Consider the following 144,179-nt stretch of genomic DNA (forward strand, 5'->3'; position numbering starts at 1 on the left):
GCCTAGTTCAAACCCTACACTATCTATAGATGAAACATCAATGGTCAAAACATCAACAAACAATTTGGAGGAAAACCAAAACATGGGTTTTTTCAATAGTAGTATCAATATGCTTCTAAATGATTCATAATGAAACTAGGTCACACGGACGACCAAGTTTCAACCCAAAATTGGCAAGTACCAGATAATAGAATTTGGGCATGATTTCCAGGAATATGAAGATGAGTTTGAGAAATATAACACATGGGTTTTTTCCATAAGGTCCTGATTTAGGTACCCTACGAGCAAATTTCTCAGAAAACGCACGGTGTGGGACATAACATTTGTTTTCTAATTACAACCAATTTCCAAATGCACAACCCAAATTGAGCACCCCACCATGAAGGAAATTGAATGTATATGCAAATATATGATTGTATGACTAAGAAAATAACTTGTAATAAGATTTGGAGCTATCTTTATAATCCAGATCCATGAAAATGAGATAGAAAGTTGTTTAAAATTTTCGGAATTGGGGGAATTAGGCTCAATTTGCCTCATCACATTTTTGTATAACTATGTGACTGAAGAACACTAGAAAATGAGGCTTTTTATAGGTTAAAAAGTTCTTATAGGTTCTAGAATTGGCTACGTAGATGGGGTGGAAAATCCACTTGATGGATGTGAAGACCGCCTTTCTCAATGATGTTGTTGAGGAGGAAATTGATATAGAGCAGCCAGAAGGATTTGAGACATATGATTGGGAGTCACATGTGTGTGGACTCAGGAAAGCATTGTATGGTCTCAAACAGGCACCCTAAGCATGGTACACTCAAATTGACAGTTATCTCACTGGATTGGGCTTCATCAAAAGTGAAGTAGATGTAGACCTCTATCACATTGTGGTAGATGATAAGTTTCTTATTCTTGTTTTGTATGTCAATGATTTAATATTGACAGGTGATGAGTAGTTGATCCTCTCTTGCAAAGAGGATCTTGCAATAGAATTTGAGATGAAATACATGGGATTAATGCATTACTTCCTCGGGCTGCAAGTATGGCAAGGTGATGGTGAATTATTTGTGTCTCAAGGGAAGTATGCCTCTAAAATACTTCACATATTTCACGTGGAGAGTTGTAAGCCCATGGAAACACCTCTAGCTACAAACTAGAGGAAGGAGAATGCCACTTCAGGTACAGAGGTTGATGCTACCATTTGTGAGAAGCTTTTAGGGTATTTGATGCATCTTGTGAAAACAAGACACTGCATGTGCTATGCAGTAAACAAGTTGAGTCCTATCAAGTTGTATTGGAAGGCAACAAATCATGTGTTATGATACCTTAGAGGCACTACCGAGTATGGATTATGTTACAAGAGGATAGAGGGAGTGAAGCTCTAAGGCTTCACTGATGCAGATTGGGTAGGGAGTCCATTAGATAAGGAAAGTACTTTAGGTGCTAAATTCAATGTTGGGTCTGTAGTTATTTCTTGGTACATCGAGAAGTAGAGGTGTGTGGCACTCAGTTCAATAGAGGATGAATACATGGCTGCAAGTCAAGAAACATGTGAGGCCATCTAGATGAGGAAAATACTTGTGGGCCTTTTCAGTCAGGAGATGGATTGAACGATGATATATTATGATAATCAAAGTTGCATTAAGCTCTTTGAGAATCCGGTATTTCATGACATGTCCAAGCACATTGATATTCGGTATCATCATTTGTGGGACTGTGTGTAAAGGAAAATTATGTTGCTACGGTAAATTACAACTATGGAGCAAGATGTTGAAATCTTGATAAAGGAATTATTAAGAGGTAAATTTGAATTCCACTGGTGTAGAATACAGGTGGTGAAAAATCCCTTTCTTGCTAAGAGGGAGTGTTAAAAAATGTAGCAAGAAAGGCCCAATTTGACTTTATCCTTAGTCAAATTGAGTAAATTAAATTTCCACATCATCGGGACTACTTGGAGGTAGTTAACTAGTGTGGCATAGCTCTTGTCACTTAGTTAGCTCAGTAAAATCAAGTTAGAGGTCTTGGAGTTCAATTATGCATGTGTGATTTCTAATTTTTAGCAATATAGTTCAACTATTTTCATTTGTATTCAATTAACTAACCTCTAACTATTGATAGAGTCAGTTGAAGGTCAGTTGTGTAGTGGGACAACGGTCTAACTCGGATATTTATTAGTTGATTGATCAATCAACCCAAAATAGCTAATGCATGCATGGAATTCAAATTCCTTAGTTGAAGTGGAAATGACAAGGCAGTGTAACATGAGTTTTATACTAGTTTGAGTGTATAGTTGTTGCATGAGGTCAGGAGATCAATCCTTGGGAATTGTGCAAGAAAATAGGAGGAAATTCCTATCTTTTAGGAGCTAATTTACTGAAGGATTGTGCAAGGAAATAGGAGGATAGATGAGCAAATAATTGGCTAAGTGTTGGCTAAAGTTTCCCATTCAACAGAGAGAACAATTATTCTTTTGTAGGTTGTGATCAGAGTTGGAGCGAGTAATTGTAATAGTTTTTCTATTCAACTGATTAATGCAAAGAGGCTTGAGGGGTTTTTCCCAGTTGGATTCCCCTAGAATTAAATATGTAATTTTGGTTTTTCTTATTACATGTCTATGCTTCTAGATTATGATTTCCATTCCGTGGATCCGTAGAGTAGAATTGTGTCTCTTGTTTTTCAGTTTGAAATCTTGAGCAGTTGCAATTTCTATCAAATTTCTACATATCATGAGGGTGGAGGTAGGGGGGATAATATGCAGGTGAGGGTGTGGGTGATAATATACAAATCATATTATTAATATGATTTTCATATTATCTCCTACCACCACCACCATCACCCTATACAAATCATATCATCATCCCCACCCACACCATCATATTATCTCCCCTTACCCCAACTCTCATGATATCTTTACATAAATGGAGGAAAGTCATTGAAGGATGCAAAGCAAAGTATAAATTTTATGGGAACTCCTATTTGTCATGTAATTTTTTTATGATGATTTTTCATCTAAAATTTCCCTTCACATAACATTTGCTATTTATTTTTACCCATAATTTAAACATCATGCATCACACATGTCTTTATTAATTTTTGGTTGTGAATATAAAAGTAAATTTTTAGTTAATATAAGTTTTGTTTTGTATGAAATTTTTTAATTCTAACTTGACCATAAAATATCATTCAATCAAGTAATATCATAGATGTACATGTTTTATATTACTTCAAAAAGATCAAACATATTCATTCAATAGTATTCATTCCCAATGCCAAAATAGTCAATGATTTGATATAATTATGTATAGTCACTATTTATGTAATTTCAAATATTATACAAATGGTGCTAAATCATTCTCAATTTTTTTTAAAGTGGTTTGGTAAATCAAATTAACTATAATGTATTTTGAAGAGGTATAATTGATCTCAACTTTCAACATGATGAGTTGGACTAAAGGAGGACCTTATAAATAATTAAACAAGTTTGAACTCACTTTAAAATAGGAATGAGGGAGGATTCTAACATTTCAAGCAATATAACATATAGTGCATGTATTTTGAACAAATTCATAATCTTTGGATAAGTAAGAAGGATGAAGTTGTCCACACACGGGGCGTAGAACAATTGATTAATGGGTGTGTTGTTAAGACACTCCTTGCTTAAAGGTCACCATATTGAAACCCTATGGGTGTCTTGCTAGTATAACCCTCAGCCAAAGGCTATAGTGGTAGTTGTTGGAATTAACCCTATGTCACGTTTGTACAAGGTTGGCCTAGTTGTCAATTTCTCTAGTTACAAAAGAAAAAAAAAAAAGATGAAGCTTTCTTATTGGCACCCTAACACCTAAAAGGCCCAAACCGAATTGTGGATTCAAGTATGAATTTATTGAACGCATATCAAACCTAACAAATAGATCCATTTTCTAATCAAACTAATAAGTAGACCCATTTTATAAAATTTTGATTTGTCACTACCATACCAACACCGATAAAACTGTATAAAAACTCTTAAAATAAGAAAAAAAATCATTGTTTCCCCCAAACAAACAGGTAAGGTTAGCTCTATTATTTCTATTGGACAACAAAATTGCCCTTGGATTTGAGTACTTTATCCATATAAATTAGTGTTTTACATAGCATACCAATGGCACATGGGTGTGGTCATGCCATGTGAACCTCAAATTTTAAAATGCAAGCTTAAGTGTTCAAGATATAGGCTTAGGTGTGCACACTAAAAGATTTGCAAGTAAACATGGGTTTTTTTCTAAGAAGTCAAAGAACTCACTACATATGAGTATATGTTTTTTGGTTTGGGACCCCTGACTTCTTTCATTTTATGCAATCTTATTTAAAATTAGTTATATATGAAATATTAGAATTATATATATATATATATATATATATATATATATATATATATATATATATATCTACCTATCAAATTGATACTTTAAAAATAAGTAAACATTATCACTAATATGTAGCCATTAAAATAAAATTAAACAAGTGTAATATGCAGTGTTGGTGCTTAGTACCTCCCTCTTATGCAAAAAATAATTGATAGCTAAATTATAGTAAGAACAATAAAATTAAAAGTTTTTCTTTGTTACAATCATTATCAAAATATCATAATTCCAGTAATTGAAACTATGTGAGAGAACCAAAGTTGGATTTGAATCATGATAAGTTTTAAGCTCTCCATTTTTTATGGAGTAATATAGTGATTAATTTATATCATTTTTATGTTTTTGACTTTTGTTATTTGAATTATTGATTTTAATTTTATTGTATTTATATTAAGTTAGAGTGAAATAGTTTTATTTATGACTTCAAAACTTTAATAACTTCATAAAATCTATTTAAAATTTTCAAAACTAATTTAAAGTCAAAGATTTTTTTAATCAAAATTAAAAACAATGGGGTGAATGTGATCATATAACTTAGTTATATTAAGTGCATGCTTTAAGCACCACAACCTTGGTGGAGGGGGAATCAAATTATTAATAATCTATTGGTACATGATAACATAGTTTTATGAAAAAAAGGTTAGCAACAATTAAATAATTAAACTATCAAAAAAATAATATGATCAATAAAATATAATGGAAAAAGGTGAAAAAACCATTGTTTTTCTCCCGTAGAAAAAAGTCGTAATTTTATTCATATGAAGAAAATTACATTTTGTAGATGCTTAAAGCATATGCATATGCGCTGTTCCTCAAACCAGGAAACAAAAGAATACAAAACAAAGAAAAGAGAAAAGGTAATGATCCAGCTGGCCTATGCTTTCCTGCCCTTCTTCTTCTCCACTCTTCGCCAACCACCAGTGTTGGGAGTGGGAGCAATAATGGCAAGCTGGTTTTCCATTGTATTCATTGGTTGTTCCTTGTCAGATTCTGATCCTTCAGAACCATGTGGTCTTTTGATGCCACCTTCTTCCAATTGAGATACTTGTTGCTGCTTCATATTGTATTGCCCCAAGTTAGCCTCCCGGGTATTCTCTTCCTGTGTGTTTTTCTGTTCCATTTGTGTGTCTGTAGGTTCTGCCTTAAAATCCTCTTCTTCCAGCGGTTCGGTATATTGCCAACCTTTGGGCTTTTTCTGTTGTTCCTTATTCCCTTTGGGCTCCTTCCTAGCCAGTGGACAGGCGTATTGAAGGTACCAGTTTGCAAGCATCCGCGACATCTGAAAGTTGTGTTTTCGTAGTCGAGCAGTTGTGTCCACAGTGAATTATTCAAATTCAGTGTGATGTGATCTGGTAGCCCCTGACTCAGATCCACTTCTACACATATTCTGGCAAATGTGAAGATTCCCCGAATAGCTCTGTCTTCATCCGATTTTAGGAACTTCCCCAAGGAGTTCCCAATGGCTATCAAGACTTTGCGATGCCAAAAATGTAGTGGGAGGTTATGTAGCCTTACCCACACTTGCATTGTTGAAACTACCATGGTATTGGCATCGAAGTCCGGAAACCAAGGGGTGATGAAGAGATCGGCATTGCCCCAAAACCAAGGCCCTTGATTTATGACGTTTTCTCGTTCTTGTTCTGTGCTGAATCTAACTATAAAAAAACCCTTTGGGCATAGGTAAATTTCATAGTTTGATGACCAGTTGGTAAAGATCCATTGATGCAGTGCATTTGATTTTGGCCAGTAACCATTAAATCTACAGATGACATCATTATGGGCTAAATCTGTGTATAGATCAGTTACCTTCGGCAGGGATACTGTAAGCATTGGAGATTTAGGCTTCTATTCCACGATGTAGGGGCCTGGTAGCTTTGGTGTTGTTGCTGGTTTGTTCTGCATTTGTTCCTTCCCCTTGACTGAATCACGAAAGGAGCCTGAGGCCCAATACTCTCATTTGTCGAGAAAGCCTGGATCTCCCTTTCCCTGGTGGTTTTGGCAAGAAAATCCCGGCCCTGAGTCTCGTTTCCCCCTTGATGGCCTTAACCCTCGCTAGTCCAAAAATGTACAGAGACACAGCGTGCCTTATAGCCTTCAACCTTTCACGTGCTTCCAATTCTTGCCTGATTGTCATTCCTTTATCATTTTGCTTGTGTATGACAGAGCGATCTTCTGTTCCTTGTCCCGGTTGAGATCTGCTTGATCCGGTCTTTCCAACACATAAGTGTCCCTCTTGCAACCCGGCCGCCTCAAAGTTCAATGGTTTCAGATCTGAACTGAAATCCTCCGCGACCTTCTTTACAGCTACCGTCTGGTGGTTGTTGATATACATGTAGAGGGCAAAGATGGTTTGCCAAGGATCAATCGGGTGCGCAGCTTTGTGGATGGCCCTAATGAGGCCTGCAGCTGTGTAGATCTCTCCTTTCCAGTCTCCGGATCGGGTATAATGGCCGTCAGAAGAGAGATCCATACTCTGGCCGGATTGTGAGCTTCCATTTCGGCGGCAGCGAGGGTTTCCTTGGTACCCAGGGTCCTTGGTTGGGTTTCTCAGAAAGATCTGTGATCTGTTAGCTGAGATCGTGCCAAGGAGGTCAAGCTCATGTGCGGCTACAGTTCCTGCCACGGTGAAACCCTTGCTTGCGCTGTATCGAAGTCGAGAAGTCGCCATGGCTCCCGATTCCGCCTATGAAAAAATATTGTTATTAGAAAACAAACAAGGAATAATTATAGGTTAATAGATATTTATTGTTGAAAATAAGCATGATAATGAATGGAAAGAAAATCTTAATTATAGAAAAAATCTCTTACATAATTAATTGTATTTCATAATGTTCAGTAAAATTTTAAATATTTCTGATTTAAGAAGATATTTGACAATTACTTTTTTTTAACAATTTTTTATTTTGACAAATTAATTTTAAAATTAAACATCGACTCATTAAAAAATAGTTCAAATTAAAAAAAAAATAAAAAAAAAATTAATATTTAATTTTAAAATAACTTTATAAATAATTTTTAAAAATTAACTAAAATTCTAGCCATTTAAACTCAGAGAATGCCATTGAAATCACTGTATACCCAACCATTCAACAAACTAGTGAAAAATCATAATATTTGGAATTTCGGTAGCGCCAATTCACTCAGTCCACTACGTGATTGACAGTATATTGTAGCGAGTCGGTCATTACCGAGTGCATTCCCTGTCTGACAACATATCGGAGAGGTGGAATTCCACCACCTTATGCAGTGGAAAACAGAGGTAAAGTATTCCAATGGGAAGGGTTTTTAAACTTAATTTAATTGTAGATTTAAGAATATTTTAGAATATACATCAAAATAATGTTAATAGCCAAAAGGTTGTGTGATACTTGTCAATACATCATAATGCCATTGAGACGGACACCATTCAACAAATGGCAGAAATTCATACAAATCACCGTATTGACCGGGACTCGGAGGTGAACAAATTGCAAAACCTCCACTTTGGCAGAAATTCAATCAATCTTCCACTTCTTTAGTCATTCTACTTTGTCAGTGGCGCTGAGTGTGGGACAGTCTGATATGAAAGGTGCGGAAACTCGGCGCTATCTTTTTGAATTTGGTTTTACTTCGTATTGACGGGACACATTGGTAACGCAAGTCATACCTTTGCTCTGTAGGTAGAATGGAAGGCGTCAATTTTTTTTTGGTATTTTCTTTTTCAAAAAATTCAAAGTCCATGGATGCCAAATCAATGCTCCTCAATGCTCTTAAATGATGATTCAGAGGAAGAAGTATATGTTGAACAACTAGAAGGATTTCAGTCGTCAAGAAATGAAAATGATGTATGCATATTGAAGAAAGGATTGTATGGTCTAAAACAAGCTCCTAAGGCTTAGTACTCAAGGCTTGAAAAATACTTACAACAATAAGGATTCAAAAGAGGAACAATAGACAACAATATTTATAGAAAAACATATAATGAAAATCTGTTGAATCTTATTGTGGTATATGTAGATTATATATTTTTTAAAGTGTTATTAACTAAATGAGTCAAATGTTTGCAGTAGAAGTTGAAAACGAGTTTGAGATGCCCATGTTACGAGAACTATCATTCTTCTTAGAATTGCGAGTGATTCAATCAGACAAAGTTATATTCATTTCCCAAACAAAGTATCTACGAAAAATATTAAAGAAATTTGGCATGGAAAATGTGCATATATTAGCACTCCTACGACCATAAGATGCAAGTTCAGAAAAGAGGATGAATCTTGTGATGCAAATCAAACTATGTATAGTTCAATTATTGGAAACTTGAACTATTTAATAGTATCAAGGCCACACACCACACAAGTCGTTGGTTTGGTTGGAAGGTTCCAATCTCCTCCAAAAAAGAGTCATTTTCTAGATGTAAACAGATTCTTCAAATATTTGAAGGGAACGTTAGACTTTTACCTATGGTACGCAAGAGAAAATTCTTCACTTTAACAACATATACACATGTCAATTAGGAAGGTAGTGTGGATGATAAGAAAAGCACTAGTGCAGGAGCTTTTTTCTTTAGAAAAATCTAGGTTTCTTGGCTGAGTAAGAAATAGACTTCTATCTCCCTATACACAACTAAAGAAGAACACATTGGAGCAGCCACTTGTTGGAATCAAGTAACTTTAGATGAAATAACATTTGCAAGATATGAAGGTAAATCATGATCAACCTATTCCCATTCTCTATGATATACAAGTGTTATCAATAGGTTAAAAAATCTCGTTTTGCATTCAATTACCAAGCATATTGCCATCAAATATCACTTTATGAAAGAATAGGTAGCTAATCAGAATGTCAAGTTAGAATACATTTCTTCAAAAAAACACATTGCAGATATATTTACCAAACCACTACCCAAAGAAGCTTTTGAATATCTTCGAGAGAGATTAAGAATGACATTTCCTCCTTTTTCTCAATAAAAGGAGCAACTAATTAATGTCAAAAGAGTTAGGTTGTAGACAAAGGGAAGCATAAGCCTAGGGGATAATAGTCCCAAAAGGAAGAAGTAAAAGGGGGCTTAAGCACAAAGGGAACAATCTCAAAAGAAGAACTACATAAGAAAAATTCTTGCATGCAAAAGGACACAACAGTGATAGGGGGAGCATATATGTAGTCACAGCTAAAGTAAAATCCATATATCTTCATCAACAACGGAGAATATGCATACATAAAGAAATATAATTGAAAAGGGGAGTCCTTGACCCAAAGAAGAAGTAGTCAATTGTAGCCAGATTTAATCCTTTTCCATTGATGTCAAACAAGGAGACTTACACATAAATGAGAAGATAAAATAGATAGGGGCAGTTTCAGAGTTCTCAACATTGGTACATCAATGACTAGACTATGTCTAGTGTCGCCATCAATGAAAAATGGGGAGATTGTTGAACAATGTATTATCATTGATGTCAAAGCTAAGAAGCAATAAGAACAATATGTTTTCACTGATTTTAGGTGGATGTTTTCCCAATATCAAGTAGCAAAGGACCAAACACAAAGCAAGGTGTAAAGGAGGAAATTTGGTGCAAACCTCAAGTTTTTTAAAGTCCACGTAACTTCATGAGGTGGATTGTGAAACAAGTCAAATCGTTGATTCAGATTGACTACAAACTCCTTCCATTTTTTCATCGTTTAATGAAAAGAAAGTACTTGATAAGTTTAGCAACATTAAATCATATTGGTACCAAATGGGATGATATAGAGGTACTATGCACTAGATGTTATATTGTAAAAACGTTGAAATGGATTAGTTTGTATCTAGTCTGAAATGGTAGAAAGATTATGTGGCAAAGAGATTTCATGACACTCCCACATGGATGATATTGATCAATTTGATGTCGTGTTGGTATCGATGAGTGAAATGTGGTAGGAAAAATGAAGTTTTTGGTCAACCAATGGGGTTTTGGAAAGTGACACATGGCATATGATATGCCAGATGACACAACAGATGGACCAAGTGGCAGAAAATGATTGGTCCATGGTGGTTTGATGTGGTAGACCCATAGATCTTAGGACTCATGTCAAGACCGAGCTCGATAAAGTTTTCTCACATTATTATTTTTGGCCAAAAGGCCAAAAGGTTGTGGTTGCAACACCATGGTCAAAGAGCCAAGGGCTCGCCCCTAGGAGTCCTCTGGGTATCAGGTATATCATAATAGGCCATGTAATATTGGACTCCTTCCAATATGGAGGAGAAGCCTGGTATCCAACATGGATGGCCATGGTTCCAACTTGTCATGGTTTGTCATGGGGGGCGTGTTTTTTGATGGTCCAGTATACCAGAGTATCAGGTACAAGGAACAAATATCAATACTTGAACACTTTGGTATGTAGTTCCCTGGTATGATAGGGAAAATTTCATTAATTACAAATTATAGAGCCCGTCAGTTGATAAGGTTATGTGACAACATCTCCCTCATATATTGGGATATAGAGCACCTCTTAGTGCAATCATTGCAATAAAATTATAAACATTGGGCTAGCCAAGAAATCTAAAATTCATATTAGTAATAACAAACCAAACACATAATCTCAAATCTAAAATTCACGTTGAAGTTTTTAGTTTTGAACCAATCCCTTTTCGCATAAAAAACTGAAAAACGCTAATAATTAGATTATACTCTTTAGACAGGGAGACAACAACAACATGGTAGATCACAAGATCCAATATTCCATGAGCCTTAATAGGAAGACATAGAAGAGAAACAAGAACATGAAGCACAAGAAGAAAAAGAGGAAGAAGAGCTAAAAACTTCACATCCAAAGACTCCCTTAAGGTATCTTCAGAAAATTCATATAGAAAACCAAATCCTTACTATAAGGAGTCAATGGTTCAGACTAGAAATAAATCGATAAGCACACCAAGGCATGCCAAATTTTCCTTATTTTCCAAGATAGAACCCAAGAACTTTGTTGAATCCTATGAAGATGAACATTGGGGTAATGTTATGGAGAAAGAGATAGAACAGATTAAGAAAAAACATGCATGAGAAATTTTTCCTAGACCAAAAGATAAGAATGTAATTCACACTAAATCGGTCTTTACGAACAAACTAAATGAGGTTGGACAAGTAGTGAGGAGCAGGGCTAGATTAGTATGCAAATTCTATGCACAAGTGGAAGGTATTTATTTTGAAGAAACATTTTCTCTTGTAGGTAGAATTGAATCCATCAATTTTTTTTTGGTATTTTCTATTTCAAAAAGTTTAAAGTCTATCAAATGGATGCCAAATCAACCATCCTAAATGATGATTTAGAGGAAGAAGTATATGTTGAACAACTAGAAGGATTTTAGCTATCAAGAAATGAAAATGTTGTATGCATATTGAGGAAAGGATTGTATGGTTTAAAACAACCTCCTAGGGCTTAGTACTCAAGGCTTGAAAAATACTTACAACAACAAGGATTCAAAAGAGAAACAATAGACAACATTATTTATAGCAAAACATATAATGAAAATTTGTTGAATCATATTGTGGTATATGTAGATTATATCATTTTTTAAAGTGATATTAATTAAATTTCTGAATCATATTGTTTGCAGTAGAAGTTCAAAATGAGTTTGAGATGTCCATGGTTGTAGAACTATCATTCTTCTTAGGATTGCAAATGAATCAATCAGACAAAGTTATATTCATTTCCCAAACAAAGTATCTACAAGAAATATTAAAGAAATTTGGCATGGAAAATGTGCATCTATTAGCACTCCTATGACCATAGGATGCAAGTTGAGAAAATAGGATGAATCTTGTGATGCAAATCAAACTATGTATAATTCAATTCTTGGAAACTTGCACTATTTAATAGTATCAAGACCACACACCACAGAAGTTGTTGTTTGGTTGGAAGGTTCCAATTTGCTGCAAAAAAGAGTCATTTTCTAGATGTAAAAAGATTCTTCAAATATTTGAAGGGAGCCTTAGAATTTTACCTATGGTATGCAAGAGAAAAGACTTCACTTTAACAACATATACAGATGTCGATTAGGAAGGTAGTGTGGATGATAAGAAAAGCACCAGTGCAGGAGCATTTTTCTTAAGAAAAATATAGGGTTCTTGGCTGAGTAAGAAATAGACTTCTACCTCCCTATCCACAACTAAAGAATAACACATTGGAGGAGCCACTTGTTGGACTCAAGTAATCTAAATGAAACAAACTTTGCAGGATATGAAGGTAAATCATGATCAACCTATTCCCATTCCCTGTGATAACACAAGTGCTATAAATATGTTAAAAAATCTTGTTCTGCACTCAAATACTAAGCATATTGCCATCAAATATCACTTTCTCAAAGAATAGGTAGCTAATAAGAATGTCAAGTTAGAATACATTTCTTCAAAAGAACACATTGCAGATATATTTACCAAACCACCACCCAAAGAAGCTTTTGAATATCTTAGAGAGAGATTAGGAATGACATCTCCCCCTTATTCTCAATAAAAGGAGCAAATAATTAATGTTAAAAGAGTTAGGTTGTAGACAAAGGGAAGCATAAGCCTAGGAGATAATAGTCCCAAATGGAAGAAGTAAAAGGAAGCTTAAGCACAAAGGGAGAAGTCTCAAAATAAGAACTGCATAAGAAAAATTGTTGCATGCAAAAGGGCACAACCTTGATAGGGGGAGCCTATATTTAGTCACAGCTAAAAGTAAAATCCATATATCTTCATCAACAATAGAGAATATGTAGACATAAAGAAAGATCATTGACAAGGGGAGTCCTCGACCCAAAGAAGTATTCAATTGTAGCCAAATCCAATCCTTTTCCATTGATGTCAAATGAGAAGACTTACACATACATGAGAAGAGCCAATAGATAGTGGCAGTCTGAGAGTTCTCAACATTGGTATATTAATGACTAGACTATGTCTAGTGTCACCATCAATGAAAAAGGGCAAGATTTTTGAACAATGTATTGTCATTGATGTTAAAGCTAAGAAGAAAGAAGAACAATATGTTTTCATTGATTTTAGGTGGATGTTTTCCCAATATCAAGTAGAAAAGGGCCAACCACAAAGCAATGTGTAAAGGAGGAAATTTGGTGCAAACCTCAAAGTTTTTAAAATCCACACAACTTCATGAGGTGGATCGTGCAATAAGTCAACTCGTCAATTCACTTTGATTATAGAATCCTTCCATTTTTTCATCATTTAATGAAAAGGAGGTACCCGATAGGTTTAGAAACATTAAACCATATTGGTACCAGATGGGATGATATAGAGGTACTATGCACCAGATGTTATATTGTAAAAACGTTGAAAGGGATTGGTTTGTATCTAGTATGAAACAGTAGAAAGATTATGTGGCAAATATATTTCATGACACTCCCACATGTATGATAGATGATCAATTTGATGACATGTTTGTAGCAACGAGTGTAATGTGGTAGGAAAAAATGAAGTTTTCGGTCAACCAACGGGGTTTTGGAAAGTGACACATGGCATATGATATGCCAGATGACACAAAAAATGGACCACGTGGCAGAAAATGATTGCTCCATGGTGGTTTGATGTGGTAGACCTAGAGGTATTAGGATTCATGTTAGGACCGAGCTCGATAAGGTTTTCTCACGTTATTATTTTTTGCCAAAAGGTTGTGGTTGTAGCACCATGGTCAAAGAGCCAAGGGCTCACCTCTACGGGTCCTCTGGGTATCAGATATATTGTACGAGGCCATGTAATATTGGAATCCTTCCAATATGGAGGAGAAGCTTGGTATCCAACATGGATGGTCATCACTCCAACTTGTCATGGTTTGTCATTGGGGATGCGTTTTTTTATGGTCCAGTATACCAGAGTATCAGGTACAAGGAAAAAATATCAATACTTGAACACTTTGGTATGCATTGCCTTGGTATGATAGGGAAAATTACATTAATTACAAATTATACAGTCCGTCAGTTGATAAGAAAAGTGATTGGGGTGCTAAGATGGATAACCTTATGTACACCTATAGTATGCAAAATTTTGGTATGAAGGTTGAGCTCACGTCACATGGTCATGAAATACTAAAAGACTCAGCTCCAAGGGCTATGTCTATTTAGATATCACCATAGCGACCTCTTGGTGTAGAAGGAAGGAAAACCTGATATTCAGTATCCAATATGGATTAGCAATTTATCATGGCATGTGGTCATGAGTTCCCAACGATTTATCCCTTGAGGCTAAAGGGTCATGAAAGGTAAAGTAAATATGGGTAATCTGTATATATAGGCCTTACAATGTTTGAATTGGGGTGCAAATGTTTGATCAAGCCCATAATTCTAGACAATGGTTTTTGACTGGCTCATAGTATTATCCCTAGAACTGCTCCAAGGTATTTTTTCAACTTTGATCAAGTTACTCTAATGTTATGTCAACCTTGATTGAGTCTATGTTGTCCAAGATTTGGAAATGTTTTATAAATAACTCAAACTGGAAATGTATGGAGGAAGTGATGGTGATAAGATGAACTAATCTAAAATAGATTAGGAGGGAAAGGCACAAAGAATTTTGAGGATGAAATTTGAAGATGATGTGAAGAGTACAGACAACATGTCTAAAAAACAGAATACAAACAAGTCCAAGTTTGGAAGCATGAACTAGTTTGTGGTGAATAGCGAAAAGAGTATTGCAGCAAGTAAATGGAAGCAACATTCAATCTAGAACCAGTGTAGTTTATAGAATAGGGAAATGACAACATAGAAAATAGAGAAAGGATAGTGTACACAGTTGTGTAGAAGAAAGCAAATACAATTTGTGCAGAATTGTGAAGATTAGAACAAAGCAATTACAAACCTTGCAATAAAGGGGATTCATGTATCCTATAGGTTGGTGCCTACAAGATCTTTCATATAAAAGTTTTTGCCTTCAAAGGCTTCCACATATATCTTTTGTTACATGTTCAAATTATGAGATTTATGGTTTATGATGTTTGAATGGATATAAATAAGTAAAATTTGCCATGATACTGATTCCCCCCCACACCCCCCCCCGCCATCCCCCCGCCCCCCCTTTCAACATAATTCTAAATTCCAACAAAAACTTTTTTCAATGCTTGAAACTACCTTTGGAATACCCCAAACCCCAATTTGCCAAACTAGGACCTATTGGGAAAAATGGCCCTATAAGTTGATTCCTCCAATTTTCTACCTTAAAAGAATCAAGATGGAAGATAAATAATATGATGATCGATCCAAATTATATCTCCCCATTTTCGGAGGCTCTTGGTCCCCAAAATATTTTATTGAATTAGGTGAGGAATTTGTTCATCTCCCTTCTTCTTGGAGTACCATATATCCTTTCCTATAATTTGTCCTTTCAATCCAATCTTCCAATGTTTGTTCTACTTTTGTCTTGTAGTTCTATACATCTACAAAATTTTAACTTTGTCAACTTTCATAAGCATCTGATGCTAAATCCCCTATGGAAGATAAGACATACTCCTCTACCTAATCCAACATGACAGGTTCATAGAGTTTAAGATTTTCCTCACCACTGAGTAAATGCACATGTATGGGAGTGGGGGTAAATATAAAGAGGGTGGGGATGGTAATATGCAAATATATTACTTCCCCCACTCCCACCATCACTATATGAAAACCATATTATTAATATGATTTACATATTATCACCCCCACCACCACCCTCACCCGCATATTATCTCCCCTCACCATGGAAAAAGTTAGGGGCTAATATTCCATGCTTTTTCCAAAAAAAATGATTCGCCAATTCCCATTTTTTCCTAAAAACCATTCACCCAAATTTTATAAGAAAAAAATATTTTACGTTAAAAATCGCCAAAATTTTAGAGAGACTACATAAAATCATTAGAACTTCATATATTTTTAATAAAATATCACCAAGAATTTTATAGTTTTCATATTATGGATTAGTAAGATTCGCCAAGGTTTCTAATCTTTAAGATAATTTTCCATCCTTAAAATTTTCCCTGCCCCTCACCCCAACCCTTATGATATCTTTCCATAATGGAGGAAAGTCATTGAAGCATGCAGAGTAGGGTATAAATTTGATAGGAACTCATATCCATCAAGTAATGTTTTATGATGAGTTTTCATTTAAAACTTCCCTTCACATGATATTTATTTTTACCCATCATTGAATATCATGCGTTATATGTCTATTAATTTTTTGTTGTGACTATAAGACCAAAATTTTAGTTAATGTAAGTTTTGTTGTGTAGGAATTATTTTTGTTGTAGCTTGACTATAAAATACAGTTAAATCAAGTTTTATATTACTTCAAAAAGATCAAACATATCCATTCAATTGTGTTCATTCCTACTGCTAAGATAGCCAATGATTTAGTGCAGTTATGTATAGTCAATATTTATGTAAGTTCAAATATTTTACAAATCATCCCAAACCATTCTAAAAAAAAATTGAAGTGCCTTCATCAAACCAATTAACTATAATGTATTTTGAAGAGGAACAATCGATCTCAACTTTCAACTTGATGGCATGGAGTAAAGGAGGACCTTATAAATAATAAAACAAGTTTGAACCCACTTTTAAATTGAAATTTGGGTGGATTGTAACATTTCAAGAAATATAATATATAGTGTGTGCATTTTGAAGATATTCATAATCTTTTGACAAGTAAGAAACATAAATTTTTATGCCCACAATGCATAGAAAAATCGTTGAGTGGTTGCATCGTGAAGATAGTCCCTACCTAATGGTCACTAGTTCGAAACCCCGTGGGTGTTCCATGAACACAACCATTAACTAGAGGTTATAATGATATCAGTTAGAATTGACCCTATGTCACATCAGTGCTTCCTCTATGGCAATTCCTCTAATCAAAAAAGACAAAAGGGAAAAATGAAACTCAGTTCCAATTCCTCTAGTAAAAAACAAAGAAAGATAAAACTCTCCCACTAACAGAAAACCCAACTCAATAGAAATTCCCTTAGTCAGAAAAGACAAAAAGGAAAGATAAAGCTCAATGCCAATTCCTCTAGTAAAAATAAAAAGGAAGGATGAAGTTATCTTACTAACCAAAAAAAACCAATTAATTTAAAGTATTAACGTATTGAATGCATATCGAACCACAAAATATCTCTGGTTTCCTAATCAAACTAAGTTAATTCAAGTATTAACGTATTGAATACATGTGCAACCACAAAATATCTCTGGTTTCCTAATCAAATATATCTGGTTTCCTGATCAAAATAATAAATGAAATGAAGAAGATAAACGTTTCACGCAAACAAACAAGAAAAGTTGGCTCTATTATTTCTATTGGACAAAAACATGTCCTTCAATTTGAACACTCTTTCTTCGTAAATTGGTGTTTTATAGAGCATATTGATGGGCCATGGGGGTGGACCCGCCTCATGAATCTCATCCTTTAAATTATAGGCTTTAGTGTTCAAGGTTTAGGTAGAGGTATACGCAATGCAGGATTTGCATGATGTAAATGAAAACTGGTTATTCTAAGACGTTCAAAGACTCATTATGAATAAGTGTATGTTTTTTTTCAATTAATGACTTCTTTTATTTTCTACCATTTTTATTGAAATTTATTTTTATACGAAATATTAAAATTTATATATAATTGAGGTTTTAAAAATTAAATATCACTATTAAATTGGATTTTAAAGTGATTAATATTTAATAATTAAATAATAAAAATATACGTAATACTTCAATGTACGGAATACGCCTAACTCGTCAACACTTAGTTAATTTTCCAATACTTCAAGTGTTATATCACAGCAGAAATAAAACATTCATTCATACTTCATCATTTCATCATTATATATGCACAACAAATAAAATACAATATTCAATGGGATGGGAAACTCCCAATACTGAAGTCTACCTAAATAATATACAAGTATAATTTACAATATGTTTACAACAATGGTGTTGCCAACACAGTCAGCACACTTCAATTTTCAAGTGTCCATAGTTTACCAAATATGTCGTGCACGTTTCACCCAACTGCGGTCTACCCAACATTGTCATGCCTCTATCCGTTGTAATAGTTCACCTGCGCCCAACTCTTCCCTCCACTGCTACACGTTCTTCTGGAACTTCCTTGTGCCCAACACTTCACTTTGGTTCCTTGTCCGCATGTTGCAACCTTGTTATAGCTCCAAATCTCACTCTTATGGTTTGTGATGCTACACTCATGGCCTAGGGCAACCCCTCCTTCCAGACCTGGTCCTAAAATTTAAAAAACAATGTTTTATCCCTTATACGTGACATTGCCCTGAGTTAAACGCGTGTATACGCGGGTAGGCATATACCCAACCCGCGTATATGTATTAAAACACTTAAAAAAATATAAAACTCCTTATTTTCGGGCAGAGATCGTGGGTTTTACCTGCTGATTACCTGTTAGTGCCCGTGGCCCAACTGTTCCCAACCAACTCCCAACTAAAAAACTACTTTGGGAGAGGTATAAAAAGACCTCAAAGGGAAGGCCTAAAGGAGGAGAGAAGAGAGAGAAAGGTTATTATGCTGAGATTTTTCCCCTGACCAGGTCTGAAGATCCTTGTGCCTTCTGCACTTCCCCCATTTATACAGGAAACTCTTGTTTCCTTGTGTGTTTGATGTTCATCCATTACTTGTGACATCATGGAGAGAGTCATGGAAGGAGTTTGTTAGAGGCTTGAGGCTGGAACGAATCCGGAAGGAAGCTTTGCTTGGAGCCTGCTAAAGGTGACTCAGGTGAAAATATTCCTTTTTATGTACTTTATTTGTCTATAATAAAAGAAACACATGTCTTGGTTCCCGAAATGAATCTTCTTTATGTTAATGATATTCATGTTAGAATTCATATGTAAACGGTTGTTTGGATTTCATAACTAACTACCTTTCTTTATAACATGAAGATGGTTTCTTTATAAGTTTTTGTCCATATACTGTTGTGTTCTTTGAATTGGTTGTTTTGCAGGACAAAAGAGAAGAAGGGAACTCCAAGAAGGGTTTGGACCCTAAGGGCCTTCTCAAACGTAGGACCGAAGGTACATACCCTTATCATAGAATTTGCTTATAATAGCATAATGGCTGTATGAATGCATGTTTCTTTGTATAGACAACTTTCAGTCTGCTAGGGTTTCAACCCAAAAGCCCTAGGGGAACATTTCCCTCCAACAGAATTGGCGACTCCACTGGGGACAACACTCTTGTTGTTCCTAGTTTGGGTGTTTTCAAGCCAATCAGGGCTCAGCTGCCTTGTCTGCTTGCTGTTACTGTCTGGTCTGTTCTTGAACTTTAAGTTTTGCCAGTTTCTTCAGTTTGTTTTTTATTTTTCTTGAAACCTTTCATATACGTTGTTTTTCTTAGTTACAGAGGCGTATATACGCTTGTTTCTTTGAGTGAACCCGCGTATACGCAGGTTTCCTCAGTTACAGTCGCGTATACACGCAATCTGTACATCAGTACAGTCGCGTATATATTGCAATTTTCAAGATTTGTAAATCTTTTTGTCTCTGAAGTTTTGTTTGGTGGTTTGATTTAGTCTGAAACAGTCACTGTCCAGTATCAGTTATTTGTTTTACAGCGAGCATCTTGTTTCGAATTCTCTCTGATTATAGGAAGTATTGGTCTTGTTTTTTGTTGATTGCAAGCGTCATTGTTTTTTGCTAAAGCACGTAAGATTTCTTGCTAGGAATCTTGGCTGCTTTGATTCATCAAGGTAGGAAGATTGATCTCAATCTTTGGGTTAATCTTGCTTTTGGTGACTTTTTGTTTGCTTGACAAAACTGCTTTTTGTGACCATCCACTTCTTTGTTTCGTGAAAGTTGTTGATTGACACTTTCTTGGAATTTGTCTTTTTGATCTTTTTGGTTTTCATTGCCAAAGCTTTCATTGCTGCTTTTGATTGTTAAGAGCACTTTTAAACACATTTATTTTTGTTGAGTTTTCATCTGTTGTGTGGTGTCAACTTGCAAAAGTGTTTGATTGCCTATTCGTCAATCACAAGTTTCAGTGTTGTTGAGAGCATTTTTTGAAAAGACTCTTTTGTTGTTACTTTTGAAGAAAATCTTTTTGAAAAACTTAGTTTTTGCTTTCTTGAACTTGGTTTTCATTTGGTTTCCTTTTAGTGAGTGAAAGTGCTTTATGTTTGTCTTAGAACTTGTTTTTAGTGTTTAGACGAAATGAATGGTAGCATCTCATATTCCATCTAGACATTGTAAGTGGCAAGATAAAGATTGATAAGCAAGCAACTTTCATTTTTTGTTTTTAGAGTAGTTTTAAATCTTGCATCCGCATATATTTGTCGCATTAGGATAGATTTGCATATCTTTTTAGGCATACATAGCTTTGTTAACTTTTGTGAGTGTGAAGTGTGAATTAACGAAAAGAAAAGAAAAAGTTGTTTTATTAGAAGTTCCTCTGAACCCTATAGAAATTGCTCTTCATCGAAAAACGAAAAAGTGCATGTGCATGTAGTTAAGTTTTTTTTAATTTCTTTTGCGTCAAAAAACACCACTAGTTTCACTTCTGTTACCTTGTGACTTAAAGAACAGCCTAATTTAAAATCAAGCGCTAACTAAAATTCACTAGAACTTTTTGTTTTAGTCAGTCACACCAACAAGTTTAGGATTTTAGGGCCTTGGATTAGGTGAGTGGAGAGTTAACTCTCCAAGGCCATATAAACGTCAAACGTAGGAGTTTGAATAACGAGAGAAAATCCAATAGCGTTAAGAAGACCAGGAAAGCTCTGGATCTGGGAGTTAAGCACGAGGGTCTATGAAGACAGGGAAGAGAGATACCCCCTCTCCTACTTGTCTGAACTTACCTCACGACTGTTCCGCCTGGCTTCTGTGACGAGTTGGTATCCATAGTTGCTACTCCTAGGGATCTACACAGGTGGCTGTGGAGGGGAATCCCGTGGCACCTGAGGTTGACGTTGCATCACTCTCGACAGTACTACTGGAGGGCACCCTTGCGAAGCTTGGGGGCTTGCACCGGTGCAGGCTGTTGTTAGGAGGTCAGCGTAACTTCCTCTGATACCTTCGCTGATAGGACTGGGCCCTCATCATCCCAGACTATCTTCGGAAGGCCCCTTAATTCACTTTCTTGTATTTTGGTGTCCGGTCTTAATCACCCGGAGCGGAAATACTTGGAAGTTGTTTGACTGGCTGTTATCTTTAGGGACTTTATAGTGTGTGCTCTGTGCTCTTAGTTGGCCTAGCTTTCAATTTTTTGAGTCTTTAGTTAGATCATAAAAAAAAATTCAAAGTGGCTGACCGATCTCCCAGACGGTCTCGAAGACTTCGTGGTCTTTCACCACCAAGTTTAGAGCCTTCTCCTAGAAGGCACAGAGGTAATACTACCGGTGGGTTCCGTCCCACGCCAATTGACGCATCGGGATTGATCCTCCTCTCGGGGGCATTAGTGTTCAAGCAAGGCCTGGCACTTCTGAACAAGAGAGGGACACTCCAGTCCTTTCTCGAGTTCTCTTTCAAGCGGAGAATAACATAGAGGTAGAAGAACTCTCAGAGTCATTAGTGGCTCCGAATTCTCCCCTACCATCTAGTCATCCGGACGTATTGCAATATGTTGGGACTCCGACGCATAGACCGTCAAGTCCAGGTTACGCTACGCGCTTACCATCGATGACCACTACTGGAAGCATGGCTTCTACAAGTGCTATGACTATGCAAACTCCAACATCGGTGCAAGGGGGAGGAACAATTTCCATCTCCTCTGCTTCTTTGTTTGGATCTTTTGCTAGCACATCTTTAGTTGGGTCTACCTCCATTCCGTCCATGAGTGGAAATGCCTAAACCAATGCTTTTGGTACTGGATTCTTCCCATTTGGCACCCACTCACAGGGTATTCCATCGGTTCCGTTTAGTGCCGCTACGTCCATGATGGGCGGATCGGCTTCATTCCAGGGTTTTCCTTTCGGAAGTGGTCATATACCACATTCCAACCCGACGGTAGGATCCATGCCTTTTTCTTCTATAGGACAAAGCAGCAATCCTTTCCAAGGTTGGACTAACCCTGGGGTTAGTAGCGCGGGAACTGGGAATCCGTTTTTCGGCCAACAAGGGAATAGGCCGTACTCCACAGTTAGTTCGTTTCAAAGTATTCCTCCCCTAGCTTCGGCTTGGAATCCGTATCAGGGGTTATCAACTCCTTATAATCCTTTAGGAGGAAACTTTGCTGGTTATGGAGGCTATACGACCGTAGTTGGTCAAACTCTGAATTTTGCTGGATCACAAGGCTTGCCTTTTGGTTCAGCCGGTTCTACTGGTTACTTCAGGCAGCCTGGTGCCTCCCAAAATCCAGGACAATCTTTTCAGAACTTTGGGAGTTCTGCCTAGTTTGGGTGGAATCCCCAAGGTCCTCCTAGGCTTCCGTTTCTGGAAACGTTGAACTTGCCAGATCTCACTAAGTTAACAAATGACCCAATCAAATACAATCCGGCCTGGCCTCCGGTCCCAACCAAACTCCCTTTGGACATTCCAAAATTCGAAGGGAAGAGCGGTGAAGACCCAGGCGACCATGTAACCACATTCCATTTGTGGTGCTCATCTAACTCCCTTATCGATGACTCGATTAGGTTGAGACTCTTTCAATGCACCTTGACTGGTAATGCGGCCAAATGGTATATAGAGTTTCCAGGGGGCAGCTTTACATCTTTCACTGACTTAGCCAATATTTTCTTAAATCATTTCCAGTTGCCTGTCCGCTATGATGCCGGAACTGAACTTCTGGCCACTTTTCGTCAGGATAAGGCAACCCACATTTCTGACCATATTCAGGAATGGAGACGGAGAAAGAGGCTCATTAAAGCTGAAATCCCTCCGGAGTACCGTCTCGAGTGGTTTTTGAAATCTTTACAACCCGAGATCTCCAAGGATGTCTCCATGTCTGGGGTCTACTCTGAAGAGCAAGCCATTTTTAGGGCCCAGCAATTAGAATTGATCTACTGTCAGTCTGGGATCCTACAAAAATACTTTCCAGATGCTCCTGGGTCTAAGGTTGACATAGCTAAGTCGAAGCCAGGTCCGCACGCAGATGGTATCGTTGGGTCGATAGACACAACTACCGTGAACTTGTTGAACCAATTGCAGCAGTTGTCCTTACAAACTGCTTCTAACAACGAAGTCACATCGTCTAATCCCCCGGCTTCCCAAACTTCTTCAATTAACACCGTCCAATCCGATAACCCCAAAGGAAATCAAAATTCCAATGGGAAAAAGAAAGGACGAGGTAAGAAAAAGAACCAGGATGGGAAGCGTGATGCAAATAAATTCGGCAACAACGCTGGTGGTGGTAGAAATGAGTCTAGAAAGAAAGTCAAGTTTCCATGCAAGTTGTGTGGTGGAGACCATTTAACTCATCTCTGCCCTAAGATTGAAGATGCTCAGCGCTTGTTAGGACAGCAAGGGACTTCTAGTTCTCAAGCTGTGTTAACCAACCCTTTTCCCCAAGGGCAGCAACTTCTTGCTGGCGCGAGTTCAAACCCTGGTACCTCCGCAGGGGGCAACCAGGAAGGGGACAAGTCATCGAATGTTTTCATGATGGGTTCTCACGCTAATGTGACCACACGGTCATGCGATTATGGTGAAGGTGAAACTTCTAAGGGTAATTCAGTTCCTGAAACTAACAACCCACTTCATATTGAGCGACCTTCTGTCGAGACTATACCTCGGGTGCCGAAAGGTTCCGCTAAACGCGCGACTATCAACCCTAATATTAGGGTAGCCCAGAATTACTCCATTGTTGAGGATCTGGCTCAGAGTCCATGTGCGATGTCCGCTTTAGAGGTTCTCCAGTCATGTCCTGCTCAAAGAAGTGCCTTGCTATCGGCAATGGGGGCAGTGGATCCAAGTAATTCCTTAGCTCTCACTTTTGATATGAATAATGTCAAAAAGAGACTTCCTCATCACATGGCTTTCCAGATAAAGTCTACCTACCAGAAAACGAATATTTTTCAGACGGTTATAGATGAGGGAGCTTCCACGTGTGTCATGTCTATGTCATGCTGGAAGGCGATTGGATCACCGTCGGTTGTTCCTTCACCTACCCTCTTGACTGCATTTGATGGTCATTCTCATAGGCCATATGGAATTATCCCGGCCTTTCCTATATGTGTTGGAGGAAAGGTCGTTAATATTGAAGTAGAAGTCATAGACGCTAACCTAGACTACAATCTCCTCTTAGGAAGGAACTGGGTATATGAAATGGACGCCGTTGTTTCTACTCTGTTTCGTGTCATTTGCTTTCCTCATGAGGGGAAAATCGTTAAGGTTGATCAATTGGATTATTGTCCAGTCGATCCTCAAGCAAGCTCTGAATCTACCATTCCTTTAGTGGGTAACCCCTGTCCACCTACTGAGAGTCTAGGAGTCGGGATGTACTCTTCATTGATGGGTATGTTTAATCTTCCCCCTCCTACAGCTGGAATAGATACAATTTCATCCTCCAGGGATCCTTTACGGAGAGAGTTTGTTCAAACTCCTTATTCTTCGAATCCTGGAACCTTAGCTTCATCTGTGACCACATCAGGTGACGACAAGGTGGGTGGAATAGAATCTCATATGTCTGCAGTAGAGCTTAGATGTGAATCTATCGATAACACTGCAGATAACCATCCTACTTCTTCCTCTGGGAAAGAGATAGATGGTGATGTGGCTCATTTTCGGACCCTTGACTCCACCTCTGCATTGGATTGCTCGGATATTGTTTTTCCATCGGACGAAGCGATATTCGAAGCAATGACGGCTGTAGATCGACCATTGGAAGATTTACATCGTCGGTTACACTTTCATTCCCCTGTGCATGAAGTCGAATCTCAGTCCTCCGGTTCGACTAGCGATGTTTGTACGGTCCCTTTGGCTCCAACACAGTCATTTGCCGAAGGAAGTATATTGATTGGTTCGATCATCGTACCTATAAACATCCCTAGGAGTAAGTTGGCGGAGCCCCCTGACGGGCTCCACCTAAGAAAGTTCTTTGCTTAGCTTTGGCCAGGCAATGGCTTCTTTGTACTTTATGTATATTTGTACATATATCGTCGAGATTTTTCTGATATCAGCACTTTTGGGTCTGCTGTGGCAGGTGTTGATGGATGACTTGGTCTATTTTGGGTTCGCGGATGGTGCTAGTCGGCACACTCGGAATCTCGCTTCCGTAGCTTGGGTACTTTATCATCCAACTGGTCAATTGATGGCATCAAGAGGCATGTGTATCGGTCCTGCTTCAAACAATATGACCGAGTATACTGCCGTTATTAATTTATTATCCAAGGCAATCTCTCATGGGATCGACTCGTTGGTAGTGTATCTTGATTCTCAATTGATAGTGTCACAATTAAACAACATTTATCGGGTAAGGGATCCATGTTTATATCGCCAGTATTTAAGGGTGAGGTTGTTGCAAAGATCATTTATTTATATTAATTATTTGCATATTCCAAGATCTCATAATTGGTTAGCTGATTCTATCGCTAATCAAGCATTAGACTGGCACATCAATCATTCATCACAATAAAATCAAGCATCAAAAAGTCAAACTGTATATATATATATATATATATATATATATATATATATCATAATGCATCTCGAGTGTACATATGTTTGTCCAAAAATATACAAAATTGGAACTCAAATGCCCATAATCATGTCTGGCATATCTAACGCCTCGGCTCAGGATGAGCGGCTAAGTAAGTAACTATAGCATTGGCCACACGCCGAAAAGTGCGAACCCAGTCACGTGGCATGCCAACCACATGACGCTGCATATCCTCAGGAAGGTCCTCTATGGCAGCCATCGGTACTTGGCAGCTCAGTCTCGCCAAGTGTCGCTGGATGTTATGTAGAGTCTGCTCTGTATCAGCAGCCGCCTCATCGGCTCCTCGGCCGCGCCGTCCATGCCGTGGGAACCCATCTGGTCGTACCGGCCCAATGTCTGGAACATGATCATCATATCAGTCATTTGAATCTCATCAAAAATATTTGCGTCATTATATTTGAAAAATCCAAAAAAAAAAAAAAAAATCAAAAAAATTTTACCAATCTCGCCCCATGCTGCGTTCGGTGGTAACACTAGATCGGGATCTCCTCGGAAATCCAGCCCAGCATAGAGGTAGTCATCCACGGCGATGATCTGCTGATCCCACCAGGTGAAGAAATCATCGTCGAAGGCAGTCCTTGGGACCTCCCCACCCCCCAGACGTTTCATCAGATTAGCCCACCGACCCATGCGTGGATCGCGTGGGGTGCTGATGGAAACTGCTACCCTGGGGTGGAGTGCGGGAACCTTCTCGAAAAAGAAAGTACACAGGATAGTCCCATAACCAAAGTTTTTGGTCTGTCCCCTCCTGATAGAAGTGAGCTATGTTGGCCAGAAGAGGAGTACACCAGTCGAACACAGTAGTGAGACAGTCAACTGCCACGCTCATGGTTAGCCATGACGCCTGATGCAGAGAGGATGATCCGTTCACTCGAGCTATGGTGAACAGGATTATCCTAAGTGATAAACTCGCCACATGTGTGATAGAAATCTAGCTCCCAACCTTCTTGGGATGTCTCGGGCAGTATATCTGTACATAGTCCTCTATCGTGAGGCTACTCCGTGTCCTGCCTCGGGAATGTACTACCTCTCCCCTTCGGGAAAGGCCCGTGATAAAATAGATATCCTCCACTTCTACCCTGAGCGGCATCTGATCGATCATAAAGGCTTCCTCATCGGTGTCCCAATAATCAATGAGCATCTCAAGTAGACGCGTGTTCACTTTCACATTCGGCAGTTTGAAAAATTTAAGCAAACCGCATCCCCGTAGGGCATCTAATGCTTCTGGACTGTCCATAACTTCATTATCTACCGCTGCGTGCTCTCTTTCACGCCACGTGACAGGCATCCTAAGAAAAAATCGATTTAAAACCGTTAGTTTTTGTTTAAAATGGTTCGTGGCGTATACGCGAGTCCCTGTGCACACAGTCGCGTATAGGACCCGCGTGTACGCAGGTTCAATATTACCAACCGGCGTATACGCCGCGGGGAAATTTTTGACAAAAGTTCAACGATGAAACATCAATCAAAAATCTTAAAACCAGTCACAATCAATTGCAAGCTAAGTATAAGAGTTACCTGGAGGTTTTTGATGAATTTGAACGGTTGAATCTGGCTGTGGGAAGTTTGCTCCTTTTGCTCCAAATCCTTTGCTCTCAAACTCAAATGGTAAAAATGGTGAGTCCAAAATTCTTTTTATAAGTTTTGAAAATGCAAATTTTTTTCAAAATTTTATTTTGTTTGGCCTCATGTGACTTTTAACTTGGGAGCTTGGAATGTCGAGAATGGTTTGTTTTTTCAGGACATTTTGGACGTTTTTCAGTTTCGAGACGGTTCCATGACTGCTGACCTGTCATGGCAGGTATCGTTTTCTCACTGGCATATAGGTTAGGGACACCATTTTTCCGTTGCATTATGCATACTGGCCTCCATTTGCCGATACATCTACCATAGGGTCGATCCCATCGTGTTATGGTTCGTAAGCCATCTTCACTCGCCGATTCTTTAAATCATGACACGATGGTAGAGCCATCCTTTACATGGGCATCGTAGTTAGCACCTCACTGACATTTGTTGCCCATGCTGCTCCGATTTGAGTAGGCTCGGGAGTCCTCTGTAGTCCCGCCATGACTTATGCGTTGAAGACTCATTCTTCTTAGCTTCTTCGCTTTGTTCTGGCCTTATACCCTAGAGGCTCCTTTGTGTTGAGTTGTACTATTGCATTGCATGTTGACCACTTGCACCTTTTGGCCTAGAGCCGGCTTCACTTGGACTCATGTTTAAGCCAACTTTTGACCATGATGTCTGCAAAATCAACCATGCATACCTTTGACTTCTGCAGCTTGACACACCTTGACCCGTGGAAGGAACATAACTTTGAGTGTCACTGACCAGTTTTCACCTCCCTGCATTGAGCATAGGAACGTTCCATTCCCAGGAACTAGATCATCTATTTCACCGACACTCATTCTTTCCACTGTACCATAGCATTATTTTATTCTTTTTCCAGCTTAATAGAAAAAGACAAAAAAATTAAATATTCCAAAAAAGAGCGGGAACGGGACAGTATTTCCATTTATTGTTGGCAGCTAGAGTCAGTCGTGTCGCCCTTGAACAAAGCACTCAAAACAAAGTCTCCTCCATGTGGGTGGGATTTAGTTTGACTTAGGTACGCCTTAACCTTGTTATTGAGTCAGTTCTCCCCCGATTGGTTATCTCTTCCAATCATATGGAGGGTTCGTTCGTGCCTCCTGCATGGCGAACTTATACAGAGTCATCATATGCTGCCACATAGTCACATTGAGTCGTGCTTTTGTTCAAGGGAAGTTAGCCTGAGTCGGCCTCTCTGCGGTGTCTCTTGACTCATTTTTCAGTCGGCCATCCCTGGTTGTCAGTGTCATGTCTATCATCACATCAGTTATATTGGTCCTTTACTCGTGCCGGTTTGAGAAGGTCCCCATTGACTTCTTGCTGGCGGGTCTTGTCCTTATCGACGATGACATCTTGCTCTGAGGACAGGCCTAGAGCCGCACCTTGCCCTATTTTCATTATTGATAGGTCACCTTGTGCTCAGCATCGATCAGTATCATGGGTCTTTGACTGAGTAGTTTCCCTTGTGTTCGACATCAGCTTACATTATCACACATTGGGATTCGTGCAGTACCTTGGTTTCCATTTGACCCTATTGGTGGATACCTCGCCTCTGTGTTAGCTTTCATTATTGGTTGGTTCAGAGGGTTTCTGTCGTGCGCTAGCCACATCTTGTGTACACCGGAAACGTACTTCGGTTGGGTTACTACATCTTTTTTGTCCGATTCCTTCCACATTATTTGCCTACGGGTTACACTCGCGCTAGATTGATGAAGGATGCTTTAATGCCTTCCTTCTAGCGGATCTTTCCCTATCGACTTCGAATCATTGCTCTGGAGCAAAGATCTAGAGTCCATTTGGCAGTACCTTGGGGTTTGCAGTCATTAGTGGCAGATCCTTCGCTATCGACAGTGGGAAACCATCATTGTCTCCTGATCGATAGATTCTTACAGGTGTTCGACTCCAGCTCATCTATTCACACTTGTTAGATTGTACTGGGTACCTTGACGCTCATTATCATTATCGGTGAGTAGTCTCGCGTTTGTTAACGGTATACATCAATGACCGGTAATCAAACGATTTCTCACATGGTCGACTTCAGATCATTTATTCCCATGGTGTAGAAATGTACCACGACGGTCGGTGAAGACCTCAGGTTGTATCAGCATTCATTGGTTCACTTGACAGTTGCTCCTGTTGCTGCTAGTTGATACCACTCCACTTTATATGTTGCAGTCAGTCATGGTGACATTCTATATGCTGGCACCTGAGTTTGCAGTGTAGTACCATCCTATTCCATCATGTTCAGTTGGTACCTTTTGGGATCAGTCTTTGATATCAGTGATCCGTTGCATCTTTCAGCATCATTGACAGTCTTATATGTGATATTCAGACATGTACTTGTTCATCATGATCAGATGATCCATTATGTATCTTTCAATCATTTATACTTGTATACTTAGTGGATCCGCTTGTACTTGTTATGCGGACATGCTTTACTTTTTCTGAGCATGGGTATGCCCGCCTCAGACAGTGTTTCTTTCTGATCTCCTTTGGTGGCTTGGCAGGCTGAATTCTGGTGAAGTCCTCCTCGGTTTTTGACAGACTTCCTTTCCATGTACTTGCATAATACATTTCGGCCATCATGTACCCCTTCTGACCTCATATATTAGGGGGCATCTGTTATAGCTCCAAATCTCACTCTTATGGTTTGTGATGCTGCACTCATGGCCTAGGGCAACCCCTCCTTCCAGACCTGGTCCTAAAATTTAAAAAACAGTGTTTTATCCCTTATACGCGACATTGCCCTAAGTTAAACGCGTGTATATGCGGGTAGGCATATACCCAACCCGCGTATATGTATTAAAACACTTAAAAAAATATAAAACTCCTTATTTTTGGGCGGAGATCGCGGGTTTTACCTGCTGATTACCTGTTAGTGCTCGTGGCCCAACTGTTCCCAACCAACTCCCAACTAAAAAACTACTTTGGGAGAGGTATAAAAAGACCTCAAAGGGAAGGCCTAAAGGAGGAGAGAAGAGAGAGAAAGGTTATTATGCTGAGATTTTTCCCCTGACCAGGTCTGAAGATCCTTGTGCCTTCTGCACTTCCCCCATTTGTACAGGAAACTCTTGTTTCCTTGTGTGTGTTGATGTTCATCCATTACTTGTGACATCATGGAGAGAGTCATGGAAGGAGTTTGTTAGAGGCTTGAGGCTGGAACGGATCCGGAAGGAAGCTTTGCTTGGAGCCTGCTGAAGGTGACTCAGGTGAAAATATTCCTTTTTATGTACTTTATTTGTCTATAATAAAAGAAACACATGTCTTGGTTCCCGAAATGAATCTTCTTTATGTTAATGATATTCATGTTAGAATTCATATGTAAATGGTTGTTTGGATTTCATAACTAACTACCTTTCTTTATAACATGAAGATGGTTTCTTTATAAGTTTTTGTCCATATACTGCTGTGTTCTTTGAATTGGTTGTTTTGCAGGACAAAAGAGAAGAAGGGAACTCCAAGAAGGGTTTGGACCCTAAGGGCCTTCTCAAACGTAGGACCGAAGGTACGTACCCTTATCATAGAATTTGCTTATAATAGCATAATGGCTGTATGAATGCATGTTTCTTTGTATAGACAACTTTCAGTCTGCTAGGGTTTCAACCCAAAAGCCCTAGGGGAACATTTCCCTCCAACAAACCTACCCGCACCATTCAACACACGGGTCGCCCTGTCATGCCCTAGGGTCGTTCAGCCCTGCTAGGTCAGGTCACCCTGCCACGCCCTCGGATCGTTCAACCCTACTGGGTTGGGTCACCCTGCCGTGCCCTTGGTTCGTTCAACCCTGTTGGTTCAGGTCGCCCTACCGTGCCCTCGGGTTGGGTTTCCCTACCGTGCCCTCAGGTTGGGCCACCCTGCCATGCCCTCAGGTTGGGTCACCTTGCCGCACCCTACAAATCCGTTCAGCTCGGCTCGTCTACCCAAGAAACCCCAATCTCTATGCTACGAAAAACTTCGTCCCTTCGCTCTTGCTCGTCCACCTGCTACCTTCGATGTTCGAATTCTCCTTGTTCACCTTCCTTTCTTGTTCGTTGATTGCTTGCTTCATCTCTTCCTTGAACGCTCTCTACCATGCCAAATATATACCCATGCTTCCAAGTTCAAGTGATATAACCGTCCACCTAAGTGTAGGTCAACCTGCCTATATTTTTACATTAGCCCAGCCACTTTAATATGTCGGTTGGTTTGCTTTTTTCAAGTCGACCTCCACCCGTCGCATGTCCTAGGCAGCCTATAAACTCGCCTTCATCGCACTTTCCATCCACGGGTCGCACGGTCGCCTGTGTCACCCTCCACCGTCGCATGTCCTTACCTGACGCTCGTTGGTCTTTCCCACCATTATGGGCGCATGCCCACCCATCGCCTTTAACTGACGCCTCACTCTCTGCATCACACAACCACCTGATTCAAGTAGTACGAGCGTCCGTCGCACATGGGCACACCCGATTTAACTCGGTCGTGTTTAACCGAAGTCGTCCCACCATCGCATATAACCGAGTTCAGGGACTCGTCACATACGTGGGCACGCCTGACTCAACTCGTGGGCTTGACATCCTCCACCACTCTAAAAATGTTGTCGTCCTCGAAAACACCATCCCAACAACATCCATCGCCAAGACATATCCATAAGTATGGGCACCCAGATATCTCCACCTATGACCTGATCCATGCTCCCAATCTACCAAACTCTGCAAGAAAATCATGTGTTGGATCCCCCTATGATGGTGACTAGTTGGGTAGCTAATCCAACCGTAACATCGCCTCCACAAGAATGCATGCTTGCTACATCATCATGACTAATATTCACACCCTTTTGTCAATTGTATCCATCTCGCCCCAAGTGTCTGCTCATAAGTATAGAGGACTCACTTCCATGAGAAGCTAACAATGAGCCTCATCTCCATGTCAGTCTAAGAAGAGAGGGAGGAAGTGGGGGCCAAAGGCTCTCCCTCCTCCTCAACTAATAGCTCAATCCACCTGTCTGGATCTTACTCCTCCAATATCTGCATGTATGCTTACTGACTCTCCTTCTGAGTCTCAGGTCTAGCATCTCCATTCCCTTCCACTACCTCTAGCCTGCCTATCAAGTCCAGGATACTATCAAACAATTCTCTAATAACCTGTGACTGCTCCATAAGTTTTTTCTCTACAGAAGACAACCTCTTATAGATTTCTTCACCCCACTTGATGTCCTCTACATTCATCACTATCAACTTACACCCAACTGTCATAGCTGCCACGGTTGATACCCCTATAGGATCATCATCCGGTCCATCGTAACTGTACAACTTCTTCATATGTGGCACCATCATAGCCTCATGATGCTTCATAAATTCCATACCCAATACTGCTTCATAATCATCCAGTCGCAAAATCGTGAAGTCGATCTTTCTAGACCACTCACCAATGTTCACATCCACATTCTCTGTTGTACCAATAACTGAATCTGGCGGAGATTTCATTACTTTCAACAGAGCTTGAGTTGGTGTAAACTTCAGTCCAATATTCCTTACATCTTCCTCTCTAATTTATGAGTTGCACCACTGTCCACCATCGTGAGTAAAGTGCTTTTATCAATCTTCATATTCACATACTCTAATTTGTTACTCTCAAGATCCCATCGTGGGATAGCTTCGGTGTCTACTGTAGCTTCCAGAATCTGCATCACCCCAATCAATGGTTCTTCTTTCTTCTTCTTCACATCCCCTTGTGATTCTGCAGCCACCATCGGTCTTCAAGGAAAATTCTTCACCGTGTAGTTCTCTTCGCACAACCAACATTTCAGAGGCTTCTTCGTCTTCAAATTTTCATTCGATTTCGAATGCTCCTCCTTTGTATACTTCTCTTTCGGTTTATCAAACTTCTTCTTTCTCTCTTCGATCCCTTTATCATAATGTTCTACCAAGCGATCAACTGCATCAAATGCTTCTTCTAGTGTCTTGATATTATGCCTCTTCACCTCATTGCATGCCCAAGGTTTCAATCCTATGATGAAATTGGACACCTTGTCCTTTTCCGCCATATTAGGTAGCTCCAAGATCGCACTCGAGAATTCTCGTTGATATGCCTGTAGACTCCTTGTTTGCTTAATATACTTAATCTTCATCCTTGCATCCCAAGTCTCATCTTGTGGGCTAAAATGAGTCCGCAAAGATTTCTTCATATCATCCCAAGTAGAGATGTCATCATCATCACCATTGGCAATCTGATCCAACTTCCATCTCCACCACATCTTAGCATCCTTAGTAAGGAATTAAGAAACTACTTTGACCTTGGCTTCATCATCAAGTATGCCCAAGCGTTCTAAGTATTTCTCCATATCCCATAAGAAATTTCCAAGTGCTTTGGAACTCCTCATCCCATCATAAGAATTAGGTTCCTTGACTTTCACATGAGCAACTCCTCCAATTGGTCCCTGCCCAACTAGTTTTTTCAAAACAACTATCTCATTTCGAGCATCGTCAAGATATTTTTGCAACTTCAATATTTCCTCCAAACCTTGGTATCTTGCAACACCAATGTTCTTGACTTCCTTCTCTGTTTGTGTATACAACCATTCCGTATACTTGTATCGAACTTTGAGGTTCTCATGCTCCTCTTTCATCTTCGTGAACTCATCCCAAATTTCAACATTCTCGGTCTCCAATGAAGCCACCTTCGAAGCAAACTCCTCCATCTTGTCCAATACTTTGTCCATGAAAAATGTATCAGCATCCTTGCTAGATTCACCTGTCACCTAAGGTTCTTCCACCTGTTCAGCCATCAGTTTTTCTTGTGATCTTTTAAAAACCATATACTTCTTCATTCAACTTCAACCTTGTAACTTGTCCTTGTTGAACTTCTTCAACAAAGCTCAACTCGCCCTGAATTGAGCTCTAACACCATATGTCATGCCCCTATCCCGGTGGTAGTCTTTTAACCACACATAGGAAGGTGTGACACCGCTACACTCTTTCCTTTTACCAATACTTGAATGTACGGACTACGCCTAACTCTTCAATACTTAGTTAATTTTCCAATTCTTCAAGTGTTATATCGCAGGGGAAATAAAACATTCATTCATACTTCATCATTTCATCATTATATATGCACAGCGGATAAAATACAATATACAAAGGGAGGGGAAACTCCCAATACTGAAGTCTTCCCAAATATTATACAAGTATAATTTACAATATGTTTACAACAATAGTGTTGCCAACACGGTTAGCATAATTCAATTTTCAAGTGTCTGTAGTTTACCAAATATGTCATGCACGGTTCACCCAACTTCGGTCTACCTAGCACTGTTGTGCCTCTTCCCATCGTAACAGTTCACCTACTCCCTAAACTATTACATGCTCTTCCGACACTTCCCTGTTCCCAACACTTCACTTCGGTTTCTTGTCTGCACATTGCAACCTACCTGCACCATTTAGCACACAGGTTGCCCTACTGGGTTAGGTCACCCTGCCACACCCTCAGGTTGGGTCGCCCTACCTCACCTTTGTGTCAGGTCACCCTGTCGCACCCTTGGGTCGGATTGCCCTGCCAGGTCGGGTAGTCCTGCCACACCCTCGATTTGGGCCGTCCTGTCGTGCCCTCGGGTCAGGTCACTCTATCGCGCCCTCGGGTCAAACCGTCCTATTAGATCGGGTCACCCTACCGCGCCCTGCAACTCTTTTTAGCTCAGCTCGTCCACCCAAGAAACCCCAACCTCTATGTTGCGACAAAATTTGGCCCTTCACTCTTGCTCATCTGCCTGCTCCATTCGCTTTTCTACGTCCCCTTGTTCGCCTTCCTTTCTTGTTCATTTATTTCTTTCTTGATCTCTGCCTTGAACACTCTCCACCATGTCGAATATATACCCATGCTTCCACGTTCAAGTGATACGGTCGTCCACCTAAGTGTAGGTCGACCTGCCTATATTTTTATGTCGGCCCAACCACTTTAATACGTAGGCCGGTCTTCTTTTGTCAAGTCGGCCTCCACTCGTCGCCCATCCTAGGTGGCCTATAAACTCGTCTTCATCGCACTTGCCAACTCATCACACTTTCCATCCACGAGTCGCACGGTCGCCCGCATCGCCCTCCACCTTCACACATCCTCACCAGGCACTCGTCAGTCTTGCCTGCTCTTCACCTTTAACCGACGCGCTCACTCTCTGCATCGCCCAACCACCTGATTCAAGTAGTACGGGCGCCCGTTGCATAAGGGCGTTCCTGACTTAACCGAAGTGGTCCCATCGTGGCATATAACCGAGTCCGGGCGGTCGTTGCATACATGGGTGTGCCCGACTCAACTCGTCGGCCTGACACGCTCCCTCTCCCTATCTCTGTCTCTCTGGGTGACAATTATTTCCCAGTCTATAGAGCAATTAATATGATCAGGTCGTATATGCTCACCATTAAATTTATACTTGTTTAAATATTGGTTATAGTCTGTCTCCATCTCTGTCTCAGCGCAACGGGCCCGCTCCATCTCTATCTCCATCTCTACTCCTAGGCTCCATCATCACCACATTCTTCATTTGCCTCACAATACAAGTCAATGTTTTCCTACTCTCCACCCTCATTAATGTGCATTTCTCTGAACTACAAGACAAAAATTTCCAAATTTGAACTCTAGACTTCCTTGCCACCGTTGACTTTCAAACCATTTACAACTAGAGGCATCTGCAAACAGAGGAGTAGTCGTCAACACACCTGTGAGAAATGGTAATTTTTGTTTGAATAATTGTTTGTTATCCCTATTTTTCTCCTTTTGTAAGAGTTTTTTCTCCTTTTGTAAGGGATTTCCGTTTCATGCTTCAGTTTAACACAAGCTAATTTTTACAATTCACACTTAAGTTTAAAACAAATTTACACGAACAACTTGAACATTATGTTTCATCGGTTTTGTTCTTCAAATATTCACATATTTTCAATGTACATGATTTTTTGAAGTCTTTGAAATCATGTAGTTATTTTACATTCTAGACTTAGGTTTTGACGAAATTATTTTACACTTGTAATTATGGACTTAGGTTTTGACGAAAACTTTTTACACTTGTAATTATAGACGTTGAACATAAATCAAAATCCCGTAGTTAAAATTATGGACTTAGGTTTTGACAAAATCATTTCATAGAATTTTAACATTAATCTAACCTCACAATTATTCACTGGTAATTTTTGGTTGTTCATCCGTTGTGGCAACTTGCTGGGCCATTCTTGTGAAAACTCGTTGGTTCACCCTTCTGATAACTCACTGGGTAACTGTCGCAACAACTTGCTGATGTGCTATTGCTAACAAAATTGTCCCAGACAATAGTCGTAGATGCAACATCATCAAGGTTCACACCTCATTGGATTTTGGGAATAAATTGCTTTCAGGGATAGTTCTTTTGGTTCGCTAAAAATGGTAAAAAATTGTTCGAATTGAAAATTTATGTTATTGAGATGGTATAATCTGAGTGTTCTAGGGTTTTTCAAGAGCCAAAAATTCATTTGTAAATTCAAACGTGCAACTTAAATAACAAAATATTGTGATTTCACCATCATTTGTAAAGCCAAAAATATGGCCAGAAATTGTCGGAATTATAGATTTCAATTCTTGAGATTGTATAATTTGAGTGTCCCAAGGTTTTTCCTTAATCCAATTAAATAACAAAAAAATGGGATTTCACCAACAATTCTATAGTTGGATTCCAATGATGATTGTGGGAACAGTGAAAATAATTATATAACTTGATGCCATTGTTGTAGCGACTTGCTAATGAGCTATTACTAAGAAAACATCTCAGTCAATAGTTGTAGATGCAACGTCATCAAGATTCACACATCATTGGATTTTGGGTATAAATTGATTTCAAGGCTAGTTCCTTTTGCTAAAAATTTGTTCAAAATTGTTCAAATGGAAAATTTAAGTTATTGAGATGGTATAATAGGAATGTTTTAGGGTTTTTTAAGAGCTAGGAATTCATTTGTAAATTCAAAAGTGCAATTTAAAGAACAAAATATTGTGATTTAATCATCAATTGTAAGGCCATAAATCTAGCCAGGAATTGTCGGAATTATAGATTTAAGTTCTTGAGACTCTATAATTTGAGTTTCCTATGGTTTTTTTAGGGTTCTGAATCCATTTATATATTCAAAAATGCAATTTAAGTAACAAAAAACTGGGGATTTCACCAATAATTCTACAGCTAGATTTCAATGATGATTGTTGGAACAATACAAACATTGATATAACTTGATGTCATTGTTGCAACAACTCACTAATTTCTTATTGTTGACAAAATGTCTTAGCCAATAGTTGCAGATGCAGCATCATCAAGATTCACACCTCATTGGATTTTGGGAATAAATTGTTTTCAGGGCTAGTGATTTTGGTTTGCTAAAATTTTGGTCAAAATTTATTCGAATTGCAAATTTAAGTTATTGAAATGGCATAATTTGAGTGTTATAGGGTTTTTTAAGATCTGGGAATTCATTTTTAAATTCAAAAGTGAAATTTAAATCACAAGATATTTTGATTTCATCATCAATTGTAAAGCTAGAAATCTGGCTAGAAATTGTTGAAATTATAGATTTCAATTCTTAAGACTGTATAATTTGAGTGTCCTAGAGTTTTTTCAAGGTTTTGAATCCATTTATATATTCAAAAATGCAATTTAAGTAACAAAAAATTGGGATTTCACCAACAATTCTATATTTGGGTTCTAATGATGATTTTTAGAACAATACAAACAATTATCATAATCTGATGCTACTGTTGCAGCAACTCATTGATGTGTTTCTGCTGACAAAATGTCTCAGTTAATAGTTGCAGATGCAACATCATCAAGATTCACACCTCATTGGATTTTGGGAATAAATTTCTTTCAGGGCTAGTGCTTTTGGTTTGCTAAAAACGATTCCTCAAACAAAACATATTGTTGCTTCTAATGATGATTATTGGAACAATTCAAACATCGATATAACTTGATGCTATTGTTGTGGAAACTCACTGATGAGCTACTGTTGGAAAAATGTCTCATTCAATAGTTGCAAATGCGACATCATCAAGATTCATACCTAATTGGATTTTTGGGAACAAAACTTCACTGTTATGACAACTCGTTGGGTGACTGTTGAGACAACTCGCTGGGTGACTGTTGCAACAACTCGTTGGTTGATTGTTGTGACAACTTGTTGGGTGACTTTTGCGACAACAACTCATTAGTTGATTGTTGCGACAACTTGTTGGGTGACTGTTGCGAAAAATCACTGATGTGTTGTCGCTGAAAAAATGTTTGTCCATAGTTGCAGATGCAACATCATCCAGATTCACACCTCATTGGATTTTGGGAATAAATTGCTTTAAAGGCTAGTGCTTTTGGTTTGCCAAAAATTTGGTTAAAATTTTTTCGAAATGAAAATTTATGTTACTGAGATGGTATAATTTGATTTCTTGAGGGTTTTTAAGAGCGAGGAATTGATTTGTAAATTCAAAAAGTGCAATTTAAATAACAAAATATTGTGATTTCACCATCAATTGTAAAGCCATAAATCTTGGTAGAAATTATTGGAATTATAGATTTCAATTCTTGAGACGGTAACATTTGAGTGTCCTATGACTTTTTTAGGGTTATGAATCCATTTAAGTAACAAAAAATTGAGATTTCATGAGAAATTCTATATTTGGATTCCAATGATGATTGTTGGAACAATTCAAACAATTATATAACCTCATGCCACTGTTGCGGAATCTTGTTGATGTGCCATTGTTGAAAAAAAATGTCTTAGTCAATAGTTGTAGATGCAACATCATCAAGACTCACACCGCATTGGATTTTGGGAATAAATTTCTTTCAGGGATAGTGCTTTTGGTTTGCTAAAAAAAAATTCCTCAAACAAAAATTAGCATTGCTTCTAATGATGATTGTTGGAACAATGCAAACAATTATATAACGTGGTGCCACTGTTGTGGAAACTCATTGTTGAGCTATTGTTGACAAAATGTATTAGTCAATAGTTGCAGATACAGTGAACTGGACATCTGATTTCATGGTTGGACGGGCGCGGCAGAGGCACAACGGAAGCAGATAGGGTTTCAGGGAGTCGAGGATTTTTTCCATGGATGGGCCTAGAGGAGGGGGATCCACCCCCTTCTACAAAGCAGCAGTGATCAACAACAGCAAAAAACCTCTGGATAATGGTAGGATAAATGCGGAGGATGGAAGGAAAAACCGGGAAGAGGAAGCAGAGGAACCCATATCGACGGAGAATGATAGCACAAAAGACAAGGAGGTAAGGGCCAAAAAACAAGGAACAAAAGACAAAAATTGAAAGGGACCGTGTAAACCCAAGACAGAATTCACTCCAAGAGTAGTTTTAAATAATCCTGAGCTACAGGCGCACAGGGAGCACATGCAGACTTATGCAATCATATGCAAATTCATGGGACTATGGCCCACTGGAAAAGCATTACAATCTTGGATTAGATACCATTGGAAACCCAAAGGAAGCATTGATCTTCATCTAGGGTAAAAGGGTTTCTTTACTGTGGTGTTCACCAACATTAAGGATAAAGACAAAGTGTTTGAATGCGGAACCTACTTTTATGCAGCAGCAGGGCTATATATGAGGCCATGGAAGATGAATTTTGTTCTGGAGAAGGAAACCTTCACCTCAGTGCTGGTATGGGTAAGACTCTACTCTCTACCCCTTGATTATTGGCAAATAGAATCACTCGTTGCCATAGGCAATAAATTAGGGAGGTTTGTCAAAGCTGTTGAAGCCACTAGGAGGAGAAAATATACATCCTTTGCTAGGATCTGCATGGAGATGGATCTATCTGGAGCTCTCCCGGATGAAGTTATCTTGGAGGTCTTGGATGAAGAATGGGTACAGACAATAGACTATGAGAATATTCCATTTAGATGTCGTAGTTGCCATGAACACGGACACCTTTTAAGAGACTGTCCTCTCAGCAAAGCAGAAAATAAAGCAAACACTAACACAACGAAAGATACAGACAATTTTCAAAAAGTAGTTCACAAAGGAAAAAACAACAAAAAAGGGCCAAAACAACACCAAGTGGGAGGTCAGAAGGCCAGTCGGAATCAGTTCCAAGTTCTTGAAGAGGAAGAAGAAACAGTAGGAGAGGATCAAGTGATGAAGGAAGGATATGAAAGGAGGGAAAATGAAGAAAATAATGAACAAACGCAGGAAAATGAAAAACAGAAAGGAAAAATAATGTGTGTTTCAGAACTGGAAATGGATCAGGAGATGAACCAAAGTGAGATGGAAATGGAAGATAATGAGCTACAAGAGATTCTGGACAGAGAAAACCTAGATCTAGAAGGGTTCTTACATCAAGGAACTACAAGTGGGGTAGAATCAATACCACAAGAAGAGATCATCAGAATTCAGCAGTTATTCCTGTGGAAAACTCAGGCCAAGGGTTTGGAGGAAGTAAACAACACTGATAAATAGAGGAATGAAGGAGTGAAAGTAGTAAAAATAACTCCGGGGCTTGCACCGAGATATCCTGGAAAGAAAAGAGGAAGGAAAAAGCAGAACGAGCTCCTGATGGAATGCGGAAAACTCATGGTAGACTCAGGTAAGATGAAAGATCTAACCAGTTACTCCTTTACTAATCTTTGATCATGAAGTTCACAACTTGGAATATTAGAGGTCTAGGAAGCAAGAGAAAACAGAGAATTTTGAATAACAGAATGAAGCAAACAACCCCAGATATAATTTTTGTCCAAGAAACAAAATGCTCTATTCAAAAGTTAAGACAAATTCATAGCAAATGGCTCAGTAGATTTGAGTTTCTGGAAGTTAAAGCGGAAAACACAGCGGGGGGTATCCTCACCCTCTGGAACCCAATGAAGATTGGAATAATAGATGCGGAGGCATCTAGGAATTACTTATCAGTGGTCATACAGCCGGTAGGAGACAGGAACACTTTTCTAGTTACGAATGTTTATGGCCCTCAAAGATTAGATGACAAAATTAGATTTATAGACTCCTTGGTGGATCTACGGGCCAGGCATGAAGGGGTACCATGGATCATTGGAGGAGACTTCAATATGATCAGATCCCTCTCGGAGAAAAAAGGGGGCACAAGAGCTCTAAACAAAGACTCCTCATCCTTCCAAGACTTTTCAGAAAACATGAAGCTTGTGGACATTGAGACGAACAATGGCCTCTGCACATGGAATAATAAAAGAGGAGGGGAATCCCAAGTAGCCTCCAAGCTAGACAGATTTATGATCTCAGAGGATCTCATGCTTTTAAACAAGGAAATAATTACAGAAATTCTACCTTTTGGAGGCTCAGATCACTGGCCGGTTCAAATGGAGATCAAGGGCATAGGCACCCCAAGAAACCGACCTTTCAGATTTGAAAATATTTGGCTTTCACACCCAGATTTCAGAAGCAACATTGAGAAATGGTGGGAGGAAGATCTGCATTTTCAGGGATCTTCAATGTTCCTGCTACACAAAAGATTAAAGCACATCAAGATGAAACTAAAAGATTGGAACAAGAATGAATTTGGAAACATTTTTGTAGACAAGAAAACTGTTGAACATAAAATCTGGGAGCTCAGCCAAGCTTTGATCAAGGAGGGATTTGATAAGGACAAAAATGATCAGGTAGAGAAACATCATCAAGAATGGGAACAACTATGTAAACAAGAGGAAATATTTTGGAGACAAAAATCTAGAGTTCAATGGCTAAAGGAAGGGGAGCGTAACACTAAATTTTTCCGTAGATCCACGATAGCTAATAGGACCCACAATAGGATCTCCTCGATCAAGGATGAGGATGGGCAGATCCATCAATCCCATGAAGATATAGAAGCGGTGTTAGTTAGACACTTCAGAGGTATTGCCCAGGAAAACTTCTTAATAAGGGAACCTTTCATCAAGGACTTCACTAAACACATACCTAAGCTAGTATCTAAAGAGGACAACTATAATCTAAACAGACCCATATCTGAAAAGGAGGTCAGTGAGGTACTCAAAGAAATGCAAAATGGAAAAGCTCCAGGACCGGATGGATTCAATGCGGATTTCTTCAAAGCTTGTTGGGACATAGTCAAAAAGGATATTGTAAGGGTGGTAGAAGATTCCAGGCTGAGCAGATCGGTTTTGAAAGCTCTCAACACCTCTTTCATTGCCCTTATTCCAAAATAGGAAAATTGCTCAAACGCCAGAGAAATACAGGCCCATAGCCTTATGCAACGTAGTTTACAAAATAATTTCCAAGGTGGTGGCCAACAGACTCAAACCTCTAATGCCTTTGCTTGTTTCAGGTGAACAATCGGGGTATGTTGAAGGCAGACAAATTCTAGATAACATCATTCAAGCTCATGAAGTAGTGCACTTGTTAACAAGCAGGAGGAAAGCAGGTATGATAATGCAATTGGACATAGCCAAAGCTTATGACAAAGTAAACTGGACATATATCAGGAAAGTGCTCACGGCATATGGTTTTGATCATAATTGGATCAGATGGGTCATGGCCCTTGTGACTTCCTCCAGCTTCTCAATTTTAGTTAATGGATCCCCCTCTGAAATTTTTCTTCCTTCTAGAGGTCTCAGACAGGGTGACCCACTCTCTCCTTTTCTTTTCATCCTCATGATGGAAGGACTCGGAAGGTCCATTAAGCATGCTAAAGTAATGGGAAAAATTAAATGTCTCCAACTGTCGGAGAATGGTCAAGCCCTGACACATCAATAGTTTGTTGATGATACCATGTTACAAGGAATACCCACAATCAAGGAAGCACTTGCCTACAAAAAAATCTTAAATGACTTTGCTATGGCAATAGGTATGGAGGTCAATTTTTCCAAATCAAAAATTTTCTTCTTCAACACCCACATTGCCATTCAGAGAAATATCTCCAGAATTCTTGGATTTCAAAGAGAATCCCTCCCCTTCAAGTATCTGGGAGTTCCTCTAACAGCAAAACCTTTGCATAAAAGAATTTTGGAACAGTTAATCACCAAGACGCAAGATAAGGTAAAAAAATGGATGATCAGATCTTTAAATCTATCTAGCAGACTAGTCCTTACAAAAGCTGTGCTCCAAGCTATCCTAGTCTTTATGCTTTCTACTCTCCCAGTTCCAAAAGGAGTCTTACAGCAACTGCGAAATATATAAAGAGATTTTATTTGGGGAAAGGAGGAAACTAGGAAAAAATGGGCTTTAGTCTCATGGGAAAAAATCTGTAAACATAAGAACCAGGGAGGACTAGGCCTAGACGATCCAGAGATTCTCAGTAAGGCTCTTGGAGCCAAGCTTTGGTGGCAGTGGGTTAAAGATCCTAAAGCTCAATGGGAAAACATCTGGAAGGAAAAATATGCCAACTCCTGGCAATATTCTGAGCTAATAAGACTATCTGGAAATATAAAGGGCTCTCCCATTTGGAACAAGGCATGGGAGAACAGAGAGGTGGTTCAAAAAAACAGTTTTTGGGAAATTAGAAATGGAGATCAGGCACTATTCTGGGAAGATAAGTGGCAACAAGAACCAACACTCTTGAGAGAGGATTTTTTGGGCCTCAAGCATGAGACAGATAACCAAGGACTGGTAAAGGTAAAGGACTTTTGGGATCATAATCACAATACTGGAAAATGGAGTGTGGAAAAAACTAGCTTGCAGAGGGGACATATTAATTGACAGTAGAGCCGAGACCCTAAAGAGGATGTTGGATCAGAGAATGATTCTTGTCACTGAAGGGCAGGACCAACTTAGATGGGGTAACAACAAAGAGGGCAACTTCAATATTAAGGAAGCTAAAGATATACTCTTAGGGCCAAAGGCCCAAGATCCGGACAGAATGTGGCAGAAACTTTGGAAAAGCAAGAGTTGGATGAAGATCAAACTCTTTATGTGGCTGGTTAACCACAGAAAAATCTTAACCTGGGACAACATTAGAAAGAGAGGGATGCTAGGGCCCTCCAGATGCCAGCTCTGTGAAGCTCAAGAGGAGACAATGGAACATCTTCTCAACAGCTACAGTTTCACCTCTGGGTTATGGGATCACTTTGCCACCATCTTTAATCAGTCTGACAGAGACAAAAATAGTATCACTAACACCCTAAACAGTTGGAGGAATAAGGTCTCAGACAATGAAGTCCTTAACTCGGCCTGGGCTCTCTTTCCAAGCTTCATAATATGGAATGTGTGGAAAGAAAGAAACAAAAGAATCTTCAAAGAAGAGAAGAATTCCTCTCTCAGACTATTAGAACAGATCTTGAAACAGTTAAAAGAGACAGTAGGCACAACTATCAGGGATATTCCCAAGAATTCTCCCTCAAAAATAGATTTGAGAATTCTCAGGCAGTTAGATTTGGAAGGGATCACTCCACAAGGTACAGATAGGAAAACATGCATGAGGGAAATGGTCAAGGAATACTGGAAACCCCCTCCAAAAGGCTTTCTGAAGTACAACATTGATGGTGCTTCAAAAGATAACCCTGGAATGGCTGGCTTTGGAGGAGTTCTTCAGGATGAAAATGGAAGCATCATCTACCTCTTCCACTGTCATTTAGGAAAAGCCACCAACAACATGGCGGAATTAATGGCTTTGGAACAATGCTTAGATTCTCTGAAACAGGGTTATTGCCAGAATGTGATAATAGAAGTTGATTTAGAGTTAGTTATCAATGCAGCTAAGAAAATCAGCCATGGTGCAAGGCTGGAAAAAGTCACAAAACACTGGAGGTTAATAAGAGTGCTCCAGAAAATACAGGTTCATCTTCAAGGACTACGGACTCTCACATTCACTCATGTGCGCAGAAATGCCAACAAATTGGCGGACATTCTGGCAAATCAAGGTGTTACTTGCAGGGAGAGCAAACTTTCGCTGGGCTGGCAGGCTATGCCACAGAGTGAACTAAAAGAACTCTGCCATTTCCAGGCGGAAGAAGATAAAAAAGTGAATGAGAACAACACCAAGAAAGACAATCCGCAACAAGAAGACTGATGTTGGATTCTCCTTTTGGTCAAACAGGTCTAAGGCAGTTGAATCGCATGGAATGATCCCTGCAACTATGGTTTTCACAAACATTGAAATTCTCCGAAGGAGGGCGACGGGTTGTGCGCAGTTTGGTAAATGGTTGAGTGCTTTAACTGTTGGTTCTATTCTGGCGGAAAATCTACATTCATCACAGGGTCGGGAGGATAAACCACTTCTGGAGTGGTATGGGTGTGATCGCACCGCTCTTAACGCAAAAGTGGTTTTTGTTCACAGGGCAGCGATACCACACATCAACGGACATGTGGATGAGGGCTAGGTCAGAAAACCACCCTCATCGCACGATAAACCTCGTGCATTTTGGGCGAGCGATATTCACCAAAGTTGTCCGATCTTGGCGGGCCCGATCAACGGTCAGGATTGGACGTTTAGTTTAGTGGAACTTGGGGTTAAACCATTGCATGATCGCATCGCTTATAACGCAAGAGCGGTTTTGTTCAATCGACAGCGATTCCACACATCAACGGACATGTGGAGGAGGGCTGGGTCGGAAAACCACCCTCACCGTACAATAATCCTCGTTCATTTTGGGCGTGCGATTTTCACCTCAGCCGTCTGATCTTGGTGGGTCAGATCAATGGACAGGATTGCACGTCTGGTTTGGTGGGACTGTTTTGTTTCTCTGACACCGGGTTCAGTTAGGCTAGCGGACAACTGTGTTTTTGTGACTGGTCATGAGCTTATTGGCGCGGGTCTTAGTGGGATGGGTTCTTGTGCACGATGACCCTCGTCATTTATTTCTTTTTTGTCGGCTTTCAAAAGTTTTGCTAGTACTTTATGCGGTCAGAGAGCCTTGTTGTCATAGGTTTTCTCTTTCTACCTTTCACCACTCCGTTTGGTGATTCTGTGTAAATAATGTAAATTTTAGTTGTTTTAATGGAATTGAAGGTACAACTCTTGCTTAAGCAAAAAATAGCTGCAGATACAGTATCATCAAGATTCACACCTCATTGGATTTTTGGGAATGAAACTTCACCGTTGCAACAATTCACTAGGTGACTATTATGACAACTCGTTGATATGTTGTTGCTAACAAAATGTCCCAGTCAATAATTGTCGATGCAACACACATACATAACATTAATTTTTTTAATTACATTATTTAATTACCACAAACAACTCCATATTAAAAATTGAATAAATTACACATATAAAAATTAATATCAATTTATTTATATCTCTCTATATGAAATTGCTATAAAATTATGTTATTTACTATGGACATTCAAATATTATACTAAATTTTCTTGTTATTAATATATATATTTTAAATATCACATATCAATTGAACATAAAATGAATTACACAATTATAATATCAATATTAATTTTAGATTCCATGTGTCTACCCCATATAAGTAATGAAGGAATTACAAATCTCCTTCATACTAAAATGTAAAAAGTAATTGTACTTGAATATATATATATATATACTTTAAATTTCTTTATCTCTCTATATAAGTTTGATGTAAAATTAAGATGTAAATTGAAGTATTTTATTTATGGCCAGCTTTTGAAAGATTTTTTTTTGTTATTAATATTTTTCAATTTGTTAATGTAAATATTATTTTATTATTTTAAAATGTAATGTTAAGTGACAACATCCCCCCATGCTGAGTTGTAGAGGTCTTGTAGAGCTCCTCTCATTACAGTAAGCCATGACCTTTGTCCATGGTATTGTAACAAAACCTATGTAACGTTCATAACTAGGAAATTCAGTGATAAACAAAGCAAGGAGACAAGCCAACAATCAGAAATGAGAAGCAATCACCATACACCCATGAAAATGTTGGAAATAGAGAACTTCTGAGCCATTTTATTAACTCATCATGGGAAAATACAACCGTGAATGGAATGGTGCACCTAGGCTTGTCTCCAAGGACAAGCGTGACAAAACCCACGTGAGAAAATGATGATTTGATGGTTTCCCAACTGCTGCTCTAGAACTAATACACGCTGCCCATAAACTACACTGTCTTCTCGAAAGGAAGTGCTGGAATCACTGCTTCCCATGCTCAGACAATTATGAACACTTCAACTCCTTGATCCTCATCAAAAACCCACCAAAACCAGGGAAGGGTGTGGCCTAGTTTAGACTCCTGAAATTTGACCCCGAAGGAGCCCATCCTCCTGCTCAAGCTACCAAACATGGCCTGTCTCAATGATGTTGGGAAAGCTCTCCAAATTTTCCCTAAATCACCAAGATGTGGTCCCTTATGAATTTCCTCCCTTTCCTGATGTGATCCTGGTGTTGTGGCTCTCTCCCTCAATGCTCAAGTGATGCCCATTCTGGCCCTCTACAAAGTCTTCCCAGGGCTGAGTTTCGAGCTACCCAATTGTTGCACCCACCTACTCCAAAAATCCTCCCCAAGGGTGGCCTCCTAATATAATTCAACTCTCCAAATTTCTCTGGAAAGTGTTGGCCCAATGAAGCTTTGATCACAACTGCGTGTTCCCTTCTCTGTTGGCCTAGAAATACACACTCCTGGTTTGTGGGCTGAGTGTGCTAGCTATGAATCTTCCCTAGTGCTCCTCAAGGTGCTCTGAAAATTCCTTCCTAGGGTGGCACTCGTACTCTCCTGAAGGTAAGTTTGAATCTCCCACTTGAGAGATTCGTGGCTAAATAGCCAGTTGACTCGGCTAAGCAGCTTGAGAAAATAGTTAAGTGATTTTGATATGCAAGTATGAATGAATCCCCAAGTGAGGAGCTCTTCCTCCTTATAACTTCGTGGGTCTCCCTTTTCCTCATCTGGGCCCGTATACTAGCCATACTATTTCCCCTCCAAGGCCATTCGAATTTCTCAATGCGTTTTCCCATGTGGGTGGCCCCCACCTTCCACTAGCAAATTAATCGAGCCTTCATTTCTCCTAAGTCCCTAAGTCAAAATTGCTTGGGTTCTTTACTTCACAAAATTTTGTACAAAATTGGGGAGAGACCAAAACCTGTTACAAATTTATTTGGGAAGGTTGTTGGAATATAATCCTAACATCTACATTTATTTTTTAGCGTAAGTATCCTTGAATTAGCCACATGCACTAAAAATCATGTTCACACTTGGCTTTTGGTAAGCTAGCTCGGTGGACCAACTTTCCCTTGTTTTTCTACCTTTAAAGGATTAATATTATGGAAATATTGGTCCAACCACTTTCCTAAACCATTTATACATCTAAGTGCATGTTCACACCTAACCACACCTATCCACTTGAGTTATTTGAGGATTGGCGCCCCACATGAAGATTCCCCCTTAAATCAAGGGATTTGCTCCCTCGGACCATTTTAACATGTTTTTAAAGTTGCCTTCCTTGGGAAATGAACCCTTCCTCATGCTTTCCTCGTGGTTTATAGTTGGAATAGGTTGTCTTGAGTCATTGTTGCTATTTTAGGCCTCCCTTTAGCTTTTCTTAGCTTTTTCTAGTTTTTTACTAGTTTTTTTCTTAGTTTTCTAGATTAAGCAATTTCTATATAACCACCTCCCTTTGGGATTAGAGGTTTGGTTGCTAATGTATTGCTATTGTTAATTAATTTAATACATTTATTTTATGGAGCAAATTATTTCTCTCCTCTCTTGAATATTAGCAAATTACTTGTGTTTAATTTAACCAGAATTCTAGATCTATCAGAGTTTCTGTAGGAATTCTACATGGTATCGGAGCTAGTTCGAATCTAGTGGATTGTACACGGTTTTATTTGCAGGTATAGAACATCAGGAGGCATAGAAAGAAGAAATGGATCATCTCTCTCGTCCCACAAAACTCGTTCTAAATCCTTTCAATTACTTCGAATGGAAGACAGAGATCACTCTGCTCCTCCGAAGAAAAGGGCTTTACAGGGTAACAATGGGAACGGAGACTGAACCGACTTCTGCAGTGGAGAAGATCAAGTATTTCAATAGATCAGATGAAGCATTTGGGCTGATATTCCTATCAATTTCCATAGAACTCCTCTTTCATGTTAGCGGAGCCACCACTCCCAATGTGGTCTGGACCACATTGGAAGGACTATTCGACAAGCAGGGTGAAATGAGAGTGAATCAACTGGAGAATGAGCTCATATCCCTCAGTCCAACTCATCCCAGCAACCTGCAAGAACACTTCACCAATTTTAAATCCCTTCTTGTTGAACTTGATGCATGTGGAATCAAGAAAGAGGAAGATCAAATCATCCTTTCGATTCTCTCGAAATTAGGCCTTGGATATTCTGTATTTGTATCATCTTTTCAAGCATCTAAATTGACTCAGGAAAAATGGAAAATGCCTCCATTGAATAAATTCATTGCAGAATTGACTCAAGAGAAATCTAAGTGAGTCCAAATTGGTGCCATCAAGTGTTCAAAGAACCAAGCACTTGCAACTACTGATGCTACAAAGAGCAGTGGAAGAGACAAGCAAAAAGGAAAGGGTAAATTTAATGAATCGAAGAAGGAGAGACCCATATAATATTCAGAGAGCTCTTCTTTGCCTAAGGGTAAGAAGAAGAAGGAAAGAACACTTTGCAACTAATGTTCCAAAGGTTTTCATCCCAAAGAAAATTTCATGAGGAAAACAATTGATGAGATGGTTAAGCAATTACAGCAACACAATCTCACCGTGCCCGAGAATGCAAAGAGGAAGGATGATAACAGAATAGGAGATGGGAGGGGGAGAGCACGAGATGTTCATGCTTTAATGGCTGTCACAACCACTCCATCAGCTTGGATCCTTGATTTAGGTGTATCGAACCATATGGCTGCATCAAAAGATGAATTTTCCTCCATCGAAGAAAGCACCAAATCCCCAATTTACTTAGGAGATGCCACACCCGCAAAGGTGTGCAGAGAAGGAATTGTAGACCTTGAAGGGCACTGCTTCACAAATGTGCTTCATGTTCCCTCGTTGTCCGCAAATTTTCTCTTGATATATCATATCACTCATTCTGGCTTTGGAAGGAAGGTGGAGTTCACTCCGGACTCCACAGTGATTACCAACATTTCCACAAGGCTCACAACTTGCACATGGAATTGTAGATCATGGTTCTCGTTTGTATTTCTTCTCCCACTTTGTTCCTAAATCTATTAGCACTATATTTCTGTCACAATATAATGATATCAGCAGGTTATGGCATGAAATATTTGGTGATCTAAACTATAAGTACTTGCATCAACTCAGCAAGGAAAACATGGTAGAAGGATTGCTCGTTGTTAAATTCACAAGTAGTGTATGTCAAGGATGCATTCTTGGCAAGCATCAAGAGAAAAAGTTTGACAAAGGGAAAGCACAAAGGGCTTCTTCACATCTTGGGCTGATTCACAGTGACATCATGGGCCCATTCCCACAGCCTTTAATCAGTAAGGCTCGATATGTACTCACCTTCATAGATGATTTCTTTCGCTTTACTTGGGTATTTTTTCTTAAATTAAAATCGAAAGTATTTGAGTGCCTTATAGAATTTAAAGCACTTGCTGAGAATGAGTTTGGGTGTAATATTAAGATACTCTGTACTGATAATTGGGGGAGTATGTCAAAAAATATGTGCAAAAACTTTTTATTGATGTAGGTATACAGCTACAACACACAGTGCCATATACACCACAACATAATGGTGTCGCAGAGAGGAAAAACCAGTCATTAAGTGAGATGGTCAATTATATGCTACAGTCCAAATCATAGTTCCTAAGCTATGGGCTGAAGCTATTAATTTTAGTATAGATTCGGAACCACATTCCTCACAAAGCACTCAAGGGCACCACTCCATTTGAATGTTGGATCGGTAAGAAACCGAAAGTGTCACACTTTCGCATTTTTGGTTCACGAGCATGGGCTCACATTCTGACAAATAAGAGGAAGGCTTTGGAGCCTCAAAGTGTTGAATGTATCTTTGTTGGATATCCTGACAGTTTCAAAGGATATAGATTGCTAGACTCTCACACTGAAAAGTTCCTTGTAGCTCGAAGTGTGATGTTTGAAGAAGAATCATTGCATGATTTTTCAGTAGACTTGCCGAGGAACCGCTTGTTGCCACTAATGAGGAGGAGTTTGAAACTTCTTCGAGCACTTAAAAGCAGCCATCAGAGAATCCTCTTGGGTCTGATTCAGAGGATGAGGAGTAGATCATGGCTGCTCCAACTCAGCTGCCAACTTGGGCAAAGAAAACCCTGCAAGATGCGGGTGAACTAGTCAATGATCCTGCGGATGCGAGAAGGACTAGATCACAATTTTTTGGGGCTCCTCAAGCCTTGGCGGCCACCGAACCATTGCTTCCCATACATTGCTATATGACACTTGGTTCAGATCCACAGTCACACTCTGAGGCTGCTGGAAACCCGCTTTGGGAGATTTCCATGGATGAAGAGTACTCTGCTCCCATGGAAAACAACACATGGGACTTGGTTCCACTTCTGAAAGGAAGAAAGCTTGTTCGATGACGATGGATCTATCGAACAAATATTGTTGTAGATGGTGAGATAAACAAGTAAAAAGCTCAAATTTTTGAAAAAGGATACTCACAGGTACATGGCATAGACTACACAGAGAGATTTTCACCTGTTGCAAAAATGGACTCCATTCGACTAGTTTTAGCCATTGCTATTTCTCGCAGATGGGAAGTTCATCACATGGATGTGAAGAGTGAATTTCTTCATGGAGATCTCAAGGAGGAGATATATATGGAGTAGCCACAGGGATACATTCAGAACTCTGCCCTCGTTTTCATGTTAAAGAAATCTTTGTATGGCCTAAGACAGGCTCCTAGAGCCTAGTATGCAAAGATGGATTCTTTCTTGCTTTCCATTGGATTCATTCGATGCAAATCTCATCCGAATGTTTATTTTCTGCAACATGATGATTCCATTTTTCTGATATTACTTTATGTAGATGATTTATTGATGACAGGGAACCTTACCTCAACTATTGATTCGACAAAATCAACATTGCACAATTGATTTTCCATGACAGATTTGGGACTGTTGCACTACTTTCTTGGTGTTGAAGTTTCTCAGTCTACTTCAGGGATCAAGATGGCACAGTCTAAGTATGCATCAGATCTAGTTGTCTGCTTTCAGATGACATAATGCAAGCCAACAACATCTCCCTTTCTTTCCGGGATCAGATTTGAGGATGCAGGTACTACACCTTAGGTGGACAATACACTCTATCGATAGTTTGTTGGGAGTTTGTTGTATATTACTCACACCCGACCTGATATATATTTTGTAGTAGGAGTTTGTTCCATATATATGTAGGATCCCCATGAGCTTCACTGGAAAGCTGCAAAGAGAATCCTTAGATATGTGAAAGGTACTTCCAGTTTTGGTATCTTTTATGCTGTAGATTGCCCACTTTCACTGATTGGGTACACAGATTCTGATTGGGCTGGCGATGGTATAGACCACAATTCCACCTCTAGTTATGTTTTTAGCTTTGATTCAGGGCATTTTTTCTGGTCTAGCAAGAAGAAATTCACGATTGCTTTATCTACAGCTGAGGCAGAGTATAGAGGTGAAGTGAATGTAGCTACACAGGCTGTTTGGTTGCAAGGGCTTCTCTCCAAGTTTGGTATTCAGTATCCACTTCTGACTGTCATATTTTGTGACAATTAGGGATCCATTCAGATATTGATTGATCTAGTTCAGAGGCAGAGGACCAAGCACATCGAGATTCACATACATTACATCTGCGAGCTGATCCATGACTGAGTCATATGACTGCAGTACTGCCCCACTAAGCAACAGATTGTAGACATCTTCACCAAGTCTTTCACTGAAAATAAATTTTCAGAACTGAGAGCTATGCTTGGAGTGGTGGAGAAAGCTGAGTAGGCCCTTCTGGCCACTTAGCTCCTTTTTCCTCTTTTTTTGGGTGGTAGGGGGGGGGGGGGGGGGGGGGGGGCGGGGGGGGTGGTTTCCCATGAGGTTTTCCCTTTTTCTTCATTTTATGAGGATCTTTTATTTATTGTACCTTAGTACCTAACATGGCATCTTAGCCGAGACTCAGTTTAAATAAGTGAGTTAGGATGAAGGGGGGGTGTTGGAATATAATCCTAACATCTACATTTATTTTTTAGCCTAAGTATCCTTGACTTAGCCACATGCACTAAAAACCATGTTCACACTTGGTTTTTGCTAAACTAGCTTGGCGGACCAACTTTCCCTTGTTTTTTTGCCTTTAAAGGCTTAATATTATGGAAATATTGGTCCAACCACTTTCCTAAACCATTTAGACACCTAAGTGCATGTTCACACCTAACCACACCTCATCCACTTGAGTTATTTGAGGATTGGCACCCCACATGAAGGTTCCACCTAAAATCAAGGGATTTGGTCCCCCAGACCATTTTAGCATGTTTTTAAAGTAGCCTTCCTTGGGAAATGCACCCCTCCTCATCCTTTTCTCATGGCTGATAGTTGGCATAGGTTGTCTTGAGTCATTATTGCTATTTTAGGCCTCCCTTTACCTTTTCTTAGCCTTTTCTAGTTTTTTACTAGTTTTTTCCTAGTTTTCTAGATTCGGAAATTTCTATATAACCACCTCCCTTTGGGATTAGAGGTTTGGTTGTTCATGTATTAATATTTTTCATTAATTTAATACATTGATTTTATCGAGCAAATTCTTTCTCTCCTCTCTTTAATATCAACAAATTACTTGTGTTTAATTTAACTAGAATTCTAGATCTATCGGAGTTTCTGCAGGAATTCTACAAAGGGACCTGACAGTCCTCCCCTCCCAAATGTTGCTTTCCCTAAAGAAACTTCAGTGCTAGGTGCTCCAAAATGTGTGAACCCTCCCAAGCGGCATCCTCATCTGGCAGGTTCTTCCAATGCACCAAAAACTCCCTAATGGTCCTACTCCTCAACTTCCTCTCCCATCTCTCCAAAATGGCCTCACACTCCAAAACCAAATGGCCTTCGTAATCTAGTGGGGGTAACTCCAATGCTGCTGTCACCTGTTGTCCCAACACCTTTTTACGACATGAGACATGGAATATTTTGTGGATCCTACTCCCCGGAGGCAACTCCAACTATTAGGCCACTTCCCCAACTTGTCTGACTACCCTATAGAGCCCATAAAAATGTGGTTTTCTCTTCTTGCCCCCCTTTTGGTTCAATGTGGACTGGTTGTATGGCTGTAACCAAAGGTACACCAAATCCCCCTCCTCGAAATGCCTCTCAGTACAGTGCCTATCTATGTACATCTTCTGTTGGTTCTGTGTTATCACTAATTTATCCTTGAGAGCCTTGAGGATGTCTTGGCTCTCTAGGATCCAATCTTTGGCCTTTGGGGCCTGACTGTCTCCAAAAAAAACGTCAGAAAAAGATAATGCATCATAACCATATAAGGCATGGAAAGGATTCATACCGATGGACATGTGATGGGTGGTGTTGTAGCAATACTCGCCCAAGTGCAGCCAGCAAATCTAAGCCCTCTGCTGCCCAGTCACATAGTTTGTCAGGTAACCCTCCATCCACTGATTAACTCACTCGGTCTAGCCATCTATCTGGGGGTGGTAGCTCATGCTAGGGGTGAGCTCAGTAATAACCTAAAGAGCTCCTGCCAGAAGCCTCCCTTGAACCAGATATCCCAGTCACTCATTATGTTCTTAGGAAGCCCGTGTAACCAGAAGACCTCCCTGAGGAACAACTCTACAACCTATGAAGCCAAATATCAGGTAGGGATGGAAAAAAAAGTGGGCATACTTGGTCAACCGATCAACCACTACGTAGATGCAATCCTTGCCCTATACTGTGGGGAGCCCCATGATGAAGTCCACGGAGGTACTCTCCCATTTCCCCTAGACGATGGGGAGCGATTGTTATAATCATGCGGGATGAATCAACTCCCCTTTGTTCCTTTGACATGCCTCACACACTCGGACATTCCTCAACATGTCCCCCTTGAGGTCCTTCCATGTGAAACATTCACAAGCTGCCATGTATGTTTTCATGAACCCTTGATGCCCTGAAAATGGCGAGTCATGTGCTGCCAGGAGCATTCTCTCCCTCAACTACGAGTTGGGAACTAGAAATATGTGCCCCTTGTAGTAGGTGACCTCATCCATCACCTGGTAGTGCTCATCTACGTGGGTACCCTCTAGAATCTCACATGCCCTCCTATCCTTAGAATACTCCACCAATAGCTGGGCCTTCCAATCATGATTTCTTCTTGCAATTTTTTTAATGGAACCTGAGGTGACTCACCCATTTTTATAGGAAGGTAAAAAGATTAATGAATATGGAATTTATGCACCTATAGAAACCTATGTATACTGTCAATTGGCAATGATAGGGAATAATTGTTCAAATGCAGAGTGTCCACACCCAATCTCCAGCAATTCCCCCTAACCAATATGTCTTCGCAACTAAAAACGTACTATAAACCCCAGCTTACAATTGAATCCAACCATATAGTTCATTAGAAAGTAGAGTGATACCCCTTGAACCATAGCACTTACGAGGAATGAATAAGACCCAAAGAGAAGAAGCCAAACCCACACAAATACAACATAATTCAAAATCCAAATATATAAATTTAGATAACTGACCAGGGAGAGGAGTCACTAATAACAACACATAGAGTAAAAACCTGAGATGAAGAAGCCTATTATCCACCTGTGTCTTTGAGATGAAGTTTTCTAATGACTTGATTTATTATGTTAATGATTTCTGTGTGGGAGTATAATAAATTATGTAATGATTCCATGTGAGCATGTAGGTGTGAAAGGGATAAAAACCTAGAACAAATATATTGTAATTCGTATTTAATTTAAATTTCAAACAAATGATGAAAGAGGTGGAACCTTGATTTGGACCATGAACAATGAGAGAGGGAAGCCCATACAGTGGGGAGGGATATGATAGAAATCCTTTACCAATTGAATTAACCCTTTCCAAGAGATATTTGTTGAGTGGAAAAAAATGATAAACCTAATTTTCCAAAGGAAAACAATTGTTGTAGGATTGGTAGTTGAACTACCAGCCTGCATGAAGATAGTTGGGATTTGTACCCAAGTTTTTCATCCAAGGGACGGGTAGAGTACATCTAGATAATTTTGGGATTTAACCAACCTTCTTTTCTAACCATGATTTGGAATATCTAACACAAAATCAAATTAGGAAGAGACTCCAAAAGGATTGGGGGTGTTGAATATTTTGTGCACCCAAGAATGGGCATGCAGAGATAAAAGAATAAATGAATGCTCTTGCATGGACATAGCATTGGAAATACTGAGAGGGGGTGAATCAATATTTCCTTCCAATTAATTAATTTTTAACTTCTCTGAGCATTAACTAACATTAACATTAGATCAAAGATAAATCAACATCACATTACATCAACAATAAATAACACCATTCAATAATGCATGATATCAATGTAGTACACAAGATACTTTTAGGTGGAAACCCTTTCGGGAGAAAAACCACCGAACACTTCTTAATATATGTCTTCAAAATCTACATCAATTAGGAAGCTCCAACTTCCAAAATTCTTAGCATCAATTGAAGGATGCTCCAACTCCTTGGTTTACAGGCTCCAACTTGGGGGAGACTCTAATGCCCTGATTTACTAACTCCAAATGGAAGGACACTCCAACACCCTTGTAACACCCCACCCCACATTTACCCTCTTTTACAAGCTCTCTAGGGTAAACATGAGATAAGAGTTACTATGAACCACCCGATTTCCAAGATACACTTATGGGAAATGGGATCCACGTGTCCATAATTGACTGCAAACACCCAATGGCACATGATTGCATTGTTATCAACCCAAAATGACACAACATTATTCCCTTTCAGTTTCATTTCCTTAAATTTAACACAACTTTCATTTTTTGGTAGTTTTTCGGGTCCTAAAATTCCGATGTTGTTTTGAGGGCCTAAATAAAATTTTCAGGGAAAATGAAGAGACTAGAAAAATGATAATTTATGCTTCACAAATTTTTTCTTTGGGCTCCTCATGGAGATCTTCGAAACGAGGTATTATGATTTCCAAAGGAAGATGGTATGCCAAAGTAACAACGTTGGGAAGTTGGTGGTCCAAATTATTCCTTTATACAAACACTTTGTAAACATAGTACTTGTAGGTCATGAATGCATATTTGTACAATAATTTGTTAATTTCATCATATAATCATCAATAAGGCTTGTTTCCTCTATTACTAGATGCAAAAATACACATTAACTCATGCATTCATATAAAGTAATAAAGATCCCATCAACCATGGAATGGATCCATAACAATAGCACATCATATAATGATAAATATACCATGCATGCAACCAACATTTAACCAAAATAGAACCACAACAAACCAGTCATAAAATCATACATTAAACCAATACTTGTGCTCATTAATCTCAATAAGGAATAACACATAATAACATATGAAAATAGCAACCAATTCAAGTACTTCCACATATCACATTACCATAGATTGGGTTGAACCAAATATTTCTTTCAACCAATCATCCCCATTCCATATTCTAAGCATGAATGTGGGATCACATGGGATAAATCAAAACAAAATCAACCAGGGAATCCAGAGGCTAAACCACCTCTACCCTCAACCGGTCCAGAAATCACAACCACCAAAACAAGCTTGGATGCCTCCAACTTTATTAGCCATACCCAGAGGAATTTTCCTGTCTCCACCCATACTTCAAGAGCTCCAGGAGAAACACCATCTCCACCCTCGACCCTTGGGAATTTTCTTTAAACCACCTCAACCAAGATCTGAAATCTACCATTCATCCAAAGATGAATCAAAATAGATAACCCACTATGTCATGGATATCCAGGAAATGGAAAAGGAAAGGTTGCAACCATTGTAAATCCAAGAAAATCCCATGCCAAAGATAAAAAATAACCAAATGCATGCACCATGCATTCAAATCTCAGGTGTATCCATAGGTATTCCAGCCTTTACTATATCGTCTTTCACCCTTTTGTGAGACTTTCTTCCATCCGCATTGTTAGTCTTTTCTTCCTGTCTGTCCCCATGATTTATCCCCCGTTATCCCTGATTCTACAAATATGAAATGCTCTGGAGGATGACTGCATTAACCTCGGCTTTCTTTTATTGAGTTATGGCAAAAATTTCCTAATCTTCAATCAACTGCTCATTTTATGCCTTGAAACTCATGATTTTTTCCTTAAAACTTCTCAATGTATCTACCAAACTAGAAGAATATCTCTCTCCTTGCTTCTCAACTGATCTCTCCAATCATACCAATGTCTCTTCCAGCCTGTACGGAGAGTGATATGAACTATACTCAACTATTTTGATCTTCATCTCTTGGCTAAGTAAAAACATAATCAAAATCATACCTCAATGTATCTTAGGGTAGGGTATTGCATCCACACAAGCCAATCCAGATTAGCACGATACAACTTCACAAGCATACCAACTCATTTATGGATATCATAACCATAACAATAATTATATAACATGCATGCATGATAAACATATAGACAACAGACATGCATACATAACAATCTGCATTTACCTCGAGGTCTAATGGTGCAATCTCACCCTGATACCATACTGTAACACCCCACACCACATTTACCCACTTTTACAAGCTCTCCATGGTAAACATAAGATGAAAGTTACTATGAACAACCCAATTTCTAAGACACGCTTATGGAAAATGGGGTCCACATGTCCAGAACTGATTGCAAACACCCACTGACACATGATCACATTGTCATAAACCTAACTTGACCCAACATTATTTCCTTTCAGTTTTGTTTCATTAAATTTAACACAACTTTTTATTTTTGGCAATCTTCAGGGTCCTAAACTTCTGAGGTGATTTTGAGGGTCTAGACAACATTTTCAGGGAAAATGACCAGAAAAGTACTAAAATTTTTTCTTAATCTCTTGGCTAAGTAAAAACATAATCAAAATCATACCTCAATGCATCTGAGGGGAGGCTATTGCATCTGCATAGGCCAATCCAGAATAGCATGATACACCATCATAAGAATACTAACTCATACATGGATATCATAACCATAACAATAATTAGCTAACATGAATGCATGATAAACACATAAACAACTGATTCATATGAACTGTACTCAACTATTCTTCTCTTCATCACTTGGCTAAGTAAAAACATAACCAAAATCATACCTTAATGTATCTCAGGGGAGGCTATTGCATCTGCACAGGCCAATCGATATTAGCACGATACAAGATCAAAAGCATACCAACTCATACATGGATATCATAACCATAACAATAAATAGCTAACAAGCATGCATGATAAACACACAAACAACTAAAATGTGTGCATAACAGTTTGCATTTACCCTGAGGTCTAGTTTTGCAACCTCACTTTGATACCACCCTATAACACCCCACCCCACATTTACCCACTTTTACAACTTCTCCAGGGTAAACATGAGATGAGAGTTACTATGCGTGACCCAATTTCCAAGATCACATTGTTATCAATCTAACTTGACCCAACACTATTTCCTTTTAGTTTCGTTTTCTTAAATTTAAGAAAACTTTCTATTTTTTTGGTAATTTTTGGGTCCTAAACTTCCGAGATTGTTTTGAGGGCATAAACGAAATTTTCAAGAAAATGGGGAGATAAAAAAGTCCTTGAATCTATTTCACAAATTCCCTTTTCAGACTCCTTGTGGAGATATTCTAAATGAGCTATTTTGACAACCAAACAGAGATTGTCTTCCAAAATTATGACCCCAGGAAGTTGGCAGTCCAAAATTTTCATTTATACAAACACTTTGTAATCATAGTACATATAGGTCATGAATTCATATATGTACCATAATTGATTAAATTTCATCAGAGAATCATCAAGAAGGTGTGTTTCCTCTCTTACTAGTTGCAACAATACACATGAACTCATGCATTCATATAAAGTAATTAAGATCATGTTGGAATAATGTAGAAATGGTATCTCCAGATAGAGTTGATGAACTGTGTTCTCGTAGTTAGTGTTGAGTCTATCTGTCATGAGTTGTGTCTTCGTAGTTTGTGATGTGAGTTGATGATCCAAATTATTTGGATATAGATTGTCCTAGAAGCTATCTATGTGTGCCTATATAATGTAATGGTTGTCCAAGTAGTTTGATCAATGAGATTTGATTTCATTCTTGTGCATCTCTCTTATCTTCTAATAATATGGTATCAGAGCTGGAGAGGGAGATATAGTGAGGCCTCAAATATGAGTGCAAGAGGGCCTATATCTGTGAGATATGTGAGATATTATTGGTCGTGGTTCATTGCTACGAGTTATATTAAATGTTGTGTATCAATGATTTGTAGAAATCCTAAAAGAATAAGGTTGTTGGATGCATAGGTGTGATTTGTGGCATAAAATTGTGGACACTTTGATCCGTTCACTGAATCAGGGGCAACATGAAGTTTGTGAAGTTATTTTTTGCATACATAGCAGAAGGTGTGAGAAGCAGTTGGATATTTTATTCAACATGTTTTCTCTCCATGGTGTTGAGTCATTGGTTTGATTATTATGCTTCCAAAATGATTTTCCAATCCATAAAGTGCATTTATTTTTTTTAGGAAGAGTATAGTGTGGTAGATTAAAGGAGTTGTATGGGATTTAGTTTTTCATGGTGAAAAAGAATTTACGTGGTACAAGGAGTTAAATATCTTTTTTTTGGGTGAAAGTTAAAAAATGTTGGTAAAAAGGTGTATTTGGTTAAAAAAGGGAAAATAAATTTTTGGAAACAGGGTTTGGTAAAAAAGGAGAAATAAGAAGTAATTTTGGCTTTTTTTTTTTATTGGAAGCAAGATTAAGTCTTGTTTTTTTTAGATCCCGTGCATTTGGTTTTGGATCTGGTGAATTTGGATCTAGTGGTTTTGGATCTGGTGAATTTGGATGTAGATCTGGTGAATTTGGGTGTAGATCTAGTGATTTTTTTTTTGTCAATAGGTCAAATTTTTTGGCTGAAACTTATTTGAATGAGTGCACAAGGCTTGATGGAGGAAATTATGCAAATTGGAAATTCAAGGTATTAACAGTTTTAGAGGGAAATAATTTGTGGCCCATAGTGGGTGGGGCAGACCCAAACCCACTGCTGTTGCAGCTATTCCAGATTGGGAAAAAAGAGAAACAAAAGCAAAGGTGTTGCTACGAATGTTGGTTAAGGAAAACATCGTTCCTCATATTAGGGATTGTAAAACATCCAAAGAAACATAGGATGTTCTCAAAAGCTTGTATGAAACATCTAATACTAACCGGATTTTGTTCTTGAAGACCAAGCTTTTGCCAATTAAAATGGAGGCCAATGAAAGTATAAGCAATTTTATTTCCCGTATCAAAGAGCTAAGTGATAAGTTAGGAGACATTGGTGAAAAGGTGTCCAATACTGACTTGGTAACCATCACATTAAATGGCTTAGTGCAAGATTATCAAATTTTTGTTTCAAGTCTTTCAGCTAGAGAGAAGCCTCCTATTTTTGATGAATTGACAAGTATTCTTCTACAAGAGGAAGAAAGGATGAATAACTTCAATTTGGGCTCAAACAATTCAGATTTGGCATTGGTAGCCAAGGGTAAGCAGCCATACAAAGGAAATCCATGGGACAAAAGAAAAGGAGGAAAGTTTCAAGCAAAGCAGAAAGGTATGGCACAATCTAAATTTCTAGTTCATGATAAGAGAAATGATGATTGTTATTATTGTGGAAAACCTGGACATCATGCTAAAGATTGCTATAAAAGGAAATATAATGAGTCTAAACAGAGAAATAGAAGGCACAATGGGAATTTTGTGGACAAAGACACCTCAATCAATGATGGATTTAAAAATATCAAATTGTTTGTTTCTGATGCTGCATTGTCTGCTGAGACTAATGATGTGAATGCTTGGTTCATTGATTCTAGTGCATGACTCCATATGTCTTGTAATAAGGATTGGTTTGATGAATATCATGAGAACATTGATGGAACATGTTTCTATCTAGGAGATAATAGATCCCTTCAAGTTCAAGGATATGGAATAATAGGTGTGATGTTGCCTAATGGAAAAGACAGCAATGTTTTTAAAACCGGAACCGGTCTAACCGGGACTGGTTTGGTCTAAATGAACCGGTTTTTAAAAAATACATTAAATAATTAATTTTTAATGAAACAAAACTATTTTTAAGATGTAAAACCATGATTCCAAGCCAATAGAGACAAAATATGCAAAGTTTGCTCATTTATATACCATGTAAAGGTGAATATATCAAAATGGCACTGAGTGCAATACATATCATCGACAAAATAGAAAAATACATAAGAAATGAGGCTCTAAATGGCCTATGAAGTCCAAAAACAATGTTGTAAGCTATGAGGCCATTGGCCTACTACAAGTCTACAGTGTACACATGATCAATCATCAAGTTCATCACCACTACTAGACACAGGATCATCATCAGGAGCTACATAGACATCATCTGGTTCAGAGTCTGAGGATGCCTTAGCCTGATCTGCAACCTCAGTATCAATGCCACCAATGATAATAGAAGTGGACCTAATGGAAGCACGAGTTTGTTGACCTGCACGACTAGTGCTTTCCACTGGTTCTTTGCCTTTACTTGATGCCGCTACTGATCCTGGTTCTGATGCCACCACATAATCTAATTCATCCCCTGCTAAAGCCATGTCGATATCAAAATCAGCCTCAAACACAAGATCTTCAGTCTCCTCCACCCATTCTGATGTTGGATCAATATCGTCCAACACAGTGGGATCTAGATCAGGTGTTTTGCTCATCATTTGGTTCCTCCTCAGTCGAAGGTTGTATTGCATGAAAAAAAGATCATTTAACCGTTTTTGTTCCAAACGATTTCTCTTCTTTGTGTGTATGTGCTCAAAAACAGACCAATTGCGCTCACAACTTGAAGCACTGCAAGTTTGACTGAGGACTCTAATTGCAAACCTTTGCAATTGAGGACACTAGCCACCAAATGACTCCCACCAATGTGCTGCAAAGAAAAAGACATTAATTAGTAACTTAGTTTATAATTTGAATTGTAAACAATGTAAACAATTTTAACTTGAAAAGAAAAACAAATTGGAAATTGGAATTGCTTACCTAGTTGGTCCACATCTCTTGCCATCTTTGCCAAGTTTTTGCCAAAAGTACCACCTACCATATTGAAAATAGTAAGTTGTCTATGTATTTCCAACTGGTCTGCATGGCTAGGGACCACGCACTCCAAGCAATCAATCAATCTAGCTCTGATCTCCCCATCATGCAGATCTCCTAGCCAATTTTTATAGTGATACTTTGGGTTCAAAAAATACCCAACTGCATGTATAGTATGATGGAGTTGATTGTTCCATCTGTTATCAATTATCTCCCATATACGGCCATATTTAGCTAACTTGTCCTTGTAAGCTGCCCGTATCTGCTCATTTTCCTGATCCATAGCCTCATAAATGTAGCCCATGGCCAATATTTCCCCATCCACCAACCTTAGCACCTTAACAAGGGGCTTGGTATTTTTCACAAGCTCTAGAGACCTTTTCCAAAAATAAGTGTCTAACACTTTCTTTTTGGTGTCTTTTCCATTTGGTCTACGAGCCCACTGGGATTCAGACCATGCTTCAGAGGAAAACATTTTCTGCAAGTTTTTCTGTTGACCATTGAGACATTACAACGTGGGGAAGTGAGTTGCAAATCTCGTAATTTCAGGCCTAACAAGCTATTTGCCCCTAGTGTGTTTCCTCATTAGGCTCAATACCCATGAGTGGTTGTAAATGTATTTTGTAATGCACTTGGCATGCTCTACAGTGTTTTTTACCCACTCCACTTTGCCTATATCCTCAAGCATGAGGTCTATGCAATGCGCAGCACATGGAGTCCAAAATATGGTCTTATATTTGGTCTCAAGCATCTTTCTAGCAAGAACATAGTTCGAGGCATTATCAGTGATGACCTGCACAACATGCTGCTCCCCAAATTCCTGAATAATGTTATCCAAAAGCTCAAATAGAAGGGTTGCATCCTTTACCTTATCAGATGCATCAACTGATTTGAAAAACATGGTTCCTTGAGGGCAAGAAACAAGGAAATTAATGATAGTGCGGTTCTTTCCATCGGTCCATCCATCTAACATGATGGAACAACCTGTTTTGAGCCATGAATCTTTAAACTCAACCAAATACTCATCAATGTAAGATATCTGTTTTTGCAAAAGAGCTCCCCTCAAGTCATGCATAGTAGGGTCTTTGAATCCCTTTCCTATAGCTATAACAGAGTCCCACATAGCTTGGTAATAAGGTAAGTGAGCAGCATTAAATGGGATATCTGAATCATAACATCATCTACCAATGTATTGATGAGAAGTTTCTTTGCATTGTCTTTTCCAATGTTGATCCAATGTGGGTTGAGAACTTGGTTGGGAGGAGACCAAAGAGAACAAACATCCAAAGTTATTTCTCATCTTCTGCCAAAGGAGACCAACCTTTGTCTTGCGCTTGGTTCCTTGCTTGATTCCTTTCCCTTCTGGTAGATCTTTGCCACTCGCTTCCTCGTCTACCCAGCTTCAAAGAGCACCTGTAGAATCAAGGCAACATAATACTATCCAAGAACAGAGATCTACTATCATAAACAATATAGGACCAGATATATATTGACCACACAAATGCATAAATCATCAATCATACAAGAATGTGGAGGAAAACTTGAATAGCTTTATTGATAATCAAGAAAGAGAAAAGAGGATTACAACCAATTGTTCTGACCCAGTGTCATCCTCTCAGCAGGAAAGCCTTTCTTCACCTCATGAAAAGTTTAGATCACCCAACACTATGATATTACACCAAGAAACCAACAACACTTCCTTACCAGATACAAAATTTCAGCCTCTGGATCTCTGGGATGAGGGATCCATATATAGATGTTTGGAAGGGGGGTGAGTCAGCTTTTGAGATTTGATTAGTGTCCTCCCTCTGATAGTTCTTGATTCCACTTGGAGATTGATGATCTCTTACTCATCCCTGGGCGAATGCAGAGAGGCAAGTGTCACAGGAGAAGTTTCTGGAAGATTCCATGATTCTCCACCTTGCAGATTGACCCTGCCATTTGTCCACTCTCACCCATCGCACCCCATAGAAGGGCTTTTCAACATGCATCGCACCTACTGTGTGTCAGTAGGTGGGATGAAACGCACTTTGACCATGGAGCAGGTGAAATGGTCCAGTTTTGACAAGTTCTGCGTAGTTTTTCATGGAGAACTTCTGGGAGATGCTGTAATCAGTTGACCTTGTTCTTTTAGGGGTTGGAACAACACCTTTAGGGACTTAGGAGCCATTGGTTTATGGACTTTTATGATTGGGGTTGCAGTGCCCAAAAATGTCTATAACAGTTGCCCCCTAAAGCATGAGGTCGTTAATTTTTTATGTCGGTTGAAATGCTTTATCATGAGGATCTGAAGTTTTTTCAAGCTGGAAGGCGACCTGTAATAAGATACAATACAATACATTATCTTCATAATATTTTCATGATCTAGCTTAGGCGGGCATTTCCCATGCTTAGCTTTATAAATTCATTTTCATGTACATAGGACAGACAATCGTCTGAGTGTAGACTGATGATTCCGGTAGAGCCATCATCCCTTAGATTGGATGATTATCTGTGTAGCAATGGTGTACATTTGATGTCTTTATTTTCCTGAATATATATCGCAGCCCAGATGGATGAAACTAGATCCGGGGTATTCAATCTCGTTCGATCTTCACTCAAAGTACAAGTCGATCCATGTGAGAGATGTTCTGGAGTCGAACATGGAAAGATATCGCCTAATTACCAACCAATGATGTAAGTTGTTAACAGGCGCGAGAGGAATCACTGGTAATGATGATGAACCTCAAGGTACTATAGTACAATTCACGTGGTGTGAATAAGGGACTTGGCGTTGAACACAACGCAAAATTTTTCGGTCGAAGGCCATTGATGTAAACCTGTCGCCGGAAGTGAGAAACTTGCCATTGAGGCATGCAAGCTTCAAAGTACTGAAAGGGTTGTCCCTAGATCAACTTCTTGGATAATGAGATGATGTCGACAAGAAGCGATCCGTCATAGGAGGGCCTTAGTGAATCCCGATTCAATGACACGGAACGGAGCAAATGATTTTAATGGAGGTGAAAGCAATCTGATGACATAAGGTTCAGGGTGGCGATCATGAAAGAATGGAGTGTGAATGTATTGCAGCGGATGAGACACAAGTGAATTCTCTGAGCGACTTCTCTTGAACATATCGGCGACACTGACATGATGGATTGGTAGCATTAACCCCAAATATGGATGGTGTGATGGAACCATGGTGATTTGACCAGTGAATGGAACAACCCAACCCGACTCGGATGCGGAGTGAAAGTGTCATGTTCAAGAGCGACTTGCTACCACTAAAGTTTCTTCAAGTTTTCTTCCCAATTTTTCCCCAGTCATTGCTGACCAGTACCTCTTTATTTTTTTCAAGCTTGAGGAGGATAACATATGCTTGTTCTATAATTTGCCCTTTGGGCAAACCCATCGCTATGTTTTTAACAAGCCTAGCGATAGTGAAACTCGTTCTTGTCTGTTATGGACAAGTTTGTCGCTATTCGGTTTTAACGAGTTTAACGACAAAGATAACTCAGTCCTTTTCAATTTTAGAGAGTCTGAAAAGGGACGTAAAGAAGACTCCAATAATCCTTTTTCGTCATATAATCCCTTAAGTCCGAAAAAGTATAAAATAATACAAAAGGGATGAATTTTCGGTAATTTTAACGATCTGAACAAAGCAAGCGCTCGATCTTTTTGTGTAATAATCCCTCAGGTCCAAAAAGATTAAAATCTAAAGGAGGGATGGCACTTCCGGTTACTTTAAGGAGCTGGAGAGGCCAATTGCTCGGCAATCTTTTCATATTTTACGAGTCGGTTGAAAAGAGCTTAAAGGAGACTCGTCTTTTGAGGAACGAGTGATAAATTTGGGTAGCAGCTAATTCCAGGTAAGGTTTGGAATTTTCCAATCATGGCAGTGTCACAAAGATGGCTAACAGGATCACTCTTCGCAGGTGTTCCTCAAAAAGGGTAAACAATCATGTGGAGGTGAATGATTGGCCAATACAGAGTGGAGGTGATGATGGGAACACGACCAAGGCTTCAAAGGCTGATGATAATACATTCACGATGGTTATTTACCGGAAATTGGTTCATTTTTTATTTTAAAATGAGCTTAAACTCTGGAGGAACATTTGCTCATTGCTTATGTTTATTTTTTAACGAGCTTGAATTCCGCGTTAAAACTGCTTGATCCAGTCGTAAAATAAGGATGTCTCATATAAAAACGGAATTTTTTCAAAGCTTTGCCCCGCATCCTTTCTTTATGCAAGTTAGGAAATGACCAATCCTACGAGTTTAAAGGGTTATAGGACCTATAAATTTAAAAAATAAATGGTCGCTCTTCGCTTGCATGCCAAAAGGTTTGCATGCCCCTAGGTATAGTGAAGTAGAGCTTCGAGGTTACCCCTCAATTTGCAGACAAAACATTTGTTTTATCGGGAAAGGCCTACCTTTTCAGGTTACCCCTCAATTTGCAGACAAAACATTTGTTCTATCGGGAAAGGCCTACCTTTTCAGGTTACCAAAGATTGTTCTACCTGTACCACAAAAAAAAACACTTCTTCGGCGATGTCTATCGAAATAGACAAAGGTGAGTGGCGCAGACGCCTCCACTCACATAACTTTGACGAGGGAATCTTATTCTAGCCTAATCCCATTTTCCTAAACGGATGGGTGTGTCAGACTAGTCATATATCCTTCGCAGAAACCTACCCTATACCTGAAGTTTTCCTGCCGAAGTAGACCAAGGTGCATGCCCCCTAGGTTTCAGTCATGTCCTCCAAATCACTCGCGTTCATCAGGAGGACGGACTGGGGATTGACGAGACATTCCTTGTGTGAAAAGACCATTCAGGGTTGGTGTATGACTATTTGCTATGTGTGAACCGGGGAATGAAAGTTGGTCTACGAGCTTGACCACTCTTCCTTCGTGCAGAAAACACATTACTCTAAAGAGTGAGGAGACAATGGCTCCCATGCAATAAATATAGTCTCGTCCAAGGAGTATATTATAATCCAGGGGTCCTTGGACTACCATTACGTTCATGTGAACGGTTTTCCCTCTCAATGTTATCGACACATTGGGAAGGATCCCTAACGGTCAACTGGTTCCTTTTTCAAAGCTTGTTAGATTTCTCATTTCAGGCAAAAGCGATGGCGAACCAAGCGCTTTCCAAGCTATTGAGGAAAGGATACTCACAGAAGCTCCTTCATCTATGATGGTACTGGCCATGACCATTCTATATATTTGAGCAATGATTCGAAATGGTACACTAGCCGGTAAACGGGGTCTGCCTAGTAGATTCCAGTCGAAGGAAACAACTAGGTTGCTTGGAGGTGGGACCGAATAAACGGCTGGATACGACTCTGAAGAAATTGCTTCTTGCGGTAAAGGAATGGGTAGACTGCCCCCATGTTCGTCAGAGTCTGTGCTTACGAAGAGAATTTGAACGGTGTCGTTCTAGTTCTCTCCGGTGACTGTATCATCTGAAGATGGACCTTCTGAAGGCAAGACTGGGTCAACTGCTGCCTCGACCTTTTGACTTTCATCTGGTATGGATTCAGATGGTTTATCTTCAATGATAGACACTTCGGCCGACCACAAGGGCGTGTCAGCCAGATTTTCAACTAGTGACGGACTCGGCAAGAGTTTCTTATATCTAGGAGGAAGTCGTAACGGTGAAACTGGACGATCGTCCAAAACTCTTTTAGCTTCGTCTAAGAAGGGACAACGGTGGACGGCATGATCTCCTTCACACAGTTTACAAGGACATTTACATTTTCCTTTTTGTCCAGGGGCTTCACTTTCACTAGTTGACGGTGTACTTTCAACATGATCATCAGAGGTTGACGACACGGGATTGTGCAAACGAGGAGACCAGTCCCTTAGGATCCGAGGGATGCAAGGAAAATCGCGATGAAAGTGGTCTCCTTTGCAAATGACACATGGCGATTTACGCCTAGACGGTGCAGTGTGTGGATTTTCGCTAGATGATGCCTGGTTGCCCTTTTCGCCTTTGGCTCTTTCTTCTTCTTCTCTTTCTTCTTCTTTTCCTTCTTCTTCTCAGTTACTTGATTTTTGGATTTACCAGCTTCATCAAGCGAAGAGGAAGGAGGAGAGGGAGAATTGGACGAAGTAGAAGGTTTAGGGGTGACTTTGGTATCATTTAGTTGCTGACTCGATTGTTTAGGAATCACTGTATTCTGAACGACAGAGGTTGAGAAAAGCCATACGGGCAAGCCGATTGTCAATCCTGGAAGCGACAATGTGGCCATATGGGGTGCACCAACATCTCCCCAAGAGGAGAAGGGACTAGGATTTCCTCCAAGGGGAAACCCTTGGTTGGTGGATTCCATTTCTCTCAACCTAAGACCAACGCAGGAAAGGTGATATTTATTCCGGTTAAAATAAATTTTAGACGCTTTGACACAACTTGTTTTTTCAATTTTTAAGAGTCGAGAAAAAACAAAAGATGACTCTAGTCGCCTTTGATTTTTAATGAGCTTGAAGTGAAAAGTGCTCAGATGGACCTTTTCCTTTAAGGAGTCTGAAAAGGAAAGAAAGACACTGCTCTGAAAATCTAAACAGAGGGATTACCAAACCAATCGCAAAACTGCAGAATAATTTTTAGGGTACGTCAGTCAATCTTCCTGAATGCTGTGTTCAGTGCATCGCGATCGATAGGGCGGCAGACACGGCTTCCTATGGATAAAGGATAAAGCCTATTGTGGTCTCCCAATATATACTCGACGGTACGTGGGAGCACAAGTCCGTACTGGCACTTGTCGTCTCAAAGTGGAGGAATCACCCAACCAACAGTGAAAACAACAGTTAGCAGGCTTTACGACGCCTGAATACGTCTCTAGCCTAGACTTCTAGATGTTGTGCGTTAGGTTCCAAAGCGTTGTTAGATTCATTAAATTTATTTTATAGTTGATCTTGCTTAAGAAATTTTCCTTTCAGGTTCACCGCGTGATGTAGATGTACAATTCCTAAAATGCAATCTAAGATGACAAACAATCGTTTTATCTTCTTTTTGCAATGAAAATCCTAGCTACTAAGGAAAGAGAGATGATATTCTTTCAACATAGAGCAGAGAGCACACACTATATGCACTGTCCTAAATCAAACCAACAAACAGTCTAAATGTAAATGCACATACATGTATTTGTTTTCAGCCTTCTTGATGTGTGAATGATAAAAAGAAAGCTTATGCGCAAATCTGAATTATTTTTCAAAGCGACAATTACTAACAAGTTTCTTTTCAAAACAAAATGAAGATAATGATGACACTTTGCGATTTGGAATCGAAAACTTGCTTTCGACACTTGAAAAACTACTAATTCAGATCAAATACAAGAGTAATAGTGTAATAGACTATAAAAAACAATCAGATTCTCTTCTATGACTGAAAACGACACTTGCGACACTTTCAAATCAAGAAACGACAGTTCAATTACGCTACTTCTTTGTAAAAGAGAACTGAAAATGGCTCAAAAATACATAAAAACATTTACAGTTCTTTGCACAATGGAGGCGGAATAATGGCAAGGAAGGGGGTTTCAAACAGAGGTGTACTAACTACAAACAGCAAAAATCCTGAATAGAGCTGAAAAGAGTGAACACAGAAGTAAAAATCTAAGAGCAGAAGAGGTCTGATCAGCGCACCTGCAGCACAGGGAAAGTGAAATGCAACGCACTTATCACACTCGGGAAGTGCGATGCATTCAGGTTCCAAGGAAGAGATAGTGCGATGGACCAGGGACAAGACTTTGGCTGGGTTTCGGGTCACAGTTTGCAGTTCAGTTTAGGGATTTAGGCCGAGCAAGTGGTAATCAATAAATCAATCATAGGGGTAGATCTAAAGAGGTTACTAGAGCCACCACAAGGGCAATTAGAGAGCTTGTAAATCAATTGTTCAATTCATAAACAAAACCCGGAGATAGACTGAAGCAACATTGATCTACTTTGCACTTGCATAGCAAATGCAGTTCGAAGGCTAGCTGGCTTGACTTCAGGCTTCGTCTGTAAGTTTATAAAGTAAACAAATGCAAATAAACAGACCATCTATTCGCTCCCCAGTGGAGTCGCCATTTTGTTATCGGGAATAGTGTCTATGTAGAGCTACTAATCCCACTAAGGCTGGTAGCTACCTCAGAAACAAGCAAACTAAAACCACTTTCGTTTTCCTTTATGAGAAGTATATGAGAGAAGAATAAAGGAGACCAACCTTTGTCTTGCGCTTGGTTCCTTGCTTGATTCCTTTCCCTTCTGGTAGATCTTTGCCACTCGCTTCCTCGTCTACCCAGCTTCAAAGAGCACCTATAGAATCAAAGCAGCATAATACTATCCAAGAACAGAGATCTACTATCATAAACAATATAGGACTAGATATATATTGACCACACAAATGCATAAATCATCAATCATACAAGAATGTGGAGGAAAACTTGAATAGCTTTATTGATAATCAAGAAAGAGCAAAGAGGATTACAACCAATTGTTCTGACCCAACGTCATCCTCTCAGCAGGAAAGCCCTTCTTCACCTCATGAAAAGCTTAGATCACCTAAAATTATGATATTACACCAAGAAACCAACAGCACTTCCTTACCAGATACAAAATTCCAGCCTCTGGATCTCTGGGATGAGGGATCCATATATAGATGTGTGCAAGGGGGGTGAGTCAGATTTTGAGATTTGATTAGTGTCCTCCCTCTGATAGTTCTTGATTCCACTTGGAGATTGATGATCTCTTACTCATCCCTGGGCAAATGCAGAGAGGCAAGTGTCACAGGAGAAGTTTCTGAAAGATTCCATGATTCTCCACCTTGCAGATTGACCCTGCCATTTTTCCACTCTCGCCCATCGCACCCCATAGAAGGGCTTTTAAACATGCATCTGATCCGGATTTAGACAGGAACGCAATAAATTACAAAGATAACCATAAATACAGAGATGCGATAACCATAAAGACAAAGATGCAGCGGAAATAATACTTCATTTCATTACTGTAAAATACTGAAATATGCTTACAACCAGAAATGGAAAGAAACCAGCTAGGGCGATGGTAGCTTATCTCTGAGAAGAGATGTCGCGGCTACATGCCTCTGAACTGTTCCGAACTGTATTACAATGAGGCTCGAAGGCCTATTTATTGTTGAGAAACAATGGAAAACCCTTCACATACCGAAACCTAACCCTAGAAGATGAAACGCCAAATTGTGGGCCCCGTTTGGGTAAATTGGTACATCAATTTCCCGGGGTCGTAACTTTGGCATACGATCTCCATTTGACGAGTACGATAGCTCGTTAGAAAGATCTATCCGAGTACTACCACTTTGGGAGGAAACATAGGGCTCGGTCGCCCCAGAATTCCAAAAAAACGTCGTTTAGGGCCTCAAAACGGCTCCGGAAGTTCAGGACCCGAAAAACTGCTAAAAATAGTAAACTGTGCTACAATTAAGGAAACTGAAAATGCTGAGAAAGACAATGGTGGGGGTCCAGGTGGACCTGGCAGGTGGCTACCAATATCCACCTGGATCATTCCTCCCCCCTTAGGAAGCAATGGTCCCCATTGCGTTGAGTTCCTCCATCTGCTGAACTTGTCCTGCAATCTTTGATGTGTCCAGTGATGGTGGGAAGCATGGTCGATGATGGTCCACATTGAACATTCGGTGCAAGCGAAGGAATGGAGGAAGGCTGTGCTTCAAAGCATTGTTGCCCGTAGCCTTGGTACTGGTGTAAGGACCATGTCGGAGTGGTCTGAGTTTCTGATGGGTTCTGGTAAGGCGTTCTTTCTGTCGATGCAACCAGACTTTGTTGCCCACCTGAAACTTGTGTGGTACCCATGTGGGTGAGGAGAAGTTGTTCCTATGTTTTTTTATGACCGTATCCCTTTGCTACTGCTGCTGCGTGTAGGAACCCTTTGCAGGGGTCATGGATGTAGCAACGATCTTCCCCTTATTTTGGGAGTGAACCAGACAGATGAATTTCCTGGTCTGTGATATGAGCTTGCTACCTTTCTTGGTAGTGATCAAGGATGTGGTAGTAGGTGGGGCTACCTCTGGTATCCTGTATAATGAATGATTCAAAGAAATAATGACAGCACGAGGCCTTGACTCATACACAGCATGTCGCCTCCACAAGTATGGCTGGCCTAATAGTACATCACAAACATCCAGAGGTGTAACATCGCACAATACCTCGTCTGTGAAGGGTTTGATGCTGTAGGGAAGGCGGAACTGCTGGCGAACTTTCAGATCTCGTCCTTCATGAAGCCACCCGATACTGTACGGCTGTGGGTGTGGTGTAGTCGGTAGGCCCAACCGCTTCACGACCTCTGCTGAAATGAGGTTCTTTTGGCTGCCACTGTCAACAATGAATTGTAGCGGCGAACCCTTCACCCACATCTGTGAGTGGAAAAGACGCTCCCCCTCTTCTGGATCTGCAGGTTCATTCTTCTGGATCTTGGCAGTGGCAACAGTGGCGCTGGGATCTGCATCAATGATCTGCTTCCCTTTGCCATTCCCCTTGTCGGGTTCTGGCTCAGGGTCGGAACATGCATCTGATTCGGAAGCCTTCAACTCGGCCACGAGCGACTGCTTGGTCCGACACTCACTTGTGTTATGAGTGGGACTCTTGTGGAACTCACACCACTTTCCTGTGTCCTTCTTCGGCTTCATGGTGTTGTTCTTTTCTTGTGGCTTCGACGGGTTGTCTTGGGTCACCCCGCCTTGGCTTTGTCCTTTGGGCTTCGGATTTGCAGATCCAAAGTCTCGCTTCTTTTGTTTGAACTTTTGCTCGATTTTGACAGCGTATCGGTATGCTGTGCCGAGTGAGGAGATGTTCAAGAACACCATCTCTTCCTGGATGTATTTGTGTAGGCAGCCACGGTATTTGAGTACCAGATGCAACTCAGAATCTTTGATACCCAACTGTGTGCGAAGGGTATGAAAAATGTTTGTGAACTCCGGCACATCTTGGTCTCGTCCCTGCCGCAGTGTGGTCCATTTAATGTATTTGTCCTCATAGGTTCCGACAGGGTAGTACTGCTCCTTGATGGCATCCCGGAAGTCATTCCAAGTGGGTGCGGCTGAAAATAGTGAGCCTGTACTTTCATTCTTCTGCTCGCAGTAGGTTTCCCACCAGTCCTTGACGTGGGGGGCTGCTTTGAGAAGAGCGAAAACGATCTTTTCCCGACTTGAAAATTCATGAACAGAAAAATACCCATCTAGCAGATTTAACCATTTATCTACGGCATCTGCGTCTATTTGACCCTCGAAGATGGGGATTTCAAAATTAACTTGTACCTTGAACGGTGTGGCATTTCCAGAGTCGTTGTTGGAAGCCGATGCGTCGCCTCTGGGTAGCCGCTGAAGGATCTGCGCAAAGCTATCCATCATCGCGTTCCGTTGTCGCTCGAGGGCTTCTTCGAGCAAGATTTTGATAGGATCTCCTGCCCCCTCGTCTTTCTTCTCATCCGCCATGGGAGGCCGTCGGGATTTTCGAGGCTGGTCTTGCAAAGGTTCGACCAGTTCAAGCCCTAACTCCTTATATCCCGACCTCGTTGGGGACATGCAAAGAAAAATAGAGAAAAAGCAGACCGCTCTGATACCACTGATCCGGATTTAGACAGGAACGCAATAAATTACAGAGATAACCATAAATACAGAGATGCGATAACCATAAAGACAAAGATGCAGCGGAAATAATACTTCATTTCATTACTGTAAAATACTGAAATATGCTTACAACCAGAAATGGAAAGAAACCAGCTAGGGCGATGGTAGCTTATCTCTGAGAAGAGATGTGGCGGCTACATGCCTCTGAACTGTTCCGAACTGTATTACAATGAGGCTCGAAGGCCTATTTATTGTTGAGAAACAATGGAAAACCCTTCACATACCGAAACCTAACCCTAGAAGATGAAACGCCAAATTGTGGGCCCCGTTTGGGTAAATTGGTACATCAATTTCCCGGGGTCGTAACTTTGGCATACGATCTCCGTTTGACGCGTACGATAGCTCGTTAGAAAGATCTATCTGAGTACTACCACTTTGGGAGGCAACATAGGCCTCGATTGCCCCAGAATTCCAAAAAAACATTGTTTAGGGCCTCAAAACGGCTCCGGAAGTTCAGGACCACAAAAACTGCTAAAAATAGTAAACTGTGCTACAATTAAGGAAACTGAAAATGCTGAGAAAGACAATGGTGGGGGTCCAGGTGGACCTGGCAGGTGGCCACCAATATCCACCTGGATCAGCATCACACCTACTGTGTGTCGGTAGGTGGGATGCAACGCACTTTGACCATGGAGCAAGTGAAATGGTCCAGTTTTGACCAGTTCTGAGTAGTTTTTCATGGAGAACTTTTGGGAGATGCTGTAATGAGTTGACCTTGTTCTTTTAGGGGTTGGAAAAACACCTTTAGGGACTTAGGAGCCCTTGGTTTATGGACTTTTATGATTGGGGTTGCAGTGCCCAAAAATGTCTATAACAGAGTTGGAGGCTTGTATAAGCTGAATGTGACCAGGACAGGGCATCAAGCATTGGCATCTACAACAATGTCAACAGAAAAGTAATGGTTTCAAAGGTATGGTCATTTAAATCACAATGATTTAATGTTACTTCAAAGAAAAAAAATGGTTGAAGGTCTTCTTGTTATGAAGAATAATCATGTTGAATGTGGAGCATGTGCACTTGGAAAGAAACATAGAGAGGAATTTCCTATACATGAAGAAAAAAAGAAAAGAGAAATAATTGAGTTAATCATACTGATGTATGTGGACCTATGGAAACTAGATCTCTTGGAGGAGCATTGTACTTTCTTATTTTTGTTGATGATAGATCTAGATACACTTGGGTCTATTTCATAAGAAAGAAAAGTGATGTTTTTCAATACTTTAAGGAATTCAAAAACATGGTGGAAGAAAAGCTGGGAAATAAATCAAAATTCTCATATCTGATCAGGGGGGAGAATACAAATCAAGCGTTTTTGATCAATATTGAAAAATTCATGGGATTCTATAACAATTTACAGTTCTTCATACACCTTAGCAAAATGGAGTTGCTGAGAGGAAAAATAGAACACTAGTGGAATGTGCATGGAGCATGCTTCAAGGTAAAAATATCTCTAATGGTTTTGGGCTGAAGCCATTAATACCGTTGTTTATTTGAAAAATAGGAGTCCAACCAAAATTTTAGATCTAAAAAAACCTTTTGAAGCATTTTATGGATATAAACCAAAAGTGAATCATTTAAGAGTTTTTTGATGCAAGGCATTTGCACATATTCCAAAAGATGAAAGAAGAAAACTTGATGCCAAATCAATTAAGTGCACATTCAATGGTTATTGTGATGATCAAAAGGCATACAAGTTGTATGATCCTACTTCACATAGATTGATTTCAAGTAGGGATGTGGTGTTTCATGAAAATGTGGATGAAGGTGATAAAATGAATAACACAGGTGTATGGCATGATATTGATGATTATGTCAAAATAGAAGCATGTTGTGAACATGAATAGGAATAGGTACAACAATAGGTACAAGAACAAGTACAGATTCAAGAGCAGGAAGCATCCAATAGTCATGACACTCCAAGAAGAGAACAAGAGACTCCACAAAGAAGAAAGAATGATGAAAGAAGTAAAACTATAAGGAGGTCATCACATCAGATTCAGCCACCTATAAGGTATAAAGACTATGCATTAATGTCCCATGTAATGAATGTTGTAGAACCCTCAAGTTATGAAGAAGCTAAATAATATAAAGAATGGAGAGATGCAATGAATGAGGAATACAACTCTATAATGAAGAATGACACATGGGAATTAACACAATTGCCCAAAGATAAAGTTCCCATAGGATGCAAATGGTTGTTCAAACCAAAGTTTAATGTTGATGGTAGTATTGATAAGTATAAAGCTAGATTGGTTGCAAAAGGCTATTCACAAAAAAAGGAATTGATTATGAAGATACTTTTGCACCTGTAGCTAATTTGAATACAATTAGAATCATGATTGCATTAGCTACAAAACAACATTGGAAAATGCGTCAGTTAGATGTCAAATCTACTTTCTTGAATGGCAAATTAAAAGAAGAAGTTTTTTTGGTTCAGCCTGAAGGGTTTGTAAAGCAAGGAGAGGAGCATCTTGTTTGCAAGTTAAAGAAAGCTTTGTATGGTTTGAAACAAGCACCAAGATATTGGTATGTGAAAATTGATTCATTCTTTTATGGAAAAGGTTTTGTGAGAAGCAAAAGTGATCCTAACTTGTACATCAAGAGAGATGAAGATGGTAATATTGCCTTGATATCTTTGTACGTTGATGATCTTATCATAATAGGCAGTGCACTCAGGTTGATTGAAGAAATTAAAATTCAGTTGTCACAAGTATTTGAAATGAAGAGTCTTGGTGAATTGATTATTCTTTGGGTCTCGAAATTTGGAGGGAATTTGGTAAGACAATCATAAACAAAGCAAATATGCAAAGACAATCCTTGAAAGATTTCATATGTTTGAATCCAAACCAGTGTCTACATATTAAATGGATCCATAACAAGAGCACATCATATAATCAGAAATATAACATGCATGTAACCAACATTTATGCAGAATGGAACCATGAAAAACCAGTTGTAAAATCATACATTAAACTAGTACTTGTTCCCATTAATGTCAATAAGGAATAACACATGATAACATATGAAAATGCCTCCAATTCAAGGAATTCCACATACAACCAGACCATAGATTGAGCCGAAAAAAATATTTCTTTCAAATAATCACCCCCATGCCATATCCCAAGTATGAATGTGGGATCACATGGGAAAAACCAAAAAAAAACCAACCACTAAATCCAGAGGCTAAACCACCACTACCCTTCAGCTGCTAGTACTTCTCATCATGCTACCCCGTAGCTAAGATCTGCTCTTACAAGTCTGTCCCATAAGAGCTCACAATTGAAATATTATTCACCTTCACTCTGCTACTAAGAGCATCCAAAACCTGATTCTCCTTGCCTTTAATGTACCTGATCTCAAAATCAAACCATTGAAAGTAGCCAACCATCTTTCTTTCCTTGCACTCAGATTGGGATGGTCAAACAAGTACCACAGTCCACTGTGATCACTCATCAAGATGAATATCCTGCCAAGGAGATAATGTCTCCACATATCCAATACATGGATGATAGCCATAAACTCAAGATCACGAGTCACATAATTCTGCTCATGTTCATTTAGGTTCCTTGATTCATAGAAAACCATAGGCCCTTCCTCCATCAGGAATCCACCAAGTCCTTAGTTACAAGCATCTATGCAAATCACAAACTCCTTATGAGGATCTGAAATCTTCAAAACTGGAGCATTTGTAAGAAAACGCTTCAACTGATCAAAGCTAGATGCATACTCAGCAATACGTTCAAAATTATTTCCTTTTCTCCGCAAAGATGTAATAGGATAGCCAATATTTTAGAATTTTCTGATAAACTTCATGTAATAACCCGCTAGTCCCATGAATGATTTTTCTTCATCCACATTCTTTTGAGCTATCCACTCCATGATAGTTTTAATCTTTTCTGGATCCACTTCTATCCCTTCCTTGGAAACAACATGTCCCAAATAATGAATCTGAGATTGATATAAATATTGTTGTCAGGTGTTTTCCATGTGCCTCCTCATTCTTTGAATAGACCAATATGTCATCAACAAAGACTATCAAAAACTTATCCAGGTAAGGGCGCAACAGATTTTTCATCAAACACATGAAAGTGGTTGGATCATTGGTAAGACTGAAAGGAATGACCACAAACTCATAGTATCCATACCTTGTACTAAACAAAGTATTGTGGATGTATTCTTGTTTGATGCACACCTAATGATATCATAATCTTAGATCAATCTTTGAAAATATTGTTGCTCCATTTAACTGATCAAATAAATCATCAATCTAGGTGAATGGATACTTGTTCTTGATAGTCACCTTGTTCATATTCCTGTAATCAATGCACAATTTGAGAGTACCATCCTTCTTTTTTACAAAAAAAAAATTGGTGCACCCCAAGGAGACACACTTTACCTTATGTATGCCTTATTAAGAATCTCTTTAAGCTACAACTTCCACTCCACCAACTCCAGAGTGCTCATTATATATGGTTCTTGATATATTGGTGCTACTCCTGATACCAACCCAACGGAGAGATCTGCCTCTCTATGAGGTGACATATTTGGAATCTCTGCAGGAAACACATCTTGAAATTGTTGCAATACAAGATATTTCCTCAGGACTTCATCATCCTCATCTTTTGATCTAGGTGGATATTTGTGGCCACCCCTCCTATTCCACTTGGACCCCCCCATTGTTTCTTTTAGTTTCCCTAATTGTAGCACAATTTACTATTTTTGGCAGTTTTTTGGGTCCTGAACTTTCAAAGTCGTTTTGAGGCCCTAAATGATTTTTTTTTGGAAAATCACTGATGGAAAATATCTTCTTTTAACTCAATATTTGTTGTAAGCAGTTGTATTCCTCGGATAGATCTTTCTAATGAGGTACCGTGTGCATCAAACAGAGATAGTATGCCAAAGTTACGACCCCAGAGAGTTGATGTACCAATCTACCCAACGAGGCCCATAGTTTGGTGTTTCATCTCCCAGGGTTAGGTTTTTGGGATGTTTGGGGTTTTCCATTGTTTCTCAATAATAAATAGGCCTTCAAGCCTCATTGTGACATAGTTTAGAGGCATGTAGCTCTGCATCTCTTCTCAGAAATAAGCTACCATCGCTCGAACTAGTTTACTTCCATTCTGTATGTAAGCATATTTCAGTTTCTTGATTTAATGAAATGAAATTTTATTTCTGTTGCATCTCTATGTTTATGGTTGTTAACTCCCAGGTTGTTCCCTATGACTCCCAAGGGAATACGGCTGGGGTAACCACTAACCAATCTTTGGACGACAGTTTCTAGCCAAACTGTAGTCAGAGAGGGCTCTCTCTTTACGATTTATCTTTGTTTGTAATGATTTTAGGCTAGCTATAAGTTCAGGTCTGTTTTGAGTTTTTGCTTGTGTTTGGATGATAATTTCAGTCTAGTTTCTTGTGCAATTTCCAAAGAGTTCTAGTCCATTGGGCTATGGAGTCAGTGGTCCTTTAAATGTTTGATGTGCTTCTGTGATACTGTAGTGATGCTGCAGAGCGAGATTAGTGTCCGTGAAACAACGTTTGTAGTAGTGATGGAATGGAGTGTATTCAGATACTGCAAGGCAATTAAGAATCTTACAGTTTAACTGTTGGAGTAAGACAGTGAGAATATTGACCTAGGAGCATTTAAGAATTTCTAGGTGATATTCATACATAAAGAATTAACAGACACATGAGCAATTAAGAATTCATGTACATATTTAACCCTGAGGACAAACATTTACAGCAGCAAAAATTGAGCACAAGGTGTAATAAAACAAATCTTGTACTATTCTTTCTTTTTACTGCTAGCTTAGTGTGAAATAAGTTTGATTTGATCAACACAAGAAAAACAAGAACAGATTTTTGAAGAAAACTTGTTATTTCGTCAGACAGCACAGGAATTCTGCATCAACACATGGAGCATCCTCCAGACATCAAATAATTTCCGGAAATCACTGAGCACATCCAGCCCTTTGTATTAGATAATTGAAAGTGTACAATACAAGTGTTCTCATAGAGAAAATTACCAACCCCTTATGAGTTACTCAGGGGAGTTTATATACAAAATTTACATCAAAAATATCAACGAAATGAGTTAATATCTCATTTATGATATGCTAATCTCTGAAATGCAGTAGCTAAAGGAGTGAATGCAGCCGAAATTCCTTTATGCTTCAGCTGTCAAACAGTCAGAAGATATTTGGTCTTTATGGCTGTTTAGAGTCGGTTGGAGATGCGCTGTTCAAAACTTGGCTAGCTGTCATAGTCTTATGTGATGAGTCATTACTCAGCTGCTTTTTAAATGCTAACTCTTTTTTTGCTGTTTGTCTTGTAGTGACCTGGAGCTGGCAGTGACCAAACAGCTGGACTTACCGTGGCAAAATCTGAAGCATAAACTGCCACCAATCCTCCTTAGGCATTTGATGCCTGCGTATTTTTATCAATGTTTCCTCTGCCTCTGTATGTTTGTAAAGATTGGGAGGGGTCTCAAACAGGTGGTTCACCTCATTCTCAATGAAGAACAGGCCTTCAAGTTTTTCATATATGCTCCGTCCTGTAGGAGGTCCTGCTGGTTCAGATGTACTGCCAGATGCAATAATCTGATTTTCAATAGTGGTTGCCATTCTGTTGGCCATTTGATCTAGGGAGATCAGCTTTCCTGCACCACTTAGCAAGCTGGGCAGGCCTTTTTCTTGCAGCACTCCCATTTTGGCCTTATATTCCTCCACATCTGCTTGCATTTCAAAAAATTTCCTCTCTACTGTTTGTATATAGTTTCTTAGAGTTAGTGCTTTCTTGGTAGAGAGGATAGCTTCTGTTCTGTTGGGAATGCCTATGGCTGCTAATTCTTCCCTTTCCTATCTATTCAGGAAGTCTATCATCCTGTTGGCCTGTTCTGTTTTGTTACCTAGTACTGTCTTGGCCTTCTGAATTTCCGCTTGTGCTTGGCCCATCAAATCCATCTGCTCATGTATTATTTTTATTGACCTCCACTGCTGTTTGATGGATTGGCCAATTTTAGCCCATAGGATTCTCTTTATGTCAGCCATAGCTGTCTCTAGATTCAGATCCTTTTCTAAGGCCTTTATCTTGTCTCTTTGGGCCTTTATTTCTCTGCCCTGTTCTGCCACAGTCATTTTGGAGTTGGTATACTTGGAGTCCAGTTCTGCCAATTTTTCCTTGGCCTTCTTTATTTCGTCTGCTTGGAGCTTCATTGCTTTGACGGCCTTGGTCAGTTCTTCTACACTTGGACTAGCATCTGGGGCTGCTGCTGTTGTTGCTGCTTTTGTTGTAGGGGGCACTGCTGCCCCTGAAGTTGCTGCTGTTGTTGATGTAGTTGGAGGAGCTTGGGAAGTGGAATCTGCTTGTTTTTCCTGTAATATTCCTTCCAGCTCTTTCTCCAGTTCCCTAATCCTTTGGTCTTGCTGCATTAGGAGGTCTAGCTGGTCCTCAGCCCGTTTTTGCTTTTGGAGTTCTGCTGTTTGAGGGTGCTCTGTGGGCTGCAGCTTCAACCTCTTCTTCAATGCATTCAAGTCATCATCTTTTTTCTTCATGAGGGCCTTTACACCCGTTGGATCACTAGGATCATGTCCTAGATCAATGATGATCTCCTCCAGGGACTTTATTCTGTTGTCTTTGGCTTGGGATGACAATCTCTCAAAATCCAACTGGGTGTTGGTGTTTTTTAGGGATTCCTTCAGCTCATGGGCCAAGGTGGCCTTCTCTATTAGGGTCGTATAGACCATCTCTCCAGTTTTCCTGTGGAGTTCAATCTGGTCCATGGGATGTATATCCCTGGCTAGGACCTCCACCCTTGTCTTTATGAAATCTGCAGGTGTCTTAGGCTCCGGCCCCATTGGCTTGAAGTGGCTCAGGAGCAGTCTCTCCTCCTGAATGTCATATACCGACAATAGTCTCTCTTGCTGGGCTGGTGTTGCATCTACGAATTGCTTGTAGACCTCGGCCCTTAGCAGCTCATTCTGAGCTTTTATCTGTTTGAAAGAAGCCTTGGTGCTTTTGGGCTTCTTGGTCAGCTGGGAAGAGGAGGACACCTCTAAGCCATGTTGTAAAGTTTGCTCCTGCTGAAAGGAGCTTGTACCTGTGTGTTGACTGCCCTCCTTGTCTTTTCTTTCACTATCCAAGACATCATCAGTAATGTCTTCCACCTCTGGGGAGTCTGCTCTTTGCCTTTTGGCTTCTGGCTGGTGGGAGGATCCACTGAGAGGAGTGGACTCTTCTCTTTGTCTTTTAGTTCCCCTTTCCTCATGTGCTGGGGTCTGTAAGATTGGGGCAGTTACTGGCTCTTTTTGTGGAGGTGGAATTTGCAGTGTTGGAGCTGCTGGTAGCTGAGTCTGTGGAGGGACATTTTGCCCTTGTTGCTGTTCTTGTTGCTGCCCTGTTTGCTGCTCTGTTTGCTGCTCTGCTTCAGGGGCAGGCTTTTCTTTTGTTACCTCCTCTTCTATACCCATTATACCATTGCCTTTATCTAACACTGGTGCTGATGTAGAAGGTGCCTGTGGTGCAGTCTTTGTAGCCGAGGTCCCTTCTCCTATTGAATAAGGCGGTCTGAAAGGTACCTGCTGCGCATAGTCTAGGTCAATAGTCTTTTCAAGCTCCCTCCTACTCTTTAGCATTCTCTCTTCCTCAGTTAGATTTTCAACTAGAGTGTCCATCTGCCATTCTTGCAGGTTGGCATATTTTTCAATGTGAGGGTACTGGAAATGTTTAATTCCTATCAGCGTATACTTGTTTCTTCTATCAGTGATGAAACCTTGAGGGTCATAATGGACCCACCGAAAACTATAGGATAACTTGTATTTATCCTTGAGGATTAGGTCTGCCTCTTCCCACCCTTCTTTTTTGTTCATGATGAAGGGGCCCAACTCATGTTTGAACTTGAGGTGGGCCTTCTTTTTGGCGCTGTGGAAATGGGTGAGGTCTGACTGAATCAACTGCCTGTAATATTCCAAGGAAAATAACCTCATCGGTACATATTTTGGGAGCCTGTATGGACAGAGCTCACAGCCATAAATCCTAATGACAGTATGGTTCTCATATAGGTACCAGTCACCTATTTTATATTTTCTAGAAAGCTGCAGAGCTCTCTTTATCTCATTTGATACCCTGGGAGGAGGGGACTTCATTAACAGGCAAGAGACTGGGTATACAAATTGGTCAACAAATTCACAGTCAGTATAGGGTGAGTTTGTGACCTTATGAAAGACAGAGGTCCAGAAGATAACAGATCTTCTTTCCCCTTTCTGATCCAGCCTTCTGATGTAGCATGGGAAGGCTTCAGAGTGGTAGTACATGAATAGGTGGTAAATATAGGCTGAGTGCCTGAAGACCCCCTGCCTGTCCACCTTTCTTAGCTGATCATGAATCTTATTGGCAATGAATTTAGCAAAGTTATATTTCCTGGCAGGGGGTTGGCGTGGGCTATATACAGATAGCAATACCAGCATCGTTTTGTCCACATGCTCACTGTTTTTGTATCCCAGCACATAGGCAATCATGTCTAGTAAAAGCCTGCCTATGTCATTGAAATGGATACCCAGGTAGGGAGGTGGCTCTGTAGGCTGGCACTCAGGTCTCATGAAATCTCTGGTGACCTTTTGAATCTCCTCACTGGTCATCTTTTCACCAGTCTCTATCAAATAGCTCAAGGAAAACGGGATTAGCAATTCTATCTGATCAAAATGTAACATCTTGTTGATAGACTCAGCATTAATGTAGAAAAGGATTCTTCCAGATGGAGTGCTAACAGTTCTGTGCTGCCCACTATAGTTTTCAGCACATAGGTGAATGATCTCAGGGAAGACATTTACAGCTGGGAGACAATAATATGGTAGGTTTGACTCCCATATCCCATGTGTGCCATGACCATCTTTATAGTCCTCTCTCAACTGACTGAAAGTTTGCAAGAAGTCCCGGTTGCCCTCAAAGTCTTCAATAAGACAGTTCTTGTCAACTAATGGCAAGGTCTCCAGCTCTCTACTTGTTGGATTCAATGGAGCCACACTGAGGGATGAGGATGCAGAAGCAGCCATTGTAAGACTTGATTTCAAATGAGGTAATGGCAATTGATAGACCAAGTCTGAAGTGTTTTTCTCAGTGAAAATGCAAGCTGGTCTGTGCAGTTTGCTGCAACCTCTCAGGGATGTGAACTGCCAAGGGTAAGTTGCAGAGGTAATGAGGTTTCTTTTGGTAAGAATGCAGCTGGCCTGTACTCGGCAAAAGGGAACAATGCCAAGCACCTCGAGGACAATTTTACTGTTTCAGCCCGTGGAATGACCGCTCTAATGCTGAATTATAGTTCAAGGGTGGTGCAGGTTGCTTGGGCTTACTTTAGGTAACAAGCAGAGTTGAATTTAGGATTTTTACCAGTCTTTTAATGGTAAATTTACAGAGAATTGGAATGCATGGGCAAAAGTGGGGAAAACTGGTGAAATACCTGGAAAACTAGCTTGGAAGCCTGCGGGCCGGGCTGTGGAGGTTTAATGCCGTCGAATTCTGGACTTGTAGCGGTCAAAATGTCGAATTTGATGGCTGGGGACAAATTTCGTGGCAGCTGGTCGACAACGGCTACTTCTTTTGTGCGTGAAAATGACCGAAAACGGCTCATTTGGTCGTTTATAACGTTAAATTTTGAAAAAGTATGCATTTGGCGCTTTCCGCCGATGACGTCAGCATGACGTCATGGCGGGGCCCGGGTACGGAGGTGACGTGGCTGCTGAGGTGTGAGCCAGGGTGGCAGGACACGGTGGCGGGTGAATAAGGTGGCAGGGGTACGTGGATGATCACATGGCGCGGGGTGGGCAAAAGGTGCTACGTCAGGATGACGCAATGCTGACATAAGGGACAGCGGTATCGGAATAGTGGTAAGTGGGTTCCCCGCACTGCCTTTGCTGATGAGTGGTATCGGGGAGGGGGGCTCCGAACAACCCCGGCGTTTGACACGCGTCCAGGGTACGGAGTGGGAAACCACTTTCCCCGGACGCTAAAGGTCGGCAGGTCAGGGGACAAAAATGACCGCCCACCGTTAGATCTGGGCGGCGGAGATCGGACGGCTGGCGGGTCCTCCGACGGATCGTGCAGGTTGGGGGGGGCCCGCCAGCCCATTATAATATTCAATTTAATATTTCGGGCGGAGAACTATAGGAAAGGGGGTTTTTCATAGGTTTTGGGGATTTTTCGGGTTTTCAAGGGTTTGTCAAGGGTTTTTATAAGAAAAAAGGGGTTTATAGGGGTGATTTTAGCAAGGAAGAAGAAGGGGTTTTTGTGTTTTTGAGCAAAGGGACGGTGAGGGCTGAGGGAAGAGGTTGCTGCTCATAACCAGAGGTTAGAGCAGCTCCAAGATAGGGTTGACCACAGTCCCAGATGGACTAAAGTCTCCTTTGACCATTTATTTGGCTATAGTGCCAAGAGGAGGATATGTACATAGTGCTGGGATTTATACACCTTAGTGTTATTTATAGTAGGGAAAGGGGGACATAGGGGATTTAGATAGTAGAGTTAGTGGTTAAGATGTATGAGAGGGTAAATGAAGGGGAAACCACTAAGTTTATTTGAAATTTACTTAGTTTAGGGAGTAGATCAAAATGAAAAGAATTTTAGACAGGAAATGTGGCTTTTAAATGAACAAGAACCATCATAAAACCTTAGAAATTTCTCATCAATCTCCATGGATGAAGGGATGTCAGTAATAAGAGTGGAAGGGGAATTTGGGCAATTAGACATGCTTCTTTGCCTTGCTTTTCTTATTTAACCAGCAAGATTCAATCTGAAATGAATACCACTTCTGCAACCCCATCTACTTACCCAGCTACTGTGCCTAGCATTTTTTATTTCTTCTTGGAGGGTGCACTTGGACTTGCAGACCCTTACTTGCCTTTTCTTTTATTTGGCTTTTTCTTTTGTTTTTTCTATCTACTTCTACCCTTATTTCTTCCAAGGTCCCAGATTAAGCTGTTGGGAGCCTTTTCTTCTCTACCTGAACTACTTGTCTGCCAAGATTAAACAGTTTGGACAGACTTCCTTCTCTAATCTACAACTGCAAATTTAAACCATGGAATGATCCAGATTAGACTGTTGGACCATCCATCAAAATTTTAAGTCCATACCAAGCTATAAGCACAGATTGGATTCTCTTGGAAATATGTGATCTTTGAATCATCAAAGCAGAGCATATTTGGACCTTTCATAGCCAATCATGAAATATGAAACCTATTGGTATAGGTAGCTAACAGTGGCTCCACATGGGGATGGTGTTTCATTTGAAAGACCAAGAATAGCAGGTCAGATTGCCTTGCTCCTTGACTGCTCTTGCCAATCTTGAAGTCTGCTGATTTGAAGTGCCAAAATTGTGTGCTTCTCTTCTTGGTAGACCTCTGATTCTATTTACCTTTTGCTGACAGTCAATAAACTAGGAAAACTGCATTTTTACAATGTAAACAGAAAATAATATATACATCTGCATATATACAAGGGAGCCTCAGGCTGTACTCATGGGTAGTAGTCAAAATAATGCTTCAGCATCCTGCCATTCACAGGACCTTCATCCAAGTCAGTTTCAGTTAGACTTTTAAGGAAATAGGTATTGTTTCCTTGCACTGCTTGGACAGCAAATGGTCCTCTCCAAAGGGAATCAAATTTTCCATGTTTTCCCTTATCCTCCCTTCTTGCATCCCACTTGAGGACTTTGTCTCCCATACGGAAATCTTCTGCCTTAGTTTTGTGGTCAAAAGCCTTCTTTAGCTTTTCTTGTAACACTTGAACTCTGCTGAAAACTTCATCTCTGGTTTGCTGCAGACATATACTTTGATTGATTCTTCTTTGCATATCATTTGGTTCAGCTTGGCTTTCTTGAAGAAGCTTCATAACAGGCACTCCTAGTGATGAGGGGAATTTGGCCTCTAATCCATAAACCAACTCATATGGGCTGGTCCCAATTGATCTTTTAGTTGTTAGTCTATCTGCCCATAGGGCATTCACAAGCTTCTTATGCCAATTCTTTTTGTTCTCTTCAAGTACTTTCTTTATGATATTTACCAGACTTTTATTTGATGACTCAGCAAGGCCATTTCCTTGGGGATAGTATGCAGTGGAATGGCCCAAGGTGATGTGAAATTTATGGCAGAAGTTCACCATTTTCTTGGATCTGAAAGCAGCAGCATTGTCTGTTATTATTTTGTCAGGACAGCCAAATCTAGCCAATATGTTGTTCTCCAAGAACTGAATAATTATTGAATCATTTGCTTGTCTGCATGGGACAGCTTCAATCCACTTTGTAAAGTAGTCTGTGGCTGTCAAGATCCATCTGTGTTGGCCTGAAGATGAGGGATGAATTTCCCCAATGAAGTCCAATCCCCATTGTTGAAAAGGTCTCTCTGTTGCAATAGGTCTTAAAGGAAGTGGCAGCAACTGTCTCTTTCCCTCAAACACTTGAGATTTATGACATGAGGTGATGAATTTCTTGACATCAGAGAACATGGTGGGCCAGTAATATCCAGCCCTTAGTATCTTGTCCACAGTGGACTTCCAGTACCAGTGCCCACCACAGTCCCCTGCATGAAATTCTTTTATGATATTGTCAGTTTCATTTTCAATTAAACAGTGCAGCAATATACCTTCATGGTTTTTCCAAAGCAGATTGCCATCCATCACACAAAATCTTGAGGTTTTCATTTTTAAGAATCTACACTTAGTTTTGGACAGTCCTGGGGGAGCACACAGGTTTTGTAACACATAACAGATATCAGAATACCAGGGGGATTGTTCAAAGGCTACATTGATCTTTGGAGTCGCCAGCTCCGGTTCACTGTCCAGCTGATTGATGTCTAAGGCTTGGAAATTTGTTTCTGTCATTAATTTAGCCAAGCCTTGCCCTTTTATTAGTTTTGTGGGTTTTATCTCAATGTCAAATTCCAAGATGTTGGCAATCCATTTTCCTCTTCTGCCCTCTAAATTCTCTTGGGTGAGAATGTCTTTGACAATAGGACTTGGCACATATGCTATAACATGGGAATAAAGGATATAAATCCTAAAGTCTTTAATGGCTTTGACTAAAGCATAAGCTTGCTTTTCCATGATTTGATACTTTAAAGGTGCATCTCTAAGAGCTTTGCTAAAGAAAGCAATTGGCTTCTCATTTCCTTGGTCATCTTTTTGCAATAAAACTGCAGCAATAGTATGCTGGGAGGCAAAAGAGAAAATGATAAATTCTCTGTCAAACTGAGGATTGGTCAACACTGGGGTTTGGGTAAGGGCCAATTTTATACTTTCAAAGGCTTGATTGGCTTCAACAGTCCATTTGACTTTTGAATCTTTCTTTAGCATGTTATTTAATAATCTGATTAGTTCTTCTAAGTTTGGGATAAACCTTCTCAAGAAATTGATTTTTCCCAAGAATCCTTGCAACTCTTTGACATTTCTTGGGTGGGGCATTTGTAGGATAGCCTGTATCCTATCTGGGTCAATTCTAATGCCATCTTTAGAAATGATGTGGCCCAAAAGCTTACCTTCCTCTAAACCAAACAGGGATTTCTTGGGATTCAAGGAGATTCCATATTTTCTGCATTTTAGGAAGATCTGTCTCAGATGTCTTATATGTTCTTGGTCTGATTTTGAGAAAGGTGTAAGGTCATCTAGGTAAATGACTAAAAAGTCATGAATCTCCTTGGCAAAGGCAATATCCATGGCTCTTTGAAAAGTTGCCCCTGCATTTTCCAATCCAAAAGGCATCTTTACATATTTGAAAGTTCCCCATGGGGTTGTGAATGTTGTTTTGTCCTGATCATCAGGGTGAACTAAGATCTGGTTGAAACCTGAGAATCCATCAAGTAGAGAAATTCTGGAAGCCCCCACTACTCTCTGCAAAATGTGATCCATCTTGGGTAAGGGGTAATTGTCTTTGAGGGATACTTGGTTCAGATTCCTCAAATCCACACACAGCCTAATTTCTCCAGTCTTCTTTCTTGTAGGGACTAAGTTGGAGATCCATTCAGAGAATCTGATTGGTGCTATGATGCCTGCCTTGAACATTTTTTGTACCTCTTGTTCCATTGGCTGGGAGAAGCATAGGATTGATTCTCCTCAGTTTTTGTTTAAAGGGCTTTTGGTCAGGTTTGAGAGGGATAGTGTGCTAGATTACAGAGGTGTCATAGGACTTTAGGTCCTCATATCTCCATGCAAAAACATCCTGGAACTCTTTGAAGAGGTCAATGTATTTTGGCTTTTGGTCAGGAGGTAAGGCAGCAGATAATTTAATTATCTTGGGCTTGTCATTTGTACCTATGTTGCACTCTTCAATAGCTGCATTTAAGGGCTGCATTTTTGGTTTTCTAGGGATGTCATTTGAGTCAAAGATGTCTTCTAGTGGAGTTAGGCCCGTTGGGAGAAAATTGTCTTTCAGCTCTATGATTTCAGTTTCAGCATTGGCCACCTCTTCATAGTTAATTTGTTGAATTTGCTGAATGTTTTCCTTGTTGAAAATGGTTGGATTCAGGATTAGTTTTGCAATTCTAGGTGATATTGGGTGAGTAATCTGTTGGAACTGTATTTGTGATGGACTTGCTCCATCAAGTATTTGTGATTGACTTGCTGTCTCAAGTGTTTGTGATTGACTTGCTGTCTCAAGTATTTGTGATTGACTTGCTGTATCAAGTATTTGTGATTGACTTGCTGTCTCAAGTATTTGTGATTGACTTGCTGTATCAAGTATTTGTGATTGACTTGCTCTATCAGTGTCAATATTTAATCCTGCAAATTCTTGTTGCAGAGTTAAAAAATGGTTTATTTGCTTGTCATTCTCAAATACTTGCCAATCATTAACATTGTTCAGGATGGAGGGTCTGTGTTTTACCTCAGCTGTAAAACAATGATGGGGCTCAAAAGGTAACTTGCAGGTACTTGCAAAGGTGGCTAAACTATGAGCATGTAGATTGTGGGTTCTAGGAATTTTAGTGATATGAAATTCAGAGAAAAAGTTTAGTACTTCAGCAACAGCAGACCTATAAGTCCTTAGTCTTTTGTCATTGGTGACAAAGTTTCCCTTCACTTGTTGAATAACCAAATCTGAATCACCCATGATTGATACCCTGGCAGCTTGCAAGAACTTTACTAACTTGAGGCCTAGTAAAAGAGCTTCATATTCTGCCATGTTATTAGTGCATCTGAAGTTTAATCTATAGGCTCTGCCTTCTGCATGACTATTTTCTTTGTTGTGTACCCAAACTCCAGCTCCTGCCCCTAACTTGTTGACCGAGCCATCAAATTCAAGGAACCATAGAATATCCTGTTGGGAAGGAGATTTAATGATCTGTTCATGGGCTGGCAATGTGAGTAGCAGTTGTGGTTTTTTCTCTAGCTTGTCTTCTAGGACAGTCTCATCGTTTGATTGGATGTTCTTGACAACTAGGGCAGCAGCAACATCTAGTGTTTGATTGACTGTTGTTTCATGGGTGGTAATACTTTCATTCGAATCTTCCTCTTGTATGAATATCTTGGTTTCAACCTCACCTTTTAGGGGAGTTGTGGTGTCATTGAAGAGAATGTATGAGTCTATGTCTGAATGGATAGCATATATGGGAAAGTTTTGAGGCTTTTCTTCACTGCTGACCATGTATTTCATAAGTGTTTCTCTGTACAGTCTTTTTGGTTGCCCAAAAACAGAGATGGTGGCATATGACATGTCTAATTGTAGGGAACCTTGGAGTTTAGCTCCCCATGATCTTGATAACAGCATCCCATACTTCGGTGGGATATCAACAACTACCACATCCATTAGGATTGTCTTGTTTGGGTATTGAACCAGAGACACACATAAGTCTTTTATGAGACCTAAACACTTGACTTGGCTGGAGTCAAAGGAAAACAGATCCTTATATGGTCTTGTTATGTCTAAATTCAATCTCTCCATGACTGATTTTGGCATGAGATTGTGAGAGGCACCTGAGTCAAACATTGCATTATGTAATATTTTATCATGAATATGTAAACTGACATAAAAAGGTAGTATCCCTGTGACTACTGTTTTTCCATCCACTTCTGGGCCAAACAGGAGTTCTGGGGTGTCATCCAGCACATTGACATCATCTTTGTTGCTAGTGAGTTGAAGGGACCTTTTGATCTGTAGTTTATAGATGTCATGCTTGGCTAGTTCCAAGAGAGGAATAGCTATCTTTATTTTGCCAATCTCAGTTTCTAAGTCAAAGGGTTTTTCAGATTGGGCCTTGGGGTTATAGGTGACAGTCCTTTCCTTGTTCATTAAATCTCCTTCTTGATTTTTATCTTGACTTTGGGACTTATCCTTTTTACTCATCTCTTGAGGAGTAACATTTAAATTAGGATGAGAAGATGAAGTGGCCAGAGGCTGTTGTCTTAAGGACAGTGGTTCAGTGATCTCTTCAACAATCACTTCTTCTGTAGGTGAATTTATTTTGTCATTAGGTTCTGTGACTATGACTCTTTCAGGCTGCTGATTATCCTTTATCTTTTCAGGCTGGTTTACATTCACAGTCCTGCTCCTCAGCTTGTATTGTTTATGGACTTCATAAACAGCAGTGTCATAGCCTTGTTTGAAGTCAAAGGATTCCCCTGATTTAGTTTGGAACAGTTTGATTTCATCATCCTCATGATCTTCTTGTGTTAGGAAAACTTGACTTTCACCATCTAGACCCAATAAATTAATCTCAGGATCTTCATTGGGCTCTATTGATGTGGAAGTTTCTGCATAATTTTCTTGGAAAGGGGGTCTTATGTCTTGGTCAGCACTGGTCTTGCCGACATTTGGGTTTTGATTTCTCCTAAAATTTGGATTCCTAGGAGGGTTGTTTTGCGGTGCTTCCCATGATGATTTTCTCTCAACCGATTCCACTCTATCCCCCAATCTTTTCATTCCATTGAGTATTGCATCTAGCTTCTGATCAAAGGCAGAGGGTTCCTCCTTGAAAGCAGTCCTCTTTTCCAACCTTGCCCTGTTCCTTTTGGCAATCAGGTTGGCTTCCACTGTGACAGCAACCCTTTGGGCCTCTTCAAGGGATTGAGAGTCTCTTTCCTTCAACTGATAGGCCATGTCAGGGTCAAAACCATCAGGGAATTTGTACAAGGCCAAATCAGGAGGAGGTCTTAAATTTTGTGGAATTGAGTTATATACATTGTTAAATCTTGCACAATACTCCAAAACAGTCTCTTGGGGACCTCTTTTGATAGTGTCATATTCCCCAAGTATGTGCAGAGGATCTTTCTTCTTCTCCCATCTACTAGTAAAGGCTTGATACAGTTCATCAAGAGTTGTAATGGAGTTTGCATTCAGGGATCTAAACCAAGTTCTTACATCCCCAGTTAGGCTCTGAACAAACATCCTCATTCTGACACTGTCATCATCTATTTCATAGGTCTCAAAATGGTCTTGCATCCTCTTGGCATGCTGGGCAGCTGTCAGAGGGCCATTGGAGTCAAAATATGAAATTTTGGTTTGGTAATCTTGGGGTAGAGCTGCAGCATTGGCTGGTATCTGCAAGGGTGCATATCTGTTAGCCATATTTACAGGATTTAGAGGATTAACAGGGGCAGCTGGGATAATAGGAACAATGGGTACCACCGGGGGGACAAGTAGGGGGGAACCTAGAGTGTTGGTCAAGGGGATATGTGCAGTGGATGAAGATGTGAGAGGGGGACTTTGAGATGCGGATGGTGAACTAGGGGAATTAGGGGTAGACCGGAAAAGGACCTTGCACGGGGTAGAGATAAGGTTAGGATGATCTGAATCTGAGGTTAAATCAGCAGGCCGCTCCTGCTTTTGCTGCCTCCTAATGTTTCTTGGGATGGTATTTGGATTATCAACAATGATGGGTGGATTAGGATCAGGATTTGCCCTAGTGTGCCATGGATTTTTCTTGGGAGCCAGCTTCTAACTGTTTTTTAGGATTTTGTAGGAAATTTTTATATCTGAAAGGACTGGATGAAGATTTTGGAATGGCTATATATTCTCAGAGCTAAGATGAAGATTCCCTAAACAAGCTCCTCCCTAAAGCTGTTAATGTGATACAGAAACAGATTAAAGGCCTCTTGACTGATTTCAGGCTTGATAGTAGCTATGGAAAATATATAGTAATTGAAAAATCTCAAGCGTTCCCCAGAGGAGTCGCCAATTATGTTAACTCCCAGGTTGTTCCCTATGACTCCCAAGGGAATACGGCCGGGGTAACCACTAACCAATCTTTGGACGACAGTTTCTAGCCAAACTATAGTCAGAGAGGGCTCTCTCTTTACGATTTATCTTTGTTTGTAATGATTTTAGGCTAGCTATAAGTTTAGGTCTGTTTTGAGTTTTTGCTTGTGTTTGGATGATAATTTCAGTCTAGGTTCTTGTGCAATTTCCAAAGAGTTCTAGTCCATTGGGCTATGGAGTCAGTGGTCCTTTAAATGTTTGATGTGCTTCTGTGATACTGTAGTGATGCTGCAGAGCGAGATTAGTGTCTGTGAAACAACGTTTGTAGTAGTGATGGAATGGAGTGTATTCAGTTACTGCAAGGCAATTAAGAATCTTACAGTTTAACTGTTGGAGTAAGACAGTGAGAATATTGACCTAGGAGCATTTAAGAATTTCTAGGTGATATTCATACATAAAGAATTAACAGACACATGAGCAATTAAGAATTCATGTACATATTTAACCCTAAGGACAAACATTTACAGCAGCAAAAATTGAGCACAAGGTGTAATAAAACAAATCTTGTACTATTCTTTCTTTTTACTGCTAGCTTAGTGTGAAATAAGTTTGATTTGATCAACACAAGAAAAACAAGAACAGAGTTTTGAAGAAAACTTGTTATTTCGTCAGACAGCACAAGAATTCTGCATCAACACATGGAGCATCCTCCAGACATCAAATAATTTCCGGAAATCACTGAGCTCATCCAGCCCTTTGTATTAGATAATTGAAAGTGTACAATACAAGTGTTCTCATAGAGAAAATTACCAACCCCTTATGAGTTACTCAGGGGAGTTTATATACAAAATTTACATAAAAAATATCAACGAAATGAGTTAATATCTCATTTATGATATGCTAATCTCTGAAATGCAGTAGCTGAAGGAGTGAATGCAGCCGAAATTCCTTTATGCTTCAGCTGTCAAATAGTCAGAAGATATTTGGTCTTTATGGCTGTTAGAGTCGGTTGGAGATGCGCTGTTCAAAACTTGGCTAGCTGTCATAGTCTTATGTGATGAGTCATTACTCAGCTGCTTTTTAAATGCTAACCCTTTTTTTGCTGTTTGTCTTGTAGTGACCTGGAGCTGGCAGTGACCAAACAGCTGGACTTACCGTGGCAAAATCTGAAGCATAAACTGCCACCAATCCTCCTTAGGCATTTGATGCCTGCGTATTTTTATCAATGTTTCCTCTGCCTCTGTATGTTCGTAAAGATTGGGAGGGGTCTCAAACAGGTGGTTCACCTCATTCTCAATGAAGAACAGGCCTTCAAGTTTTTCATATATGCTCCGTCCTGTAGGAGGTCCTGCTGGTTCAGATGTACTGCCAGATGCAATAATCTGATTTTCAATAGTGGTTGCCATTCTGTTGGCCATTTGATCTAGGGAGATCAGCTTTCCTGCACCACTTAGCAAGCTGGGCAGGCCTTTTGCTTGCAGCACTCCCATTTTGGCCTTATATTCCTCCACATCTGCTTGCATTTCAAAAAATTTCCTCTCTACTGTTTGTATATAGTTTCTTAGAGTTAGTGCTTTCTTGGCAGAGAGGACAGCTTCTGTTCTGTTGGGAATGCCTATGGCTGCTAATTCTTCCCTTTCCTGTCTATTCAGGAAGTCTATCATCCTATTGGCCTGTTCTGTTTTGTTACCTAGTACTGTCTTGGCCTTCTGAATTTCCGCTTGTGCTTGGCCCATCAAATCCATCTGCTCATGTATTATTTTTATTGATCTCCACTGTTGTTTGATGGATTGGCCAATTTTAGCCCATAGGATTCTCTTTATGTCAGCCATAGCTGTCTCTAGATTCAGCTCATTTTCTAAGACCTTTATCTTGTCTCTTTGGGCCTTTATTTCTCTGCCCTGTTCTGCCACAGTCATTTTGGAGTTGGTATACTTGGAGTCCAGTTCTGCCAATTTTTCCTTGGCCTTCTTTATTTCGTCTGCTTGGAGCTCCATTGCTTTGACGGCCTTGGTCAGTTCTTCTACACTTGGACTAGCATCTGGGGCTGCTGTTGTTGTTGCTGCTTCTGCTGTAGGGGGCACTGCTGCCCCTAAAGTTGCTGCTGTTGTTGATGTAGTTGGAGGAGCTTGGGAAGTGGAATCTGCTTGTTTTTCCTGTAATATTCCTTCAGCTCTTTCTCCAGTTCCCTAATCCTTTGGTCTTGCTGCATTAGGAGGTCTAGCTGGTCCTCAGCCTGTTTTTGCTTTTGGAGTTCTGCTGTTTGAGGGTGCTCTGTGGGCTACAGCTTCAACCTCTTCTTCAATGCGTTCAAGTCATCATCTCTTTTCTTCATGAGGGCCTTTACACCCATTGGATCACTAGGATCATGTCCTAGATCGATGATGATCTCCTCCAGGGACTTTATTCTGTTTTCTTTGGCTTGGGATGACAATCTCTCAAAATCCAACTGGGTGTTGGTGTTTTTTAGGGATTCCTTCAGCTCATGGGCCAAGGTGGCCTTCTCTATTAGGGTCGTATAGACCATCTCTCCAGTTTGCCTGTGGAGTTCAATCTGGTCCATGGGATGTATATCCCTGGCTAGGACCTCCACCCTTGTCTTTATGAAATCTGCAGGTGTCTTAGGCTCCGGCCCCATTGGCTTGAAGTGGATCAGGGGCAGTCTCTCCTCCTGAATGTCATATACCGACAATAGTCTCTCTTGCTGGGCTGGTGTTGCATCTACGAATTGCTTGTAGACCTCGGCCCTTAGCAGCTCATTCTGAGCTTTTATCTGTTTGAAAGAAGCCTTGGTGCTTTTGGGCTTCTTGGTCAGCTGGGAAGAGGAGGACACCTCTAAGCCATGTTGTAAAGTTTGCTCCTGCTGAAAGGAGCTTGTACCTGTGTGTTGACTGCCCTCCTTGTCTTTTCTTTCACTATCCAAGACATCATCAGTAATGTCTTCCATCTCTGGGGAGTCTGCTCTTTGCCTTTTGGCTTCTCGCTGGTGGGAGGATCCACTGAGAGGATTGGACTCTTCTCTTTGTCTTTTAGTTCCCCTTTCCTCATGTGCTGGGGTCTATAAGATTGGGGCAGTTACTGGCTCTTTTTGTGGAGGTGGAATTTGCAGTGTTGGAGCTGCTGGTAGCTGAGTCTGTGGAGGGACATTTTTCCCTTGTTGCTGTTCTTGTTGCTGCCCTGTTTGCTGCTCTGTTTGCTGCTCTGCTTCAGGGGCAGGCTTTTCTTTTGTTACCTCTTCTTCTGTACCCATTATACCCTTGCCTTTATCTAACACTGGTGCTGATGTAGAAGGTGCCTGTGGTCCAGTCTTTGTAGCCGAGGTCCCTTCTCCTATTGAATAAGGCGGTCTGAAAGGTACCTGCTGCACATAGTCTAGGTCAATAGTCTTTTCAAGCTCCCTCCTACTCTTTAGCATTCTCTCTTCCTCAGTTAGATTTTCAACTAGAGTGTCCATCTGCCATTCTTGCAGGTTGGCATATTTTTCAATGTGAGGGTACTGGCAATGTTTAATGCCTATCAGCCTATACTTGTTTCTTCTATCAGTGATGAAACCTTGAGGGTCATAATGGACCCACCGAAAACTATAGGATAACTTGTATTTATCCTTGAGGATTAGGTCTGCCTCTTCCCACCCTTCTTTTTTGTTCATGATGAAGGGGCCCAACTCGTGTTTGAACTTGAGGTGGGCCTTCTTTTTGGCGCTGTGGAAATGGGTGAGGTCTGACTGAATCAACTGCCTGTAATATTCCAAGGCAAATAACCTCATCGGTACATATTTTGGGAGCCTGTATGGACAGAGCTCACAGCCATAAATCCTAATGACAGTATGGTTCTCATATAGGTACCAGTCACCTATTTTATATTTTCTAGAAAGCTGCAGAGCTTTCTTTATCTCATTTGATACCCTGGGAGGAGGGGACTTCATTAACAGGCAAGAGACTGGGTATACAAATTGGTCAACAAATTCACAGTAAGTATAGGGTGAGTTTGTGACCTTATGAAAGACAGAGGTCCAGAAGATAACAGATCTTCTTTCCCCTTTCTGATCCAGCCTTCTGATGTAGCATGGGAAGGCTTCAGAGTGGTAGTACATGAATAGGTGGTAAATATAGGCTGAGTACCTGAAGACCCCCTGCCTGTCCACCTTGCTTAGCTGATCATGAATCTTATTGGCAATGAATTTAGCAAAGTTATATTTCCTGGCAGGGGGTTGGCGTGGGCTATATACAGATAGCAATACCAGCATCGTTTTGTCCACATGCTCACTGTTTTTGTATCCCAGCACATAGGCAATCATGTCTAGTAAAAGCCTGCCTATGTCATTGAAATGGATACCCAGGTAGGGAGGTCGCTCTGTAGGCTGGCACTCAAGTCTCATGAAATCTCTGGTGACCTTTTGAATCTCCTCACTGGTCATCTTTTCACCAGTCTCTATCAAATAGCTCAAGGAAAACGGGATTAGCAATTCTGTCTGATCAAAATGTAACATCTTGTTGATAGACTCAGCATTAATGTAGAAAAGGATTCTTCCAGATGGAGTGCTAACAGTTCTGTGCTGCCCATTATAGTTTTCAGCACATAGGTGAATGATCTCAGGGAAGACATTTACAGCTGGGAGACAATAATATGGTAGGTTTGACTCCCATATCCCATGTGTGCCATGACCATCTTTATAGTCCTCTCTCAACTGACTGAAAGTTTGCAAGAAGTCCCTGTTGCCCTCAAAGTCTTCAATAAGACAGTCCTTGTCAACTAATGGCAAGGTCTCCAGCTCTCTACTTGTTGGATTCAATGGAGCCACACTAAGGGATGAGGATGCAGAAGCAGCCATTGTAAGACTTGATTTCAAATGAGGTAATGGCAATTGATAGACCAAGTCTGAAGTGTTTTTCTCAGTGAAAATGCAAGCTGGTCTGTGCATTTTGCTGCAACCTCTCAGGGATGTGAACTGCCAAGGGTAAGTTGCAGAGGTAATGAGGTTTCTTTTGGTAAGAATGCAGCTGGCCTGTACTCGGCAAAAGGGAACAATGCCGAGCACCTCGAGGACAATTTTACGGTTTCAGCCCGTGGAATGACCGCTCTAATGCTGAATTATAGTTCAGGGGTGGTGCAGGTTGCTTGGGCTTACTTTAGGTAACAAGCAGAGTTGAATTTAGGATTTTTACCAGTCTTTTAATGGTGAATTTACAGAGAATTGGAATGCATGGGCAAAAGTGGGGAAAACTGGTGAAATACCTGGAAAACTAGCTTGGAAGCCTGCGGGCTGGGCTGTGGAGGTTTAATGCCGTCGAATTCTGGACTTGTAGCGGTCGAAATGTCGAATTTGATGGCTGGGGACAAATTTCGCGGCAGCTGGTCGACAACGGCTACTTCTTTTGCACGTGAAAATGACCGAAAACGGCTCATTTGGTCGTTTATAACGTTAAATTTGGAAAAAGTATGCATTTGGCGCTTTCCGCCGATGACGTCAGCATGACGTCATGGCGGGGCCCGGGTACGGAGGTGACGTGGCTGCTGAGGTGTGAGCCAGGGTGGCAGGACACGGTGGCGGGTGAATAAGGTGGCAGGGGTACGTGGAGGATCACATGGCACGGGGTGGGCGAAAGGTGCTACGTCAGGATGACGCAATGATGACATAAGGGACAGCGGTATCGGAATAGTGGTAAGTGGGTTCCCCGCACCGCCGTTGCTGATGAGTGGTATCGGGGAGGGGGGCTCCGAACAACCCCGACGTTTGACACGCGTCCAGGGTACGGAGCAGGAAACCACTTTCCCCGGACGCTAAAGGTCAGCAGGTCAGGGGACAGAATTGACCACCCACCGTTAGATCTGGGCGGCGGAGATCGGACGGCTGGCGGGTCCTCCGATGGATCGTGCAGGTTGGGGGGGGCCCGCCGGCCCATTATAATATTCAATTTAATATTTCGGGCGGAGAACTATAGGAAAGGGGGTTTTTCATAGGTTTTGGGGATTTTCCGGGTTTTCAAGGGTTTGTCAAGGGTTTTTATAAGAAAAAAGGGGTTTATAGGGGTGATTTTAGCAAGGAAGAAGAAGGGGTTTTTGTGTTTTTGAGCAAAGGGACAGTGAGGGCTAAGGGAAGAGGTTGCTGCTCATAACCAAAGGTTAGAGCAGCTCCAAGATAGGGTTGACCACAGTCCCAAATGGACTAAAGTCTCCCTTGACCATTTATTTGGCTATAGTGCCAAGAGGAGGATATGTACATAGTTCTGGGATTTATACACCTTAGTGTTATTTATAATAGGGAAAAGGGGGACATAGGGGATTTAGATAGTAGAGTTAGTGGTTAAGATGTATGAGAGGGTAAATGAAGGGGAAACCACTAAGTTTATTTGAAATTTACTTAGTTTAGGGAGTAGATCAAAATGAAATGAATTTTAGACAGGAAATGTGGCTTTTAAATGAACAAGAACCATCATAAAACCTTAGAAATTTCTCATCAATCTCCATGGATGAAGGGATGTCAGTAATAAGAGTGGAAGGGGAATTTGGGCAATTAGACATGCTCCTTTGCCTTGCTTTTCTTATTTAACCAGCAAGATTCAATCTGAAATGAATACCACTTCTGCAACCCCATCTACTTACCCAGCTACTGTGCCTAGCATTTTTTATTTCTTCTTGGAGGGTGCACTTGGACTTGCAGACCCTTACTTTCCTTTTCTTTTATTTGGCTTTTTCTTTTGTTTTTTCTATATACTTCTACCCTTATTTCTTCCAAGGTCCCAGATTACGCTGTTGGGAGCCTTTTCTTCTCTACCTGAACTACTTGTCTGCCAAGATTAAACAGTTTGGACAGACTTCCTTCTCTAATCCACAACTGCAAATTTAAACCATGGAATGATCCAGATTAGACTGTTGGACCATCCATCAAAATTTTAATTCCATACCAAGCTATAAGCACAGATTGGATTCTCTTGGAAATATGTGATCTTTGAATCATCAAAGCAGAGCATATTTGGACCTTTCATAGCCAATCATGAAATATGAAACCTATTGGTATAGGTAGCTAACAATGGTTATATCTATAATTTGTTGCGTTCCTGTTTAAATTCGAATTAGTGGATCATAGCAGTCTGCTCTTTATGGATCCTTCTTTGCATGTCCTTAATGAGGTCGGGGTATAAGGGGTTAGGGCTCGATTTGGTTGAACCTTTGCAAGATCAGCCTCGCAAACACCATCGACCGCCTATGGGGGAAGAAAAGAAAGATGAGGGAGTAGGAGATCCTATCAAAATATTGCTCAAGGAGGCCCTCAAGAAATAAAGGAATGCGATGATGGATAACTTTTCCCAGATCCTTCAACAGTTTCCCAATGGCAGCACATCCACATCTAACAGCCACTATAGAGGCTCCACTCCTTTTAAGGTACAAGTAAACTTTGACATTCCCACATTTGAAGGCCAAATAGATGCAGACGTCGTAGATAAATGGTTAAATCTTCTAGAAGGATATTTTTCTGTTCGTGATCTTTCTAGCCAGGAAAATATTACTTTTTCTCTTCTCAAAGCCACCCCGCACGTCAAGGAATGGTGGAAAACCTACTATGAGCAGAATGATGAAAGTACACCCTCACTGCTTTTAGCTACACCCAATTGGAATTCGTTCTGGGACACCATCAAGGAGTAGTACTACCCTATTGGGAGCTATGAGGATAAATACATAAAGTGGACCACGCTGCAGCAGGGAAGGTACCAAGATGTGCCGAAGTTTACCAATGTTTTTCATACCCTTCACACGAAGTTGGGTATCAAGTATTCTGAGAAACATTTGGTACTCAAGTACCGCGGTTGCCTACACAGATACATCTAGGATGAGATGGAGTTCTTGGACATCTCGCTCGACACGGTGTACTGATATGCTGTCAAGATCAAGCAGAAGCTTAAATAGAAAAAGTGAGACTTTGGATCTGCAAATCCAAAGCAAGGGAAAGGTGCCCCCAAACTGTGGAACAAAGGACAAATCCAAGGCTGGGTGGCCCAGGACAACTCGCCAAAGCTACAAGCAATAACAATACCGCGAAGCCAAAGAAGGACATGGGAAAGTGGTGTGAGTTCCATAAGAGATCCACTCACAACACAAGTGAGTGTCGGGCCAAGCAGTCACTGGTGGCCAAGCTAAAGGATTCTGAATCAGATGCATGTTCTGACTCTGAGTCAGAACCTGACAAGGGGAATGACAAAGGGAACCAGATTATCAATGTGGAGCCCAACACCACCATTGACACCACGAAGATCTAGAAGGAGGAACCCGAAGATCCAGAGGAAGAGGAGTGCCTCTTCCACTCCTAGATGTGGGTAAAGGGTTCCCCGCTACAATTCATTTTCGACAGCAGGAGCCAAAAGAACCTCATTTCAACAAAGGTCGTTAGGTGGCTAGACTTATTAACCATAACACACCCACAACTATACACCATCAGGTGGATTCACCAAGGACAAGATCTTCGCGTCAGCTAGTAATGTCGCCTTCCATATGGCATTAAGCCCTTCACAGATGAGGTATTATGTGACGTTGCTCCTCTTGATGTTTGTGATGTATTGTTAGGCCAACCATACTTATGGAAGCAACATGTTGTGTATGATTCAAGGCCTAGTGCTGTTATTATTACCTTGGGAAATAAGTTGTATAGGATATCGGAGGTAGCACCGCCGATCACCATGTCTTTGGTTACTGCAAAACAATGTAGTAAGCTCATTTCCAAGACTGGGAAATTTATTTTCCTGATGATATATCCTAAGGGAAAGAAGAAGACAGTGGCCACGACCTCTAGAAAGGGCCCCTCCGCATGACAACAACAGATGGACAAGGTCATTGAGGAGTACGAGTACATCTTCACCTCCCATACAGGGGTGCCTCTACATTGTCAGGTCAGGCACTCCATCGATTTGACCCCAGGTGCGCTGTTTCCCAATGGAAAAATCTATCGTCACTTTGTTCTGGAGAATGATGAAATCAAGAGGAAGATTCATGAGTTGTTATAGAAAGGTCACATCCAGTCGAGTTCATCGCCCTGTGGGAGTCCGATCAGATTGGTACAAAAGAAGAATGGGACTTGGAGACTCTGTATTGACTATCGGGCGTTGAACAAGATCACTGTTTAGAATAAGTATCTGATCCCACGGATTGATGACATTCTAGACCTACTCAAGGGGGAAAATATTTTAGCAAGATCAACTTGAAGTCTGGATATCACTAGGTACCAATCAAACCTTTTGATGTGTGGAAGACCACCTTCAAAGCCAAGGAGGTCCTTTTCGAATGGCTAGTTATGTTGTTTGGGTTGACGAATGCTCCTGCAACCTTCATGAGGCTGATGTATGACATATTGTAGCCATTCACCAATTCATTTGTAGTGGTATACTTGGATGACCTCTTGATCTTCAACCAAAGTTGGGAAGAGCACCTCCACCACATCTGATAGGTTCTCCAAACATTGCGGCAACACAAGCTATGTGCCAATTTGGAGAAATGCACTTTTGGCATGACCCAGGTTCAGTATCTGGGATACATTATTGATGAACTGGGGGTGCATGTGGATCTAACTAAGATCCAAGTCATTCGGGATTAGCCAACCCTAGCCACTCTGACAAAGCTCCGCAGCTTTTTGGGCCTTGCCAATTTCTACCATAGGTTCATGTTGGGGTCCTCTCATATCACTTCGCCCTTGAGTCAAGTCACCAAGGGAGGAGCGAAAGAAAAATTCTTTTGGTCTAAATCTCAACGGAAGGCGTTCGTAGAGTTGAAACATCGCCTCTGCTATGCACCAGTGCTCACATTACTAGACTTGCAACAACCATTTGATATCGAGACAAATGCATTTGACTATGCTATTGGGGCATCCCTTACTCATCACGGGCATCTAGTGGCATATCACAATGAGACAATTTCATAAACAATCTGGAAGTATCCCAATTATGACAAAGAGATGTATTCCATTGTGCAGGCATGTTGACAATGGAAGCATTACATTTTGGGGAAGGAAATGATCATCCACACATACCACCGACCCTTGCAGTTCATACAGACGTAAGGGAAATTGCAGAATGATCACCATCAGAAGTGGTCCACATACCTGCAACAGTTCCATTTGAATATCAAGTGCAAGAAGGGAAAGACCAATAATGTTGTAGACTACCTCAGCCAACCACCATGCTCAACTCTTATGGGAATGAGACTTCTGATTGGCCAATTCTCTGCAAAAGTGATCTAGAAGTCAACCACACATACCAGACACTCTTGGAGGATCAACGAGCATATTTTCACCTCCAGGATGCACTATTATGCCATTTGGGACACCTTTGTGTTCCTTCAAGTGAGTGTTCCAAGATGATTTGGGAAGCACATGATAGTCGGGTTGCTGATCATTTCGGGGTCAATAAAACAGTGGCAGTACGGAAGAACTATTTCTATTGGCCGAATCTTCGACAAGATGTTGGGAAGTACATCAAATCCTCCACTGCCTGCGTCATTGCCAAACTAACCATCAAGAAGCAAGGCCTCTATACTTCGTTTCCTAACCCTAGACGACCTTGGGAATGCATCTACATGGATTACATGTAAGGTCTTCCTTCTACTAAGCATGGAAATGACTATGTTTTTGCGGGCATCAACAGATTCTCGAAGATGGCCATTATGGACGTATGCAAGAAGAATATCATAGCAGAAGCCACTTCTAAACTCTTCTTTGAACGAGTGTGGATACACTTTGGGATCGCACAATCTATCATATCAAATTGGGATAGAAGGTTCCTTAGTACATTTTGGTCCAGTCTCTGGTCGATGCTGGACACCAAGCTCACTAAGTCTACAACTTTCCATCCCCAAACTGATGGCCAGACAGAGGTCATCAACAGGATGATCGTACACATTCTTCGCATGTACAACTCAAAGCATCCATACACATGGGATGGGAGCCTCCCTTATGTCCAGCACAGCTATAACCGATCTCTCCATAGCTCGACTGGCCACAACCCTTTTTAGGTGGGCTTGGGATTCCAGCCTCTATGTCCCATTGATGTGGTCATACCATTTGTAGCTACTCAGGTAGAAGCTGACAAGGAAAATAGCTTGATTGAGCACATTCATCATATCCACCAATAGGTCTATGACATATTGGACATAGCCAATGCTAAGTACAAGTAGCGGGATGATTAACATCAGGTGCCACACAAGTTTCAGGTGGGCGACAAAGTTTGGCTACATTTATAGAAGGAGCGCCTCGTTGGGCCCCATCGAAAGCTTCACCTGCTCTGATATGGCCCATACACCATCACAAATGTAGTAGGGGACAATTCCTTCAAGCTTAGTATTCCACCATTCATTTGTCTGCACCCAGTGTTCAATGTGGACCACCTTCGACCCTACTTTCCACCATTATTGGACACATCCCACATTGCAGAACAACTAACACCAATATAGTTAAACTGAGACTGCATGGAACAAGACACAACTGATCGGATCATGGAAACATAGATCAAGAACACACGATAGAAAAGGGTCCAACTATATCAAGTTGTTAAAGCAGGCCAACCCCTTCACCAGGGCAAGTGGCTCACCAGGGACTAAGTTCAGCAGAAGTTTCCTCATCTCATGGAGGAACTCAACACAATGGGGACCATTTCTTCCTAAGGGGGGAGGAATGATCCAAGTGGATATTGGTGGCCACCCACCTATTCCACTTGGACCCCCACCATTGTTTCTTTCAGTTTTTTGGTTTCCTTAATTGTAGCACAGTTTACTATTTTTGGCACTTTTTTGGGTCCTAAACTTCTAGAGTTGTTTTGAGGCCCTAAATGATGTTTTTTTGGAAAATCACAGGTGGAGAATATGGGTTTTCAACATGGTATTAATTGTTAGTAGTTTTTGTCCTTGAATAGATCTTTCTAACGAGGTATCGTGTGCATCAAGCAGAGATAGTATGCCAAAGTTAAGACCCATGGAAGTTGATCTACCAATTTACCCCAACAAGGTCCATAGTTTGGAGTTTCATCTCCTAGAGTTAGGTTTTTGGATGTTTGGGGTTTTCCATTATTTCTCAATAATAAATAGGCCTTCAAGCCTCATTTTAACATAGTTCAGAGGTATGTAGCCGCCACATCTCTTTTTAGAGATAAGCTACCATCGCCCGAGCTAGTTTACTTCCATTCTGTATGTAAGAATATTTCAGTTCCTTGATATTAATGAAATTAAGTTTTATTTCTGTTGCATCTCTATATTTACGGTTATATCTGTAATTTTTTGTGTTCTAGTTTAAATTTGGATCATCTTCCTCCCCTTTGTCACTGGAAGCATGTACTGCAAACAATACACATCCTTTTCTGTGGATGACCTAGCTTGCATAGTTGTAACCATTCTCACTAATGTAAGATTCTTCTTTCCCTGCAAGACTCTTCTTTCTCCATCATCATCTATTAAAATAATGGCCTTGTCGTAATGATCTAGCTTGTGTATAAATTAATTGTAGATTCAATACTGCTCATGTAATGTTCTAAAACATAAGACTCAAATCTACTCTACTCATATGCAAAAAGAAATTCACCATTGAGAATAAATATCAATAACATGTGACATGGATTAACACACATACATGAGGATATATCTAGGGGAAAGTAACTTCTCAAAAACCCTTCTTGTCTCTATTTCATTAATCATAAAATAGAGAATAAATACAATGCTTGTTCAAGACTAAACAATCTCTGCACTAGTACAATATATCTCGTTGCCTCACAAGTTGACTCTGGCCAACACTTAGCGAATTCTAATACCTTCCAAGCTCCTAATTTCTTGCATTTTTACTCAAGGAATTAGCCCCCTATTAAATAGGAAATTCCTCATCTAGAATTGTGCAATCCCTATAGGTCCTTCTCTGACTGCATGCACCACCTGTACAACTTGGATAATTATACAAATGATACTACACTGGCCTTGAACTCCAATCTCAAATGGGTGACTCATAGATCATGCATGCGTGAGTTAATTATGGCTGATTTATCAGTTACCTGGTTGATCACAGGGTACACGCCCCACTACTAGACCTCCCAGTAGTTCCTCCAATAGTTGGAATTTGTTTAGCTGACTTTAACTTAATTAAATTGTTACAACTAAAATTAAACTCAATCTAGGCTCCTAAAATTTAGGAATCACTATACATAACTCAAGTTAATCCATCAACTTGAATTAACTAAACTAACTGAGTTATAACAACTCAGTTACTCATTCAAGTTGTCTTGTGGTGTGGAATTTCAATTTTCTCCTAATTTAATTCAAGGGAAAATTAAATCAGAATTTTCTTGCTGCCATTTTTCAACACTCCATCTCAGCAAGAAAGGGACTCGCATCTATCCCTATCCAGAACCTTTGGAATGTATTGCATTCAACACTTCTCACTATTGTTGTTGTTATTACATCATCTGCAACTAAAAAACATCCAAAAAAATAAAATAAAAAAAATCATTGAATCAATCTACAACTATCTACTAGGAAAATTGCGCTTTGTTGACTCTGCTACTAAGCCTCCTTCTTTGATATCAAACTACTATGCACTCCTCAGTATCGGACTGACATTTATCCTCCTGATACTGAATACTATGGGCCCTCGTAGCAAAGTAATGATCCATGAGAGAGAAAATACCTCAAAGGACCCTGCCCAAAATTTTGCAACTCTTGGACTAAAGATCTACATCACCCCACCTCACTCCTTGAGGTATGGGTTCATGTGCTCCCTCTTCCCACTTGAATTGAACTCTCTTCCTACTTGAGGTCTCTGACTGATCCTCTTCATCATCATCTGCGTGGTTAGCCCAACTTCCAAGTGGAGGAGGCTTCCTCTTGAAAGCTAAATCATGCTCCCTCTCAACCACAACATCTCTAATACTTTCCTTTCTCCTCAATGTTTCACATGCATCTTCCTATAATGTGTAGAGGATCTCGATCCTGACAACAAATTTTTGATTTGACATGAATCAATATTCTTGAGGTAGGCCTTCCCATCTCTAAAGACTACCTCATACCCTTTGTCTTCAATTCTCAATTTCTTCACGAGTTCAAGTTTCTTGACTTCATTTTTATTTCCAAATAGCTCATTGAGAGTATTCCACATAGAAAAGGGAGTCTCTTTTCCATGTAGTTTCAAGACTATGTGGTCTCTCACACCCTCGAGGATGATCCTACTAGCTCTAGCCACATCCTTCTTCCACTCAGTGAGATCCTAGAAATTAGATGTTGGGGGTCTTATTACATTTGTCTTGATGTAATATAGTAGCCCATGGTCATTTAATATTGCCTCCATATGGATCTTCCATTCCACAAAATTTTTGGTTCCTTCCAGAGCATACTCGAGCCTGAGACCGATGGAATTCATATTCTCAATCCTGGAGAATTCCTGCAACATTGATCTTGAAATTCGAACCTCGTGCATAAACTTTGAATTTTCTTCTCTATTGTGATTCTAGCTCTGATACCATGTAGAAATTAATTGTATATTTAATATTGCTCATGTAATGTTCTAAAACATAAGACTCAAATCTACTCTACTCATCTAAGAAAATAAATTCACGATTGAGAAGAAATATCAATAACATGTGACATGGATTAAAAGACATACACGAGGATATATCTAGGGGAAAGAAACTACTCAAAACCCCTTCCTATCTCTATTGCATTAATCAAAAAATAGAGAAGAAATACAAGGCTTGTTCAAGACTGAACAATCTCTGCACTAGTGGAATCTATCTCTCTACCTCATAAGCTGACTCTAGCAAACACTTAGCCAATTCTACTACCTTCCAAGCTCCTATTTCCTTGTGTTGTTACTCATGGAATTACCCCCTATTAAATAGGAAATTCCTCATCTAGAACTACGCAATCGCTATAGATCTTTCTCTAATTACATGCACCACCTGTACAAATTGGATAATTATACAACTGATAGTACACTTCCCTTTGAACTCCAATCTCAAATGGGAAACTCATAGATCATGCATGCATGAGTTAATTATGGTTGATTTATTAGTTAATTGGTTGATCACTGAGTAGACACCCCACTACTAGACCTCCCACTAGTTCCTCCAACAGTTGGAACTATTTTAACTAACTTTAACTTAGTTTAATGGAATTAAATAGTTACAACTGAAATTAAACTCAACCTAGGCTCTTAAAATTTAGGGATCACTGTACAAAACTCAATTTAAGCCCTCAAATCGAATTAAATAAGCTAACTGGGTGATAACAACTCATTTAGCTCATTCAAGTTGTCTTGTGATGTGGAATTTCGATTTTCTCCTAATTTAATTTCAAGGGAAAATTAAATGAGGATTTTCTTGCTACCATTTTTCAACACCTTGGTCCTGTAAAGAAAACAACAAATCCATGCCCAAAAGCATCCTATATGTGTAGAAAATCCTATAGATTCACAAGATAATGCAATTTTCTAAAGAAAGAGATAAGAATCTACTTCTACTCTTTACAGTGGAAGCCCATAAACATCGAGCACACAATAATAAATAGAGGAAGAGAATCAAAGGCACATAACACAATAAATATCTGGGAAAATCAACAACTCAAAACCCCACTATCTATTTTGTATTAATCTAAAAAATCAAGATGAAATTACAGTGCTTGTTCTCTCTAGAACAATCCCAACACTCAGCAAATTCAATCTCCAACTTATGAGAAAGCTCAAGGAAAAATATTAGCTTCTTCACAAGCTCTCCAAGTCTCTATTCCAATGTGTAATTCCTATGGAGGATAGCTTGTATTTAAAGGGAAATAAAGCCTCTAAAAATTGTGCAATCCCTCAAGGATCAATTCCTGAATGCATGCACTATAAATGCAACTCAGAAAAATCTAAAACAAATAGCACACTATCCCTACACTCTAGTTTCAATTGGGTCTTTCTCTGATTCGACATGCATGAGTTTTTGATGAGTAAATATTCAGTTAACTAGAGTAGCACTGGTGGAGTTCATCAGTGACACCACTGACTGTTAACTCGCTATTAGTTCTCTCAATCAGTTTGAGAACTAATTTAACTGAACTGACTCATGAAATTGAGTCTTCTATTTTACAACTCACAATTAATTCATACTAGACTCCTACAAAGTAGGGAGAACATACACATGACAACAGAAAGACTTCCAACTCGAATTTCCTATGTTAAGTAAGTTTAATAAACTTAATTTAACTATTTTAAGTTGTTATGAGAATAGAATTCGAATTTAATTCACATTTTAATTCAAGGACAAATTAAACTAGAATTTCTTGTTGCCATTTCTCAACACTCCCTCTCAACAAGAAAGGGATTATCAACTACCCCGATCATGTCTCTGTGATACTCGAATTTACATCTTGACAATGCCTTTGTCAAGATGCCAGCATCTTGCTCCTTCGTGGGAATGTAATCTAACAACATGATCTACCTCAATACACAATCTCTGAGATGATGATATCGGATATCAATATGCTTGGACCAATCATGAAAAACGAGATTTTCATAGAGCTTGATAAAACTCTAATTATCATAGTAAATCACTGTCAGATCCATCTGCTGACCAAACAAACCAACCAGAATCTTCATCATCTATATAGCCTCACATGTTGCCTGACTTGCAGCCATGTAATCTGCCTCTGTTGAACTGAGTGCAACCGATCTCTGTTTCTTACTGTACCAAGAAGTTGCCACTAACCCAATACTAAAGATCCCTCCTGATGTGCTCTTCCTATCGGATGGACTCCTTGCCCAATCTCCCTTGTGCTTCTATTGTGCCCCATAGAAGCACACTATTTTTATTATTGTGCCCTTATATTCTTATTGTTATGTTGGCTCTGATTATATTATGATCCCTTAGACTCCTATATATAGAAAGGAGGTCTTGTCATTTGTATAATCCAAGAATTGTTCATTTTTGTAATGTAAAGGAGGTTTCCCCCTCGAAGAGGCTGAATTCTAAGGCGTTGATCTATATTTTCTATCTTTTTGTGAGCTAGTTTCATAACATTTAGTATCGGAGCTTTGGGTTTCACTGCTCCAAATAGGTCATCGTAGAAATTTTCACTATGAAGTTTCAAAAGCTAAAAAAAAACCCATTTGAGAAGAAATTGGTCTGAACCTCAGGTTCTAATTTCAAATCTTGTCTTGCTATTTTTTGGAGATATGACCTGAGGAAGTTAGGGTTTTTTCAAGCTCTAGAATTTCATCTCAGACAGGTCATCGTGGAATTTTCGTCATAATATTTTTTTCTACGAAGGTTCAGTATCTGAAATTAAAACCCATTTGAGCCAAAATATTTGTGAAGCTTGGGTTTGAATCTTAGATATTTTCTCACTATATGTTCAGAGATATAATCATCTGAGGAAGTTAGGGTTTTTGCAAACTCTCGAATTACATTCTAAATAGGTGACCTTGGAAAAATTGTCATACTTGCTCTCTATTCAACAAATTGAAATTTCGTAAGAAGTTACAGAAAGATAATGGGCTGTAGTTTTCGTTGTATATTTTTTAGATCCTAAGGTTGAAATAGTGACACATGGCACGTCATACAAGTTCACTCTATTGAAACATTATATAATCAGGTCATCTTAAGAGAATCGGCATAGCTCTTTCTTGGAGAATCATATTATGATAAAACTTGTGGGGTTAGAAAGAGGACTTAGAGGGATATTGCAGGTTACAATTTTAGAACTTCGAGATCTGAAAGTACATAGTTATAGTTGTTTTAAGATGAAGCTACTAAAATCAAGAAAAGGAGATATGAAGAAGTTTGATGGCAAGGATCCGGTAAATTGGATACTACAGATGGAGCAATATTTTGATCTACATGAGGTTCAACTGTTACAAAAGGTACATATTGCATCTTTATATTTAGAACTGAATCAATTTTTATGGTATAAAGGGCTTTGTTCTCGTAAATCACTTGTCACTTGGTCAATTTCCACGGAGGCAATGATAGCACATTATGAGGATACAAAGAGAAACACCTTCTTTAGCCATTGATAAATCTCAAACAAAAGGGTTCAATGGCAAAGCACATTGAGGATTTTCAAAAATTGAATATAAGGGTAAATGATATTCCAGAGAAGCAAAGGATTGATTTCTTCATAGGAACTTTAAAGGATAACATTCAACATGAGGTCCGTCTTTGGGAACCTGATTCATTGGGGAAGGCATTTAGGTTGGCAAGAAAAATGGAAAGCGAAAATATGGAAACAAGGAGTATCACCACTCATGGTTATAATTATGGAAGTGTTTTTTCTCCTAGCCTTCCACAACCTACAAGGTTTACACTAGAACAATTGGAAGAAAAAAGAGAAAAAGGGCTTTGTTACAATTGTGATAGCAAGTACACTAGAGGTCATAAGTGTGCTGAGAAGAAGTTATTTTACATAGATTATGAAGAGGAGGAAGAAAAGGATCAAGAAACATCAAAAGAAGAGGATATACACTAGGAACCAACCCCAGAGAAAGAAGAAATGAATCTGACCATATCTTGTAAAGCATTGGCAAAAATTACCACTCCTCAAAATCTCAAGATATAAGGACATATCAAGAAGAAAAAGGTTCAAGAAGTGAAATATCACATTGAGAAAGAAGAAATGAATCCGACCATATATTGTAATGCATTGGCCGGAATTACCACTCCTCAAACTATCAAGATAGAAGGACATATCAAGAAGAAAAATGTTCAAGAAGTGAAAGATCACATTGAGCATCAAGAAATGAATCTGACCATATCTTGTAATGCATTGGAAGAAATTACCACTCCTCAAACTCTCAATATAGAAGGACATATCAAGAAGAAAAAGATTCAAGCAGTGAAAGATCACATCGAGCATCAACAACAAGTTCTCCAACTTTTAAAGGATAATGCCACTTTGGTGCAGAATCGAATGAAACAACAGGCAGATCAACATCGCAGTGAAATTACTTTTGATGTAAGTGATTGGGTATTTTTATGGATACATCTCAAGCAAGTTATTTATGTAAAGGAAATGTTGGAAATACTACATGCACTTAAGAAATGGTGACCTTACCTAAGGGGAAGACACTTCAAGGTAAAAATGGATCATGATAGTCTTAAATACTTTTTAGAACAAAGATTATCTTTAGAAGAACAGAAAAAATGGGTCACAAATATGTTGTGTTATGACTTTGAAACCATCTACAAAAAGGGAAGCAAAATGTTGTTACAGATGCACTCTCAAGAAAGGATGAGGATGTGGAAGCATTGTTTTGTGCTATTTCTATGATCCAACCAGATTGGATAAATGAAGCAAGGGATGAATAGAAGAAGGACGAAGAAGTGTGGCCACTTATTCAAAAGTTGCAGAAGATCCCAGTTGAAACAATATTTCCAGAACTTGACGAGGAAGGAAAAATCATATTGAAACCTGGAGCAGTCAAAGAAACAAGAACCCAACAACTACAAAATCGATAAATTTCAGAGTATCTCATCAAGTGGAAGAACTTACCCGCTGAATATTCCACATGCGAGGACAAGAATTTTATACAGAAGCATCAAGAACTACTCAAGCATTGAGGACAACACTTTTTGAAGGAGAGGGGCATGTTAGCTCCCTATACTACTAGTGTTACCCCTTAGTGTTATTAGTACAACCCCCTTATTATATTGTTGTGCCCATGTAGTCCCCATATTGTTATTATTGTGCCCCATAGAAGCCCACTATTTTTATTATTGTTCCCTTACATTGTTATTGTTATGTCGGCTCTGATTATATTATGACCCCTTAGACTCCTATATATAGAAAGGAGGTCTTTTCATTTGTATAGTCCAAGAATTGTTCATTTGTGTAATGTAAAGGAGGTTGCCCCCTTGAAGAGGCTAAATTCTAAGGCGTTGATCTATCTTTTCTATCTTTTTGTGAGTAGGTTTTATAACATTCTCCTCATCGAATTTGATATCCTTACGAACCACTGTCATCCGATTGGTCAGCATGTAAACTAGATAGTTGTGGGGTGTATCAGTGTACCCCACAAATATCCCCAAATCTATTGTTGGGTCAAGCTTCTTTCATGCATCTTTGGTCACATGGCAATATACCGATTACCCAAAAATCCTGGAGTGACCAACATATGGCCTCTTACCAGAATACGCCTTCTCTGGTGTCTTCATCTCAAGTATCTGATGTGGGCTACAGTTCTAAACATAAATCGTTGTGTTTCATGCCTCAACTCACAAGTGTAGTGATAGGTCATGATCATGCAACATTGCCCTCGTTTCCCCTACTATGCTTATGTTCTTCCTCTCGGCCACCCCATTCTGTTGAGGGTTATGGGGTGTCTTCAACTCTCGTTTAATCCCTTCCACTGCACAGAAGTTGTTAAAATCATTTGAGACATACTCACCACCATTATCACTTTGTAGAGATTTAACCTTATTACTTGACTCTTTCTCCACCAATGCTTTGAACTCACAAAACTTTGTGAAAGTTTGATCCTTTTTCTGCATGAAAAATATCCAACATTTACGAGAATAGTCATCAACAAATATAACATAATACCTGTGTTTGGCCGTGGATGTTGTCGAGAATGGTCCACACAAATCTGAATGGACTCTCTCTAGAATAGACTCTGCTCAACTGTCTCTGTCTCCAAAAGAAGACTTGGTGTATTTTCCCAAAGTACACCCCTTGCATGTATCAACTTTCTCAAGCATACCTTTGGGAAGAATGATAGATATTTTCTGAAATATCTTCAAAGCATCATGATGCAAGTGGCCCAATCGCTCGTGCCACAACTCGCCGATGTCTCGGCTCAACTTAGTTTCCACTTTTGAACTCAAAGTAGCACAATCCTCTACCTCCATCTTATAGAGATTTTGAACTCGAATCCCTATCTTCTTTACTTGACCCGTGGCTATATGTCGAAGGAACGCCTTTTCTTTCGAAAATATCACATTATAGCCTCTATCCTCAAGCATGGCATTGGATACCAAGTTCTTTGTTAGTCCGGGCACATGCATAACATTCTTCAAATTGAGTGGAGCCACATGCTCCCTCTGAAAAGTAATAGTGCCCACATGAGTAACACTATAATTACCATCGTGACCCATCTCTATATGCATCTTGAGATATTTCTCCTCGAGTTCACTGAATAGCTCTTTATCACTAGTCATGTGGAATGAAGCTCCATTGTCTAAGTACCAAACACTTCCCATCATTGAATACACCATGCATGCAATGAGGGAAAAGTCCAATTTGAATTGTGAGGCCAAAGCCTCACCCATCACTCCTCCTTAGGACTTCTCCTTAGACTTCTTTAATGGACAATTTGTAGCAAAGTGACCCATATTGTGACAATTAAAGCATTTAACTTTCATCATGTCCTTCTTCTTACCTCCATGATAAGAATCTGATTTGGAATGGGAAATTTTACCTTTCTCCTTCCTCGCCTTAACAGCCAAGGCACGGTTCTCTTCATCATCAGTCTTTGATGAAGAGTCATCCCTGGTGTTCCTCCTGATCTCATCCTACATCAAATTTAACCATAGTCGTTCCCAATCCAACATTTTCTCTCGACCATTGACAGAGTCCTGATAACTATGCCAACTCTTTGGGAGTCCTAGAAGAGAAAGACTCACCATATCATCTTCGGAAACCGTGATTCCAACACTCCCAAGTTCATCACGACATTGAGTGAACTTGGTCAAGTATTTGGAAATAGTCTCGCCTTTCTCCATTTTGATTTTTCGAAGTTTGTCCTTCAGTGCCAATCTTCTTTGGTCACTGTTTTTATGATACAAATCTATCAATGTTATCCACATAGCATGCAGAGTTTCCTTGGCATGGAGACTTGAGACAATGTGGTCTTGAACTGCCTCAGTGATTATCTGCCTTGCCTTTGCCACACACTTCTTCAACTCGGACAAGTTCTACACATCCATAGCTGCTAGTCTGGGGACTTCTTGATCAATGAATTCCTTCAAGTCATTATCTTCTAGCACAACCTCCATCCTGTCCCTCCAGGCTATAAAATTCGAGCTGCCTTCCAAGGCATACTCGAGCCGAAAATCGTAGGATGTCATGTGTCGATCTTGAAGTATGAAATGCAAATTCGAATTTCATCTGTAAACCTGAACTCAAAAAATTTGAAATCTCCTCTAGTATACTATTCTCAACTCTGATACCATGTAGAAAATCCTATAGATTCACAAGCTAATGCAATTTTCTAAAGGAAGAGACAATAATCTACTTCTACTCTTTACAACGGAAGCCCATAAACATCGAGAAAACAATAATCAATAGAGGAATAGAATCAAAGGCACATAAGGCAATAAATATCCATGGAAAGCCAAAGCTCAAAAACCCGCTATTTGTTTTGTATTAATCAAGAAAATCAAGACGAAATTACAATGGTTTTTCTCTCTAGAACAATCCCAACACTCAGCAAATTCAATCTCCAACTCATAAGCAAGCTCAAAGGCCAAAGCTTAGCCTCTTCACAAGATCTCCAAGTCTCTATTCCAATGTGTAATTCCTATGGAGGATATATTGTATTTAATGGGAAATAAAGCCTCTAAAAACTGTGCAATCCCTCAAGGATCATTTCCTGAATGCATGCACTATCAATGCAACTTAGAAAAATCTAAAACAAATAGCACACTGCCCCTGCACTCTAGTCTCAACTGTGTATTTCTCTAATTCGACATGCATGAGTTTCTGATGAGTAAATATTCAGTTAACTAAAGTAGCACTGGTGGAGTTCATTAGTGACACCACTGACTGTTAACTCACTATGAGTTCTCTCAATCAGTTTGAGAACTAATTTAATAGAACTGACTCATGAAACTAAGTCTTCTAAACTCTCAATTAACTCATACTGGACTCCTACAAAGTAGGAAGAACATACACATGAGAAAGACTTCCAACTAAAATTTCCTAAGTACGTTTAATAAACTTAATTTAACTATTTTAAGTTGCTATGACAGTAGAATTTAAATTTAATTCACAGTTTAATTCAAGGACAAATTAAACTAGAATTTCTTGTTTCCATTTCTCAATAATATGCACTCAAAGGAAGCACATTTAGATGTGTTGTTTTAGGCATGCCATTAAGCTCAAATGCACAAGATTTCACCCAATGGTGAACTCTTCTCTTGGTCCATGTAGCCAAGTGCACCAACCAAGACTCTGCATGCATTTCTTTATTCAAACAACACTTATCCACCAGGTCAATACTAAAATAACTATAATTTTATCTTGTATCAATAAAAATGGAAAAAATTTAATCACACAACTTACCTTCCATCTTGATTATAGATGTGTGGTGATTTTCCTTCTTGTTATCAATTGCTACATATATCTGGGGTATGATCTAGCCTACATCCCCAACTGTCTGTGCCTTTCTAGCACTATAAATATCTGGCATGTGACCCTGGTGCGATAAACAATCCCTCCTTTGATGGCCTCCACCACAGGTCTAACACCTCAATGGTTTTCTGTCATCGTGTTTATTTTGTTGCTCCTCGGGCTAAGACCCATATCTTCTTTTAACTACATTGAACTTCTTATGAGGTGCCACATTTTCCTTATCACCTGCATCTTGAGATCTTCCTTGCTTCTTGATCCATTTTCCTTTAGTCTTCTCATTACCTTTCAAGTTATGCTTGAACTTAGGCTTGCGCTTTGAATGCTCATAAAAATGTTTCAACTTTTTAATGGCTTCCTCTTATGACTAAGAATCATCAAACTGAATCCAATCTTTGAATGATAATGGAAATACACTTTTGAAACTTTGTGTCTTCGCTTCCTCATCCTTTAGATAGGGCACATATCTCAACAACTCTAGAAATTCAGTTATGTACTCTTCATATTTCATAAAACTCATCTAGAACTCATAGAATTCCTTAGCCTTTCCATCATAATATCTCTCAAATAGGTACTTCTTCCTTAAGAGTCTTTCAAACTCATCCCAAATCAACTCCTCTTCTCTAATGCCTTTGAAATTATTAACCTTTTCTCACCATATATATGCTTTTCCTTTGAGACTGAAAATAGTTATCTTGGCTTACATGTTCTCTAAGTAATCATGGAATCGGAAGAATTTCTTCATCCCAAGCATCCATAATTCTACATCTTCTAATTTCTTCATTTCTCCATCAACAGTAGGAGGTTTGGCTTTTGTTGGTAGGCCAACATGCTCTATTTTTACCCCCTTCCTATTACAAAACCACAATCATTAACCTCTATTTATCTCCATAAACCTCCTCATTCCTACACTAGTCCAAGAATATTGTCTATTCCTAGATAAACTTCATATTTCATGTTTAAGGTTTATTAGGTGCTTAATTAATCATTTTAAATAGATTTCGTGCCTTTAATATTTCTTGTAAATTATATTTACTTTCCTAAAGTATTTGATAAGCTAAAGTATTAATCATTGTACTAGCTTGATCTAGTGCACGTAGATTCTTGCACCGCCGACAACTATCCATTTTGTGATCTCTGCAGCAGCTTGATCACTTCACGCGGGCATCTCGGTCCACATTGTTCAGTTTAGTTGCAGTCATCCGGAGTTGAAATCAAGTGGAGGATAGTTAGGGATATGGCTGAGGATAAGGTCTACGACCAATGATTAGTTCACAGCTTATTATAGCCGCTGGCTTATTTTTGTAATTTTGTTTGTTATTTCATTTCAGCCGAAAGGCTCGATTTGGAACGACTGTGTAATTTTCGATTATGGCCATAGGCCGAAACGTTGTATAAAGTATAGCTCTCAAATAGAACTAAGTTAGCAGTAGCGATAGTAGTGCAATTGTAATTTTTGGTTAATTTCTAATCTCATTGTCGCCCTCATTCTGAGCTGGACTTGAACTCATAATATATATTTGTTGATTGGAATTAATACAAGGAGTTGCGCCATGATTTTCTCACTATGCATTTTAATCATTCATTGATGTGTTATTAACGTGCTGAAGATTTTTCGTTTCCTAGAACGGAAATGAGCTGGTTGGATAAGGCCAAGCCAACCCATCTCATTTACCCTTTTGCTTTCGTTATCTTAAAGGTGCGCGTTAACTTTGGTTATTTGCAGAAGCATTAAACCTTAATTTCATTCTTGCTTAAGAATTCTAATTTATTTCATTAAATAGTCAAAGAGTGAACAAATCCGTTGTGTGAAAGTCAAATTGAATTACTTTACTTCTTGTAATTTATTTTATGTTTTTCTTTCACTTGGATCATGCAAATAAGATTATTCCTGCACCAGTGCATATAGGATCTTGCACTCTATTTCACTAGTTCATTTACAGCAAGTGTTTTATTCTTTTTCCTTTATATGATTTAATTTATTTATGCAAAGTAAGTGTTCATCATCAGAAGGAAGCATTTCTAATATTAAAAGTTAAACTTCTAAAGATTAAAGATGACTTCATGAAATAGAAAAGAGTGCTTTTGTAATATCTTAACTTATGTCTGCACCTCACAATTTAAGGAAAAATATTAAAAGTAATATGAAATATTATAGTGAACCTGTTTCGAGTTAGATTTGATTGCATACAAAACCCTTTGACTAAAGAAAGTATGTTTTAACTTTTGAAGATTGTTTTCATCAGTTTATTTCTATTTGTGATATTCAGTTGATTAAATCATTATTTTTCATGTGCAATATTTTGCTCGCATTTGCAATTCTTTTTATAGTTAACACGCCTTCTATCTTACCAAAAAGTAAATTGGAATACTTGGTTTAGGAAGCTCTGTTTCGGTACAAGACCTAGTGTTTGGTTATAGGAACATAGTGCTCCAAGCCTTGAGGCTTAGAGCCCCTACATGAAGACATAAGACTTCAATATAAGTGTAAAAGATACTTCTCGCATAAGTTTTGTACCTGTACTAGTGCAAGCAGATTGCAAGAGTACAGGAATGATCGCTTAGTGTGAGAAGGAAAATCATTTAGAAGGCAGGTCTTTTCAAGGGCCCACTTGTTAAACTGCCACCACCTATACTGAGGATAAAATTAGATTTTTACTTCAACAGTTAAGATTGTTTACAACAGTGTGAAAGTTAATTTAATTGATTTCTTTGCAAATTCATTCTTTTACATTCCAGCACTAGAATTACTTTGGTGTCAGTTTCCCTTTGTGATTTTTCTGTTTGATTCTGCAAGATTTTAATTGAGAAGTAGGAATAGAAATAGGAAAAGTTCATACCACTTCTGGCATTACCTGTGCTTCGTCTCTAATTTTACAAAACCCCCGGGTTGACAATTAAGTGTTGAATGAGCTTTCTTAAGTGAAATACCTACACCCAACAACTTTCTTGAACTCATCTAGAAAGAATCCCTTCTCTCTCCTCCTATAAGGATGTTGGCGGTGATGGCGATGATGTATCTTAGAATCAGAGCTAGAAGGAAATCCATGAGTGTTATCCCTCCTCTCAGGTGTATCCAAGGATTTTCCACCCTTTATTCTATTATGTTTGTCCATTTTGTACCCTTTCTAAGACCTTATTCCATATGCACTATTGGTATTTTCTTCCTGTCTATCCCCATGACTGATCCTCAGTTGTCCATACGTCTACAAATCTAAAAGGCTCTAGAGGATGATTGCATTGACCTCAACTTTCTTTTCTTGAGCTCTGGAAATCCTTTCCTAAGCTTCAATCAACCGCTCATTTCTTGCTTTGAAACTCATGATTTATGCCTTCAAACTTCTCAATGTATCTACCAAACTAGGAGAATATCCCTCTCCCTTCTACTCAATTGATCTCTCCCATCCTACCAATGTCTCCTTCGGCCTGTACAGAGAGTCAAATGAGTTGTACTCAACTATTTTTCTCTTCATCTCTTGGCCTTCTATTTCCTACAATATGCCATTGTTAGCTAAGTAAAAACATAATCAAAATCATGCCTCAATGTATCTCAGGGGAGGATATTGTATTTGCATAGGCCAATAAAGATTAGCACGATACAACATTAGAAGCATACTGTCTCATACATGGATATCATAAACATAACAATAATTTCCTAGCATGCATGCATGCTTAACGATCTGCATTTACCCTGAGGTCCAATAATGCAACCTCACTTTGATACCACCCTGTAACTCCCCACCCCACATTTACCTGTTGTTACAATCTCTCCAGGGTAAACATGAGATGAGAGATACTATGCTCAACCTGATTTCCAAGATACACTTATGGAAAATGGGGGCCACGTGTCCAAAACTAACTACAAACACCCAATGACACATGATCACACTATTATCAACCTAACTTGACCCAATGTTATTTCCTTTCAGTTTTGTTTCCTTAAATTTAACAAAACTTTCAATTTTTGGTAGTTTTTCTGGATCTAAACTTTCGAGGTTGTTTTGAGGGCCTAAATGACATTTTCAAGGAAAAAGAAGAGACCAAAAATGTACTAGAATCTATTACATAGATTCTATTTTAGTCCTCCTCATGGAGATCTTGGAAACGAGATATTATGATTTCCAAACGGGGATCGTATGCTAAAGTTAAGACCTCGGGAAGTTGGTCATCGAAATTATTCATTTATACGAACACTTTGTAAGCATATTACCTCTAGGTCATGAAAGCATATTTATACAATAATTCATTATGTTAATCAGAGAATCATCAAGAAGGTATGTTTCCTCTCTTACTAGCTGCAACAATACACATTAACTCATGCATTCATTGAAAGTAATCAAGAGCCCATCAACCATGGAATGGATCCATAACAAGAGAACATCATATAATGAGAAATATACCATGCATGTAACCAACATTTAACTAGAATGGAACCATGAAACACCAGTCATAAAATCATACTTTCCAATACTTGTGCTTATTAATCTCAATAAAAAAGAACACATAATATCATATGAAAATTCCAACTAAGTCAAGGACTTCCATGTACCACCTGATCATAGATTAGGATGAACCAAATATTTCTTTCAGTTAATCATCCCAGTGCCATATTTCAAGCATGAATATGGGATCATATGGGATAAACCAAAACAAAACCAACCAAAGAAACTAGATTCTAAACCACCTTTGTCCTCAACCACAATGTTTTCACCTCAACCAGTCGACAAATCACCAACACCAAAATAAGCTTGGATGCCTCCGACTTTCTTCACCGTGCCTGGAGGAATTTTCCTGTTTCCACCCATCCATCAAGATTTCTAGAAGAAACACCATCTCCATCCTCAACCCTTGGGAATTTTCCTCGGATCACCTCAACCAGTTGACAAATCACCAACAGCAAAATAAGCTTGGATGCCTCCGACTTTCTTCACCATGCCTGGAGGAATTTTCCTGTTTCCACCCATCCATCAAGATTTCTAGTAGAAACACCATCTCCATCCTCAACCCTTGGGAATTTTCCTCAGATCACCTCAACTAGGATATAAAATCTACCATCCGTCTAAAGCTTAATCAAAATAGGGAACCCACTACATCATGGCTATCCAAGACATGGAAAAGGAAATGGGGAAACCATTGCCAATTGAGGAAAATCACATGGCAATTACAATAAGTAACCAAATAACCAAATGCATGTACCATTCATTCAAATATTAATAAGGAAATCACATATGCAACATGTTACCTACAATTCTCTCCTGTTGTAGCTGCTTTTCCAACCTTCTTCTTCGTTGACCACAAATTCCTTTGCTTGTTTTCTTGCTTCTGTCCAAGTGCTCCCTCTCCAAGTCCAAGTGAGAATACCTCAATGTCCAAGTGAATGCTAGTGCTCCTATAGTAACCAAGAAATGATCAAGATTAATCGAGAGTTATTAAGAGTAGCTAAGAGAAAGGCATAGATTGTTCTCCCTCTCCTTTTGTTTCCTTTTCCTTTTATTTTCATTCAATTTCCTTAATTTTTCTCAATTTTTCTTTGCATGCGTATTCTTGTCTCTTCATATCCCTTTTCCCCTATTTTCCTTTATTTCTTTAATTAATTTCCATTTATTTCCTTTTTCCTTTGTCAATGCCAATGCCAATTTCCATAGCCAATAATAAACCATAAATGATACCCACTATATTGTTTTTCCCTCCATTTAGCTTGGAATATGTATCCCATGACCTTGGTTTAATTTATTCACATGGAAAATCTACTCGGGGATGTTACAAACCCCTCCCCCTTAGAGGAACACCATCATTGGAGTTCTATGACACTTACGACAATACATACTACTTATGGAGCTTTATAATATAGCTTGATGCATTATTTACAATGACAAATTGCTGGAAACCATGACAAACATACAACTTATTGGAGCTTTATAACACAACTTGATGTAGTATTTACAACAAACTGCTTATTGGATTTTTATAACACATCTCATTGCAATATTTACAATACACATATACATATATAAATATATACCAAACAAATTTTCTCAACTAGAAAATAAGGAAGGATATAATGCCTGTATCTGATCAACCATCTCCATGTAGCTTCATCGAACCCAAAGTGCTTCCACTACACTTTAACTTTCTCTATTGCTCGGTTTTGGAGAATGAGTTGTTTCTGCTACAATATGCATTGTGGATCTGGATGGAACTCTCCCTCTAGTTCCACCTACTATACTGACCAATCACTCACATGATCAACATCCCGCACGTATATTTTAAGCAATGAAACATGGAAAACATAATGGAATTTCATTAATGGTGGCAACGTAATTTTGTATGCTACTAGTTCAATCCTCTCAAGGATTTGAAAAGGCCCGCAATACCAAGGCTCCAACTTGGAACATGACCCAATCCTTAAGGAGGTCTTCTTCGGCTTGATGCATAAGTAAACATGCTCTCCAATCTGAAACTCCTTGAATTATCTATGATGATCTGCATAACTATTCTTCCTTTCTAGTGATGCCTTTAAATTCCATTTAATAACTTTCATCTCTTGCTCCATCTCAGCCAACATATCCATTCCAATCAGCACCCTGTTCATATGATCAATCCACCTAATAGGAGTACTACAACTAAGCCTATAGAGGGCCTCAAATAGAGTCATCTTCAAGTATTTTTGATATTATTATAAGAAAACTCCACTAGTGGAAGATATTCCTCCCAATTCCTCTGCTGATGCATGACATACATCCTCGACATATCCTCAAGAATCTGGTTAACCCATTATCTCTACCCATCTATCTGTGGATGATAAACTGTGTTGAAAGCTAACTCTGTCCTCAAGCCAAAAAGAATCCTTCTAAAGCTTAGAAGTGAAATTGACATCTCGATCTGATATAATATTCTTGGGAACTCGATGCAACCTCACTATCTCCTTGATGAAGATCTGAGCTACCTCACTAGGTGAATTAGTAGACTTCACTATAATTAAATGAGCTACCATTCTCAACCTATCAACCACAATCACGATGGAGTAATGTTGCTTCAATGTCCTAGGATATCCTGCAATGAATTCCATGGAATGACCACCCATTTCCATTTTGAATCTGGAATATGCTGCAATAGACCATATGGATGTTTGCATTCAACTTTCACCTGTTGGAAGTCCAAGCACCTTGCAACAAACTCAACCACCTCTTTCTTCAATTTTGATCAATAGTAGAAATTATTGATAACTGTCTAAGTCTTCTTGTGTCCAGGGTGGCCTAAATATGAATTGATGTGAAACTCTCTCAAAATGAACTTCTTCAACTCATTGTTATTTGGCACATAAATACTGCTTTTGAATCTGACTAAGTCATTTATTTTTAGGTGATACTCCTCATCCATATCACCTTCATTTTGTTATTGTAATCTCTGCTTTAGCTACTCCTACTTCTCATCGTGTTGCCCTGCATGTAAGATCTTATCCTACAAGTCTGTCTCATAAGAGCGTACAAGTAAAATGTGATTCACTTGCATTCTCCTACTGAGAGCATCTGCAACCCAGTTCTCCTTGCCTTTAATGTACCTGATCTCAAAATCAAACTCACTGATAGTAACTAACCATCTTTCTTTCCTTGCATTCAGATTGGGTTGGTCAAATGAGTACCTCAGTCCACAGTGATCACTCATCAAGATGAATCTCTTGCCAAGGAGATAATTTCTACACATCTTCAATGCATGGATGATAGTTTCAAACTTGAGGTCATGAGTCACGTAATACTACTCATGTTCATTCAGCTTCCTTGCTTCATACCAAACCACCTTTTGTTCCTACATTAGGACTCCACCAAGTCCTTCCTTGGCAGCATTTGTGCAAAGCACAAACTCCTTACCAAGATCTGAAATCTTGAAAACTGGATGATTTGTAAGAAAATGCTTCAACCAATCAAATCTAGCGACATGCTCAACATTCAATTCAAACTTCTTTCCTTTTCTTTACAAATATGTAATAGGATAGCCAATATTTGAGAAGTTCCTAATAAGCCTCCTGTAATAACTTGTGATTCCCATGAATGATTTGACTTCATCCAGATTCCTTGGAGCTAGCCACTCCATGATAACTTTAATATTTTACGGATCCACTGTCCCTTCCTTGGAAACAAAATGTACCAAGTAATGAATATGAGACTGAAAGAAATTGCACTTGTTGAGATTGGCACACAACTTATGCTCTCTCAACAATCTTAATACTACTGCTAGGTGATATGCATGCTCCTCCTCATTCTTTGAACAAACCAATATGTCATCAACGAAGACTATCACAATCTTATCCAGGTAAGGGAACAACACTTTGTTCATCATACACATGAAAGTGGTTGGAGCATGGGTAATACCAAAAGGAACCACCACAAACTCATAGTTCCCATATCTTATACTAAATGTAGTCTTGTAGATGTCTTCTTTTTTTATATGTACCTACTAATATCTTGATCTCAAATCAAATTTTGAAAATACTTCTTCTCTCTTTAAATAATCAAACAAATCATCAATCCATGCCTTTGCTTCCTTCTTTCATGCTCCTGTCTTTCCCGTTTCTTTAGGTACTGTAGCCTTTGTTTCTTATTGCTAACAATGGTTACATGTTCTTGATAGTTACCTTGTTTAGTTGCATGTAATCAATGCACAATTTTAGAGTACAATCCTTATTCTTTACAAGCAACAATGGTGCACCCCAAGGAGACACACTTGGCCTTATTTATCCCTTATCAACCATATCTTTAAGTTGCAACTTCAACTCCACCAACTACAGAGTGCTCATCCTGTATGGTCCCTTAAATGTTGGTGTTGCTCTTGGTACTAACTCAATAGAGAAATCCACCTCTCTATGAGGTGACAACTTTGGAATATCTACAGGTAACACATCCTGAAATTTCTGCAAGACATGATACTTCCTTAGGACTTCATCGTGCTCATCTTCCTTCCCTTTGTCACTAGAAACATGTATTGCAAACAATACACATCCTTTTCCATGGTTTTCTTTAGCTTTCATAGTTGTAACCATTCTTGCTAATGTAGGCTTCTTCTTTCCCTACAAGACTCTCCTTTATCCATCATCATAATCCAGGCACTCAACAACCTTCTCATACCAATCTACCTTGGTCATGTGAATAAACACCCAATCCATGCCCAAAAGCATGATATATGCACTCAAAGGAAGCACATTTAGGTGTGTTGTTGTATGCATGCCATTAAGCTAAAATGCACAATATTTCACCCAACGATGAACTCATCTTTTGGTCCCTGTATCCAACTACACCAACCAACATTTTGCATGTATTTCTTTTTTGAAATGACACTAAATCACCAAGTCAAGACTAACATAGCTATAATTTGATCCTGAATCAATAAAAATGGAAGCAACTTGATCACACAACTTACCTTCCATCTTGATGATAAATGCTTGGTGACATGCTTGCCTATTATCAAGTGTTGCATAGATCCAAGGAATGCTTTGACCTATTCCCTAGCTATTTTCACCTCTTGAACATTGTAGATCTATGTCCTGCTACCCTGGTGCGATGAACAATCCCTCCTGAGATGGTATCCACCATAGGTCCAACACCTCAAAGGTTTTCTGCGATTGCCTTTATTTTGTTGTTCCTCAGGTTGAGAGCCATGTCCTCTCTCATTTGCAATGAACTTATTATGTGGTGCCACATTTTCCTTGTCACCTACATCCTAATATCTTCCTCACTTCTTGAGCCATTTTCCTTTAGTATTCTCATTAGCTTTCAAGTCACATTTCAAATCAGGCTTGCACTTTGACTACTCATAACAATGTTTCAACTTTCTGATGGCGTCCTTCAATGATTGAGGCTCAACAAACTCAATCCATTATTTGAATGACAATGACAATCAATTGATGAACCTTTAGATATTCACTTTCTCATCCTTGAGATGGGGTACATATCTCAACAACTCTAGAAATTTGGTTGTGTGCTCTTCATCTGTCGTGGAACCCATCTTGAGCTCATAGAATTCCTTGGCCTTTCCATCATAATATCTCTCAGACAGGCACTTATTCATGAAGGGTCTTTCAAACTCATCCAAAATTAGTTCCTCTTCTCTAATTACTTTGACATTCTTAACATATTCCCACCAGATATATGCTTGTCCCTTGATATTGAAAGTAGCTATCTTCGCTTTCATACTATCTAAGTAATCATGCAATCTGAAGAAATTCTTCATCCCAAGTGTTGGGATGGGGTCCCCTAGGTCAGTTTTGGGGTTAAAATAACCCAAGTTTTTATGTACTTTTTGTAAATGATATAAAGTCTCCGCGATTTGTGGATGCGAAATGTGTAGACGATTAGGAGTCAAAGGGGTTTTAGCCCTTGTTTATGTAAAGCATGATTCAGCTTTGAGACCCACCCATGGTTTGCAGACCATGGGATTGTATACATAGAGGTGTCTTGGTGAGTCTAAGGCATAATAGAATAACATGCAATGTAATAGGTCAATAGAAGAGAAGTGATAGCGCAAAGAAGAGGGTTGGATAGGAGAGAAAGGCTCTGCAGTTGAGTACGCAGAGGCCTAGATAGAGTTCGTAGCTGAGTGTGCGGACCCTTGAAGCCAAGTGCGCAGGGAAGTTTTGAGTCTATAAACCCGAGCTGAGGATCAATAAAGAAGATTATTGAAGAATTCTCGTGTATATTTGTTTATTTATGTTTACGATATATGTTGTGGATGAATAATGTATTTATGAAATATTGATCTAATGATGCACGACTCTATGGAATAAGTCTTAATAACTGTACGCAATGTATGTTAAGTACTTTCGCGAAGACTGTGATAAACTGTATTATGTTTATTAAATACTTAAGTAGATTTGCGTGAGATTTGATCTAGGGTTGTTTTCTGGTGCACATTAGTGGATGAATAGACTATTAAGGGTCCGCAAATACTGATTATGGACCTTCGCGAAGGTATGAGGGCTGCTTTAATAAAGTTGCAGTACTAAGCCCTAAGGGCTTATAGATCTGCATGAAGACATATCTAGGGCACTAAACACATCGCATTGATCTTTGGATGAAGAAACTTGGTTCCAACATGCCCCCATACTACTTCGGGTGAGACTACAACCTGTGCTATGTAGGTTGTTGCCGAAAGGGCTAGTAGTGTAGGGTTTTGTTGGCTGGCACAACTAACTCTGAACCTGGGTCAGGACCCCTTAAGCCAACAAATGGCTTCATTTCCAGGACCGAGATTTGCTTAAGGAGATGTGTGATGTCGCATCACTAGAATCCTACCAAGAAAGAAATTGAAAAGTGGCTGGATAGAAATATTCATGAATTCGCGGTGCAGGAAAATAGGAAATTGCACTTGACAAAGGAATAGTGGTTGGATAGATATTTGTATACAGAAATTCATGAAATTTTCTTTTGCACCTTCCCAATCGAATTATACAAGTGGTTAGCTAAGTTGACAGATGGCTAAGGGAGGTGGAAGATTGACAGTCCAATAGTGTGGACTCTAGATCTAGTGTGACGACTGGATGCTTTTGAAGACAAGATCGCATGGGCTCCTAATCACTGGCTCAATCAAATTATAGGAGGATTTGTTACAGAATTTGCATTTCATACCTCAGTCAGCTACAACGAAGCCGAGCGATATTTTTCAAGGGACCGCGAGGTAAGTACTTAAGATCTTTAAATACCTGGATTAAGATGTTGTTGTGTGAAAAACGGGTTATGCCATTACCTTGATGTTTGTATCTACACGAAGTGGACAAATCTTTAGAAATCGTGAAGGATCAGGATCAGAGTATAGTCCTTTGATTGGACCCCCTGTGAGTGACAACGAAGGGGTGGAATGAACTCCGTCGCAAAGCATCATTCAATTAATCACTCAAGGGTTTTCTTAAATACATCACCCATCCACTCCACCTCTGCCTTCACATCCACTGCATACACCTTTGCCCACACCTCCACCTCCACCACCACCATCGACCATGGCGAACACGATGAAGCTTTTGATTTTTAAGGGCATCGGGAGTGAGGATAAAAAAAAATTTTGGTTTGTTGAGGATTTTGTGTGGAAAACATAGCAAATTACTGAGGATAATATAAATAAGGCACAATTGGTTACCGCTTTGTAGGATCGCGTGCTGACTTGGTATATTAAGTATTGTTCTAATAATCCTTTGGAATCGCTAGCAGATACTAAGGATTCTTTAAACAAAAAGTTTAGTAAGCCTAAGTCTGAGTCACAGTTAGTAGATGGGTTTAAGGACATTATGATGAGGGTTGATGAGATGCCTTGGGAATTAGACCAAAGGTTTAAATGTGTGATCCGCGAAGCTAAAATGCATCTCATATATGGTTAGCATAGCGAGTGGCTTATAACTTCACTTATTCCCCACCTAAGGATTTCTTTGTCGCAACAGAAGATAGGAACTTAGGCAGAATCCCTGGAGATCGTGATGAGGTTGCATGCCACACCTATTCAGGATGTGACCTTCGGGGTATAGCAAATTCACTCTCAGTTACAGAGCCTATGCTTAGAATTGCAGAGCTTGAAAAAAGACAAGGAGACTAGTGTTTGAAGTGTAAAAGCCAGGGGCATGATAAAGACAACTGTCCCATATTCGTAAATTATATTACAGTAGGGGGACCAATTCCCCTGAAGCCAGAAGCCCCAACAAGACGAAGCATGGGGCTGCGCTATGGTGCACTATTTGTCAAGTTGTTGGAAAACATGCAACAAATAATTGTTATTTGCTTCAAAACTTCGTTCAGACACCACAAAATTTGTTCTGTGACTTTTGTAAATCTGTGGGCCATGATGAGCGCCATTTTCGTAGCTATGAATTGATGATGGAAAGAATGCCTATGTACCAGATGCAAGCGGAAACCTGGCCCCCAGATTAGGGTGCAGGAGAAGCGCGAGGAGGTTATTAAGGAAGAGGACGAGGCCGCAGAGGAGGAGGACCTGGTAGAGGTCATGAACATGTTATTTACTATAATTTTGGAACTCCAGGACACTACGCATGGGAGTGTCAGAATCAGACACGCCCATTATGTCAATACTGTAGCCAGTTTGACCACACTATAGAAGAATGCCCTGTGTTGATAGCTAAGATGCAAGAAAAGAAGGTGCAACCTCAACAACCTGCACATAACTTACAAATGATGATAGTTGAGCCTCGCGAAGAAGATCGGAATGTGAATATAGTGATGAGGAGAAGAATAACAACTACCAATGATAATGGAAAACAATTTGAAGAGGATGGATGGGTCCGCAAGGCCCCAGAAAAGGAAGTTGGTTTTGATCTGGAGCACGTGAAGGAAACATTTATGGAAGCCAAGAAAAGCTTCGCTGAGGCATCCACCTCAAGAAGTCAAGACAAGATGCAAGACACCAACGTGCCTACAGAGGTTGATCCCTCTATCCTTACCATGTTCTTGGAGACATGCATGAAACTGTTGCATGATAGAAAAGTTGTGAATGGCCTGCAAGAGTTAATAAATAAGTGTCAGCAAAGAGAACTTCCTTGATGGACACCGTGTGGTTAGAAAAATTGGTAAACATAAGGCAAGAACAAGGCGCGAGATGAGGCTCACCGTGTAGATAGGAGACTATGAGATGGACCAGGTCATTTTGGATCAAGGATATGATATGAATTTTTTTCCTAAAAAAACATGGGAAAGAATGGGGAGACTTGAGTTGTAGTGGTCTCCAATCTAGCTTAGAATGGCAAACCAGTAGAATATCATCGCTATGGGATGATTATATGGAGTAACTGTTGATATTGAAGGTGCAAGCGCGAGGGCTGACTAGGAAGTGATAGAGATAATTGATGACAACAATCCATACCCCACACTATTGGGAACTAACTGGGCCATTGGCATCAATGGAGTCATCAAATTGAAGAAGAGAACAATGTCGTTTGAACGAAAATCGCTTCGAGTTGTAGTGTTGTTGGACCCTGCAGAAGGAGCGCGCTACACTGAACCAGCACGCGACTATGAAGAGAGTGAGGATGAGCTAGATTAGATCTACAAAATAACAGTGTGATACTAGGACTAAATCAATCCAATGATAGACAGACGGATTGCATGGGACTGGGAGACTTCATGTACCTTTGATTTAGATGTAGAGTTGGAGCACTGGCAGAATCATTTGCACGAAGTATCTAAAATGCACTGCAACAGGATGACCAAATCGATGTGCTGCATTTCATCGGAGTTAGGGAGCTTACCTTATTATGATGGTTTAATTGATGTGGATAAATTTTTGGATGTGTTTGACCATGAAGTCCCTGAGCAACACCGCTTCCAAGCATTAGATTTAGCACTGTGTGCTACGCCCGCACGATGGTGGGGTATGCACAAGGATAGCTTTGATGGATGGCAAGATTATAGAAGGATGGCGAGGATATGGTTTCAGTGCCCTAACACTAGATTGGCTAAGAAAAATGATGGAAAATATGATCTAAGTGATCACCTAGTGAAATGGACAAAAGCTTATGGAACAAAGCCACAACCAGAGAGGGTATATTTATTCTTCCATACTTTGGACACAATCCCTATTAATTGGTATTTGGAAACAGAGCTCCGCCATGGCACTGCAGAGTGGGATATATAGAGAGAAGGATTCTTATTGACATTCAGCTTTGAGGACGTCTTCGTGAGAATTGATGAAGCGTTGCAAGAAATCAAGGCGGTTATCTTCAGAACACCGCAAAAACATTTGCAATGGGTTCAACCAGACTGGAGCACCTAGCTCCGCCATGCACTGAAATTTTATAATGTGACCATTGCATATGAGGATGATGATCCAAGAAATATTAATATTCCAAAGGCAGATGGGCATCGCGAAGTTGAAGGTTTGCAAATAGATAACTCGGACATCACCATGCCATTGAAGACAAAGCAAGTCAACATTGGTACTGAAGAAGAACCAAAGTTTGCAAAGACTGGAGATTATTGGGACGATGCCATTGTCGATAAAGTCATTGAGTTACTCCGTGAATACCAGGATCTTTTTCCTACCAAGTTTTCAGACTTGAAGGGCATAATAGGCGACTTGGACGTCATAAAGATTACTTTGAAGCTGGATGTGAAGCCTATTAAGCAGAGGCCATATCGTCTTATTCCAAAATACAAGGAAAATATTTGTCAGGAGTTGGATATCATGTTGGAGGTGGGCATCATAGAACCTGTGGAGGAATCTGATTGGGCGAGCCCGATGGTGGTTCAGGAGAAGAAACAAAAGGGAGAAATAAGGATTTGTGTAGATCTACAGAAGCTTAGTGATGCGTGCTTCCAATATCCCTTCCTGAAATTGTTTACCGATGAAGTATTAGACAATGTTGGAGGGTAGGAGGCCTACTCATTCACTGATGGATTTTCTGGGTACCATTAGATCAAGATCGTGCGAGAGGATAGGAGAAAAACAACCTTCGTGGAGGAATGAGGTTGTTTCCAGTATATTGTAATGCCGTTTGGACTCAAGAATGTGCATGTGATATTCTCTCGCATAGTTATAGCAGCGTTTAAGGAATTAATTCATAATTTCTTGGAAGTATACTTTGGTGACTGAACATTGTTTAGGTTAGTGAAGCGCCATGTAGCAAGTCTGCACTTGATGTTGGATATGTGTTGTAGGTACTAGATCACACTGAATATGAAGAAGTGCTTATTCTAAGTTCCCTTTGGGATTTTGTTGGGTCATGTGGTATGTAAAAAAGAATTGATGGTGGACCCTGCTTTCGACGATAGTAAATTTGGAGGCCCCAAGGAGCGTTAAGCAGCTGCGCACGATGCTGGGACATACTAGATATTATAGGAAGTTCCTCAAGGCTTATGCTCAGATTACTATGCCCATTGTTTCGGGCAGAAGCACCCTAGAGCTTTGGGTTAGAACCCAAACATAGAAAAAGCAAACTACAACAAGAAACACTCATACAACTCAGGAAAAATGCTTATATATTCAAACTATGTAAGAGTGACCGTACCCAGATTTCCTTCATTTGAGTAGGTCCCGCAGGGTTCAGACCCTCTGCAACTCCCGATGTTATTCAAACCTAAAAATCATTCAATTTGAACATACATAGAAGTATATAAGTAAAGCATATTCATGAAATTGACTTTATATCATATAAACAAATGATTGATCATACATCAAAACATCATTCATATATGGATTAAAACATAATTTGATGCATAAACATAGTTAATTTCGGAAACAAAACATCATTTCTTTTATAGCAGTAAGCTATAAATAACATGGAGAGAATTCACCCGAGTCTTCTTATTTTGGCTCCAAGCAGAACCTTCCTTCGAATTTTTCCTATCCCAGCCTTCAATAATCTTCTTCCATCACCAACACCATGATATCTCAAGCAAAAGGGAGAATATCTATAATCAAGGAAACAAGGGTTTCCTGAAACTTGGGGAAATGCATGAGGCAAAGGGATTCATCAGACTCAGTGAGGGATAATGTCAGTATAATAACTCTATATCTTCTCCTTTTTAAGGCATTCCCATAGAATTCTATTTATACTCCTCCCAATTAGTTTTTTAGTTGGGAAACAGTTGGGCCACAGGAAATAGGAGGTAATCAACAAGTAAAACCCGTGAACTCCACCCATAATTAAGGAAATTTATTTTTTAAGTGTTTTAATACATATACATGGGTTGGGTATTGAATGACCCACGTGTACATGCTTTTAGCTCAGGGAAAAGTAGCGTACAGGGAATAAAACACTGTTTTTTATATATTTGGACCAAGTCTAGAAGGAGGGGTTGCCCTAGGCCATAAACAAAGCATCACAAATACCAAGAGTGGTAAATGGTGCTATAACAGATGCCCCCTAATATATGAGGTCAGAAGGGGTACATGATGGCCGAAATGTATTAAGTGTATGGAAAGAATCATGTCGAGACTGAGAAGGACTTCACCAGAATTCAACCTGCCAATCCATCAAAAGAAATCAGAAAGAAACTGCAATCTGAGGTGAGCATACTCATGCTCAGAAAAGGTAAAGCATGTTTGCATTTCAAGTACAAGTGAATCCAATATGTATACAAGTATAAAGGAATTGAAAGTACATAATGGATCATCTAATCATGATCGAAAAAGTACATGTCTGAATATATAAGAAGACGACCAATGATGTTGAAGGATGAAGCTGATCACTGATGTCAAAAACTGATCCCAATAGTACCAAATGAACATGATGAATAAAATGATACTACATCGCAACTCGGATGCTAGCATATAAGATGTTTCTGTGAAGAACTGTAACATTAAGGTGCATCGTGTAAACTAGCAGCAATAGGAGCAACTAAAAAGTGAACCAAAAGATGTTGATGCAACCTGAGGTCTTCACCGACTGCCGCGGTACATTTCTACACAATGTGAATGAATGATCTGAGGTCAACCACGTGAGAAATCATTTGATTACTGGTCATTGATGTATACCATTAACAAACGTGAGACTACTCACCGATAATGATAATGAGAGTCAAGGTACCCAGTACAATCTAACAAGTGCGAAAGAATGAGATGAAGCCGAACACTTGAAAGAATATATCAATCAGGAGACAATGATGGTTTCCCATTATCAATAGCAAAGGAATCTGCCACTGATGATTGCAAACCCAAAGGTACTTCCAAATGGACTCTAGATCTTTGTCCCATAGAAAATGAGTTGTAGTCAATAGGAAAAGATCTGCTAGAAGGAAGGCATTAAGGCATCCTTCATCAATCTAGCACAAATGTAAGTCGTAGGCCAATAATGTGGAAGGAATCAGACAAAAAAGATGTAGTAATCCAACAGAAGCACATTTCTAGTGTACACAAGATGTAGCTAGCACATGATAGAAACCCTCTGAATCAACTAATAATGAAAGTTGACACAGAGGCGAGGAATCCACCAATATGGTCAAATGGAAACCAAGGCACTACACGAATCCCAATGTGTGATAATGAAAGTTGATGTCAAACACAAGGGAAATCACTCAGTCAAAGACCCATGATACTGATCGATGCTGAGCATAAGGTGACCTATAAATAATGAAAATAGGGCTAGGGTGCAGCTCTAGGCCTGCCCTCAGAGCAATATGTCATAGTCGATAAGGACAAGACCTGCTAGTAAGAAGTCAATGGAGACCTTCTCAAACTGACACGAGCAAAGGACCAATATAATTGATGTGATGACAAACTTGACACTGACAACCAAGGATGGCTGACTGAAAAATACGTCAAAAGACACCGCAGAGAGGTCGACTCAGGTTTACTTCCCTTGAACAAAAGCATGACTTAACGATGACTATATGGCAGCATATGATAACTTTGTATAAGTTTGTCATGCAAGAGGCATAAGAAAACTCTCCATATGATTGGAAGAGGTAACCAATCGGAGGAATACGAACTCAATAACAAGGTTAAGGCTCACCTAATTCAAACTAAATCCCACCCAAATGGAGGAGAGACTTTCTTTTGAGTGCTTTGTTCAAGGGCGACACAACTGACTCTAGCTGCCAACAAAATATGGAAATGTTTTCCCATTCCCACTCTTTTTGTAATATATATATTTTTTTGTCTTTTTCTTTAAGTGGGAAAAAGAATAAAAGAATGCTATAGTACAGTGGAAAGAACGAGTGTCAGAGAAATAGATGATCTAGTTCCTGGGATGGGAACATTCCTATGCTCAATGCAGGGAGGCGAAACTGGTCAAGGACACTCAAAGGGATGCTCTTTCCACGGGTAAAAGGATGCGTCAAGTTACAGAAGCTAAGTGATTGCATGGTTGATTTTGCAAAAGACATGGTCAAATAAGTGGCTTAAACATGAGTCCAAGTGAAGTCGGCTCAAGGACAAAAGGTGCAAATAGTCAAAATGCAATGCAGTAGTACAACTCAACACAAAGGAGCCTCTAGGGTATAAGGCTAGAAATTAGCATAGAAGAAAGGAGAATGTGTCTTCAACGCATCAATCATGGCGGGACTAAAGAGGACTCCCGAGCCTACTCAGTATAGCAACATGGGAAACCAATGTTAGCGAGGTTCTAACTAAGATGCCCATGTAAAGGATGGCTCTACCATCGCATCATGATTTAAAAATTGGCAAGTGAAAATGGTTTGCTAACCAAGATACGATGGGGTCGACCCTACGGCTAATGTATCGCTGAATGGAGGCTAGTATGAAAGATGCAGCAGAAAATGGTTTTCCCTAACCTAAATGCTAGTGAGAGAACGATACATGCCATGACGGGTCAGTGGTCATGGGACCGAAACAACATCTCGACGCAGTCTCCAAAATTTCCTGAAAAAACAACCCACTCTCGACAATCCAAGCCCACAGGTCAAAAAATCCATGAGACAAAAAATCAATTTTTAAGTTTTTTTTGAAATTTCAAAGTTATATAATGACATTTGGACTCACAGTTTTTTCATTTATGTATGGAGCAAAGAGCTGTGGAGAAAAACAAAGCACACTTTCCTCTAAACAATTGGACCGTTCAAATCACCCCGAAGTTTCTAGGTAACCCACAAATCCTACTTGCAATGTTTTATGATAGTTTTTAGAAGATTTCTCAAAGTTTTGACTGTGGGAAACTATGCCAAAAAATTCAACTCTGTGTACACATGGGTTGGATGTGAACAATCCGCGTATACGACGACCCTACACATGACTGTGTGTAAAGGGAACCCACGTGTACATGACTTAAAGTTTGAACATAAAAACTAACAGCTGAAATTCTAATTTTTTGTAGGATGACTATCACTTGGAGGGAAAGAGAGCATACCACTATTGATAATGAGGTAATGAATTACCAAAATGCATTGGATGCTATGAGAGGTTGTGGCTTACTTAAGTTCTTCAAAATTCCAAATATGAAATCCAATACATGCTTGTTCAAACTTTTGATCCACTATTGGAGCGCAGAGGATGACGCTTTCATGCTAGACCAGATGCCTTTACAGATTGAGGTCGAAGACATTTATTTTATTACCGGTCTTTCTCGAAGAAGGGAGGTCATGCATTCGACTACTAGGATGAGAAGTAGTCTTTTAGTAGAAGACTATGTCCATATATATTGCCCCATGTTGGCATTATGTTATCTGGTATGACTGTATGTTACAGATGTTGTACTTGATGGCAACTCCAGTGGTAAGGCTCTCAGTTTGTTGAAAAATTAAGAAGGACGCAGGCAATCGGTTCAGAAAGTGCGTCCCCGCAGGTATACCATGCAGAACCCGCATCCAGGGTCATCGGCCAGCCGTTCAGGGGGTGCGTCTACCCAGTGCACACATTTCAAGGCAGAGAAAAGCACGTGGGGGTTTCTTGTGTGGTATCTAGCCGACGGTATTGTGTTTTTAAGGTGTCGGCTCGTGGTATTGTTCCTTGATTTGAGGAGGAGCTTGCCTATATAAAGCAAAGGAGTTCATTTGGATTGAGCAATTGTCTTGGGTTGAATATCTTATTTGGTGAGATCTAGTCCAGATCTAAGAGGGCGAATCTTCTAATGGACTGTGATCTCTATGGCGCATGATCAAATCTGTAGATCTGACTGTTTGGGTTTGTCCTGAAGCCTTCATATCATTTATATCTAAAGGGTCGCAGGTTCATGTGAAGGGAAAGTGCGCCGGGACGCAGGTACTGTAAAGGGCAAGTGCGCCGAGACGCAGCACAATAGAGAGAGACCTGCGTGGGGACGCAGGGCGATCAAGGTTCAGGTGCGTCTCTGAAGCAGAAGGACGCGACGCGATAGTGTTTTCAGGTGCGTCTCTGTAGCGAAAGACGCGGCGCGATAGTATCTTTGGGTGCGTCCCTGAAGCAACAGAACGCAGAGCAGTCAAAGGAACAATGCGTGGGCACACAGCGGAGCAGAAGGATATCTACGTGTGGACGCAGAGTAGCAGAAGGTTAACGGCGTCTGGTCGCAGGCCACAAAAAGAAAAACTGCGTCTCTGTTTTAAGATGTTCTGTTGATTGAATTTCTCTATTGATAAGGTGTTCTGGGTTAGTTCTGTTGTTTCAGATCTGATATCTGTAGTGATCTATATCTGTTATGTACTTGTTGATCATCTGATGCTTTATGAAAAGAAGTAGGGGGTTGTAGCTCCCTTCCAGGAGTAGACTGGAAAACGAGAGAGAGAGAGAGTTGTAGCTCTCTGCAGGTTGCAGCCTGCATACTGGTAAAGGACTGCACCAGTACAAAATCATTGTAAAAGAAGTTTCTAAATTGAAAGAAGATAGAGACATATTGCAACAGGTGGTTTTCACCCACATTGGGTTTCCACCTTACATCTTGTGTTCTTTGGTGTGACTATCTGTTTTTCATGCTCATTATTTTATGGTACTGACATGCTAAAATAATTCAAAGATCAAATAAGGAAGATTTATTAAATTGCTAGATAATACTGATTCACCCCCCCTCTCAGTATTATTTCCAACAATTGGTATCAGAGCAGGTCCTTCAGAGAAGCTTGATCGCTTGAAGGTAGATCGTTCATCATGAGCAACTACGAGAGAGAAGCATCAATCAGGCCACCGATTTTTGATGGGACAAACTTCAATTATTGGAAGGTAAGAGTTACTGCATATCTTCAATCTCTTGGTACAGAAGTTTGGGACATTGTAGAAACAGGCTATGCTTTTCCTTCAGCTACTCCTACAGATCCAGCTGAGAAAAAGAAGTATGAAACAAATGCAAAAACAGTCAGTACTCTATTAGGAAGTATATCCCAAACAGAATTCATGAAGGTAATGCACTTCAAATCAGCAAAAGAGATATGGGACAAAATGGTCACGAGCTATGAAGGAGATGAACAGGTAAAACAAGCTAAACTTCAAACTCTCAGGATTCAATATGAGACTCTCGAGATGTATAATGATGAAAGTGTGGCTAATTATTTTCTTCGGGTAGATGAGATTGTTAATTGTATGAAAAATTTGGGTGAAGAAATAAAAGAGGCTATAGTAGTTCAAAAGATTCTAAGATCATTATCCCCCAAGTTTGAATCTAAAGTATCTGCAATAGAAGAAAAGGAAAATCTTCGTGTTCTCACTATGCCTCAGCTACATGGAATTCTAACTGCTTATGAAATGAGAAAGGGAGGTCCATTAGACAGAAGGGAAGCTGCTTTTAAGGCATCAGGCAAAGAAGATTACTATGAAGCAAGCCATGTTCCAGAAGAAGAGGAAGAAGAATCAAATTTTGTCAGAAATATTCAAAGGGGTTCTGGAAGGTTCAGAGGTAAGCTACCTTTCAAATGCTTTGCTTGTGGAAGAGTAGGTCATTATGCTGCAAAATGTCCTTATAAGGATAAAGGAAAGGAACCTGCTAGATGGAACAAGAAACAAAGTGCAAATAAGAAAAGCTACTACACCCATGAAGATAGTGATGGTTTATCAAACAATGATGAAGATGAACAAGGTAATAAATATAAGTTGTTAATGGCATTTGAAGATGATGATTATGAGGATGCTGTAGATGTGAATAACCTCTATGATGAAATTACTAGACTCAAGAGATGTATAGAAGAAAAGAATGTGATCATTGATACTCTACAATTTCAAATTGATGAAAAAGAAAAACATCTTGAAAAACTAGAAGGTGAAATTGTTGGTCTCAGAAAAGAAATTGAGAAAACAAAAGCTATTAATCTTAAGTTTGTCAAAGGATCTGAAACTTTGGATGAGATTATCAATGTGCAGCGGTCTCCTCTAAACAAGACAGGTTTGGGTTACAATGGAGAAACCTCTCAAGCATCCACCTCAAAAAGTTATCTTGATGCGGCAAGAAGAAATGAGCAGAAGAACAACGAAGATAATCAGGTAAAGCAGGGACAAAATACAAACAGAAACTATCAGGGGCAATCCATCTTAAGGGTGAACAAAAGCTACAACCAGCCACAGGTAAAATCTTCTCAGTTTGGTTCAAGAATAGATAAAAATAGAAATTACAATCAGTTGGCAGGTAGATTCAATAACCGCAAAAGCTTCTTCAATGGACAATGCTTTTCTTGCCATAATTTTGGTCACAAAGCAGCTCAATGTGTTGCATATAAAACAATCATGACTAGGGAAGCTCAAAAACAAAGAAGTATGACAGGGATGACAAAAAGGACCTTTACCAACTTTTCGGTTCTTGAAAATGAAGTCGAATGTTCTATTTGCAATAACTTTGGTCATGAAGAATCTGAATGCAGGAGCAGGTTTCAGCAGAAAAAGGAGCAAGCCTCAAACACCAAAACATGGAGAATAAAGGAACCTCAAATAGAAAGATGTGGAATAGCATTTTATGCAGAGGGACAGGAAAATCTATGGTACATTGACAGTGGATGTTCGAAGCATATGACAGGTGATAAAGAAAAACTTGAATCTTATTCTGTTCTAGAAAAAGGAAAGAAAGTCTCTTTTGGAAACGATACTCCTGCAACTATAAAAGGAAAAGGCATTGCTCAGTTAAAAGGAAAGGTCAAAGCTGGAAATGTTTTGTATGTTGATGGATTGAAGCATAATCTTCTAAGTGTCAGCTAGATGTGTGATCAAAGAACCGAGGTTATTTTCAGATCGAATGGATGTCTTGTTCGTGATCTTGATACAGGTAAAACAGTACTCAAAGGCAAAAGAACTCCAAATAATCTGTATATATTTGAAGAAGGACAACAACAATGCTATCTAAGCAAGGATGAAGAGCACTGGTTATGGCATCGAAGGTTGGGACATCTAAGCTTCTCACAAATAAGGAAAGCATGCAAATATCAGGCAGTTCGCGATCTTCCAGATATCAAAATTCCTGACAACACCATATGCAGATCATGTCAGTTTGGAAAACAAACCAGGACTAACTTTCCAGAGAAAGAAGGATCAGCTAGCATGCCTCTTGAGCTAGTACATACAGATACATGTGGTCCATTCAGGAAAAGAACACCTAGAGGAGAGGAATACTTGATATTATTTATTGACGATTTCTCCAGGTTTGTCTGGTTAGGACTTATGAAGCACAAAGATGAAGCATTCGAAAAATTCAAATCCTTCAAAGCCTTGGTTGAAAATGAATCAGGTCACAAAATTAAGTGCCTCAGATCCGACAGAGGTGGGGAATTTACTTCAAATGAATTTTTCGATTTCTGTGAAGAACATGGGATAAGAAGAGAATTCTCTACAGCAAGAACTCCCCAGCAAAATGGAGTTGTGGAAAGAATGAACAGAACAATCCAACAAATGGCTCGTGCTATGCTTGATGAATCAGGAACTCCCGCAACTTTCTGGGGTGAAGCTGCACATGCTGCGGTTATTATTCTCAACAAAACAAATGTCCGGGTAAACAGCACTCAAACTCCTCATGAGCTCTGGAGTGGTAAAACTCCTTCGGTAAAGCACTTCAAAATATTTGGGAGCAAATGCTATATCAAGAATACTGATGAGCAGCTTGGCAAACTTGAACCTAGAGCAGATGAAGGCATTCTTCTTGGTTACTCTCCATATAGCAAAGCATACAAGTGCTACAATAAAAGACTTGGAAGAATTGTTGACAGCATTGATGTGGTGGTTGATGAGAAGGGATACATTCCTAGGCAAGTACATCGGGAAGATATCGAAGAAGATGAAGGCTACCCTCAAAGACAGAATAATGAAGAAGAAGAACCCCAAGGAGAACCTCAAGAAGAACCAGAGGAGCAGACAAGAATAGAAGAGAAAACTCCATCCAGATATGTTCAGAAGAATCATCCAGAATCTCAGATTGTGGGGCAGAAAGAAGCAGGTGTACAAACAAGAAGAACAGTTGCAGAAGCCTCAAGCTATTTGGCATTACTCTCCTCTACTGAACCACAAAATGTGAAAGAAGCATGCAAAGATGAATGTTGGGTGAAAGCAATGGATGAAGAACTTGAGCAAATCGAAAAGAACAACACTTGGGAGCTGGTTCCTAGACCAAAGGATAAGAATGTTATCGGAACAAAATGGGTCTTCAAAAATAAATTGAATGAAAATGGAGAAGTAATTAGAAACAAAGCCAGACTTGTTTGTAAAGGGTATGCGCAGCAAGAAGGAATAGACTTTGAAGAAACTTTTGCTCCTGTTGCAAGACTTGAGGCCATCCAAATGTTCCTTGCTCTCTCAAGTTTTCAAAACTTCAAAGTATTTCAAATGGACGTGAAATCAGCCTTTCTGAATGGAGACTTGGAAGAAGAAGTGTACATTGAACAGCCAGATGGGTTCATTCTTGGAAATGATCCAAATCTTGTATGTCGATTGAAAAAGGCTCTCTATGGTCTCAAACAAGCTCCAAGGGCTTGGTACTACCGGTTGGACAAATATCTTCATCAACAAGGTTTCTCAAAAGGTTCAGCAGATAGCAATCTGTATATAAAAGTTGAAAATGACAAATTGCTAATACTTGTTGTGTATGTAGATGACATTATTTTTGGCAGCAATGAAGAAGCTATGAGTCAAAGCTTTGCCTCGGTCATGCAGAAAGAATTTGAAATGTCCTTGCTAGGAGAACTGACATATTTCCTTGGTTTGCAAATCCAACAAAAGGAAGGAGGAATCTTTTTATCTCAAACCAAGTATCTCAAGCAGATTTTGAAGAAATATGGCATGGAAGATGCAAAACCAGTATGTACACCCATGGTCACAGGATGTAGTCTCAGTGCAAATGATGAATCTGCAGCAATACATCAACCAACCTACAAATCTATGATTGGAAGTTTACTATATTTGACAGGTACCCGACCAGACATCATGCATGCAGTTGGAATAGTTGGAAGATTTCAGGCAAATCCGAAGGAGACTCATCTTCAGGCAGTAAAGAGAATTTTCAAATATCTTCAAGGGACTCAAAATTATGGCTTATGGTATCCTAGAGATACAGATCTTACTCTTCATGCTTATACAGATGCAGATTGGGCCGGAAGCGTGGATGACAGGAAAAGCACAAGTGGTGGTGCGTTCTTTCTGGGTTCCAGACTGGTATCTTGGTTCAGCAAGAAATAGAGTTCCATTGCCTTATCTACAGCTGAAGAGAAATATGTTGCTGCTGCATCTTGTTGCACCCAACTCCTTTGGATGATGCAGACTTTGCAGGATTTTTAAATCACTTGTACTCCACCAATCCCCATCTTATGTGATAATACAAGTGCAATCAACATCTCAAAGAACCCTGTTATGCATTCAAAAACCAAGCACATACCAATCAAGTACCATTTTCTCCGGGAACAAGTGCTTGAACAGAAAGTCAAGTTGGAGTATGTTCCTTCCAAGGAACAAGTTGCTGATATTCTCACCAAACCATTGCCCAGGGACACATTTGAATACCTCAGGCAAAAGCTGGGGGTTGTTGATGCATCATCTTATTGTTGAACATCTTCTTATTGGTGGTAC

The sequence above is a fragment of the Pinus tabuliformis genome, chromosome 2_2, assembly GCF_031772625.1.
Source record: "Pinus tabuliformis cultivar Carrire ecotype Pingquan chromosome 2_2, CPIR1, whole genome shotgun sequence".
NCBI lineage: Eukaryota > Viridiplantae > Streptophyta > Pinopsida > Pinales > Pinaceae > Pinus > Pinus tabuliformis.